At 40.5% G+C, this 143,305-nt stretch overlaps 7 protein-coding genes and 1 long non-coding RNA gene across 14 annotated transcripts; 3 read left to right on the forward strand and 5 right to left on the reverse strand.

The window, feature by feature from the left end:
- Positions 1-14,241: 14,241 nt before the first annotated feature.
- Positions 14,242-18,677, forward strand: LOC116332309. Its single transcript, XR_004200379.2, has 3 exons — positions 14,242-14,604; positions 16,393-16,550; positions 17,561-18,677. It is a non-coding gene; the product is annotated as an uncharacterized LOC116332309 (long non-coding RNA).
- Positions 18,678-34,479: 15,802 nt separating this feature from the next.
- On the forward strand, positions 34,480-40,892 carry gzf1 (GDNF-inducible zinc finger protein 1). Its single transcript, XM_031755199.2, has 8 exons — positions 34,480-34,653; positions 35,194-36,209; positions 36,343-36,526; positions 36,660-36,826; positions 37,286-37,380; positions 38,788-38,955; positions 39,076-39,233; positions 39,419-40,892. The coding sequence occupies exons 2-8, from the start codon at positions 35,206-35,208 to the stop codon at positions 40,136-40,138; spliced, it is 2,496 nt and encodes an 831-aa protein (XP_031611059.1). The 5' UTR covers positions 34,480-34,653; positions 35,194-35,205; the 3' UTR covers positions 40,139-40,892.
- Positions 40,893-41,039: 147 nt separating this feature from the next.
- Positions 41,040-50,775, reverse strand: napbb (N-ethylmaleimide-sensitive factor attachment protein, beta b). Of its 6 annotated transcripts, none has more exons than XM_039598770.1 (12): positions 50,545-50,768; positions 49,402-49,466; positions 49,013-49,092; positions 48,665-48,781; positions 47,365-47,411; positions 46,910-46,987; positions 46,728-46,783; positions 44,996-45,080; positions 44,794-44,898; positions 44,645-44,713; positions 44,516-44,566; positions 41,040-42,174 (listed from the first exon to the last, which is right to left on the reverse strand). In XM_039598770.1, the coding sequence occupies exons 2-12, from the start codon at positions 49,464-49,466 to the stop codon at positions 42,073-42,075; spliced, it is 855 nt and encodes a 284-aa protein (XP_039454704.1). In that variant the 5' UTR covers positions 50,545-50,768; the 3' UTR covers positions 41,040-42,072. The 6 variants fall into 6 exon arrangements, with proteins under 6 accessions (XP_039454704.1, XP_039454703.1, XP_031611009.1 ...); XM_039598769.1 differs by lacking the exon at positions 50,545-50,768 and adding an exon at positions 50,147-50,522; XM_031755149.2 differs by lacking the exon at positions 49,402-49,466 and having other exon boundaries at positions 50,545-50,775.
- Positions 50,776-53,623: 2,848 nt separating this feature from the next.
- Positions 53,624-67,656, reverse strand: gpcpd1 (glycerophosphocholine phosphodiesterase 1). Its single transcript, XM_031755070.2, has 21 exons — positions 67,372-67,656; positions 66,018-66,160; positions 65,627-65,716; positions 65,382-65,472; positions 65,164-65,248; positions 63,685-63,760; positions 62,751-62,792; positions 62,423-62,546; positions 61,950-62,193; positions 61,649-61,811; positions 61,366-61,495; positions 61,125-61,179; positions 60,945-61,037; positions 60,749-60,823; positions 60,001-60,040; positions 59,630-59,688; positions 59,464-59,529; positions 59,242-59,378; positions 58,730-58,865; positions 58,253-58,413; positions 53,624-55,004 (listed from the first exon to the last, which is right to left on the reverse strand). Exons 3-21 carry the CDS (start codon positions 65,673-65,675, stop codon positions 54,806-54,808), a joined length of 2,025 nt encoding a protein of 674 aa, XP_031610930.1. The 5' UTR covers positions 65,676-65,716; positions 66,018-66,160; positions 67,372-67,656; the 3' UTR covers positions 53,624-54,805.
- A 3,064-nt stretch (positions 67,657-70,720) lies between these two features.
- Positions 70,721-80,838, reverse strand: LOC116332199 (solute carrier family 23 member 1-like). The gene is made up of 12 exons (XM_031755056.2): positions 80,675-80,838; positions 79,661-79,795; positions 78,385-78,542; positions 77,622-77,781; positions 77,221-77,402; positions 76,609-76,729; positions 76,371-76,527; positions 76,026-76,279; positions 75,699-75,863; positions 75,508-75,616; positions 75,317-75,412; positions 70,721-73,075 (listed from the first exon to the last, which is right to left on the reverse strand). Exons 1-12 carry the CDS (start codon positions 80,720-80,722, stop codon positions 72,843-72,845), a joined length of 1,818 nt encoding a protein of 605 aa, XP_031610916.2. The 5' UTR covers positions 80,723-80,838; the 3' UTR covers positions 70,721-72,842.
- A 13,720-nt stretch (positions 80,839-94,558) lies between these two features.
- On the forward strand, positions 94,559-98,728 carry chgb (chromogranin B). The gene is made up of 7 exons (XM_031755090.2): positions 94,559-94,956; positions 95,154-95,200; positions 95,287-95,377; positions 95,675-97,109; positions 97,308-97,407; positions 97,502-97,612; positions 98,528-98,728. Exons 1-7 carry the CDS (start codon positions 94,911-94,913, stop codon positions 98,606-98,608), a joined length of 1,911 nt encoding a protein of 636 aa, XP_031610950.2. The 5' UTR covers positions 94,559-94,910; the 3' UTR covers positions 98,609-98,728.
- A 248-nt stretch (positions 98,729-98,976) lies between these two features.
- trmt6 (tRNA methyltransferase 6) lies at positions 98,977-109,677 on the reverse strand. Its single transcript, XM_031755091.2, has 12 exons — positions 109,357-109,677; positions 108,995-109,125; positions 108,693-108,802; positions 105,233-105,324; positions 105,045-105,128; positions 104,831-104,955; positions 104,541-104,711; positions 104,121-104,287; positions 102,862-102,947; positions 102,085-102,187; positions 101,781-101,867; positions 98,977-99,560 (listed from the first exon to the last, which is right to left on the reverse strand). The coding sequence occupies exons 1-12, from the start codon at positions 109,461-109,463 to the stop codon at positions 99,399-99,401; spliced, it is 1,425 nt and encodes a 474-aa protein (XP_031610951.1). The 5' UTR covers positions 109,464-109,677; the 3' UTR covers positions 98,977-99,398.
- A 2,757-nt stretch (positions 109,678-112,434) lies between these two features.
- On the reverse strand, positions 112,435-122,868 carry fermt1 (fermitin family member 1). Of its 2 annotated transcripts, none has more exons than XM_031755176.2 (16): positions 122,761-122,868; positions 121,183-121,342; positions 120,453-120,550; positions 119,823-119,958; positions 119,544-119,681; positions 118,788-118,971; positions 118,586-118,688; positions 118,370-118,477; positions 116,450-116,581; positions 116,277-116,326; positions 115,762-115,886; positions 113,998-114,104; positions 113,561-113,785; positions 113,342-113,466; positions 113,107-113,248; positions 112,435-113,006 (listed from the first exon to the last, which is right to left on the reverse strand). In XM_031755176.2, exons 2-16 carry the CDS (start codon positions 121,331-121,333, stop codon positions 112,833-112,835), a joined length of 1,998 nt encoding a protein of 665 aa, XP_031611036.1. In that variant the 5' UTR covers positions 121,334-121,342; positions 122,761-122,868; the 3' UTR covers positions 112,435-112,832. The 2 variants fall into 2 exon arrangements, with proteins under 2 accessions (XP_031611036.1, XP_031611038.1); XM_031755178.2 differs by lacking the exon at positions 122,761-122,868 and adding an exon at positions 120,791-120,825 and having other exon boundaries at positions 121,183-121,321.
- Positions 122,869-143,305: the final 20,437 nt, after the last annotated feature.

Genomic DNA, 143,305 nt, shown 5'->3' on the forward strand with positions numbered 1-143,305 from the left:
GCAGAAAAGTCCCACCAGTATAGTAAATGTCAGATTTTGGTCCCCACCAGGATAGTTACAGAACCACACACACACACACACACACACACACACACACACACACACACACACACACACACACACACACACACACACACACACATATAAGGGTGCTTTGAAATCCCACTTCTGTGCGATCGCTCATTATATTGCGCTTGTCAAATAATCCCTTGTTGAAGACAGCAGGGATAACTGCTGCATGTCAATCAATTCAAACAAACATGCCCGCTCCTTGTTTACTCGAGACGTTGTCTTTAAAAAACTAAAAGAAAAGGGGGAAAAAAGAAAAATCAAAATAGACAGAAACATTGTATTGTACTGTGAAATCTCAAAGAGGAAGTTGCTGCTGTAAAATGAGAATCTAGGCCACGCTAGGCTGAGGGCAGCAGATATCAGATAAGAGCATGCATCATTTAGCTCAAAAAAAATCACACACGGTTAAATGATGAGAGTCGAAAAGGGAATGCCTGCTTTCTGTAGCGGTTTCAAAACAAATTCTTGTGTGGGTTGTGCCGCTTTTGAATGCGCAGTGCATTCACATATTGGGGAAAATGCGGCTATTAAGATAATCGGCTGTCGTCTCAAAAGGCCTTCCCCTTCAGGCAAAATAGCCTCGAGACTGACAGTGACAAACAGGAAGGGCAGACAGAGGGAGAATAAAAGGAGAGGAGTGAGGGGCCTTTGATTACTGTTGTAGGAAGCAAAATTAGCAGCATTAGCTTTGACAGTAATGATTTCTTTTTTCTTTTTTTTCTCTGCTGTATCTGGCTAACTGAGGCTGGCATGCCTGCGGGAATCAGCACTGGGCATGGTTCAATGATTTAGCATAGAGCTCAAATACAGTTACTTCAGACTATGACCGCAACATTTGGGAAAGCCAGTACAGAGCAACGCTTATTCTCCCCCCACCCCCCTTTCTTCCTACTCTCTATATTTTTATTATGATAGCTTACAAAGAAATGAAAAGTGGTCACGACTGAGCGTGTTAAAGGCAGTGGAAATCCCTCTGATGAAGGCTCAGATAACCATTAGCATAACCTTTCATAATGTCAGCCAGATAGTGACTGAAACTCATTTTCAGTCTGGTTTTAGATAATGTTGTACAACACACAAAAAAGCCAGGGTTCCACGGATGGAGCATTATGTGTATCCGTCTTTTGAGATACCGTCTTTGTGATCTTGTGTCTTTGATGGGTTTTTCCTTCTCAGAGCAGGGCAGCCCCTTCAGTAGCACACCTCTGCAAGTGGAGCAGATGAGGAGATAAGGCTGAGGATGAGAACAGCTCATCAGCTAGTTTCTCAGTGTCGCACCTTAGGTGTCTCTTTCTGCTGACTGGGACGAGCTATACTTCAATGCTAACCTCACAGGTGTTTGTGTGTGTGTGTAGGCAAATACCAGATTCCTTTTAGTTTCTGAAGGTCATCACCTGATGCCCTCGTCAAGGGTCATTGCTTCATTTCTTTTAACAATAAACCCAGTGTTTAATCTACAAACACCTTCAGGAAGGATGGATGCAAAGGCCTTTTGTATCTGCAGATGTGCACAGATGCATTTCCACTTTCATTTGGTTACATTTGCCTTCGCATCTAATTATTCCTTCTGTCTTTTCCTTTCTCACACACACACATACACAGACACAGATGCAAATAACACAAGCATGATGTAATTATTGCAGCCTTCTATCCATTTCCTGCTGAGAAATGACCCGCAAATGAGGATTTTTGTAACTTAATTAAAAGCAAATGACTTCAAAATGTAGGATGCATTTCTTCTTATTTTTGTAGAAAAATAATCACGAGGAAAAAACACTGGAAATTGAGTATTGAGCCAACTTATGTTAGGTGGAGATAATCATACGACCGCTTTTAGAACGTTCCTGTGTGAATACTCCAGTGTGCTGTGCATCAGACTGAACAGATGTTGTAGTGACACCCTAACCTCCCCACCAACATTACCATTTGCTTTACCGTTAGCATTTCCTCTGGATTAATTTGTCTGCGACAAGTCTTGCTTGTAGTTTAAAACCTTTTTGTTTCAGTATAATTTCAAAAGTGTCTGGGAACAATACGGAATACAGTGACAAAGACTGTGAAGGATCATAATAATAGCAGAGATTTCAACAACTACACTTCTGCTGCACTGATGACAGTTAAAATAATCATTTAGTTTGGAAAGGTGATTCAAGCGATGGCAGGTTTAAAAAAGAAATAACTACAAAAGCTTACAGAAGTGACAAAGCACAGTAAGTACCAAAAGTCATTATGTGAAATGTGTCCTTATCTGTGTGCAGTGCTGTATCAGATATGGCACGGCTACAGCGCATATTGTCAGCCTGTCAGAGATGTTGGTCTTTAAATTACTTCGGGGATGCAGTTTGGATGTGGTGTATTATTGCTCTAAAATGTGCCATGAGCACCACTGGGCCACTGCATTACATGAAACCTAACAGATGGCTTTCAGCAACCTGTGCAATATGCCGAGGTGACCTCTCTGACTTCAGATGTAATAACTGCCAAAGAAATGACAGACCGAACCAAAAAGCAATCTCCTCAAATTGTGATAACATCACACTTTGGAGGCCCAGAAAACAAAGGCACTGGAAAATATCAAATATTATAGGACAGCAGATTGCATACGTCGGTGAAATAAGTCTTTCTAAAAAGTCTTACCAAGATACCGAAACTGTATCCATTGCCATTTACTCGTGAATATTGGTCAAGGCTACTGTATTGTGAAAATCTGACTTGTTTTTGAGATAATGAATTATAATTAATAAAATGTAGGAGATGTGAATATGTGCACTTGACCTTAAATCAGAGAAATTCACTCCAGAATATCAGGCTATCATATGTCCGATTATCAGCTGGTCTGTTTTGTGCATGCACAAAATGCAGCACGTTGAACAGTCGAGCACACACTCACAGCCATATGCTAACATGCTAACATGCTCACGTGTTCTTAGCGTTGAGAGCTCCTCGCTGTGAGTAAAAATGCAAAATTTGCCAAAGTTAACTGCTGGAAGACACTGTAACAAACATGTTTCCAACAACAAACCCAATCATATTATTATTCCCAGTGTGGGCATTTTAAAGAAACTAACAAAGTAAAAGTGGCTAAAGCTAGCCAGAGCACAGATAATAGAGGTCAGCAGCCTCGGTATGAGCAAAGGATCGATGCTACAATGAAAAATATGGAGACAACTGAAATCAAGAAAAGGTTCGATGGCCTGTCATTTGTTTTGTTATAAAAATTTGTCACACCTGCTTTTCTTTATTTGTATCTCTTTCCAATACCAGAGCAGTTTACTTTATGATGTTTATGCGCGAGAAGATCCCGTAACTTAATGATTTCTTTTATCGTGAGAATAATATTTTGCATTGAAAAGCAGCTGAACAATTTGTTTATGCTGTCAAATATGGTTCTCAGGCGGAAAATCTGTATCAGTGAAATTGGGATCGGCAGGTCACGCTTTGATAATCAGAATTGGCCAAGAAATTTTTGGCTCTTCACACATGGTTGAAAGCAGGGAGCAAATGTGGTGAGTTAATGTTTGACATGTAACAAGATCCCCAGCCAGATTTTAATCAGGAACAATGAAGTTTGCATGTGTCTTACGTCCTTAATTGCTGTAAAAATGTGCTTTTTCTTTCTCTACGTACAGCAAACAGTAGATGCATATACATATGTATTTGTGTCTCCCCTTTTATCTCTCCAAAATTTCAAAATCTTCTAAGTTTGTTCAAACAAAGTGAGTCATTATGGAAGTGTAAGCATTAAAATCAGTAGAAAAGGCAACAGACTTCACGGGACAAACCACCAGTTAATGTGTAATTTGTGCTGAGTTGCACTTTGACAGCAGTTTTTTCTCAAACTGTAATGAAACCTCTTTGCAGATGAAAAGTAATTCCGCTCCATTGTGGAAAATCTAACAGGCCCATTCTAAGTCGGCCCCCAGCCCTGTCTCAGTGTTACAATGAATCTGACTAAAGCTTCCAGAGGAATGAATGGTTGCTGCCTGCTCACAGCTCCACTCTTACATGGCCCACTGCCAGAGCTCTAATTTAAGCTCCAGGCCTTCTGTTGGGAGAGAGTGGGAGAGTAGAGGAAGCCCACCCCAGGCAGAAGTGCAGCGGGTGGGGGAGAGTGCTGGGCCCTGCTCCCTAGAGTGGAATTGATGGCTGTTAAGCTCATCAATGGGGATGAGTCATCCGAGGCAGCCAGCCGCTTCATTCCTCCTGGTCTGCCTTACTGAAGTGGAGGAAAGTTAAAATGTTCAGTTACTACCTGCTCTCTGTGGTGAATCATGTCTGTTAGAAAACACACGATAAGCTACATTTCCACCTCGCTGCTACACTGGAGACTTGGTGTTGCAATACACTCTACCATGTTGTTTTACCGATAATTTCTTGAGTGTTTGCCTAGTCACTGGAGTCAAGAACCTGTGTGTGTAGTCATCTGTTTGCTCGTGCAGGCAATAGTGTGTGTTTAGAACCTGTTAAGCAACAATTTCCATATCCTTCTAATTGTCAAAGGTCAGAAGCTTTTAGGCAGCCAGCAGTAGGCCGACGGCGGTTGGCTGAACATGCATCTGATTCCATTTGGGCTGGTTTCAGTTTCAAAGCCTCCCACCTTCCTGTCTCATAATCACTCCTACAGATTTTTCGAATCAATTCAGGCCCCGGCTTAGACTGACTTCTGATCAACAACTGGCAATTGTGGTGCCAAAAAAAAATTCCCAGTGGCCACAGACGGATGTTTGGTGTCCATATAATTCCTATGATTGCTGCAAATGACTGAGAATGGCCACAACGTGAACTCCAGGACACAGTTTGGTCCAGATTTTCCGTTCCTTCAGCAGAATCCGGCAGCTCTCTTCGCATCTCCATAAACTGCAATATTTCTGGGTGGTGACTTGTCTATAAATGCTATCTTTAAATTCTGTGGCAAGCATGTTACCATGACTGCTAGCTGGCTGCCAAGTGCTGGATGATAGCATCAGACAGAAGCAGATCACGACTTGCGCTCAGCACAATGTGCAGCGCATTCATATTCATACAGGCATTTTGCTTATCGAGCCACTGCAACCACACGCGCATCTCACTGTTCCTACAGGTCATACGCTTCCTGCATACTCCCTTAACTCATAATATGTGCACATATGTGCATCTGAGTGCTTGCATGCATTCGCACAATCTTGTTGGTGCAACAGGAATGTTAAAAGCTGTCATTATCTCAATGGAAAATGTGTGATTGACCAGAGCCGTGTTGACATGTCAACCCTATTATGTACTCTCACAACACATCGGAGCCCTGGGAATGAGTTGTGTTGCTAAGAAAATCTAAGAGTTAGTGTGGGATGCTGGCACGCATGGTTTTAGACGTGTAAGGCGAGAGCAAGAAGGATGTGTAAGACGGGTAATAAGAGAAAAATAAAAATCCCCCTCTATGTTGCTATTTGCAGCATCTTTGCCTGCCTACACCCTTGATCTGTAAGACAAGCTGCCCACCAGACACGTGTTTGGGCTGAAGTCTACACTTAAAGTACAGGTTCTCTTCTCTTCTCTTCTCTTCTCTTCTCTTCTCTTCTCAGCAGCACAGGATACAGTAGGTTCACGTTCACTGCTCATGAAAGGGGTTTCCTCCTGAATGCATCATATTGTATGCCACATTTTATACAAAGCAAAAAAGAAAACAAAACTGTAGCTACAATGAGAGCGAACAGGTGTGGAAAACAAAAGCGAGCACGTCTTTTAGATGCACAGACCTCAACTAGAGGCTGAGCTCGTGCTTGTCCACGCTCAAACTTTCAGACATACAAATGAATACACAGGAAACCCTGCAATGACTCAATGCCACAATGATTTAAGTTCAGAATGGCAAAGGACGCTCATGACTCAGAGTTTCCATTGTGGCTCCCACTCTCCTGTTGCAGTTTTGCGTGTGTGTGCAGGTGTGTGTTTATATGTGTTTGCGGTGTGAATAGCATGACTGCTGCTGTTCATATAACCAGCGTGCATGCTCTAGTTCTTTACCAGCTAAAGTGTCAGTCTGCCTTTCTTCACTGTTAGATGCAAACTCTGTTTGGCCATCGGAACGTTTGGGAATTTGACTCATCGGTCGGCGGGAGAGTGCTTTTTATTGCTACTAACTCTGCGTTATGTAGCCTATACACTATATAGCTGCACTGACACATATGGTGCAACCGCTAAAAGCAGGTTTCAAATTGAAGTGAAAGCATCTATTGGTAATCTAGCAATGAAACTCCATCAGCTAACCTCTGGAGGCACTCTGCAGGTGATGAGGACACGAGATGATGAGGATAGCGGAAAAGAGGCAAGGACATCAAAGGAAGAGGTGTTGTGTCACACTTACTCGATGCTAGGTGCTGTGAACTGTTTTAATTAACCGACTGACAAGAAAAATATGTTTTTGTTAGCCTTCTGGCCCAAATGATGAAGCCAGGCTGCAGAGTTTTTGCCGAGGGTTAAGCAGTCAGACTGAAACAAATATTCATGCAAAAATATCTGTTCAAAATAAGGTCATCATTTTGAATGTAAATTTAGCGTAATGAGCCCTCTGTGTAAAAATATTTGCTTTTTCCTTCACTTCGTGCTTCTTGTTCTCCTGTTTTCAGAATTTTCTTTTTCACTTTTGTAGTTTGTGTTTCTTGTTTTCTATCGACGAGTAACAGCTGGTTCTCATTAATTCTGTCTGCCTCTTAGTCCTGCATTTGGCTCCTTTTGCCACTATTATGACATGTAAGTCTCATACTATGATTTACTGCCATTTTGTTTTTCATTCAAAATTATTAAGAGAGTGATGAATCAATAGTCATATTTATATAAAGAAGCTAGGCACATGATCAAGTTTTTTTATGAGTGACTCGCAACAAACAGAAAAAGCATGCTGCATTAAAACTCATGTCGTGTCAGGCTTGCAGTCAAATTTGGTGTGAGATAGAGCAGTGTGTCATGATTTATGGGTTGAATCATAATTAATTTAATTAATTCTGAACACTAAGTCGCTGGGATTTTTATTGTCCACAAAAATTAGCTAATAGAAAAACACACTTTTCAACTTTTGTATTTTTTAAATAAAATAGACGTGACAGTCAAGAGAAAAAGGTTCCAGACTTTTAAGCATCAATCCTTTTGGTATTGATACTACCGATATTTGAATCGACCTCTATTAGTTATCGTCTCAAAATAAGGTTGTTGGTGAAAACAGTAACAAAACTCGTGGGTCAACAAAGTGAACGCTGACACACAAACATGGGAGGGCAACCCAAACAAATGTGTTTCACTGATTTACAGTCCGACACAGTTAAGTATTAGTTTTTTAAATCAATGATTCATGATCCTTTTTTAAACATGTTGCACAATCAGGGCTGCTTGACAACAAATTTTCAGGCTGTTTTTTGTTGCAGGTTGCCCCCGTTGGGCCGAACGCATGCAAGAGACTGCAGCTGGCATGAGCACGGGGCAGCACAAAGCATCGAAACTATATACGGTTGATTCAAAGTGCAAACCCGGGGCTTTAAATCTTTATTCCCACCCTGACGGATCAGATTCAGCTTTCATGCTTACTCCCATCATGTGACACGCTGCAGCTATCAGAACATTAAATGAATTCTCAGCTGTGGCTGCACAACAAGCAACTTCAAAGTGCAGCAGTGCTTTAGTTGAGAGTTCTTGGATCAGACATCAAACGTGTTATCACTGTAACTTTGCAGCAGATGAAAAGGACAGGATTTTCCTTTCTGCTTGATACCTGGAGAAAGTATTCCCGAATCAAGGCTTTGATACGGTTCTAGGAGCCAAATAAGGCTCGCCACCGTGTGCGCAACTCAAAAACGCAGAAGAGATGCATGACACCCAAGCATGTGACATCTTTGCAAGTCAGAAACACAATGAAAATTTCATGCAGGCTGCTTCTTTTGTTTGCATACTGATGGATATTTTAAGCATGTAATAACATATAAGACTTCCGATGAGCGATTGCTTTTCATACCTCAGTCAAAACAAGAAAGATGGACCAATTTCAAAATACGTGTTTGAGGCTTTAACTGTAGAGTGGAGCTTCTCCTTTGATGTCTGCAGTAATTCTTTGGTCTGGTGGTCTGGACTGCTGCGTCACGTGGTTTCCTGCTGGCCAGCCCACGTGATATTGGCTGCTCCTTACTGGAAGACAGGAAACACCGTTCTGCGGTGTCTCACGTGCTTCACATGTCTCTCGGAAGATGCGAGTGGGCTCATTTATAATGCATTAATGGACAGGGCCACAGGAAAGCCTGTCTCCTGATGGAGGAGCACCAGAGCATTTCCATTCATCTTAGCTGGATACCAACTCACAGCAGACAGGGCCATGATACAGCTGTTTGACTCCTGCCAGCAAAACAGTGGCAATCAATCATTGTGTAGGCCACTGGGAAAGACGACATAATAGCTACAGTGGAAATCAAAACTTTGGCACATCACCCGCACCTACATCTTAATTTAAATTTTCTTTCTGGAACCGTTTGACAATTTTGGACACACCCCGTCTTGTGAAAAAGTCCTGATGCAAAGTTTTGCAGGTTTTGCCTCAGCCCCCGAGCCCTGCAGCCCCCGCTGTCTTTCCAATGTTACGTCTCTTGTCTCGTGTTGTGGCTATCTTCAGAACATGATGCAAGGCAAGGCGGTGAGCGAGAAACATGTGGCTGGTGGCTCAGCGTTGCCCGGGGAGAGGGACCTCACCTTGATTGTTGCTGATGAGGGCTGACTTCACTCCCGGCACTCAGACACCAGATTTCCTTCAACTGATAAGACAGCAACAATACTCGGTGATTGCAGAGAAAAACGCACAAGCGCGTGCTGCATGTGCAACCTTCAGCAACAAATTACTGCCACAGTGACACAAAGCGTGGACACGGATGTTTTGAAGATCAAAGCGAGGCCTCGCGCTCGTCTGCAGAGTGTGAGCGTTTTAGCCTGACAGCAGTGAGATGAAGTTAAACTCATGCTGAGTCTTTAAGTTAACAGCTACACTAACACACAATAGATAGACACGGTAATTATCGAATATTTCTTCCATCTGTCACAGGATATCACGGGGGTTCAGCAGCTTTAAATTAAGGGTGGCTTTAAAGGCTGAATGGCAATTGATTATTTTCTTGGAAGCCATACCAGATTTATTCCTGTAACTCTAGACGGGCAGAGGCGGAAAATGAGGCGCTGCTACTTCAGAGGAGAGGTTCGACTGATTCTTCTTCGCTTATTCAGTCCCGTGAAGGCCGGGGCCGTATGCATGAGCTCAAGTGGGCGTGCATATCTATAAAAGATGTGGGCTCGCGAGTGGGTGTGGAGTGTGGTTACTGGGTGCAAAATTAACAAATCCGCCTCCTTTTTATTTCCGCCCCCAACTAAGCTTTTTCACAGTGGTAATTATCATCATAACCACAGCGTTTCCTGCCATCAGCCCATAATGCTATTTTGCAGGGGTCATCCTCCGGGGCGTGCTGAGATAAATATGGCAAAGAAACGCCCACGACAGTATTAATACTCGCTTTCTCTCGGTGAAAGTGGCCTGCTCCTTTTTTTTTTCAACGCTCATTCATGCCTGCTTACGAAAACCGGGCACTCTCAAGAGGAATTTTATCATCACCCCAGACTTGTTAGTAATGTAGTTCAGGAGTTAAAGTGAATGGATGAGCCCTAAGGGTCCACGCTCGACAACAGCAAATTATCCCAGGGGTCCATGATTTGTGCTTTCACGGTGACATATTGAGTGCTCACAAAGAGATTCAGCCATACATGAAGCACACGTGCATACAGCAAGCCCATAGACACCTACACATTTATGTTAATGTGTGTGTGTGTGTGGGTGGGTGTGACTAAGCTAGTTTAATAAACAGATGCGGTCATCAGAAACTGACACCATGACAGAATAAATTCTGAGCTGCAGGTGTTACAGGTCACTTACACATCACCAGCAGCATGATCCAACCAGCCTGCCCTTCCCAGGTTTTGTATGTTTTTCGCAGGAATGATGTGACTTCAACTAGAATCCTGACTTGTGCAGAAATTGTTGTAAAAACATTTTTTTCAAGGTCAGCTTTGATGATCAGTAATTAAATATGAGAAAACCCACAAATTGTTGCTCTGGGTGGAAGAGGCACCTCAATGAAAACCTAATTTGTTGTGAATATGAAGCTTAATAAATTCCAACTTTTGATCTACTTTGCATATTTTCTGCTAATTACAGCACGGGAGGAAATGCCGTCTTTGCATATTTGAAGGAGCAAGAATAAGAGAGCAAGAAAGTGAAACAGGGAGACAAAGAGGAGGGTGAAAATAAAAAAAGATTACATGCTGCTGGCCTCTATAATGAGATTGTCGTCATATATTCCAGCCAACCTTAATACCTCTGCAGTGTTTGAAGATTGTGTTTTTTTCCATTTGGGCCAGGCTGGATGGACTGATTAATCACTTTTTAATCAGGATGCCTCTGTGAATAATTCACCCTTTGAATGTCTTCTGAAGCACTGGGGTGACACAGTTTTAAATTTATTTAGTCTGATTACCTCTGCTTCCAATGTTTATCACACAGACAGACAACTAAATGTTTGATTCCCTTACACTGTTGCAGTGGTGATATACTGCATTGCAGTAAAAGATGGCCAATAGCCAACAAGTGACAGTAGTGTACAACCTGCTCATCCTTTCAAAGAAAATATAACCTCCCAGCTCATTGGGCCACTGCCTCTTTGCTTCTGTCTCACTGATTGCTTGCAAATGCAAACCAGAGAAAGCGAAAAGCTCAAAGTTTACACACGACTGACTACCTCTGATTTTAATCATTAGCTCACACGATACATGGTGAGAAAAGACAGGTAGCTCATGTGCAACACTCCAGGGCGATTTGCGTACACTTTACATACCGTAGATTTACATAATTTGACAATGAGAAATTATCCACTGGTGCAGAAAGCGTGATTGTAAAATTTAAAAAAAGGAAAGAAACTAAAGTAGTTGCTGCAATCTGTGTATTCAGAAAGAGAAAAAAAATACAGTGAGCTACACCGACTGTTTTTACTGTCCTTTTGTTTAATGCAGTAGCCAATCTAGATAAGATCAGATGTTAGATGAGATAAGCACGAATAGGAAGTGTTTTATCAAGTCATACTGACTGACAATTTAGAAGATTTAAAACTGAAATGATTGTAAATAGCATTTGATTCAACACAAGTTAAAAATATTTACCTCCACTGACGTTAATGACGTCTTTTAGCTAAATGTGCTGGTTTAGCAGTAAAAGCTTTGTTTTGGTTGACTGCCTACTCAGTTTTCAGCTACAGATGCAAACTGCTTCACAAAAAAGTGCCACTGTCCCAGAACCGAACAGATGATGGCCAACTTTAGCAGCTAGCTTATTAGCATTTAGCTAAAGGAGCGTGATATTTCCATGAGGAGAAACAGGTAAACAAAAGCAGAGGTAAAAGCTAAATGGATATTAAGTGGTAGCCAGATACACATTTGCACAAAAAAGGCAATAAAATTTCAACTGTGGGCTCAAAGTGCATTACAGTGCTCTAATAGTGCCTATATGTGATGATTTGAGATTGAGATTAATTTCAGTTTTTCTGTGCCAAAGGACACCTGGTGCTCATCTCTGAGACGGAAGCTTTGACAAAACATCAGTATTCGACTCCCTGGGAATGAGGACGGGCTTTCACTTGCTGCATCGCAGAACTCCTAAAGAGACGGGGCTTTTATCTCCTGCGTTCCCTCAGTCTGGCTGCCTTTCTCTTATTTCACATTATTCAGTGAAAAGCTAAAAGTCAAAGTTTATCTCACTGTGTCTCTATGGCTGTGTCAGCCCCACTCATTACTCTACTCTGTTATCATCTCCCTGCTTTCCCAACCTGATACTTTTTGATGTTTTATGTAAAATCAAAGGACAGAGTGGCACAGAAAAGGCGTGTGAGAGGGGCTCGCGCGGCTACCTCGCTTACACAATGAAACAAAGCCTAATTGAAGAGGGAGAAAAAAATGAAACAATGCCAAGATTCACATTTTTACAGCAGGTAGTTTAGAAGAACTGACAATGGTCTGCAAAGGCAGGCTCACAAATAATTGTAGAATCTCTGTGCATTTATAAAAGAGCCACAAAATTGAAATTAGAAGCTTCAGTTTTAAACGCTACACATCAACCTGATCTCCTCAATCACCGCCATCTCATCAGTTTTGTGTCCCTCTAAGCTCAGTGAGTGTTTTGCATATGGTCTGCTGGTTTTACATGTGAGCCACATCATTGTCACCTTGCTGAATTGCAAAATAAAAAATGAATTAAGGAGACAAAAAAAGACTATCTTGCATTCTGTACCCACTAAGGGGGAGTAGCTCTGCCCTCCTGTGAATTAGCCTTCAGACTTCAGTAAGCTTGTTTCTTAAAGAACAAATTAGTGTCTGCAGTATGTTGTGCCCTTTTACTTCAGGTTTACCACGGCACAGATTAATCATCGCTCAATCGGATTCTCTGCTAATAAAGCCTTGGGGCAGAATTGCACTATTACTTGAATTAATTAACAGAACTTGCTGCTCTAGTCATATTTTAAAAGACTGTAGTGCACTTTGAATTTTTGCTATAACCCCCCCAAACTACAGTGTGTGTCTTTTCTTTCTCCAGGCCTCTGAAGTCATGTGGGTTGCTGGCCTAGTTTAGGCAGAATCGAGTCAACATACAGTCAGGCCCATATGTTTTTGGACAATTACACTTTCAGAATTTTGTCTTTGCATGTTTTATACATAGAGCTCTTTTTCAGAAGCTCAAAAGTAATTGGATAATCAACAGACAAGCAACATCATGGCCAGAAGAGGTTCTCTTGTTATTTCATGGTAAGTTAAGCAGATAACTGGAGTTATTTGCTGTTCACTGGAACCTTTAATGTGAAGTCCAAAGAGTTGGCAGGCATTATTAGGCTGAAAACTGAAATAATACTGTAAAATAAATTTATCTGAGAAGTATTACAAACTTTAGGGGCATTGACAATTAACAAGCTGAATGCACTTGTCATCCCCACAGAACCAAAAGCCCTGAAAGACCACAAAAGAACATTAAAGTGGAGAAACATTGAAATTCTTCCTTGGTTCAGAAAAACAATTACAAAGTCTAGACAAGTCAAGAACATGCTTAAGGAGGTAGGTGTATCATTGTAGAGTGTTTTACAACAAGGTGCAAACCACTGGTTACACTAAAGAACATGAAGGGCAGATTAGACTGTCAGAAAAAATTTAAAAGAGCATGCACAGTCCTGGAAAAGAAAACTTTGGACAGATGAAAACCAGGTGAACTTGTACCAGAATGAGAAAATGAACAGCTTACCACATACCTAAAGCATACTGCATCATCTGTCAAACATGGTGGAGGCAATGTTATAGCACGAACCTGTATGACTGCCACTGGAACCAGGTCTCTAGAGTTTATTAATGACCAGGGTGGATTGTGAAGAGTGTAGAGGGCTATACTCTCTGCTCTCATCCAAATGCTGCACAACTGATCAGACAGTGCTTCACAGGGCAAATGGATAATGCCCAAAGCACCCTGCAAAAGCAACCCAAGAGTCTCTCAAGGCAAAGAAATGGGATATTCTTCAATGGCCAAATCAGTAAACCCAACAGAGCAGCTTTTCAATGACTAAAGACAAAACTGAAAACAGCAAGACCAACAAATAAGCAGCAACTGAAGGTGGCTTCAGTAAAGGCCTAACAGATCACCTCAAGGGAGGAAATGCAGCTTAAGCTTCTGAAAATTCTGGACTATTTATGAAAATGCCTGTAATTCCAAATTAAAGAAAAACTGCACTTCAATAACATATTGACTGGTTTAAAAATCCACTGTGGTGGTGTAGCCATGCCTCCGCAGTGGAAAAGTTAGCCAGAAGTATTAAAAACTTGTCTGTAAGATATCATTACGGTGGATAATGATGCAGGAAGCAAAAATGAGTCAAAAACACAGTTGCAGCAGTAATCAGGAGCCATAGAATGAGATAAAGTAGCAATCATCAGAGCCACAACATGGCATCCTCATAAAATGACACCACACACTGTGCAGCACTTGCACAATCTAGTTATGCAAAAACAGAATGGCAAGTGCTTCAAACTTGGCACAGGTGTTATCAAGGGAAATCAAAGTTTTTGTAACAGCTCGGACAGCGATAAGCACATTGCATAACAGCAACCTCTGTAGAAGGCATCTATGAAAAACATTTGTGTTGCATAAGTGCAAAACATGTTGATTTTACAAGATTTATAGATGACACAATGAAATAAAATAGTGTCAGACAAGAGCTCCTGTTCTCCAGAAGCTTCGCAGGGCTATTCCAGCGTGACAATGATCCAAAGTGTGGTCTGCAGATAAAATCAGACGTTGGTTTCTAGAGAAGAAAAAGTGAAACTCTGACCTGGACTAGTGTGTCACCTGCCTCGACTGCAACAGAACACCTCTCCAAAGAAATTTATGCAACGCTGGTCTCTCGTGTCAAGTAGGATTGACTCTGTTGTGTAAAAGAAAGCTGGGCATCTGAAGTAAGCAAAAGTAATCAGAGTCTTTCAGCAATGAAAGATGAAATGGTTTCTACTGTGAGGCCTGCATTTTTAATATAACCTAGTAAATCTTAACTGCTTAGTTCTGGATATCATCAAATAACATATTGTTGATCTAAGCAGGTGTGCCGTTGCTACAAATATAAATAGGATCTTTTGCAATGTAAGTGATTTTTGCTAAGGGGTGGATTCACTTCTGAATACTGGATGGTGCTATCTAGCTAGCAAGTTAAAGACAATGTTCTTAATACAAGGACAGTTAACAGTGACTTAGGAATTGAGCACTGGGGCTAACGATTTTTGGCTTTTGAGTTTAGGCAGTGGTTGGTTTGCCGAACTTATGATTGTTGTTTTTTTTAACTGGTTTGATCAGGAGCAGACAGGGGAGGGGGGATTTTAAAGGATGACTGAGGGGGTGTTTATGCATAATCGTAGTGCATTCAATTTCTTGTCTTTAAAGAAAAAAAAGTGTCCAACGTGTCATATGTCTACATAGATTAAGCCTCTGCTTGAAAGGTGTCTCCAACGGTCAATGGGCAGCTGGAGAAAAATTTAAAAAGATGCCCATATCCAGGATCTTATTCCCAATAAGAGCCTCTAAAGCAGGGGTGCTCAATCCCAGTCCTCGAGAGCTACTGCCCTGCAGCTTTTAGATGCGTCCTTGTTCCAGCACACCTGAATCAAATGAATGGCTCGTTATCAGGCTTTTGCCAGACTTGATGGCATGCCGAATTGGTAATCCAACTATTTGATTCAGCTGTGTTGGAGTAGGGATGCATCTAAAACCTGCAGGACAGTAGCTCTCGAGGACTGGGATTGGGCACCCCTGCTCTAAAGTATGTAAAGAAGGGCAGGGAGGACATTGGTGGATCTGCAACATATTGGTCCTAAATAGAATGTTATATCTTTAAAGTGAAACTATTATGCTTTTCCATCCAGTTATCATTCTTTCTGTTAAAATTTGATATTTATGCTGTGAAGTTGGTGAATCCATTGCTTTTCAGACAGCTGAGTGGTTGCACTGAGGCCAGGTAGCTGGGGTGGCTAGAGCTCATTATCTATGTTGTGTTAAAAGTATTCTCAATAAAAGTGATCTCTCAAACACAGGAAGATAGACGCTTTAAAACCTAGAGAAATGAAACCACCAAAAACAATAAGGTATAAATATAGTGCTGGGGTTAAGAAAAACATATTTTTGTAATGTCACGCACAACTGATTGCACTACATTTTCACTAGCAACATCCTGTTGTTATCAGGGGGCAAAACATTTACATTACTGAAAGTGAGAGAGCTTTGAAGCCCAGCAGTGCATGTCTCTTATGGTAGGTTATGTGAATGGTGCTGGGATGGCACTCTTCTTACATGCTTCAGCACTCCGGCGCACATAAACAATGGGGCCGGCTGAAATTGCTGCGATCAGAGCCTGAAAGCTGTGAGTGGCAGGAAGCAGCGAGCAGCAGCAGACGCCTCTGACAGCCCTCCAGCTCCAGAGATGCTGAGAGAGAAATGGCAGCATCAGCATCAGTAGCAGCAGCAGCAGCATACAGAAACACTGTATCCATTCATCCACAGGGCTGAAAAGCAGCTTCAAACAGACTGTGAAATTCATCTCAAGTCCACTGCCTGGAAAGAGAAAGAAAAGAAGGATGAGGGAGAGCAACTGGCCTCAGCTGGAGTTATTGATGTTCAATTGACTCTGGAACATCTGCAGGCCCATTTTGTCTTGTTAATTATACAGCACTAATTTAACTCACACGTTGTTGCTACAGATAAGAGAGGAGATGCTTGGTGAACCATGTGCAACACTGTGCCCTGACTTCTGCTTTACCACATGCTCAACCTGCCTGATGATGACGCTCCCAGCTTTAAACCCTCCATATTATCTACCTACTGAGGGAGAAACGCAGGATAAATATGCTGTCTGCAAGTAAGGCCTCTGTTTTTGCTGTTAAAGGCTTTACTTGTGAAATCCAGTTCAAGGACCTCGAATGACCTCTTCAGCTTTGATCATTTTTTCAGGCTCCAAAATGCAAAAACTCTGTGTTGCACTCTGTGAATTTATATTAAATATGGAGTTATTACAGAATAAATATCACCGAAATGTGTTTTGAAAGCGATATCGTGTTTCAGTTAAATAACTAAGTGTATTCTACCTCAGTAAGAGGGAATATGTGAACAAGATGCATATGAAAGTGCTCGGAGACAAACACATCACCCAAATCTCAGCTATACAAACAACCCTGAAACTGTGTGTCGAATTAAATGATGAAATCTGAACCCAAACGTAATCGCATCCATCAAGAGAAACATGTCGGGCATTCTGATTGGTTATATAAGACGAGCATACAGGGATAGCGACTGCACACACACACACACACACAGAGTGATACACACACTCACAGACCCCAGAGGCCTGTGTTTGCCTTTCCTGTAATCTGAGCTTCCGTTCTCTGAAGAATGATGTAACTGAATGCCAGTCCTGAACCACGTAGGAGAGCAAGCCCAGTCAGACATACTGAAATATATGTGTGTGTGTGTGTGTGTGTATATATATATATTTATATATATACATTCTTTGCACTGCATCTCTTTGCGTCACTATTTGCTACAAATTGCAAAAATAATGCCAGATGTAGAAGTTATTTCTGTTGCAAACTTCTTTTTTTGGCCTCTGCAGATTTTGCTGCAGTAAACATGATCTTTTATTGCATCACGTTGCCCTGCAGATACTTTTACAAGGTCACCAAGTTGTGGCGGTGGACCAAGACACACATAAAGCCAGTAGCACTAAATCTCCGACTGGTTTGTGAGCCATAAACGAAGCCAAGTACACACTGTCGTGGGCTGTGAATCGGTCAGAAGGACATCTAGAAATATGAATGAATTTCAAATAATGATCCCCCTTCACCTCTACTCTTCTCTTTTTTTTCTCTGTAGTGAGTATCACCGTGAAGGGATCTCCTCACTCAGGACAAAGCTGCAGAAAGGCCACTGCAATCTAAAACCTCTTCCTGCTTCACCCGGCATCACCGGCAGGTAGTTGGTGCTGTCTCAGAGAGTCATTTTACAAGCGCCGCTCAATACACCTCTCTTTGCATTCGTCTTGAAGAGGCCTTTCCATTTTTCAAACTGGCATCCACATAAAGGCAACTTTCACCCAGCCCTCTGCAAAAGGCCAAAAACCATACGGGTCACGGTTTATACTTTAACTGTATTGCATGTTGCAACATAAGCATGTTGTGCAAAAGAAAGAGGAGCGTTGTGGCGAAATAGGTCAGGGGTTTCTTTACTTTGTAACACTACACTTGATGTAAAGGGGGTTGCCGCACATCTATGAGTCTCTGTGTGTACGTGTGTGGGGTTGTGCTTGTTTTCCTCTCCATGTGACCCATTTGCTGATCGACCACAGTGTTCCCCACTCTGGTGGTGTTTCCATGCCAACGCCGCCAGTGGCAAGACAAAAGATGAGGACTCACTTGGTCTTGATCAAAGGGAGCACTGTTTCAGTCTGTTGCTCGTGCTGTCTAGTATGTTCTGAAACTGACTGCATACCTAGAGATGTAAAAAAGGATATATCACAGAACAGTGATTTCCATTCTTTTTCATCAGCTTCCCACCTAGAGCGCTGTCAGCTGATCTACAGCACCACTACTTCAGCACCTCCACTAATGCTCCACATTTATTATAATTGAATGTTATTTTTACCCCATTATTTTGAATTTTTTTCAATACTTTTTTTTTAAATGACATGCACCACTTGGCAATTCAGTTCAGCCACACATTAAATGCTAAAAGCTAGATGTTTCGGCTATCTACTGTGCAGTATTTTAGTGTTTGTCCATTGTGCAAACACTGAAAAGTTCAAAATATTCAACAAAACACATTCAGCTATTTATTCTTACTTTTAGCTTGCATAAAATGCTTGTATGTATCAGTGTAGTTCAACAATGTTTCGTGTTTTTCAACTATTTCTTAATTATCACTCCGTTTAGAAACCCATCACAGTTATGAGCTGTCAAGTTCACATTTATTCAAAATAAATGGAAAAAACACATTTCAAAGTCACTTATTTCTTTTCTGGGTTTTAAACACTAACATTTATAATGTATATTTTTAACAAATGCATGTGTATAGGTGTCTCACTAGCTATTCAGCTGATATGTGTGTATATATATGTTACGTGCCACCTCAGGGTGTTGGTTCAGTTGTTGTGTTGTGTTTTTTTTATTGTCACCCTCATTAACCTGCTCTCTCCCTCCTCTGATTTATTCTTAGTGTCGATTGGTGTCTTAAGGCTTGGTGCACAGATATAAACCTGGAAAAGGCGGACCATGGTGGTTCTCTTGGTCCTTCACTCCTCCTACCTTGTTTCTATCAGCACCGCCTTAAACCCCCTGTTGCTTTCACCAGCACTACTGTTTAGGTTTTGGTTTCTATTAGTCTAGTTTTCCAGGACTAATTTAGGGGAGAAGCTTGAATCTGACGGCCCTTTGTGTTGCTAGTTCATGGTCTTCTTCCTCCTTGGTATGTTTTATCTGGAGCTTTTTGGGGGATTAAATTTGGGATTTAAAAAAAAAGAATAACTATAAACAAACTGAACAAAACTAAACATTAAAATCTGTAAATATAGAGAATAGAGGATGAGCTCTTCTACAATCAGTAGAATTCACCAGAAGTCGAGAAGTCACGCAGAGTACAAACTGCAGCACTGGGAAGCACATCAGCTCCGAATCAAAATGCCAAAGTCAACATCCACGCTGTGTTTACATGCTAATTTTTCAGCATGTAATTAAAACTCATTGTCATTCATGGAGGAACATTTTATTGATTCGCTTTTTCTTTCCATGTCTGATAGGTTTTTGTTTTTTTTTTTTTCTGATGGATGCATGCTTGTGTCAGTTGCAAAATGAGTACTTGTTTCCACTGACAGTGTAGCTTGCAGGAAATGAATAGTCTCAGCTACTTTGGTGACACTGCAGTATCATTCTTCCCAGATAAAAGCACTCTCCCGAGTTCCCGCACGTCAGCCAGGCAAACAAGCTCAGCCGCCGCAATGATAAGTAAAAGCGGAGGGACACATTCACATAATAAAAAGCAGGGCAAGTTTGAAAGCAGAGCTGCATTTCCCAACACCCTGAATGAACAAGTCAAGAAATACCACAGCAGCCGCTTTTGGGGATGCTACTGGGGCAGTTCCCACTCCATTCATCAGCAGTGGAAGTGGAGTGAGTGAATGAAAGGAAAAATGGAGACAAAGGGAATGAAAAAGTGACGCTGATGCGATGAATGGGAAGTGCGTGAACATGAGAACTGGCCAGAAAAAGAGGGAATAACAAAGAAAGACTGTTGCAAAAACAGGCCAAAGGAGGTAAGGTTGAAGAAAGAGGGAAACACGGGGGAAAGTATCACAGTCTAGTTCAGACTTTCAAAGAGATGCAGCAGCTAACTAATTTGCCTGTGTTGAGACCTCAACCAACCGAAGCCAATTTGTGCAGCTCAAGGTGACCCTTGGGAGAGAAAATCAGCGTGTGTCTGTTTGTGTGTGTCTGAGCATGTGCGAGGGTACATGAGAAAGCTAGAGGGATTGAGAAAGGGGGGGAATCATCATCATCAATACTGCTGTGAACAAACAGTACTGGATACACCACATGGCTGTCCTGGCACACACATACACACATCGTCATCATCATCGCGGTGGAAGATTAATGATCTTGCTGTTGCCTCTCTCAGATAACTGCCTCATCATCAGCTTAGCATCCCGCCTAGCTGATCAATCATCCTAATGTAAAGAGATAGACTCTGACCGCAGCTGCATTCACGACGATGATCGCTCATTATAGCTTCTGTGAACTCCTCCTGTGAATGCTGTGATGTACACAATACATGCATGACAAAGCCGAAGGCTTGCCCCTAAATTACAGTGAATAACTTCAATTAAAGCATGAAGTCGTCAGTGTTTGGCAAGAAACTTCATAATGCAGAACAGGAAAAAAATATCTCTAATTATACTGGGAACTGTCTTTTTTATTAGAAGCAGCTTCACAAAAAACAAAAAATGATCAAAATGAATCTCTTAACAATGTAGTTCTGTCAGAAAATCTAGGATTCTTCTTGCCAGGAGACGTTTAAATAATAAAAATGATGCAGATTTGGAGCCACCAGAATATCAATTCACTTGATATCTTTGATGAAGTTCTCCCTGCGTTCACGCCGGCGCTCTCTCGATTCAAAGCAATCTGACATGAAAATAATGAGATCATTTAAATCGCATCTGCATATGACCGCAGATGCTTGCATCCATGTTGAATTGTGCCATTCATATTGCCTCCGCGAGCTGATAAGATTGTGAGTTTGAGGGCGCGTGGTGTGGAATGAGGAATTCTCTCCTGCGCATTGGATTAATGGAGTCAACGACTCCCTGTGGCATCTCTCTGATAAATGCATATACCGGCTCTCCCGACTCTGCAAGAAGATAAACAAAAACAGCCCGAAGCAAGCTGTCGACCCACAGGACACACGCACGTACAGTATGCAAGAAAATACACACACAAGTGCAACGAAATATATCTTTGTGTACGCCCGCGTTTATACTTACATATACAAATATATATGAATGCAGATGCATGTGTATTGATTGAATGTGTATATGCTCAGAATATGCTACTAAGAACACACACACACATCTTTTGTTTTGCGAGCATTTTTTTTTCTGGATGAATCATCAACCTGCCAGTCTTCCTCGGGGTCTCCATCCGGATGACTCATCCCTCATCAAACGCTGGCCTGTTGGAAAATCAACACAGTCCCATTCACACATCCACGCATCCTGTCATTAACACAAATATGTTCAAACACAGACATGGACGCACATGCACGTACACACACACATACACACTGCCTGAAAAACATAAACACAAAGAGCTTCCCTTTTCTGTATTCTGTCAGGGATGTCTTTCTGCATGTACTGCACTGCTGGTGAGGGAAACTCCTGGCAGATAAATGTGACTGTATATGTGTGTGTATGTGTGCACTGAAAGAATGATCACATGCTCCATGTGATGAGTCATACACAGGATGGCTTGCCAGGGAGCGGCTGGCTGACTGGTTGGAAGCAGTTAGGCAGGAAACTCATCAGCTATGCACCGTTGAGCTCAGGACTCCGGTGAGATTCCAACAAGACTCCCTGACTTTCTTGTTAACTGATATTTGATTTGCAGCTGGCTGCAAAATAGCTGCCTTTACATGTTACATGCTGTTCTGGTGCGGAATCAAGCACCCCACTTTGAAATGCCATGTGACTTTAACAGCCAGTTTCACACCTCATTAGCTCATTTAATGCAATGGAAGATGAATACAGATGGTTTTGGACAGAGGCAACTGCAGAACAGAAAAATCCCAACATGCATGCCAGTAATCCAACTCTTCCCTACAAGGTCAGTTTTTTCCAGCATCTTATTATATGTTAAATGACTCAGAATTATTAACAGTTACAAAGACACACTGACTAAAAGCCTTATTCAATTTAATTTCAATTTATATAATGTCAAATCACAACAACAACAGTCAGACACCCTCCGATGAGCAAGCACTTGGCGCAAGTGGGAAGGAAAAACTCCCTTTTAACAGGAAGAAAGGACAAAAGACACTGTGGAAGAGAACTAGAGATTAGCGATAATGGTTAAATGCAAAGTGGTGTATAAACAGAGAGTGACTGAAACTGTGAATTATATATTTACAGGCCAAAAACAAACAAACAAACAAACCAACAAACATCAGCAACACTGCTTTTTCTAAATTAAAATGACAGGTGCATGTTGGAAACACACAACGAGGTGACAGGTGTGAAGCATGATATTTAAGCTATTCAACAGACAAACACCAAAAAATCACACACACACACACACACACACACACACACACACACACACACACACACACACACACACACACACACACACACACAGAGTACAACTAGCATGCTTATTGTTACACCAAAATACATAAATAGATAAAGTATTGCTGATGTGAGTCTGAGGCTACCAACAAGGGTCAATTATAGACATTTTTATATGTCATGTGAGGCGGTGAAGAAACGTAACAGTTTTAGGCAACACAACCTCTCACTTAACATTTGCAAAACAGATGATCACAGAGGACAGGAGACACCTTCCCACACACATCTTTGACACTAATGTTGAAAGGATCAGCAGCTCCCGGTCACGTCACACACACACTGTGGTCAGGACACCTCAGCAGGCACGCGAGTGAAGGTGCACCATCAAAGTACCTGCTGAACCACTCTGATCCGCTCTGCACAAAGTGCTATAGAGTGGGTACACTGCTATAGACTGCATGCACAGCACATCACTGTAATGGATTTTTAAAGAGTTGACCTCTGTATTTGGTGAGGCTTCACTCTTGCGGGGAAGGCTGAGAACAGTCAAGCCTGATGGAGCCTTTTGGATCACAGTGACCTGTCTTCTTTTTGGAGCTGTTTGTTTTGGCTTTACGACAGGTCTCAAGGGCTGCCCAGCTGCTTAGTGCTGGTAGAAACTCTGTGAAATACTAAAATACTGCGCTGCCTTATCTGGACATTAGATCTTCTCTTGAATATCGAGCTGATGTTTCATATTGAATCCATATCTTAAACTAGTCATCCGAATTTTTGGAACAGCTATTTCTGAATGAGGGCAACTGTCTCGTCACAATTTCCATGTTTAAGATCGGCACCAGACTCCCAGCACGTACACGGCTGTCCTTGCTACTGTCTGATGCACGTGGCTCACTCGTGTCACTAGACTTAAGGACAATTTTTAGCACCAGGCTGTCAGGCTTCTCAATTCGCATATCTATTGCAGATACTGACTCTTACTGCATTGTTTATTGCACTCCTCACGCAACTGCTACATAAGCTTTCATACATAAAATCCCATTTCATACATGTGCACATTTATATTGCATCCTACCTACATTTAATATTTGGCTGTTTTTTTATTCAATGAGTGCTTTTATTACTGAGCTGTGCTATCTTTCTGGTCCAGCACTTTTCATTGTACTGTTAACTCTGTTTGGAGCTAATATATCAGAATCTGAAGAGATTTGACTCTGTGCCGCTCGCATGTGAAGTCTCTGAGAACCGTTACTACTGAAAACACACACTCTGTAACCGAGGAGGCGGAGTAATGAGCGGAGGAAGCTGCAGTAGAGGGATTGTAATGATTAAAGACTTTCACCATGACACAGAATCCACATCAAATGTCTTAGACATGTTTTTATCCTCCGTCCACAGATCCATATGTGAAATGTATAATGTGTTAAGCCATATGTAGCTAATGCCAGTGTAAAGTAGGGAAGAGAGAGGAAAAAAGGGTGGCGGGAGGGTGGGGGAATAGAGATGGAGAGGGGGTGGATGGTGTGTGAGTGTGTGTATATGTGTGTCCATCCAAGTTAGGAAAAGATTGAAGAGATAAGCAGCCAGATCAAGCTGGCAGGAGAGATAAATGGCTACAAGACAAGTGTATGTGTGTCTATGCGTGTGCAAGTAAGCGTGTCAGGCAGGCACATGAGGGGCTGCCAGAAGTGAGACTTTGATGAAACAGCTGTAGGCAATGGCAGGAGAGCGATGAGACAGTGGGTCACTCATCACTTTGTTCTACCTTGCACCCCAGGGTGTGCATGTGTGCTTGTGTGTGTGTGTCTTGCACTGGCCTTGCTTGCTATCTTCAACTCAAATGAAAATCACCTGGTGCACCTGAAAAATCTCTGGCAAACACATGTATCTCGCCTCTCTCAAAACTCCCTCTGCAGATTTGGTTCCCGTTACAAAGTTTGGCATTCTCTTCCACATCAGTCATCTCCTCTCTCCGCCTGGTACTCGGGATGCTCCTCTGGCTTTCCATAAGGCCCCCGATTTTGACATCTGGTGGCCTAGATAAGCAGGAAACACACTGAGCACATCAGCTGATCGGACAGACTAAAGGCCGATTAAAGCCCATAATCTACCTGATATATAATGAGGTGAACCAGTCAGATCACAAAGGCAGGCGCCAACATAACCACTCAGAAAGGAGGACTACTCAGTGCGGTGCACATCTGTCATGGTCTGAAAAAGGCACCTTAAAAGTGTTATGCACGTTCTCTAGTTGGTGAAAACACTGAAGATTATTCTGTGCAAGTATGCATATAATATATGCATATAATTAACACAGATTTGCAGTAGATGTAGGAGTGTAAGTACATATATGTTGCCTGGCCTATCTAGTGTGTGTGTGTGTGTGTGTGTGTGTGTGCGCATTGTTTTCCCCCACCCCTTTTTGTTCCAGATGCAAAGATGATGTGCATGAGTCATAGCCTTGTGGTGTAGAATATCAGTGATCTGAGTGTCCCTGATGAAGAGCAAATGTGGAGAGACAGACAGACAAGAACCCCACGGAAACAGTCTGTGACAAAGCTGCTTGGTTTCCATGACAACCTTGGTGCGCTAGTGTACCCGGGAACATAATGTTTTTTCTCTAATGAGGCAAACTGGATCATTTTGTCCATTTACCTGTGTACCTAGCAGTCTCTGTTCCCTCCCCGTGCGTTTTGTCACTCGTGCACGCCAAGCGGGGCGAAGGCGGGAGAAGGAGGAGGCGAGGTTATGACTGCAGCTCGTGTATTTACTTTGTGCAGTGCTGAGAAGGTAAATTGCTTCTTTGTGCTTCGATGTGAGACTCGCTAGACAAATGTGAAAAAGATTGCCTTCTCTAACTTACTGATTTGCTCTGCAGTGGCAAAGTCAAGGTGACCTCCACACACTCCTCCTGCCACTGCTCTACAAACACACACACACACACACACACACACACACACACACACACACACGTACTTGTACGCACAATGGCATGATAGCACCGTATCAACTGATGAAGTGTAACTGTTGGCTGCGTCAACAGTCTCCAACTTTATCATCTCGGCAAAAGACATTTTTTTGCAAAATGAGGCAAAGGACAGAGATGAAGGCAAATCTCACATGATCCACAAAATATCAACAAGCAGTAAAAGCAGTTATTATCTAAGTGTGGGCAGCTAATCTATGAATCTCAGAAAGTACCAGTGCTGTGCTGTTAACATTCAGGACAGCCTGTACTGAGCTGTGCTGTGAGCACACTATACAGATGGCTTCTTAAGGGAGGTCAAGCACCCTCTCTTACTTTCTATCTCTCACAAAGGACCTTGCCAACACCTCTCTGCACTCGCTTTGCTAAAAATGGTTTGCCTGCATCCCTCACTGTCACGCGGGATAGCTTTATACCTGTTTCATATTTGATCAAAATGTAACCAAAATAACCCCACGGTCAAATTTCTAAACAAAAACTGTGTTTTTGCTTAGAATGTGTGCTATTACTTGTCAAAAAGACAAAAAAGGAATAATTATGCATATGTTACATTGTAATTAAACTATGTTGAAGTCTTCTGTTGCTGTTGTTCGCATAAGTAACGTGCAGATGAGATTAGCGACACAATTGCTTCATTTGTATGGGTGAACTTCGCTAATTTAGTGATGAATTTGTCAATAAATGGAATAAAAAGCATGTCCTTTTTCCTTGAAGCATAGAAAATTAAAGTTTTCCCCACTTTAACTATTCTGAAAATAAGAATAAAATATCTCATCCTAATCATATTGGAAAAATAGCTCCATATTTTCTTCAGTCCTGTCCACTCTAACAAAAGAGAGACTGGTGAGATCGCAAAGACTGTTGTGGTTTAACACTTCCTAACCCTAACCCCTAATCCTAATCCTAAGGGTTAGGCGTTAGGGTTAGAAAGGATTCCTAACCCTTCCTTATTAAATTATTACAATTAATGTGTAGTCTTAATGTGAGCTAATACTACAAATTAATAAGATTGAACCTGCATTGGAAACAAGGGTCTGTTTGGTTGGAAATACAGCGTCTTTGCAGCTGGATTCATACTTTCTCTCATAAAATTCCCCAAACTTTGCAAGTACCTCTTTAGATATGTAATGTGTATGATTTCAAATCTCTTTCAAAGGGTTTCATTTTTTGACAGCTGATGTGCACAGTCAAGCCAAGATGTCAGACGAATGTTTCCAAAAAGGCTAATCCTAAATGTCTGCATGTCCCTGAATGCAACATGGATTCAAGATGGGAAACATTTCACTGGTATGCTTAAATTGCTTCTTAATGGCTTTTGCACTGTAGTGAAATAAATGAAGGCCTAATGCAACAAAGAAGAGCATTAACAGTTTGCAGTTTGGAGGCTAAGACAGGCAGAACCAGCAGAACAGTCCTTTCTGTTCTCAAAGCTGCTGTCCTGCAGTTCTGCACCAAATCCTGCACGTCTAATAGTGAGGGATGATCTCACCATCATGCCCACGATGAATGCTGGATCACTCAATTATAGAGCAACACAATGAATCATTCTCCTCTCCTCTGACAAGCTCCTCCACACTCAACTCATCTGACACCCCCAAACCACAGAAGATGGCCCTGTTATCTTCATAATGTGGATAAACAGTGACAGTTGTCTCAGACGGAAGGCCATTTTGATGGCAGGAGATCAAATGAGATCTTATTTTGGAAAAAAAGTGACAAATCTGTGTCTGTAGTGAGGGTTTAAAGAAAACAGAAAAAAGGTCCTGCTGAGATGTCTCTGCAGAATTCCTACCCAGCCAGGAGGGAATGAAATTAGTGAAGTGGAGCTTTGGTCCTGTGACCACACTCAGCTGACAAAAAGAGATACTATCTGCTAACATTTCAGTTTCTGTGCATGTGTGTCTTTCTCTGTCTCGCTCACACATTCATATACTTGTCCTGTTCCACAGTAAATGTGTCAGTCACGGGTCTCGTTGCTGGAACAGCCTGTCAGATCCCTTCCCTCCCCCCCTTGTGCCTCTTTTTCCTCTCTCCTCTCCATTTTTGGACATTTTCAAAAGGATGTGGAGGGATAAAAGGGTTCATACTGAAAGAAAATGGTGGCTCTTAAAGCAAAGCTGTGTTCCTTGGGATTATCGGGATTTCGTGGTGATCCGCAAAGAGTCAAAAGGGAATAGGTCAGCATTCGAAATCTCACTTCAACAGCCTGGGTGTTCGGGAACTTTTCAGTAAATATTCAGTATAAGATACTGTTTCACTTTAATGAAACCATCCTCTCACTAAAGCCTGATTCATGTAGAAAACAACCAAGAGCATGTGGTAACAGTATACTTATAACAAGAGGTTATGAGGAATTAACAAGCTACAAAGGAAATGATTTTTAAATCAGCCTTGCCATAGTAGTGTATGTCTGCATGCACACTATAGATTGGGCCGTATAGTTGGGCGTCATTTCACATAAGTTTTCATGTCTGTGGTCTCGCCTGCTTCTGGGAAGCCACCCAAAGAAAATGGACAAATTTAATATAGTGAACAGAGATCTTTCGGAGCTTACCCTGAAATTAATTTGACACTGTATATTTGACGACCGGTTGCATATTTGAAAAACAATCTGCCCCGAGCAGTTGTGTCAACAAGCTGAAACTGAGCAGCAGGGTGCAGCGTTTCTCGAAAAGTATTTGTGGTTTATTTTACTGGGAGAGTCTCCCCTCTTCACTGTTAAAGCATCAGTCTGAAACAACAATGCCTTTCAAAGCTCCTGTCCCGGCAAGTACTGTAGTAGACTCAGCTCAGGGACAGACACATCAGCAGGTCGTCCGGCACGCAAGGAGGCACTTGTATGCGCAAAGTGGTCACGAGGAGTCAGAATGTAGAAGACATGAAAGGAGGCTGAAGGAGTGCAAAACAATATCCGTTTCCCAAGGCCTCACAAACTGTCCCTTTAGCTGGAGAACACAGCTTGAGAGAATTTTCAGTGTGCAGGATTCAAGTTTTGAAATCTTTATCTACAACATAACCAAGCAGGTTTAGCTGCCCTATCCTAACCTGCAGTAGCTAAATACAAAAGCAGAAACAGAGAGAAAACAAAGAAAAGCCAAGTAAAAAATAACAAAGTTCCCAAATGGACAATCATAGTCTGTGGACTGAAAAACTATCACCCTCACCGCTTTTTAACCCTATTTAACAGTGATTTAGGAAGTCTGACGTGAATCGTCTTCAGATGACTTCAACAAACTGACAGAGAGCCAAAGATCTGCAAAGGCTGAAATCGTTTTGCACAAAGTACACAATTGTTTTAATAATTTTAAATTTTTCATTATCTTTTAACTATATGTCATGTTGACTTTGAAAGTCATTGGATGAATACAAGTAGGTTCCATAAAAATGTAGGTGATCTACGTCACTGTTAACTGAAAACTGTTGGTGGGTGGGTTTAGCATTTAATTTCAAATCAAGCTGGAGGACTGTTTGTGAATTTAAAAAACAACTTTAACAAAGAAGAAGAAGGATTTATGGACATGATCTCATCCTTTTCTGGTAGAAAATCGTTAGCTGAACATTTGTGGAACTACGACTGAGGCATACACACGAGAGACTTTGGATCAGGTTAATTGGGCAAGACTGTTTTCCTCCATTAACTGGCGGATACGATGACTGTTTGAACTGCCGTTCTTTCAGTCAGCCAAGGCCCTTGTTATTTCACAAGTGCTGGACTTTTGCCATGTTGCACAACTCAGAGAATAGGTGAACCCAGAAGAGCAGGGTTAACCTGGCTGGGGCTGGAGCAGTACACTGACCGTGGCTTCGTGTGAGGAAGTTGAGGATTGCTCATTATTTCACTGTCAATGAATCAACAGATTTAATATGGATAAGGTCTTCGGTGGCAAATACTTCAGCCCAGAGCACTAGGAGACTACGACATTGTTTCCTTCCTTAATGTTACATGCCGGATAGCCTGCTGACCCCTGATGAGATGGACTGTGTGTGTTGCAAGGCACACAGAACTGCCAGTGCTTATCCCAACATGTGTTTCCTGTATGGGAATGCTTAGAGTAATGCAGTATGCTTACAGTAAGTGTGCGTGTGTGCATGTGTGAGAGTGCGCACAAGCAAGACAAAAGGAAGAAGCAAGAGGCAGAGAGCAAAAGCATATCCAAGGGGATCAAACCGAAACCACAGGATATTTCTGACCTTGAGGGCGAGTGGGTAAAGCTGGGAGGGTGGGGAGAGGAAAGAGGGGAGGAAAAGAAAAAGAGAGGAAAGCTGAAGGAAAGGAACAAAGAGATGGAGGGAGCGAAAGCGGGGAGAGGAGACTTTGCAGGGCAGCTGGAAAACCTCCAGAATCCTCTGCTCAAACCAACCATAAAATTCCAACTGAAGCCTCAAAACCAGTATGAGGACTGACGAGGGTTCCTTCTGCCCACAGTTCGTGTGTTCACATTTGTGTGTGTGTGTCTGTGCCACGCACACATTTACTTGTGTGCGTGCCATATGTGATTAAAGGGTCTGAGCAGAGGAGGCCAGGAGGCAGACGAGTGATGCAATCCACGGAAGCAAAGTAGAAGACACCAGGGCGGCAGGAAGGAAGGGAGGGAAGAGAGGAAGGAGGAATTGTTGCTTCTGGGGATCCAGCTCTCCAGGAATGTGCTGACGGTTGTGGCCCACACAGTCGGGGAGTGTTGCATTCTGGAAAAAATTCTGCGGAGGTGATACCACCTGTTTTGAGGCGCCGCAGATCGCAAACGGATAATAAAATCGCACATTATAAAAGGGATAGACTGTGTGAGTCATTATTGTTAATTTTCAATGACACAACAATGCTTTTTTTCTGTGCAAACTGGTCTCTCACACTGCAAGCTGAAGGCCTGATTCCACCCTCACACAGCAGCGGAGGTCTATTTCGGTACAAGCTACACAATGTCCACAAGCACCCACACAGGCTCTGTGGGTAACGTGATTGGTAAGCCTGGGCAAATAGTCTATTTATGAACATCGTAAGAGTGGGCAGTTGTCCTTGAGCTGGTTTGTCTGCCGTCTGAAGTGCTAAGTGCTGTATACAGTTACAATAGATAGAACATTCGCAAGGACAAGTAAGGTGGAGAGTGGGTGAGGAGGGGGGAGCTGAGAGAGTACTGGGAATAGAGATGGTGAGTCAGAGGCCATTTGGAAAGTAATTTCATCTCTGAATGCTGTATATCTTTTCATCAATGAAAGGAAAGTATTTTCCAAACCAGGCAGGCGCAAGAAGAAAAACATCTCTGTTTGGTGAAATGGAGCCTATTTGAATGGGAGAGGACAGGCACAATTCCTTTTCCACTGTATTACAGAAACTTAACGTTGTTTGTTACAGTACACTGCACTGAGGATCTTGCAACAGCCCACAGCTACGGTTGTTGCTTATTGAGAGATTGGATTTGGCTAAACGCTGGCATGGTAATGTGCCCCTAATGATGAGCAGGGTTTAATTTTTTTTCTTGTAGTACACTATGTACAAGAGCATACTTACTTGATTAGTTTGTAAATTTGGACAGGTAACTTTTGTCACAAACTGAAGAAGTACTGCGCTTATCAGACGTTTGCAACAGGACTACTGTTGTTTTGCTGGCTGTTAACTTGTCAAGCATCTGGGAACAAATGCTAAACAGACTTAAATACCTTAACACACATAAACCCCAGAACACGTGCAATACTTAATTTAAACTTCTCTATTGAATCTATATGGAGCATACAATGTAGCAAATGACTTACGCCACTGTGTGGTGTGCAGCGATAGGGTTTCAAAAGGGTTATGACATAGCTATGATGCAGATATAACACAGAAGTATAAATCCCCTGTAATGTGTATAGGTAGCTAGCACTAACACTCTGGCAATATATTCTTCTCCTATTGGCTAAAAATCTACTATTAAACCTACCTAACTAAGTTTGGATGGTATTAAGAGTGGATTCATCAGCTGGGCACAATGGATATCTGTGCCATTTTTACTGAAAGCCATCAAACACATTTGAGATACTCATACTCAACAATGCCATGCCTGGAGCCACAGTACTAGTATGACTAAGGAATGAGCTTTTTTTTTTTTTGCTATCGTATGAGCCTCTCTGGCCTTCTACATAAACCTTAAGTCTCAGCACTCTTGACCAAAAAAACAAAAACAAAAAGTATCACATTTCCTCATTATGGCATGGACAGTCTTCTGCAATTTTTGTGAATCATTGGTCTCATATGTCCTGATGATACATTGTGGTTTTAGAGGTTCCAGTGATATTCTGGACTAGCTAAATGTGGTCTGGCACCCAGCCAGTCAAAAAAGGAAAAGAAAAGGGAAAAAGGAGAAGGGTGTTGGGTTGAAGTGTTAGACGAGAGTACCATAGACAGGCCTGGACTGCTGTGTGTATCCTGGCAAAGCAACCTTGGCCTTGACACGACTGCACAAACATGTACAGTATTTGAATCCTGACCAAATTCTTCCTTACACAAATACTGGTGGAAGAGTTGCGCTCATTTACTAAAACAAGTGAAACAGCTCTGCAAATTTTTATAAAATCAAGAAAGTGCACAAAGTAGGAACAAGCCATTGACAAAAATGCATTGGTATCTTAATTAAAGAAATATGTTTTTAGTTTGCAGAGTTCACTGACTGGAGGGGAAGGGAAAGACACCACAGAATACTGAGTTGGACTGGTTTGTGTTGGTCTGGCATCAGCTTTGTGGTAAATATGGGCAAGCACAAAGAGAATTCTGCGGTTATTCTTGGACCACCACTGTCCGCACTTCCATGTAATGTTCGGCTGTTTACCATCACTGGTTCAATTCATGTGCTGGGATTCTGAGTCAACCAACCCTACTAAAGATCTGCAGAGAGGTCCTGCAAGGACACAAACTGGCTTACCCTTCACAGCATCCAAATTAAAGTGTTTGTACAGTCCAGCACACAAGCCTAGCCCAAACATAACCATCACAATCCAACTCCCTGAATTCTACTGTTGTATTTTTTGTTTTTTTCTTTTTTTTTACAGTGTGTGCGCACTCTGTAGCCTCAAATTAAATCTGCCTTGGCTCTCACTTTTGCTTTTTCACTCACACAGTGCACATTTTGTCGTGTTGTTTGCGCGCTGTGGAATGTCAGCACTGGTATTTTCAGTCGTGTGGAGGAGTCTGCCCATAGCAGAACAAACACAGCCCAAAAGTCGGCGCAGTGTTTTGTTTGCTGAGCCCATCACCTTTCAGCAGGCTTTTGCACGTCACCTTCTTCTCTGACAACCTAATGTGGGAATTCAATTTGTTACTGGAAGGTCCGGCAAGAACCCCTGGCTACTAGGCATGCCATAGTCTAGCAACATCTGACACCTTGACTGAATAACACAAACTGCACTGGAGTAAAAAGTCAACCAGTATCAGCTGAAAGTAGATCAGATAGTCTTGTTTCTGCAATGACTGTTTGACCTTTTGTTATTTCAGCAATGCGGCATGTGTTCATCCTCTTGATTACAGATGTCAACCATGTAGAAACAGTTCATCTATTTTTCTACCCAATCTTCATTCTGACAAAGCCTCCTGTCACATCATAAACCACAAATGCTGAAGTGCCCTTAGTATTTACCCTTCACTATACCACAAACCAGAATCTGCTTAACTCTTTACTGTGCTACACAGGAACAATGATAGTGTGACTTAGACATAACCACCACGATTGCTTAAGCTATTCTTTTATCATTTTTGTAAAGCGGTCTCTATAAACAGAAAACATTTATATAGGTCTTCTAGGCTGACTGAAACCTTCATTAAGATAAGCCTTAAACAACAAATGTGCTTGCAAGCTCAAAGTGTAAAATGCGGTCTGCATATATGTCTTCTAATTATTTTAAGTAATCAGTTTCTCATTAAACTCTAGTTTCCCCCCCTATGCTAATACTTTACACAATATTAATATCTATGCAAATACCTTTAATTCCCATCAGTCTGCAGTTGCAGATTATCACAAATGGAGATGTTTTGTGTAGTGTACGGACCTGTTGTATGAAAATGGCGATCTATAGAATATAGTATATATGGTAGGAAAGCAACCAGAACCAGGTGAACACAGTGCTCCAGGTCAGAGTTAAAGCCTCCACAGCGCTGCACACAGAGAGCAGCATGAGTCACCGGAATAGAGAGATTGCTAGCTTGCAGAATTCATTAAGACAAATGTAATGGATTTCCTCTGGAAGGAAAAAAAAAAACCTTGGCAGCTGCAGAACAGCACCCCAGTGAATCCTCAAGTAGGTTTCCATACACCTTTGGAATGGCAGCATTTTGCAACCCTGCAGATGATATATGTTTGGTCTGAATGTAAATGAATTAGCTTAAGTCCTTCAGCATGCTGGCCTGTTTTACCTTGGTACTGGTATTCCTTCTGCAGCACTAAACTATTACACTATATACTGTCCATGATATTATACAGGGAAATTATTTGGCATCATAGAAGGCTGCCACGTGATACTAGCGACCAGAAAGCGAGCTACAGTGTAAATTACAGGCGCTCCTGAAAACTCTGTCCAGCCCTAAAAGACTGCATAGACTGTACATAATGCATAAACACAAAGTGCTTTTTAACCCAACACAAGCGGCGTATAGCGCGTCCTACTGTGCCATGCCGCCACCATGTGGGTGCTAGGAGTAATGTTTTCATAACCATCTATCGCGATTAAGAGTTACGGTAACACGGGGACTTGGCCGTCATTGTTCTGTAAGCAGTTTATTTCACACAAAATAAAGGCAGTTGCAGTAACATGAAGACTGCAGTATCCTATTGATTAAGCAAATGGACAGTATTTTGGTGCAAAGGTAAACCGATATAAAGTGCTATCTAGCTAAATTAGCACAACAGTAGTCATGTGTGAACAAACGTTAGAACACCGTCTAGTTTTAGATAACGTCCTGCGCTTATAGTCAATAATCCGACACAAAACGACCCAGAAACAGCAGCTGTGCTGAGCAAATCACGATTTTACACGCGACTGCAAAATAAAGACTGATCCCAAATCAGTCTAAACGGCACCGGATGTCGGCAAAGTAAAGAGACAAGTGCCGTTTTCGTGAGCGACTTGTCCAGGAAGTGCTCTCCGCCGTGTAGAGCATTTCTGAAGGGCTGCCATTTTACCGAGTTTACGGTAAGAAAACTTGCTTCGTTTCGCTGTGTATATTGCTGGCTGCTACACTGCGTGCAGCGTGTCGTACGACGATGTTGTGTTACCAAAGAAACACACATTAGTTACATACGAAGTGCTAATTTTTTTGTAGCTAACCTAGCTTGTTTACCACAGTGCATGTGACGCTGACGCTGCTGTCAGCATTTGCTGTCAGTGAGTGGTATCGAGACAAAACCACAAACGTGTTACATTTAAACCACTTTAAGTAATTATATCTAAGTTTTTCTGACATCGATGTCATTTTAAGGAACTCGCTGAGCATTTACTGCCCTCTAGTTAATTATTAACTGCCATTTCCCTATTATTGTGTTCACCTCGTTTCCTAATAGACTAACTAGTCGAAATGTCACTTCAACTGCTGTAAAGTTAGCCTCTTCTAACGATGGCTCAAGCTAATGTAGATTTAAGCCGGTATAGTCTTTTCATAGCACATACACGAATGTCAGTGATGAGACCAACTAATTACAGCTCAAAGTTACAATTCATTTTTGTTTTTCTCAGGTGCCCGAGTGAATGATGGGGACCAAAGTGGTCCAGCTTACCTCAGGCTCGCATCATGAGCACATTCTGGCTTCTCTGCATGACCTGAGGCTGCAAGGTCAGCTGAGTGACGTCACCGTGCAGGTGGACTATGAGGGAGATGTGCAGGAGTTTCATGCCCACCAGGTGATGCTTGCTGCATCCAGTGGCTATTTCAAGAAAATTCTGCTGTCTCCGGATACATCTCGAGATAAACTGTCTCTCTCAAATATGCACTCGGAGGATTTCTCTGCGTTTCTGGAATTTGTGTATACCGGTAAAGCTGATGTTGCCGGAGACAGGATAGGTAATGTTCAAGCAGTGGCAGAGTTTTTGGACTGTGATGATCTGCTGAAGGTTTGCGGCGAGGCCTTAAGTGCAGAAATGATACAAAAGCCCACAAAGAAAAGCTCAAAAGTTGTGACTCCAGATGATGTGCATGGTGCTCAAAAAGAAGAAAAGGCAAACGGGAAGAGGCAGTGTAGAAGCTTGCTGGTTAAGCGGCAGCTGTCTCCACATAGGCTGGTGACAGAAGTCACTTCAAAAAGATTCAAGGCAAAGAAAACAGTGAAGGATGAAAAAAGGCGGGGAAGAAAGCTACAGGTGAAACTGTCTGGCAGTAAGGTGCTACAGAGAAGCGTTTGTACTAAAATAGTGCCTTTAAACATCAAAAATCAAACTATTGATAAAGATGGAGAGGAGGATGAGAGCAGGACTGAAGATAAGGCTGAGCCAGAGAAAGAAAAAGCCAAAGAAGACAAGTGTTTACTGGGAGACCCTGCCTCTGATGGGGATGACTGGGAATGTGAGGACGATGCGCAGAGTAAGGATTCTCGGGACCCGTTGTTTTTACCACCTGGAGAGGAGCAGGAGGAGGAGGAGGAGGATGAGGAGGAACAATCCAAGCAGACTTTAAAACAATCATCCAAGGCCCAGTTCCAGTGCAACAAGTGCCAGCGGACTTTCCACTATGAGAAAAGCTACTTAAAGCATATCAGGTAACATGATAATACTGCTTTAGCTCCAATATAGCTGGAATTATGTACTGCGATGTACAGTATGTGCATTATATCATAATGTACATGATATATATTTTTAAATAATGCTGCAACATGTTGGTGTCTTGGTGAGTACGTACCATGGCGTGAAAGCAGATGTGGTTTATCGCTGTGAGACCTGCTCGCAGACCTTCGCAAACCGCAGCAATCTGAAAATCCACGAAAAGCACGTTCACAGTAATGAGAGGCTCTTCGTCTGCGAATCCTGCAACAAGACCTTTAAGCGAAAGAAGGATGTCGTCCGCCATCAAAGACAGGTGAGCACTGGTAGAATTTCTAACAGCCATATTAATGTTATTTTAATAATAAAAAGTATTAAATGTGTAATACTCCAATTTCTGTGAGATTCACATTTTTTTATGTGGAGTTTCTGTCTCGGCTGCTTCTCAGGTGCATGAACGCAATCTGCGACACATCTGTCCTGACTGCGGGAAAGCACTCAGCTCCAAAACTGCCCTGTTGTTGCACGAGAGGACACACACAGGCACAAAACCCTTTGAGTGTACTGACTGCGGGGCCAGATTTACCCAGAACTCTGCCCTCAAGATGCACCGCAGGTACAGAGATGGTTAAATAAAGCCTGGGGGTGGGGGTGGGCCTGCAAAAGCAAGAAATTGACCAAAAGCTTTTAATCTTGGGGGAGTATTAAGGATGTCATTTGAGTTATGCTCTTTATAGTGAATCCTTTGATATTACCATCCCGCTACTTAGTCATGAAATGCATCACCTTCAGCGTACCTGGAGAACAGTATGCTAAATTAATGGCTCAGACCAGGTACCTTTATATATAGACTACTTTCACTAGAAACAGCTGGAATATCAGGGTGAATGTGCTGCCATCAATTGGAGATCAGGCAGGAGAGCCTCCCATGTTTGCTTCACTGTCAAAGAACAACTGGACTGTTTTTATAATGGGAGTTCTGTGTGTTTGGTGCATCCTAAATGTTCATGTAGTGTATGTGTATGTGAACGAAGTAGATGATGAGGTTTAAACTTGTGTGTTTACACATGTGTAGGACTCACACAGGAGAGAAGCCATTTGCATGTGATGAGTGTGATGCACGGTTCACTCAGAAGCACATGCTGGCCTACCATAAGAGATCGCACACAGGTAAAACCATAATTGAACATTAATAACTAATCAGATTTCAGCATCGTCATCAAGAGCATGTTTCATTTTGTCATTTCTTTACATTTTTGTGCTTTGGTAATTTTTGGCATTACAGACCCGTGGGAAGAAAAGAAAAAGAAAGTTTTCACATGAGTCTATGCAGTATGTTAAAAACTAAATACACCCCATGATTCAGTAGCTTGTAAACCATCTTTAGCGGCAATAACTTGAAGGAATTGAGGTCTGCGTTACTTTATCTGTCTTTCTTTGTGTTGTGGAGGAATTTTGGCCCTCTCTTCTTTGCAATGTTGTTTCAGTTCATTGAAATTTGCTGGCATTTATTTACGCATAGCTCTCTTACACTTCTACCACAGCATTTGTGTCAGGTTGAGATCTGGACTTTGGGCCATTGCAGCAATGTGATTCTTATAATTTCAAGTCATTCTGTTGGAGATTTGCTGCTGTGCCTGGGATCGTTATCCTGTCCTGCGTGACCCACTTTCAGCCAGCTGTTATCTGTCAGACAGATGGCCTCACATTTGACTCTAGAATACTTTGACATACAGAGAAGGTCAACTCAATGACTGCAAAGTGTCAAGGTCCTGTAGCTGCAAAACAAGCTAGAAATCATCACTCTTCCACCATCGTGCTGGAAAGTCAGTATTGTTTGTTTGTTTTTTGCCAAATGTGCCACTGTGCATTATGGCCAAATATCACAATTTTTCACCTGGTCTGTCCAAAGGGCATTATCCCAAAAGTCTCGTGGTTTGGTAAGATCCAACTTTCCAAACCTAAGTTGTGCTGTTATGTTCTTTTTTTGTTGAGAGAATAGACTTTTTCCTCGTAACACTTCATAAACTTTAAAATTTAACATGCTAACCGAGCCCTGTTGAGTCCTGGGTTTTTTGCATTGCATCTGAGCATTACACGTTTTGAGTTTGAGTTCAATTTGTTTGCACATCCACTCCCTGGAACATTGTAGCATTGTGTTAAAGCACAAATGAAAGGAAACCAGCAAACTACCAAAACATCTGCTTTTATAGAGGTGCTCACGCTTGCCGATGATCAGCAAATTAAGTACATTTGATTAGCAGCACCTGGTGGCTACTTACCCTTTTAATTACTGTGGAAGCATTAATGGCTGTTTTCTGATTCATGAAGTGTTAGGAGGTTTTTAAAAAATACCCTTATTAAAAAATCTCAAAACAGCCAATCACCTGAGGATGCTTCGTGGGGATATGTGTTACAGTTTTTATCCTCTGCACCTATAGTTTCTCCCTCTCTTTTTTTTTGTCTATCTCCGCAAACAGTATTTCTTAAAGAAAAAGTCCTGAAGTGTGAGCACACTAAAAACAAAACTATTTACACATACAAGACCAAAACTTTGTTTTTGTTCTCTCGTGTTAGGAGAGAAGCCATTCATGTGCGAAGCCTGTGGGAAAAACTTTGCATCTAAAGAATACCTGAGACACCACTCAAACATCCACACAGGCTCCAGACCATATAAGTGTGAAATTTGCGGTAGAGGCTTCGCTCAGAGGAACTCTCTCCACCAGCATTTAAAAATACATACAGGTAAAATGTAGATGTCATTTTTCATTTAATAGTTATATTACATTGAATTTATAGGTGATTTTTCATCAATCTCTTCTTCACTATCTTTTGATATTTTCTTGTTTCTTTGGTGGTTGTCAGGCGAGCGTCCGTACAGCTGTAAAGACTGTGACAAACAGTTCACTCAGCTCAACGCACTGCAGAGGCACCAGCGTATTCACACAGGAGAGAAGCCCTACATGTGCGGCCTCTGCAAACGCACATTTACGGACAAGTCCACCCTACGCAGGCACACTACGGTGAGCAATACTTCTCTTAGATAAAGTAGTTTCACCTACACGGGTACAGAGTTTGTTTAACTTGTATAGTGGCTGAGCTGAAGTTCCTGTATTTAGAAAAAAAGACACATAAGCAGATGATTTTTTTGGATTTTTTGTACTGCACTGACTGCTGCAGAAATAACATCGGATTCTTTGACCTTTAGATTCATGACTCAGATGCTCCGTGGAAGACCTACCTGGTGGTGCTGGAGGGAAACGTGGAGGAAAAGAAGCCCAGATCTCCCACTAAGATAAAGACAGAAAAAGCAGGACCAGGAGAGAATAAGAGCGCGCCCAGAAAAAGTGCTGCTACTGCTGCTGGCGATGCTCCTGATGCTGCTGGTAAAACCCACATCGACTCCATTGTGATTCCATCTGAGCCAGTCGCTGTTCCTGCTGAGTGGACCAGTCACGGAGCCATCACTCTGGTCAGCCACAGCACTATCGGCGGGATCACTGTTATCCACACTGATGTCACACCAGGGACTCAGCTCCAGCCCATCGTAGCCACTGACAATACAGGGACCAGTGTCATTTCTTTAGATGGGTCAGCCATCCCTGTTCCCTTCCCTTTACCAGTGTCCATGGCTCACTCTGTCCCCTTGTCCTGTGAAGCGCCCTCTACCTCTCTGTCTGTACCCACTCTCTCAGTTCCTGTTTCTGAGGGGTTTTTAGCATCAGTCTCACAGATCCCAGGAGTTTCTACATCATCTGTGCTGGAAGCTGCAGCTTCGCAAACTATTTTGGCTCCAGTTTCAGACTCTAAAGCCGCTTCAGATACTGAACCTCTGGACCCCAACATTCAGACTATGGTTATTGGTAAGAATGATTGTGGAAAAAATCAGCCAGTATCAAAAGTGAAGAACAAGAAAGGACTAAACTGAGACTTCAAATTAAGATGTGTGTAGGGGGTGAATGTAAATAGCTTATTTTACTGGCTTTGGGGAGTTCCAGCTGTCTCAAATCAAATCATGCTACCTTATGTGTATTCTTCGGGTTTTTCACGATTATAATTACCTGAGTTCTGGTGTTTCAGGAATAGTGTTAGCACTTTTTGTCTGGCATTTCAATATCACACAGAGGTGAAGCTAAAGTTTAATCTGACACAAATCTCAGTGAATACAAATGAACTGAAGATTGTAATCAATTACACATGTTAAAAACATGGTTTAGTATTAATAACAGAGACATGCTCTGCATGCAAAATACTACTGAGCTGTTCTGGACATTTTCAAAAATCCTTTGCAGTTGTGAAACAGTAGCAACAAACTTTTAAACATTTAATTTAATCTAACTGTGAACAAAATTACTTAAATCCTTAAAAGTCCTGGCACTTGTCTCTGTTTGAAATTGTCCCTCAGCCTCCTAGTAATCACAGCTAAGGCATCAATTTAAAAAATATGTCGCCTTCTTGTTATCACATTCACAAAATTTTCAGAAAACTTAACCTCTGACCTTGAGGTCAAGGTCACTGAGAATAAGACCAGTCTGAGATTTTTATTAGCTATACCTTCATTCACAAACTTGGTGGCCACTTGCCTGCTTGGCTGGCTGACGATATCAGCCATTTACAGCAGAGGGGTAAAAAACTATTTAACAGAACAAAACTATTTAACCTTGGATAAGAAAAACTACAGTTTAAGCTTTTTTAAATAAACAAAATGCTATCATGTACATGTGAAACTTGGTTATGATGACACACACACGACAGATGAGACCCGAGTTTGACAAATAATATTCAAGATAAGCTAACCTGCTTGAGGTAACACCAAAGGCAACACAGTATGGGATATAATGCCTTTATTAATTTCCATTTGCACAAGCATACTGATCAAATCCACAGCCCACTGTTATCCCACCTGGGAGAAGCTGGGTACACGGGGCAACTGACCCTTTAGTAAAAACTTTGGTCTGGCTAACACTAGTGAAAGTACACAACACTGAACTATACACAATGACATGCTTAGCGACTGGCCATTTGCAAGGTTTACAGTGCAGTAGTAAACCTTCAATGATACGTTTACAGCACGTTATGACTAATGATGCTCATCAGCACAGGATTACAGCCCTGGGTATAAGAAGTAAAGAGAGCTGTGTCAGTGCTTTTCATTCAACAGTACAAACTCTAAATCGCAGCTTCAAACATTCAAAGTATCATTAAGTTGACAAATCCTAACATAATCATAAACAGCAGTAATAAAATTACCTATAAATGTATAACAGTCTACACTTAGTGCATATCATTACCCTCCCTGTGGTGATAAAATGGAAGCTAAATAAGTGTTTGTAGACGTAATAAATGAATTTTGTTTTAAGATCTTTCTGTTTCCATCTCAACAACACAAGCTAAGATAATGGTACATTCTTGAAATTCATACAAAGCATGAGACACATTACATAATCTGTTTAAATATACAATAAACTAGATTTTAAAAAAAGAAAGAAGCTGTATCTGACTAGTAAACAATAACTGTACAAAACATGCAGTATTTCTTATCAATACTAACTTCAAAACAGTATACACTGCTCTGAAATCCCCCGGGACAGATTTCAAGAGAAAAAGGTATGCAGCAATCCTCTAGACAGAGGTGAGGGCGAGAGGATTTACATTCTGACCAGATTCAGACAGGCTGGAACAAAGACAGTGCTCTGAGAGAACAGCGAGTGAGCAGTGGAATATTGAAAAATCATCAGTGGACACTCCTCTCCGGACGCTATACACAGTGAGGGGAGTGTAAGGGTGTGTGTTGGTTTGTGTGTTTGAAAGCATGCGTGATGAACTTTCCCTCCGTGCTGCATTTCTACCCCGAGGTGTCTTTCATTTCAGATCCCCTTCATCGCCCTGGATGGTCTTTTTGATGCGCAGCAGGAGGGTTGTGTGCCACTGGTCCAGACGTGAGATTGAGTCAAACTCCTTTACCTGCATCAGGCAGACGGGCACACACAATAAGCATTTCCTGCTTCAAATTAGGATTCCAACTAGAACGACCTGCTTTGCATCACCAGAACTCTATCAAAAGTGGTGCATTTTCACAAACAACATCCTTTTTAGATGGTCCTATATGTAAAAGGCTCTACTCCAAAAATAACCATGGTGCCCACCTATTGGTTTGTGGATGCCTGTTTTGAAGCCTTGACTGACCATATTTGTACAAAAACGAGCGCCAGGTTATCATTTAACTTTAACAAGCTTAGAGTTAAGAGTGTCGCCTCAAGGCGCTTTATATTCTAAGGTAAAGACGGATGGACCGATCCGATATTATGTATCGGTCCGATACTGACCTAAATTACTGGATCGGATATCGGAGAGAAATAAAAAATGTGATCCGATCCATTAACTTTCACAAAATCACCTCACAAAACTTGCGACATGGCGTAACTCAGCTCTTGGCACGTCGGAGCAGTATGCGTCACGTGATTGAGCGGCTGTGGCGTGCGAGACCTGTCGGCGGTCTGGTTGAGCATTTGGAGCCTCGCTACCAAACCGGCATTTAATCTCAGAGAAAACTATCCCAGAGAAGTAAAGCAAGTGTTCATCTCTGAATGTTCTTAAAGCATTCCCACGTTAAGCTTAACAACCGATCTATGGAGCGACTGCCTCTTCTCTCTCCCTCCCTCTGCTGCTGCTACTTCAATCATGAGACTGATCAATGATCAGCTGATAGGCGTTTCTGTCACGAGTCTGTCTCTCTTGTTTGTTTATCGCCCACTTTGCGCCAGAAAAAGGAAACCAGCGGCTGAACAACAGCAGCACGTTTAAGCTTGATAAGCTGTTGTTAGAATTTATTTAATATTACTTTCTACACCAGGATCCTTTTATACGTAGCTGACGACTGGTAACTGTGCAGGGGCGGGTCTAGCAAAGTTTAGCCACAGGGGCAGGTAGGACATTAACAGGGAATATTCTGAAGAAAAATGTTGAATCTTTTTAATTATTGTAGAAAAATAATTGATTTCTGTGCATTTGTTTTACACATGCATTAAATTCGATTACATCGATTAAGCATCATGAGGCAGAGGGTGGGGGGTGGTCCTTATTTATTTTGTTGGCAACCCTATTAGGTTGTTTAATATTTTCGCTAAGTACTCTTTAAAATACCAGAATAGGAAGGATGGTGTAGGTTTAAGTTTATCAGACTGATCAGTATTGCTGAACTATGAAATATTTTGGGTGCAGTGTATATTTTGTGTAAAGGTATAACAGAATAGCTTTAGTGTTTTGTTTTTTAAAGTATGAACTTATGCAAAATGCAGCAAAATATTTAAAAAAAAACAGTTTTATTGATTATAAAATACACTATATCGGATTCATATCGGTATCGGCAGATATCCAAATTTATGATATCAGTATCGGACATTAAAAAGTGGTATCGTGCCATCTCTAGTAAAGACCCTACAATAAAACAGAAAACCCCAACAACCAAATGACCCCACTTGAGCAAGCACTTGGCGACAGTGGGAAGGAAAAACTCCCTTTTAACAGGAAGAAGTTAGCAAACTAAAACCACAGAATGTATGGATGTGCTACACAAACACAGCTACATGCTAAGTGGTGCTTGGTAACTAACTACTAGAATATCACTTACACAAACTGCACAACAAGCTGTACATTGGTCAGACAGTTGCATGGTTGAAATGTCAGCTCAGTGAGTTGAAGCCTGATGGCTTATGGCCTAGTTGGAACCCAGGTCATATAAAGCGAAGCAGCCCTTATAATGTAATATACAAGCCTTAATATTAATTTACAGGGAAGGTTATAAAAGAAGATGCCTCTATACAGTTGTCAGAAGCGTTAAAATTAGCCCAGGGACCAAAACAATTTTATACCAGGCTGTAATTATGGTTATTCCTCCAGTACAGTCATGCGTTTTAATATGGGAGTCCGTGGGGACCGACTCATTTTTGGAACCAACCTCAAGTATCTATTTCAGGATTGGCTTAATTTTTCAGCCCCAAAGGTTTACACTTGGTTTATTCAAACTTCTGGCACGAGGACGCTTTTCGCTCTGTGACTCTGAGTTAATTTTAAACTGTCTTTTATGAGTTTAGCTGTTATGGTTACAGGGCTGCACTATACACTTTGCAACACATTCACATACAAAGTCCATGGAGAATTGCCGAGTTCCAGCGTTCAGCTTCCTCGAATAAAAATTTAACCAACTAAACTACAAGTTGAAACAGTCACAAGCTGACGCCTACACTCTCCAAACGCCTTATTAAAAAAGAAGAAGAAGAGAGTTTTCAGTGTGTACAAGACTTACTGCCTCTGTGAAAGCATCGCTGTTCTGCTCCTCGTAAGCCTCAAGGAGTTTCTGTTAAAACAAAGAGATGTAGGTCACTCACAGAAACTGAATAGATTAAGGGAAGAAAGTAAGCCGCCATCCAGCTACCTTCAACAACTTGCATTCTCTGGAGTCTGAAAAAGCCGGGAACATCTCCTCATACTTCTCAACAGCGATCTACGGAGAGGCAAAGTTAAAATTCTTCCAGAATTCATCATCCCAGATCCTGAGAGTCAATCACGAAGGTGTAAACTCACCTTAGCGTTGAGCTCGTCAACGATGAAATGACAAAGAGCGGCTTTGAAGAAATACTCCTTGGCGCTGTATTTCAGCAGCGGGTTGTCCATCGTGTTGGCTCCAACCTAGATATAAATCCAAATCATTCAACATTTATCGGAAATGTCAAAACTGAGTTACGAGCCTCATGCACAAATACAAAGCAGAGCACTGTAGACACACCTGCTCGTAGATCTCAATAGCCTTCTGGTACTGCTCCAACTGAGCGCAGTAAGCTCCCACTTTCAGCAGACACTTGTTGGCAGAACTAAGGACAGTGCGTAAACAGTACACAGTGAATCCAATGCAACCTGTATAACCATGAGGGCTGTTTGAAACCAGTGTTGCACAGTTTTCAAAAAGTGCTATGCGAAATTAGTCTCGAAAACTGATTTATTGATAACGAGTGCATCCATGAAGTGAAGCCAATCCCACAGTTTTGTGCAGTTCAGCCCACCTGGATAAGATTTGTTACAGGATAGAGATTATATAACAAGCTGCTGATATTTTTTAAACTAATACTGTTCCTGCTTTAACGACTATCCTCTTTCTACTTGTGTAATGGATTGGACTATTGAGCAAAGACTTCAGTAAACAGCTATGCGAGTGTTCAATGCTTAATGCCAGTCAGCCACAACATTACAATCACAGACCGATGGAGGTGAATAACACTTGATCATGTTTTGCTTGAATGTTCATGCAAAAAACAAGTACCTTAACAATCTTGCAGCACCAGCTAGCAAGTCAGGGGGGTGAAAAATGTAGCTAAAGGGGAAGAAAAAACTGCAGTTCCGCTAGTTCTCTATTTTATTAGTATGTTGCTTTGCACTAATCAGAAGATATCTGTCTGTGTAGCACCTGCACAATGTTTAAATGGAGCTTGCTAACAAAGCTTGCTGGGACTAGCTGGTAACTTAACACACCACCCTTTTTGTCCATAAAACTAATAATGGCAGCGGCAAAAATGTAACAAACCCATAACCGATGGTCAAAGTCTCACAGCTATGTCCATTTTCTTATATAGAGTCGATGCTGCAATACCTTCTGCAGCAACCAACATCCCTTTAGTGGCTCACGATAAAACAACCGACCCATCTTCTAAACCAGGGGTGTGACACATAAAGCCCACGAGCCAGAATTGGTCTTGCAAAGACTCAAAAACTGGACATCTTTGGAAAATGTGAAGGAGGGCATAGATTTTAGACTTTTATCTGTACTTTCATAAATTTTACAGTGTTTCCAAATAATAAAGACCTCCCCCATACCCATTCATACTACAGTAATAAAGTAACAGATAAGCAATTAAAAGACAAAAAGTTTCGTTTTTTTTAGTTGAAAGATAAAAGAAAGAAACAAATAAAATATAGGCTTTTCTATTATTGTATACATTCATTTCTCACAATTGAAGCTCAAAGAGTCATGCTGACTGATTTCTTTCAAATACTACAGACACACTTCCTTATTCTGTAGAAAAACTGGGACATATTAAAAAGATTGCACTTCTTTTTCTTGCATTAAGATATTTCAGGGATTAAATGTGCAGTTAATGTACATACGATGTTTGAAATCCCTGTTCTAAACTCAGCTAGTTCTCAATCCAGCTGGACATCAATCCAAGAAGGCTTTAACCCTCAACCTGTCAGCATCCCAGCACCAGACACTAGAGAACATCTCCAGAAGCCTGTGTCCATGCCCTGATGGGTTAGAGCTGTGCTGAAGTTGTGAGGTTACTTATTTAATATTGGGCTGGTGGTTTAATGTTGTGTAGACCTTTACAGCTTCAATGAGGGTGCACACATATCTCTGAAACCTGAAATTACACTTTTTGCTTTAATGTCTGAACTCACAGCTGAAAAAAAAAAAAAAAACACAACTGACAATATCCAATATTTTATACTAGTAAAGGGAACAGTACCTGTTCGACTCTTCTCCTTTGTAGTAGTCTGCTGCTTGTTCATAATGTGCAATCGCCTTAACAGAAGACAAAGCAACAAAAAGCCCTAATATTTATATTTTCAATGTCCCTTGAAGAAAATTTGCACCATAACTAGTTTTAACAGTAGTTGGTAGTATAATCTGATTACACGACACCATTACCTTTTCAATATCAACTAGTTCAGACTCGTAGATCTCTGCAATACTGATGTGGTGTTTGGCTGCGATGGTAAATCTTCCCTGAAGGACAAAGAAAGGGGGAAAAAAATCATTACACACTGGATCTATCCAGACAGATGCCTCTCAAGTCAATGAAAGGTTCCACTGTGGGTGCTGAGAGGGGAGGTTAAGTAGCAGCCTGTGGGGCTCCATCTACAAGACATTTAGAAATCACCCTCTTTAAAGGAACATGAAGAAAAACAACAACAAAAAGGCAAATTGGAGAACAACATTCAATAAACACAACATGGGCAATGGATATGTTGACACTGGCAGAGGCAGCCTGCTGCAGCACTGATGTGTATGAAGGCCTTCGGTTATCCAGGTGATGGGACTTCTAGTACAGTCTTGGAAAAAATAAAATTACAAGTCACAATCAGACACTATAAAAATCTTACCATGTCTGTGTATATATCGATGGCAGCATTTAAACACTTGATTGCCTCTTTTAGCAGCATTAAGGGAAGAGGAGGGAACAGTTAGACATCATGTAAGCTTTCTCACACTTTCTCTTGCACAGCATCGTGTTTCACATCGGTATACACAGGATGTTCTTTCAGCAGGGTGAAATGGAGTGAGTCATACAATTATCTAACACGCTTTCATAAAAGAGGTTTCTTACCTCTTACTTATAAAGGTAAAATATAAAAATACTGGTAAACACAACTGAGATATCAATTTTAAAATCCTATGTCACCTTGTTCTCAGGTTATCACATTCACAAGATTTTCAGAAAACTTGATCTCTGAACTTGACCTCGAGCTCAAGGTCACCGGGATTCAAACTTGTCCAGGGTTTTTAGGAGATGCAGCTACGGTATGAATTTGAAGCTCAAGGTGACGACAGTACCCCACATCAACAAAGAGAGTGACATCAGCCACAGGTAAATACCATGCAGCTCAAAGAAACACTCTTACACAACACGATGAACAAGCTGTTTGACATGCCAACATCAAAGTCACAGTAGACTGAGAGTGAAACCTATGGAAGCTTGTTTCCACTACTGACAGAAGAAACTGCAGGCTATTTTCTCAAACTTTTGAGTTAGTAAGATTAAATTTCAAGTTAGCTCTGCCAATCAAGAAGCTCCGTGAATGACACCTTTTCCTTGTTACTTGGAAACAGATGGCAGATGGTACAGACACACGCACACGCAAAATTGGACAGTGGTAGCATCAGTGCGCTACCAGTGTACATTAAACATGAACATATTGCAGTTGTGCTGAAAACAATGCCAGACGATTCAGCTAGCAACACAAAAACTTCATTTGTAATTCATTCGGCTTTCATGAAGCACCTTCACAGAGCTTCCTGATTGACAGCGCCAACTTAAATATTTAAGTTATTTTCTCAAAAATTTGACTTATAACTCAAACAATTGTGATACGTAACCTGAAATTATTTATTTATTTTTTTGTGGAACAAAGCTTCCATAGAAACCTCGTAGCCTAAAGCTCAGTCTAATGCATGATCAACAATCCAGGCGAAAAAAAGATGATTTTGCTCATGTGAATGTAGCATTCTCAGTGAGAGGAATATTTCATCACCCACTGAAAAAGCCATTTGGATGAGTGATTACTGAAAATGCTGCATCCAGATTAGCAGAATCTGCTTTCTGAGCTGCACAATCAACACTTCATTCATTTATACAGTTGGAATATAAAGAGTTATTACATGTGATTAGCAGCCTGGTCTTACCATTAGGGTCAGACTTCTTGTAAGCATTTCCAGCATCAATGAAACTGGTGGCACAGTCGTGTTTGTTCTGCAGCTGCAAATGGAGACGTGCGGCCTTGCAAAATGCATTTCCAGCACCTGGAGACGAGTGAGATGCCAAACTGTTACACACACACACTGCACACTTTGGATTTAGCTGACACTCTTAATTATGCGCATAACTTGAACCCAATTTAAGTGTGGCACTTTCACAAACTTTGCAGTTACAGTGCCAAAAAAACCCCAAAAAACCTTGCACCAAGAGAACAGCTACAGCGAGTGGAAATTTTTAAGGTGTGGATGTCATAAGTAATAATCAGTTCATCGCACCGCTCCAGTTCTTGGCCATCTTGAACATGTTGGCTGCTCTGCAGTACATCTCACATGCCTCTTCCACTTTGTGATGTCCCCTAAAACATACATTTATATGAGGGGAAAAAACAAGAACACAGTTTTGAATTCAGTGCAAATGTTCATTGCATTTAGTTTATGAAAAGGACGATCATGCTGAGCTATATGTAAAGACACATTATCGTTAGATTTTCCACTAAGATGCAATGGTTGGCTTGTCCTAAATAAATCTTCTACACAGGCACTATAGAGTTCAATTCCTCTTGACAGCCAGCAGACCCCTGGGAGCTCCCTGTAGTCGTAATCATACTCTGGCCATTCAATCATGGCAGAGGATTACATCATTGCCTGGCCGGCAACAGAATTACCAATATGAAGCCTGGCAATGGTTATCCTGGATAAGAACTGCAGAGTAGTAACATCTGGGGCTCATCTGTGCAGAGGTTTAGAGAAAAAAAACCCACTGAGTCACACAGAGCTATCGCTAAAGGCTTTTTGCATTAAGAGTCTAAACAAACAATATTTTTATTCATTATCAGATAAAATATACACACACAAAAAAAGATGGTATGCGTTTGCAAGATTTAAATAAGGTAATGCTGATCTCTTCTGGGGTCACTGACAGTTGCAAAAGATTTGGATAGAGCTTCTGTAATGACAACCATTGGGAAAGCAAGACGCATGAATACAGGTACAGATATAAAAGAGAAACGTTTATTTGGTTAGAACTGGTCAGATAAACCAGAGGGTGTGAGTTAGGAGCTTCCTAATCAAAATACACTTCACCCTTCCTCCAAGCGTCCTCCATATTTTATGTATAGCATGAATCTAATGACAGCATCTGCCATTGCTATAGTTATGGGGATTAACGAGGGTGTTGGTCACAGCTGAAGGCAACCATTAACTGTAGTTAATGCAATAAATTCACTCCTCTGCGGATTACATCAGGATTAGATGATGTGCTGCTGCTGCTGGTTTAACGCTGATTACGTTGTTTTCCATTTTTTAAGTCCTTTTTATTTTGGGGGGTATTTAATTAAGAAACATGATCCAGGACTTGCCATTAAACTGATTTAATAGAAATAAACAGTTCAATGACATTAATGAACTTACCAGTACGCTGTATGTGTAAGCTGACATGACAGGCAGTATTAAACAAAGGAAAGACTTACAGTTATAGTAAATAAAGTAGATATTTTAAGCTTGCTAAAACAGTCTGCTGCGTAGCCTGAAGGCCAGCGCTAAGTCTGGCAGGAGGTCGTGATCTGCTGGCTTGTTTACAAACCTAAACAGCTAAGTTAGCTAACTGCCTCGCAGGGACGAGTGCACTGCATGTCATCTTCCTCTACGTCGACATTCAGCTAAACTCGTACAACATTTAGCCTGTTCACATACGGACACCACAGCTAGCTAACTGAATGCAAGTGTGAATGGAAACAGGCTCCGTGCCAACTTTGCCGCTGACACTAAACGCTTGCTAGCTGTTGTTCTTTGGTGCAGTGCTGTCTTACCCTCCAAACATCCCTCCCAAAAAAGAACCAGACGACTTGACTTTTTTGTCAGCGTCGGCCATAAGCTGAATAGCTTCCTTCTCTTTCCCAGAGTTGTCCATTTCTTGTCTGTAGTTGGGGGAGGAAAAAAAGCTAACAGTTAGGCAGAAAACACCCGCAGAGGATTCAAGTGTGTACAGTAAGGATTACAGTCGATGGGGTTTATTTAGCGTAGGCGTGCACAGCTAGTGGCTTAGGTGAGTGCCGTGGCATCACGGGAGTTGGAGTGCTTACGCCCCAAACTCAGCAAGAGCCGAGGCAAAAAAGAACTACAACTCCCAGCCAGATAGGAGCAATTCTCTTATGTCCGTGTTACGTAATATCGTGTGCCAAATTACAAAATAAATGTTGAACATTCGGCTTATTTTCCTTAATTATTTTTTTCTGCAGCAATTATTTTTAAAACATATAGTTTAATAATAAATAAAATATTTTTGTCTGAATTTAGAAACACAACAATTAGTGTCCTTTGCGTTTCTGTACAGCAGAGGGCGCTAAAGCAGTGCAACTGCCTCTCGGTTAATTATACTATAAACATTTTGACTTTCCTATTCATTTTGCTAAATGAAGCTCAAACAACTTTTTGTTGCTGATGTTATTTTGACAAAACTTCAAATTGCTTACATTATACTGTGCGTGTGCAGTTCTGTCCTTTTTTAACTAAATTAAAGTGTAGAGGGAAACGTGCATTTTGAAAATCTAATTCATTTTATGGGTTCAGCAAAACAATGCCATTGGGTACAATTAGACCTTGACTCAATTTTCCTGGTGAATTGGAAATTCTCAATAAGGGCTTAATATCAAACTGACGTAACATGTGACCGTACATAGCGCCCTAGCTCAGCTGCTCTAACATTTATAAACTTTTAAGATTTCTAAAAGGTATTTGAGAAAGACACTATTGTGATCATCTGAAGTGTGGTGTTTGGAGGCAGGACTTTCAGCTGTTGGAACTCTGCAAACTCCTTTGCTTTATGTACTCTATTTTCAAGGATATTTGCATGTTTCCATAAATTGCTGCCCCTATTTCCTGTTTCCTTAGCAAAATATAAAGCAATGAGGCTCTATCAAGGTATAAGCAGAGTGCTGTAGGCTATATATGTGGACCAAAGTCTGCATACAGCAGCAACTTGTATGTCAAGCAAGAGTGGGAAAACAGCTGGTGCTCTCATATTTCAAATACTTAGAAGAGCAGAAGTCAGTGTGGTAAACACTGTGTGCTGTCCCTATATTATCTGGATATGTCTGACTCTCATTAAGTATAAAAGTTGTATATTAGATATTGTTTTCTTTCAGAAAATCAAAAATATTATTAGTTAAATTGCTAATATGTTGTCTTTATATTTTATGGTAAAATGGTAAATGGCCTGTATTTATATAGCGCTTTACTAGTCCCTAAGGACCCCAAAGCGCTTATATTACAGAATAACACTTTAAGCTGTAATCTGATGTAAGGGAATTTCTATTTCTAGAGCCTGAAAAATGCTGACATACCACAGACATACGGCATATCATCTGCAAAGTGTTTTGTCCCGGGTATGATGAAAAAACGGTCTTTTTTTTTCTGAAAGATTATAGTGTCATTGCACAGTTTGTCCAGCAGAGTGCGCTCCAGCTCTTTTGTTTACAATTCTCTGCACCATTTGCAACATAATGATGATAAGGAAGGACTTTAAGGACATGGGTGGTGTCCTTAAAGCACAAGAGAATAGAAACAACTTTATTGTTTGTCACAAAGCAGCGGATAGAAAAGTCATCTGTGACAACGCTCTAAATAGAAAAAAGTAACACCAACACTGATAAAGGGCATCAGAGTCAAACATCAGTCTGTGATGATACAAAGATATAACATAATTTAAAAAACTTTTATTTAAAATATTTAAAGCTGAGGGATAAATGATCCTCTGTTGACCTTTGTCTTAGCCAAGGGGACTCGATTATGCCAGCCTGATAGTAACAGCACTGATGGAGATGGTGCAAGGGGGTTCTGTGTGGTCACAATGGCCTTCCTAGTAAGTGAGCCAATACCACTCACTCAGACAGTGGTGTTTGAACAGAACCTGTTATCTCACCAGCCTGTTTGGTAATCCGAGAGAGTGTTGTGTATAACAGTGAGGCTGTACCAGGATGAAATCAGAGTCAGTGACAGGCTTCTAAACCAGCCTTGCTGACATAAAATCTGCTGAGTATCCGCAGTATTTATGGTCCTCGTTGAGTCTTCTTGTGCAGAGAGGTCTGGAGAGTCCAGGCTACATTGGTGGAAAGTTGGCAAACAGTGAACGTATCAGTATGTCTTGAACTTATCTCCATATAAAGAGTATCTCCCTGGAAATGGCATTTGTCATGACCTCGTATGAGTCTGTTTACTTTGACCTTTTAATGTAAGTTACTAAGAACAGCTCTCTTATCTGCATTTAATGTTTGTTTTACTAGTCTGGCTGCATCTGTAACAAGCAACCTGATAAATGAAACTAATCTAAAAAGCAGAAGCAATAAAGACATTACTACATGATTAAATTTAGTTTTTGCGTCAAGAAAAAATTCATGCATTTTGCAATGGTTTATGGGTTTTCCAATATTGTAAAAGGTACTCGTTGTACTACGTTCATAATTTTAAACCAGTTTCTAATAATGCAAAATGGCTTAAATGAGAAAATACATTAAAAGCCATGTTTACAGTCAAGATATAGATAGACAAGATACGGTAACAGTAAAGCTGCTACAGAACAGTTACTGATTAATTTTGATATTGAACAGTTCAGGTCACTGGTTTGTTGACGTTTGCTGACTCATCTTCTACAGTAGAAACTTTCAAGGGAAAACCAGTGAAGGGTAATTACACACTGGCTACACCTGGCTGAGCAGTTCAACTACAGATTACAGCTTTGTAACAGTGACTCAGTCATATTGCCGTGCAGCTTTGGTACAACGAAAATGCAGATCCATTAAAATCAAAAGATCAAATGGAAATTCTTAGTTAGGCTGTGACTATTATGAAAATGTGAAACGTTAAGTTTCTTGGAAAAACAAAAGTCAAAGATAATATTCATCTGTTGTTTTTTTTATTTATACTGAACTGGTAGTTATATTACACCTTAGACACTTTCAGTCTTCCAGTTGTTCAGTTGTACAGATACAGGCAACAATCATCAGTCTTTGTGGTTAAAAATTGTGCGATAACACAGATTTCCAGACTTCTAAAAAGGATAATATCCACCAGAAATGAGTCTGCCACCCAAAAACCATCATTGGTGTTGTGAATTCCAATAATATATACACAGTATGGAAGTGTATGCATCTCAACTCAAGTCTATTCTAATTGATGGTGAGTGAGGTATTGGTAATGTTCAAATAAAAAGGCAAACATAAGCATTATTCCCCTTTAAGGCTGTGGTATAAATGTGCACTGCAAATAAAAACAGTTTCCCGTTTTCCCTCAAATCAAGTACAAAGGAGAAAAAAAAAAGTAATCAGTACATCCAGTGTGCTGTGTCTAAGTTAAAATAATGGCTACTTATTACCAAGTCAATAAACAGGAGTTTGATCCTCTTTATGATGCCTTCAGAGTAGTTTGGAAACCTCTAAACATCATCAAATTGGAACATTTTTTGTGCGCAGTGAACTTGTAGTATGCAAAACCAACCCAGCAACTGACTATTTGTGGAAAAAAAACTTCCAAATTATTACTTATTGATATTTAGGATCAATAAATCATGGCTACACGCACATAAAAATAACATACCCCTGCACCACATCGCATGCATTTGTGTTACACCTTCACACCTGTAATATATAGAAATGTTTTCATTTTGAGCACGTAGACCGACAGAACAGATGTAACATTGGCTTAATAAATATCCACTCATGAACAATTTGTCAGCTTAACCTCTTTTCCAGCATGATGAAAACCTCTGTGCAGACTGCTCTTACACAAACAGGCCGGTGTGTGTCAGGGAAAAACGAAAAGCATTTGAGGCTGCTTTCGCCTTTTGGCTAAACATACACGTGTTCGACAGAAAGTAAATAATAAAACTTCACTGAAGCTAAACGACAGTTTGCAAAAACCTGCTAACGACTGGAGTGGAGTGAAGATGGTCTGAGTGGTTTTAGTGATATAACCGTACGAAGGAGGGAACCTTCTAGAGTCACCTATTTCTACCTTGGTCCTCTTGAGTGCATCTGTGTAGCAACAGTACAGAGAAAGGTAGAGCTTTATGGATATTTATGAGGAGCTGAGACCAGAGTCTGACTCGCCATTTCCACCACGGTTCTTTGAGGCAATGCATGGTGCCAGGGAGCAGGGGATGGAGTAGCAGGAACAAGATGAGCTCTTTAGGGTCTCCTCTGTAATAACCTCCTGCAGGGAGTGTTGTTCCTCTATCTGGAAGATGTTTGGCTGTTCTATTGAGTCCTCACCAATACTAGTTGTGGGGGGAAAAAAGAAAAAGAAAAGACATGCTAGCAGTTAGATCAGTGACAGTATCGAGTACACAAGTATGCTGGTACAATGGCACCAACTCAATCAATGGCACAGAACAAATCACAGACAAAAGTACTAACAAAACTTTAGTTTATCTATTCCTCACATAAGTTCAATAACAATCTCCACCAAGCAACGGAATATACTTCTGTTCTGCTCTAAACCATCAAGAAGAGTCATAATTTTACAGATATTCACATTCATTTTTTCCATGCACCCACATTAATACAATCAGCAGGATTTGTTGCATTCATTTGGGTCAGGGAAATGATTGCACTGGTGACCATTCTGCAAGCGAGGAGCTGCCTTTTTCTGCAGACGTTTTAGATCCCATCCATTCTTTGAAGACCCCAGTTTTTGTTTTTGAACCTGCTGGGTATGTTACATATCCAGTGGCTTATAAGGCATTCCTTCCAATATGAAGTAGATGTTTTTGTGAATGGGCAATACATAAATTAAAAACTGGATGGCTCACTTTCTGAACCAAAGCAGATTAGGTTGAGTACAAACAAAAGCATCTATGATCCCTTTTGTAGGACACAATCATTATCGGCATGTCTGTGTAAGTATGTGCACTCAAAGGAAGTCAGATATGAGACTCCTATAACAATGAAAACATCAAATATTGAGCGATGTAAGTCTAACATCCTTTCATGAAACAGGCTGTTAAATAGGTTCACAAAATAAAGACAGAGGGTCCAGTGCAATCAGCCCTTTTGTACATACAGAGTTGTAGTAAAAGCAGATAATCCACAAGCCCCATAAGTGCAAAAAACAAAAAAAACAAAAAAAAAGAACACATTTGTGAAGAATAATGCTGTTATACCCAACAAAATACCTTTGTGAGCCATCTAAAACTACACAGTGAGTATGCATGCTTTAATAGGTGGCTTGGTGTTATGCAACATTCATATTTTAGTACTACGCGAATAAGATTAAAACTAGCTGTTAAAGTAGTTCATACACAAGCCAACGTCTCCAGAGGCGCCGTCTCATGCACCAAACAAGCCATTTGCTCTTTCTGCCTTCTTTGTTTAAAAGTTCAACATCACTGTGTACAGTTTAAAATGAAGCATGTAATAAGGAGGCCTTTCAAAGCATACCCAAACAATACAGGCATTATTAAAAAGGAAGTGAAGCCGCTTTCAGCGAACGAAACTAGGAAATGATGAACATGGCAGTTGACCAATCAAAACAACTGATTATTACAATTACGTTTAGAAAAATGCAAAGTGTTAACAAGACCACTGCTACTCAAACATCAAGTGGATTATGGAAGGAAAAGATGATAAGTCAACCGTCTTGCATCATTGTCAAGAACATCCTTTTGTTCTTTCAGCTTTTAATGAGTGAGATTCATTCAAGCTGTATTTTTAAAGGGGCAGGGAACCAAAAAACAAGCCAAGGAGTGTTCAGAGGAAAAATAAGTAAAAACACAGCCAGAAACCAGAGAGACATTACGGGAATCTGGAGAACTTGAGTCAAAATATGGAACCAAGCTTTCAGAAATTCTGTAAGAAAGAGGGACAGTTATAACAACAAGAACTACCTGGAGAGGTCAACTGGTTTGTGATGGGTTAAAACAGTTGTTAAAACACAAACTAGAGTGTGAGCGGCTGTTGTCTTTTCTGCAGGGGTCTGCAGAAATCTGGGGGAAAGTGCTAACGGGAATGTAGAGTCACTGTCATTGTACAGTCAGACATGGAACTGAAACTGATAACAGACAGGCTCTGCTGACCACGCAGCTTTGCGAAAGACCAGAGAAAACCCTGTCACCCTGCCTACAGCTCCAGCCAAGCTTTATGTAACAGCACTGGCACATCGTGTGCATTCATTTTACACTCACAAATTAGTCAATAAATACTCGAAGCTTTCGTGTCAAAAGCTACGCCAGTACCAAATAATTAAAATGTGTCCCAGCACTGAATTATATAACTCTGTAAACCTGAAAAAGAAGCTGGAAAACAGCTCAGTATTGTACTCCGTGATAAGAAAAGGATCTTGGAATGCAATAATCCCTGATAAACCTGAAAGGCCTGTGAATACCCTGCAGTCTCAGCCAGAGCAGAAACACAACAGAGTGTGGAGTACAAAGTGTTATTTAACAAACAGGTGTTTCAGATACTTTGTGTATACTTTACGATATTATCAGTGTTGGTTTCTTTACTGTAGAAGTTAGTAGCTCATTTAGTGAGTTACAACCCTCTATACCAAAGCACAGATAGCATATTTGTAGAGTGGATAAAATAATGATTTTGTTCCTTTCTAGATGATGATTAAAAGGAGCTTCCACTTTCAAGTGATCTGCACATTAACCAACTAGTATGAAATAAACATTGTACTAGATGTAAATTGTGCTGCCACTGCCATCTTGAATCTATACTGCCTAGACTGTGACAATGTTAATGATATTAGTAGGTGGCAGGTGTAGATAACATACACAGCATGTACCAAAACAGCTCTATATGCAAACTCAGACTCTGCAATACAAGCCACGTGTATTTCTGTGCGAACATACAGATATATAACATATCTGTTAATCATTTATGTGCAGAGCACTGCCAAATGAGTCAGCCCCGAAACAACACAACAGTAACATAATGTCCCTGAAACTTAATAAAACGGAAAGCAAAATGAAAGGAATTCACTGTTCTCCTATTAGAGGACAATTGGACCGAGGAAAAACTGTGACTGGGCTGAAATGTAAAGCAAGCCTAACAATGTGAATCCTATAAGTCTGACAAGTAACATAATCACAAGCTCCAAGAGAACATAATGGCAACAAAGTGAGCAGCCCACAGGCCTGGAAATTCACACAACACCAAGTGTGATTACCAACAGTTAAAATAACTAATTTGGTTTTATCGGGTTTCAGAAACTCTGCTTGGAAAACTCACAAAAAACAGAAAGAAAAACAAAAACACACCCAAACACAAGATTTTGTTTATGTCACTTGTACTTTTGCCCAGTAAGATTACAGTTGTGTAGGTTCTCATCTCAAATTACATAACCGAGTAGTGCAAATATAGCAGTGTGCAATAATTAACAGGAGAATATACTGACCTCAGTACAGGCCAACTAAATAGGAGACAAGTCCTTCCTTATTGCTCCTTACCTTGAACCTTGAACTAGTCTATGCAACAATAAATTAACGTGGCAACCACAGATAAGCAAGGTTACTGAACCTACCTGTCATAGATGAGCCCGTCGATTCCCTGCTGTCTCAGCTTCCTTCTGGTTTCGTGATCATTGTTGTCATCCCCCCAGCTGAACACTACTAGGCCTTTGGACTGGGCATCCCCGATGTAGGTAAGGTGCTTTAACAGCTCTTCTGTGTGGGCGCTGATTCCCTGGAAAATGACAGTCATATATAGATTAGATTAAATGCGGTCCATCCTAAAAATAAATTAATAAATACCTTCTTACATAAAGCGGAGAGGATGCATTACTAAAGTATTCTCAGCCTTTCGGACTGAAACATTCAAGATGACTGACTATACACAACATATTCAGTAGCAGTAGTACAAAGAAAACATTACACATGTAGTATTTTTCAAATGCTACAGTGCCAATATAATCTTTATTGGAAAGAAAATATGGCTAAATTCCAAAAACTGAAAAACCTGAAGACTAATCATTGTAGTAAAGCACGCGGTTCTATCTCACCAGAATATTTTCACTCTGGGCGAAGCTCATGGCAATTTTAGTGGACTGGCACCGGATGTCCATCAGCTCAGGATACTTGTCTGAAATTCCCTGAGTGAGGAAGAGGATGGGGTACTTGTTCTGCTTATGACGCACCCTGAAGGACAAACACAAACAGATATCACAAACTGCTGGACAGCACCTATTAATGACTAAATCCTGGAAGGGCAACATCTGTTCATGGGTTAAATCTAATAAGAGAATAGGACTCTATCAAGTAGCTAAACATCCAGAGCCATGCTTTACTATGAGACTGAACTACCTAAAGATGCCCTAACAAAGAGATTTTTCAGCAACAACTTATTTAAAGCAACTCTTGTAAAAATACAGTCTGAAGAATTTAAAAAAAAATAATTTCTTCCAACTGAATATACACTTTATCCATCCACATATAAGCGTTTAGCGTTTGTGTATACCACGCAGTTTATCTCAAGAGTGTTAACATGTGGCCCCGTTAATCCTTTTGCACTCACATTGTGCAGATGTCCGGGTCAAAACAGGAGAACACGATGCGTCTTTTTCCACCTTTCTGCAGAACATCTGTCAGGACGATGTCCAAAAAGGTGTTCATGTTGAAGTAAGATGATAAGTTTCCGTCCCATGACCCATCCTGTCAATACAAAGCATCACCAACAACATCAGGTTATTTTGATAATGACGGTTTTAAACGTTTGACTTTACTTCTGAATATTAACCTTCATCTGGCAGATCCACTTGAGCTCGATATTGAAGCCGACGTTTTCAGGAACAGCTTGGAAGATCTGTAGAGACGTACAGAGCAAAATCCTTTATTTCACTGTCACATAAAGATCAGACCAAGAGGAAGAGAAGCAGATGGTTCAATCAAATTATGTCATTTACCTGTGAGAGCGAAGGGAATGGCTGATGCTCATCAATTTCATCTTCATCATCCAGCAGATCTGAGGAAACGAAAACAGATTACTCTACATTGTACGAGTTATCCTCAACATTCAACATATCTTTGCAAGATGTGATGTGTACAAAACAAGCTTGGATAAACAAACTGCATGCTGGTCTCCTCATCCACAGTGTACAAGACAAATTATTGCTTAAATAACAAAGCTTATGTAAACACCTCATGCAACAAAACAAGATCTCTATAAACATGACAATATCATTTGATAATCAAGCCATTTTACTCTTTGAACCAAGGTCTTAGCATGATCATGTGAGTATTGAAAGAGTAACTAAATAAATAAATAAATGCACACCTTTGTGATCGTTTACTTTCATTGCAGTGACATGAGCCAGCTGTGAAAAAACAAAACAAATAAACAAACCAAAAATAAATAAACTAATTAAAAACACCCCCGCCCCCCCAAAAAAAACCAAACAAAAACAAAACAAAAACTTTTTTCATTAACAAGTTTCACAGTTTTAAAGAAACTGATCAGAGTATAAAATGTAATCAATTCCACCAAAATTCGAGCTGGTAGATTTTTTTCTTGCAGTCTTGCTAAATGATTGTTAGGTAACAATTTGACCTCTGCATCAGTGCAGGGGACCATGATGTTTCTTGTATGATCAATAAAGCAATCAATAGGACATTTTTTTTTAAAACTCGCTCTTTCCCCCCATTACTGCTTTAGGCAAACAGGTGGGTAACATGTAGTTTTGGTTCCAATGTGATACTATGAATATCTATTCACATCACCAAAGGAGCTTTTCACTATGATCCACTCTACTGAGCATTTGATTTTATTCTGGTGTTGACAACAGAAGCAGAGGAAAGGCATCCATCATTCAATATCTGTAAGAAGTTTTGCAATGCTATCAGACTTTTTTTTTTTTTTTTTGTTTTACAGCTGTTGCAACTGTTAGGAAAGGTATGGTTTGGAGACCTTTTACCTTTTTGTGCAGAGGTATAGCTCAGGAATTATAGGTCAAGCTGGCTGATTGATGACAATCCTAAACTGACACAACCATGACAGACAGATTTAACTTGAACAGCATTATTACCTTCAAAAGCTGCAGCTGGTCATATGTCAGGTCTTTGACTGGCACCTCAATGAGTTCCAGGTTCTTGTCATTTTTCTGTTGAGTGTGAGACAAAATATTAGCACGACATAGGACTCCTTATAGAAAAACTGATCATGTGGTGCTACTATGAATTTCTCTCATTGGCTCTGAGGAGCCAATTACAATCATAGTTTACCTTCTTAGTGGCTATGCAGCAAGTCAGGTCATGGTATACAATAGGAACAGCATCTTTGGAGAGGTGAACATCGAACTCTACAAAGGCTACGCCCTATGAATACAGAAAGAAAACAAATTTAGTAGATGCAATAGCAGGGCAGTAGTACTGACTCATGCAATAATCTTCTTGGTGACTTACATGCTTAGCAGCACTTTTAAATGAGGCTATTGTGTTTTCTCGGACTCTGTGGTGCCTGTTAAACACAAAATAACCACAAGATCACATAAAATGTTGCATGATGGATGTCAATGGTTATATTATCATATCAAAATGTGTGATGAACCATATCTTGAAAACAATCTGAATCTTATCTGAAGACAAACACAGAGCAGCAAATGTTTAATTTTAAGTTGGGTTGTAGGCAAAGATCATCACTCACTTGGCTGCATGGGTGCTGCCTGCTCCCCTGTGACCCACATCCAAAGTACCTCTCTTTTTCCAGTACTTGGTGTATGAAGAGCTCATGTCACACTGCAGTCCCCGAATGGGTCGGATTACCAGGTAATCCACTAAAATGAATTAATAAGTTAACATGTTTGTACATTCACAGTATGCATAAATACTGGCAAACATGTAAAAGGAAACTCAAGCTGGTCATGAATGTATGGAGATTGTATCTCATTTTCTCATAAATAAATATTTGAGAAAAAAAGAAACCTTACCTCTTACTTTTCCAATGGTCTGCCTGGAATTTCGTCCCATTATGGGAAGAGTAACTACTCCAATATCATTGCCACTCTCCAAAAATGAAGAAGAGAGGAGGCAGGCAGTGCCCACATATCCTGGATGGATGTCCCCCTGGACTACATGCTCACTCAGATCCTCCTGTTAACAGAGACACTGGATTACTACAACACAACTCAATTTACCTAAATAAATACCAGCTGTGCTGATTTACTTTCCTTTCACCATCAATTGCCAGATGTACAGAATTATTAGAGACAGTGATCCCAGGAGGATTACCTCAAAGAACTCAAATGTGAGCTCAAGGTTATCTGGGTCCATGGTGTGAATACTGTACTCAGTCCACTGGGAAGGCTCCAGAGCATAGCCACACTCAGGCTGAGAGTGGCGTGACTTATAGCCATTGGCACTAATCATACTGATTTCCAGAGTGCTGGTCATCTTGTGCCAAGATGAAGGACTGAGCTCGTTTTCTTCCTCATCGTCTTCCTCTTCCTCAACGCCCTCTAATGTCAACTTGATCCTGCATAAACAGGTACAACAGTTCAGCTAAAACCACATTCAAACACATACTGTAAAGACATTTTGCATCAAATGATTAAGCTTATAATTTCACCTGTCGTTTATAGATACTTATGCAGGACTTCTTTAACTCAGGTGAAAGATCGATCAGGTAACGACTGCACATTAACGATCTGTGCTGTGATGCTTTCTGTAGCTGGTTTACAATTTAGCCTCTGTGTAATCAATACCTGAAGCGAGACTTCTTGAATTTCTTCTTAGTGATGGACACTGGAGCCTTCTTAGAATGGTGCAGACGTAAGCGAATTTCTGTCTGACATGTCAGCCACCCAGAGTCAACACAGTTTATCCCATCTGCAGAAAGAGAAGACACAGACAGGAAGCATGTGATCAGACTTCACATCCACTCTGTGTCTCATGAATGCTGACCACAGAACTGGTGATGGCTATATGTTAAGAAAGGAACTATAATGTCATTAAAAATCTATGCCACACAACAAAGTGCAGTTATTGTACTTTGTTTTTGTGTGCTTTTTTGCATTTTTAATTCCAACTTACTGTGAAATCCAAACTGTCCATCATCAATATTCTGGTGTGTTGCTGCAGTAAAAGATAAGAGAATTAGAAATGGGACAAAAGGATCTTGTGGAGACAAAAGTTGAAGTCAGATCAAATCAGAGCATTTGAGAATTTTCCAAACTGATCTGGAATAAATATAGTATTTTAAATCTTAGTTTAACTGTTGCTTAGAATAAACCAGATTCCAAGTTTTGGCCTACATTGGTTTGCTCTGAATTTGACTTGTCTCAACATCAGAAGAATCGACTTAGCAATCAAATCCATTTTTCCCAGAACAATATTTAACTACAACACTTAGTATAAGCAAAGCATTGATATTACTTTAGTGCGAAGTTTATAAAGCAGAAATCAAAGAAAGCAGTACTTCTAACAAATTCCTACTGCAGTAGGAAATGCTTTTTTAAAGGACTAAAATAGCACACAAAAATAAGAATAGGGTGATAAGGTGTGGTCAAAAAAGGAAATCAGTAGGGTGTGTAAGCAGCATTTCAAGCTCATTTTGAATGAGGTTTGTTTTTTAAACAACACAAAAGCTTGTTAACAAAGAGAGCTTTACAATAGCAGATCATAATATCAGCTGCTCTGCAGTGTCTCCTCCTTGGCTCAGGATTATCGTACATCTTTTTCGCCAAATAGCTCCCCAAAGCATACGCACAGCATCAAAAAGGCAAAAAGCTCCAGGCAGACAAGGTTTAAAGAGGAAACACTGCAGCCAGGTGGAAATGCCAATTCAGGCATGAGTGTTATCCAAAACAACAAAACCCTCAGTAGGATAAGCCTGAACAGACTCTACACTGGTGTTTACAGGTAACTGTTAGAATAGGGAATGGGGGGTTTAAAGGGGGGTTGAGTATGACACACTTAATCAATCCCAACCCAACCAAACCTTGCACCGTTTTCTGTTGGTCTATACCTGTGGGGCTCATCGTGCGGGGGCGATGATGGGTCTCCCACATATTGACTATCACTTGACAGGGACCACCTGCACTCTGCAATTCCAATGTTTGGTACAATGTTAGGGTTTTCAAATCAGACACATTAACCTACTTTTCAGTCTGGTCTCAAAGCTGTCTTTGGACCAGACCGTGAGAAAGGAATTAGAGCCAGCATAGTCACCGATCCCCAGAAAGGGCAGTCAGCCACCATGGATTGAAATCTGAAAAGTGGATTTGTTAGTGACGTTTAAAAAAAAAAAAAAAAAAAAAAAAAAACATTTCTTTGTTTATGTTATCTTCTTTTAACTAAGTAATAGTCACAACAGCAACAACATGTATATACCAATACATTTTTAGAATTTAGACTAATGTATTATACTACCCAATTTAAAAAATCATAGATAACAATGTAAAGCCAAGACTGTTGAGTATTCTTAAAAGAAACCAGCTATTTTTTTTTTTTTTTTTTTTTTTTCAAACAAGAAACACTTGGCAAAAGAGGAAGAGGAAAAACCTCCCTAGAAGACTCAGTGGCTGTCAGTTCACCACCTAGTTAAAGACATCTTGTCATTTATTTAAAATCTTCTTTTTTTTTTGCCTGTTAGGACTTTTTAAACACAATAATATTAGGAACTTGAGTTGAAGTGAGATAAAAAAAACAAAAACAAAGAAACAAAAAAAACATACTTCATAAAATGGGGAGCTGTTCTTAAATTAAACCAGTAAGGCATCAAGTGTGAGCTTGCAGAGATTTTTCTGTAATCTACATAGCATCTTGTCGAAACACAGTACAATCACATTATGAAATCAGGTTAAGTCATCCTCACACAAAGAGCGCTCCACCTGCTTTAGAAAAAGCATAAAAACAGACCCTAAGTTTAGACTAAACAAAGTCAACAGGAACTGTAGCAAAGCATACACAGTGGGGGGTTTTTCCTTCCAAGAAATTTTGATCTCTGCTCTCTCAGTTTGTTTTCTATGCCTATTTTCACACATGAGGCTTAGAGGCGCAATGAAGGCCCACTGCTATATTAGAGGAGGCCACCTGGGCAGTTTGTCTGTGGCTGGCCAACACTGACAGATGTTTCTGAGAAGGTAAACACAGAGGTACAGGCAGTAACACACAGCGTTCGTGTAGATACCATCTTAAACCAGGGCAACTGATATGCTTTCTAATATTTATTCTCACAAATTGGTATAAACTGTTGAGGTTTACAATGACTTTTGCTATATGGAAGAATTTCAGGGATTTTTTTCTCTTTTTTCCTGCTGATGAGCTGAAAATGACATCAATAGAAAAAATACTAAGGCTCAAAGAATCACACACACCACAATAACCCACAAACCTTGCTTCAAAACAAACAATAGCTAGTCTAGTCTATTCAGTGGATCTTTTATGACTACAGGGGAATTAATCTTTCATGTGGGGGACAATAAAATAATGAAAAGCGGCTCACCTTGGACTCTAGAAAGAAGCCTTTGAAATAGCGGTACTGGGTAACAACACCCTTAGGCACAGTGACTGTTGTAGTCCACATGCATCTACGGAGAAAAACCCACACAGCTTACTTTTTTATTCTGACAAGGTAATTATAAATGACACTTGGCCACAAACTGTAAGGGGGGGCAACCTGTATATAAGTATTTACAATATACACAAAAAAGTTTAACTTACTCATCACCACCAACAGGATGAAGAGTCACAGCTTTTTGGTGGCTCCAGCTTCCCAAGGCTTCACAGCTACCAACAACAGCAAATACCTCACCTATGAAAAATCCAAACAAGCCATGAACTGGACGACCCTTATGAGAAATAAATGAATGGGACATGGCTACAAACTGAAACAAAGTCATCAGCCTTCTGATACAAGTATCATGGAGAAAACAGGTTAAAGGTCACACCAAGTTTATCAGATATACCTGGGGATGTCTCTCCCCTGATTGCCAAAGTCACCTCACAGATCTCCATTGTTTACAGGGGAACAAACAGAAATAGGTGGCGCAAACAAGCTGTAAGATAATAAACATAAATTAGTTTGTGCAATTCTAAACTACAGATACAACTAATACAATTTAAGCTAGAAAACATGCGAAGCACAGGACTGTTCAAAGTGAGGCCACAGTATGCTAAAAACTTGCGACATTATCAAAATTACATTATCTAGGAAGTAATAGTAATGTCATTTATCTTATTAGCAATAGTTAGCGCGTAAAATGCACATTAATCTAGCTTATGTGTTAACAGAAATTGTGTCACAAAAACATCGTTAAAAGTCCGAAAAGTAGAAAAATACAAAGAGAAGCGACTAACCTTCTAAGTCTTGGCAGCTCTGTATCGGCTCCTGACACCCACGCGTAAGGAGAGCCCGCGGAAAACACACTTCGCCTATCCCGCTGACAGGTGTCGGTCTAAGCGAAAGCTAATCTGAACAGCCGATCCAACAACACCCATCTCTGTTCAGAGAAACAAGCACCAGATAGACAGGAAGCTTTACCTCAAGAGAAACCAAAACACTCACTGAAAATATAACCCTGTTCTGACAGAAACCTTGCAAAACCCCTAAAGACACAACTAAGTGTTGATTTACTAAGAATTAACGGACTGACTTGAAAGCTTCACTATTGTTTAGCTGCTTTAGCAAACATCCGGCAGCGCGTGCGTTAAATGACCAGAAGTCACATACGGCTTCCGGGATATATTTTTCAAAGTAAAACTACAGACCCCACGTCAACGAAATTATATCCAGAAGATTGGTAAAGTTCTCCTGGATATATACATATCCATTTCTTTAGATTACACAAAATTAAGGTACAAGTTTTTTTTTATATATGCTGCTACAACTTGTTGTGTACTTTTTCCATCTCATTGTCCAATATGATGGCTTTACCTGTGTTGAGGTTGTGAGATAGCTAAAAGAACCAGAACGAAATTTATGATCCATGTTTCCAGAAATTTTTACACATATTGTGTTTTAATTTTTTTTATATGTTTGGTGTACCGCTGGAATAATATTACCTATTTTTTTTATTATAATGAAAAAATGCATTTTTTTAAGACACCCTATTGTAAAACAGTGACAAATGTAAAGAAACTTTAAGACTATTGTATTGGGATACAGAATGTAGAGAAATTAACATTCAAAACTAATCAGCAATGTTTTCAGTATTAGCATTTGCATCGGCAACATTTGGACATTGTATTAAAAATGCACTTTTATTTTGTTATCATTTTCTCTTCTTGTATCTGGCTTCCGGTGACAACTTGGGGAAGCCGGTTCATACCGCCCTGCACCGGATCTGAGGCGCGTCTATGCGGCATTCGCGTACTTTTCAGAAACACCGCAATTATATGAGGTATACCGGCAGAAAAAGCTCGACCCCCGCCCACGTCGACTGCAGTAAAATACATTTCTGATAAATGTCTTACATGAAATCGCTTTTCTCACGAGGCCTTTTTTAAAATACTATTTACAATCAAATGAACTTAGAAATAATATAAGCTTATAAAAATACACTGAAGAAAATCTTAAGCGTAGGAGCTTCTGAGAAGTCCACAATGCCACATCAACTGACTTTCTTAAGTTTGCTGCAATGCACCGGCAAACTAAAATATGCACAACAATGACAACGCATAGAAAAAAAAGTGTTGAGAAGTATCAACATACCATCAGCTGAAATCGATAAACCTGAGCATTTTCTTTGAAAATATGAGTTGTTTTTTAGACGAGGACGAAGTGCTCCGATATTAAATAGGGCGAGACGTTTGGGACAATTGCGTCATGAATCCGCCTTCTTGACTGTTGAGAAAATACAGATGTCCCACAAGTTTGCAGTGATTTCCAAAACACACACAGAGAGAAACCAATAGTCGTGTCTTTGGCAAGTCCTTTTCTACGAAAGCGTGAATTGCATAACTGAAATGCAAATATGTGATAGCATAAGTGAGTCACTCGACGTCCTTGGGTCAAGAGCAGATGATCATTTTTCACTGTTTGGGCAGTCTGGGACAGGGAGGGATCAGATGATGTGGCCTTTTAAACTCACTTACCCTCTCAGACTTATGCACTGGAGAGTGTAACCTTACTTTAAACACTGCATGGGCATTATAATAAAAACGCAAACATTTTTTAAAAAAATTATAGAAAGCAATTAATTATATTTCTGAAACGCCCATCCACTACTTTACTAAATGGACATATTGGTGTGATGCATTTTAAAGCAGGGTTGTCTTCACTGAGACTGGATAAACATTAGAAGTCTCACTACATGGTCAGACACTAATAGCCTATTACTGAAATAACTATAAATACGATCCGATGCAGATGAGCCAAAAACATTTTTTGTTATTTTACTGTAGAGTATATGCAAAAGGGTGTAACTACTGCAGTGTGTAAAGTGTTAAATGATAAATGCGAAGTAGGTTTGTACAACTATGAAAATGTTTGACTATTGTTATTTTCAGCACCCAGATAAACTCCGAACAAAGTTTTTACAATATAAGGAAGGAAGTTCTGGTTTCGAAATTAGGATGTATGAGACGTATTTGTAAATAGTGTCATCGAACAATTAACTACGAGACTTAATAATCAATGCCAAAGTTTAGCCTGAAGCACCCTCTCGTGTTCAAATTAAGGTAACACACCATGCAACAGTAAGAAAACGCTGCAGTCTCAATCAGTTCAGAAAATATACTGTCAGAACGAAAAGCGTCCTTATAAGTGCGATGCTGACATTCAGTCAGAGATAAAGGTGTATGTAAAGCGCTTATGTACCACAAAAAAAAGCAGTTTATATACTTCAGCCATTTGTGTTTAAAAGCAGACACTAAATAAACATGAACCTTTTAGAGGGGCTAACTGGGATTGTATGGATCCACTATCTATATCAAAAAGAGGTTTGAGAGGGAGAGTGAAATGAGCAGCTCACGAAGACCCGATGAAAGAGTAAAGGAAACAGAAATCATAATGAGTATAAAGTTTCTGCAGCATAATGAATATTTCAGGGTATTTCTCACCATTCAACAGTCTGCTTGTTACAAATCACCATACACTTCCTGGTGCTGTATGCTTATTCATTTACATGTATTTTGTTTTGTAAGCAGGCACTAATAGAAGTCTTCTGGCCAAAGACTGGAACTCAGTCTCTAGGAATTATTAAGGACGCCAAATCAACAGAAAAATCAGTGTGGATTTTAATTGTATAATCTTGCAATATTTCCGCTTCATTTCTGTTTCAAAATAACGTAAAACCCAAATTTAAAAAACAAACAAACATAGGAAATATGTCACATGTTTAAACTAAGACATTTTACTATGTTAGCTCTTTTTTTTTTTAAAGGTTTGGATGCGTAAGTAAGTGGTACTAAAAAGAATCTTCTTCGGGAACATTTTGTAACTCGGTTAACTCGTAACAGGTCAGTAACATGATTGGGAATAAAAAGTTTCTCAGAAGTAAAAATGGGCAGAGGTTCACCAGTCTGCAGAAAACTGTCTACAAAGTCTGGAAATAATTTCACAATAATGTTACTAATTATAAAGTTGTGAAAATTTGAATCAAAAACAGAAACGATTCTGTCATTGAAATCAAAGCACGGGCTCAGAAACACTTCCAGAAATCACTGTCTTGAAACGCAGTTCACCATGGCATGCACAATCGCAGGTTAAAGCTGCATCGTGTGAAGAAGAAGCCATACTATATGTGAACATGATCCAGAAATGCTGCTCTCTTCACCGGCTCAAAGATGATTTAAAATGGACTGAGACAAAGTGGAGGAATGTTCTGTGGTCGAAAAAAATCAAAGTTTTTAATTTATTTTGTAAAATATGGACTAAAGAGGAGAGGGACCATTCAACTTATTATCAGCACTCAGTTTAAAAGCCTGCATCTCTGATGGTATCTGGGTAGATTAGTGCCCATGGAACTGGGAGCCTGCACATCTGGAATGGTATAAACAAGCTTTAGGACAACACATGCTTCCATCTAGATCAGGGATGGAGAAGTGCAGGCCTCAAGGGCCAGTGTCCTGCAGGCTTTAGATATCACCTTTGGTCAACACACATGAATCAAATGATGAGTTCATTACCAGGCCTCTGGAGAACTTCATGACATGTTGAAGAGAGAATTTAGCCTTTTAAATAATCTGTGTTGGATCAAGGACACGTCTAAAACCTGCAGGACACCTGCACCTGCAGTTCCCCACCTCTGATCTAGATGAAGTCCTTTTCAGGGAAGGCTCTGCATATTTCAGCAAGACAATGCTAAACTGTGTACTGTAAACCCACACTGTAAACAAATAACACTATTTATTTGTATTTTTTATTTTTTCCAATATTTGTATATTTGATATTTTTTAATTGAGACTGTTTATATGTATATAATGCCTCAGAACTATGCACCTCATCCCCCCTTTTCTTTTTCCGCATGTCTGCACTGAGTAGGAGCTGCTCTGAATCTCATTATACATGTATATAGTGACAATAAAAGGTATTCTATTCTATTCTATTCTATTCTATTCTATTCTACCTGTCACCAGCTGAATGCACATCGACAAACAAAAAATATGACAAATAAGACCCAGGACTGTCGAGCAGCTAGAATCCTCTATCAGATATAAATAGGACAACAGTCCTCTCCAGCAGCTCGTCTCCTCCGTTCCCACATGTTTATAGACTGTTGTTAAAAGAGGAGAGGGTGCTACACAGGTAAACATGGCCGTGACTCAACTTTTGAGCGATGTGTTGCTGCCATCAAAATTACATTTACACAATTAAAACATATTACGTTTTCTATGTTCTACTATGACTAAAATGTGTTTGTGTGTGATCTGAAAACAATCACATTCTGCTTTTGTTTTGTTTTTTTTATTTACATTTTACACTATTTGTTTTGTGGCATTGGGGTTGCAATTCTGAGACTTGTTTATAAAGATTAATATGATCAATGTGTCTGTGAAAGGAAGAACATAAAACTTTGTTGTTTAAAAATATATTATTTAAAAGCTGTCAGAGTTTATTTGAAGGTAAACCAGTATCATAATTTCTTCCACCAGTGAGCACGAGGAAACCCATCAAATTTATAGTCCCATTATTCCAGGCAAAATCCTGGCAGTACACAGCAGTATAACTGGCTGTCTTACAAGTAACCCTGTTAGCTTTTGCTACAACAACACATAGAAAATGTAGTTTCTGTATGAAATAAAAGACTACATGCCACAAACAGATTTGCTTCACTCGACCTTAGACGAGGTTCCTTCGTCACCGTTCTTCAGTGTGAACACAATCAGTATTTCTGAGAGCTGATGCACAAGATATGCTCGACACCCAGCTCAGGAAATGAGCAAGCTGTTTCCCAAAGCGTACAACAAGTCGAAGGCTTAACCTGATCTTTATTATAGGAATAAATCACACTTTGTCAGGTGAGAGTGTTTCCTCTTAGTGAGTAAAAGTGTTCCCAATGTGCGCATAAACATGTAAAAATGTTAAAATAGTTTAAATGAAACAAATAAATACAAAACAGTTATGGAAACAAAACATTTTATGAATGTCCTTGCTCTTATTTTCTTGACATTTCAGAGCACTTAATACTCTCTGATGATGACCTTCAGGGGATAATTATGTTTCATTTACACACATAATTATGTATAATTATGTTGGGCTTGAATCTTATAAACAGAAAAATAGCAGTTACCATGGAATTACAGCCCATAAATGAGGTCAGCTTACATATACTTCACATACCTTCACTGGATGCTTATTATTTACCACGTTTGAATGAATGAATCAGCATCGTGTCAAGCATTTGCCCGCAGTGTGGTTCTATCTACCGGCGATGAATGCACAGTCATTTTCTATTTCTCATGGATTCTCTTTGTGCCTCACGCTGCTCCACTAAAACTCCATTTGCAGTGATAGTTGTGTCAGAAAATATAAACTTGTCATTTGAGATCTGATCTTTCATGAGCTCACAATAGATCTCATAAAGCAGTTCACGGCTATGAGGGCATGTCACAGGACGCTGATGATTGAAAAAGAAAATAAAGGCGATTCCTCAGGGTTGAAGTCCCGTCAGTGAGTGGGAATTGCTAAGTTATCATTATTTTATGCCACTGTTATGCAGATCCCTGCCATGCTTTGGCACAAAACTGTGACTTACTGAGGAGGAACTCCACTTTCCAGAACACTGTGCAAAATTTAATATTCTGCAATATGTTCCCACCGAGGAACATCCAATCAAAGAAAATGTGAGATTTCTAAAGTGCAAATTACGCTCAGTGCCTCGTTCTAGCACACCATCCTGAAATAACATTAGGGTGTGCAACCAACCAATGACTTGTGGTCAAAATAGGCCCCGGGGAACACTGATGGCTCCACAGATCGGAGCATTGCACCATATCCCACCTGTCTGTCAAAGTTGCTTAGACAAAGGAAATGAATACAGAGGGAGAAAGATATGACAGCATGGAAGGCAGGGAGATTGAGAAGATGTGTTATCTGTGTTTGTTTTCGCTAAAGGAAACACAATAACAGCTCAGGGGGCTGCTGCTGTGGGTTTTTAAGCAGCTGCCTGAATCAATGGGGAGATGGTGCTGTGTGATAATAAATTTATCCAAGGGCTAAATTTAATTTCCTTTGAAAGAGAAGAAAGAAAAGCACATAATTCCAGTTTTCTGTTTGTGTTTGTGTGACCAGCAGCAAGTTATTGGAAGATCTGGGAGTAATGGTGGCACACAGTAACACTCTGATCGCTCTGAAGTCCTCCTTTAATTGGTGTTGACAGAATCCGAGTCTTAGATATTTTTATTCCTTTTCGGTGCAGACAGGCTCAAACTGTCAAAATCTACTTTGCACTTCAAAAATAAAGCGACTGCAGGTTTGACAGAGATAATCCCACTGTCTTGTTCTTGTTTTTGTTTTTTTTAAGATGGACAGATCTCTATTTGCAATCAAGATCAAGCAAAGAGAGAGAGTTGCCTTAAATGCATATATAGCTGATATTCACAGCTAACCAGTACATGGTTCAATTTAAAAGATATCCATCAGTCAATGATGAACGGTCTAAACACCAGAGTGCTTTCTGTGACACTTCTTGGTAAGAAACAAGCAGTTTGACTCAAACTAAGACTCAAACTTCAGCTCGTTCAGATCCTTGTGCTGTACTCACTCCCCGGACTCTGTGACACATGGTTGTCCTCCGACTGAGATCTGTGACCCTTGTGTGGGCAGAAAGGGATGTAACGAGCCCAGGATTTAGATTGGAGGTGAGAAGTTATGCCAAATGGAAGATCATACACCTCATCAGTTTCCAAACTGCTGCTAGAGTCTTGAAGATACACGTTTTCCCAGGCTAAGAGGCCACGTTCACGTTTAGTCCCTGAATGGTATAAAGAAGGCTGTTAGTTGAATATGCCACACCTTTCTCTATATGTACACACATACAGTGTAAAACAAGCTGAGTCACTTTAACTTAAATCAAACTGCAATTTCTCCATGTGAGATTTCTGTGTGTTATGATTAGCCATACAGTAGGTAGATGTCGCACACTGTTTTGTATACGAGCGCTTTTAAGCCTCAACTATGACATGACTGGCATTGCCATGTTGTTGTTGTTTTTAAAGCTGGACAACGAAGAGCTGTTGATATGTCAGCTAACTGTCTCTGAAACGTGGCTATGTGCCTAGATGTGTATGACTTTAAGCCGGGGTGACATACTGCATATAGTGTGTTTGAAAAAGATACGTTTGACTTCTCCATTATTTCCCAAAGCCACAACACATTGATCTGCATGTTTGAGTTGGCACAGATTTTATGTTGGATGCCCTTCTTGATACAACCTCCCCGTTTATCCAGGCTTGAGACCAGCACTGGATTATTTGTGACCTCCTCAGGCTGGGAGAACACCAGGGAGCCACACTCCAATGTAGGAGGTTGGCCATTTAACATGAGTGACTATGAGGATTGACTCCCTTTTAAAGGGACTGCAGTCTTTTGCATTTCTTGGTTAGCTATATTTATTAGTAATAATAATTAATAATTAATAATTCCACCATTTTGAATTTACACCCCACAAGAAGTCTGTCATTTTTAATTGGTTTTGGTGATTTTGGTGCCATTTTTTGCATTATTTAGTCGTACTTTTTCAAACTCCTCCTAATTAGATCAGTTTCATATTTGGTTTGTCTAAACTGCAGAGCTGGGAAATGCTATATTAGAAGGTTTTTGAGTCTTTGTTGAAGGCGGTATCTGTGGCACTGTGGTGAATTTCGAACACTTGCCATGGAATTTTAATTTGCTGTCATTCACTTACAGATTATTCAATCTGACCCAGACTTCTTTCTGATATTTCCATAAAAGTGAAGAAATCTTTATGGGAATATTTAATGGTAGTCATAGTGCCCCCTTGTGGCAACAAAGAAATGCCACGTATTACACTTTGAGGTGCCTGTTCTATTAACGATTAACCAAAGCCATTAAAAATTTGATCAAAAAAGCCTTAACCCTGTAAGACCCAACCCATCAGAAAATAGCCAGAAAATTCAGATTTTTTTGGAACTGAGATGTTTAATAACCCTTATAATAAAATCCACAATTTTTTTTTCTCTATCATGTTGTTTATGATATATTTTTATGATATATTTATAATATATTTTTTGTATCGCATTTGATACATTGGGTGTTTTTGGCAACTTTTTGTTAACAACAATGTTAATTTTAGGCAAAAAACAGTTTTGTCCATAACATTTTGAAATTATGGCAAGTATGACATAGAGGTCTCAGAAACTCATGTAACAAATATGATACAAATGGCATTATAGGGTTAAGCAGTTAGTGGTACATAATTTAAAAACTGAGTTTTCATCATGGCCATGAAACAGGAAATTGCTGTATATCTCAAGTATACATTGTCCAGTCAACCCCAGACTTCACATGCTTGATAAGAGTCAGAGTCTGGAGACTCTGGAGGTCACACTTATGGCAACAGGAACAGTAGGTGATAATCATCATCCCACATACATGAAACTTTTATTGTGGTTCCATGCATGATATACAGCAGTGTGTCTTATAATTAGTGGTTATTCTCCATCACCACCTAGTGGGCGCGGTGGGTGGGCGTGTGGGTTCAGTAGCCAATTTAAGCAACGACCAATTAGCATCCCAGGCTTAAAACGTCCACATAACCACATGAAACTCCTCATCTAAAGCACTCCTGAGCTGTAGCATGACTCAACAGCAGCACCCCTGAGCATGCACTGAGACGCACTGATTGCAGCTTAAATTGTATTTATTACCTGCATTTACCAAGAAGTCACATTGAGATAACTCTCTTTTACAAATGAGACCTGCCCAAGGTAGCTGCGATAAAATCTACTATTTTTTCATTCCCCTGGTGCCATCTCTTCACAGGTCACAGTAGAAAAAGTAGAGGTATTACTAATATCATTACCTATACAGTCAAGCATATACGCATGCTGAGGAGTCAACATGCGCAAAACCAGGGCCATACAACTAGTATACTTCAATGATATGCTGGTATAAATATGTATCTTAAATACATCTGTGCCATATGTTGTGAAAAGTCTGTATGATTCAAGAGAAGCCGTCCATTACAGCTTACCAGGAATTGTGTTATCTAGGAAGAAGCCAAGGAACCCTCCTACAAACATATGAGTGGTCAACAATATTTGCAACACTTGATCCACCTCCTTGACACCTGAGAGAAAAAAGTATCACAAAAGATTTTGGATGATTTGCTTTTTACTTAACATTCAAAACTATTTATAGTGATATTTTCAATGGTGATTTTACCTGTGTCAAGAAAAGTTGGATTCTTCATGATCCAATTTGGAATAACGAGTGCAGAAAACATGGAGAAACCAAATATAAAGATATTCCGAGAAGAATTCATATCTGTGGACTGCCATGTAAGATGTGTCAGCAAAACACAGACAGTAGCAAAAATGTAAATGATTTAAAAAGGATTTAGCACGGTTGTTTACCTGCAGATTAGAAATTCCTGCAGCTCCTATGACTCCAAACATGATCATGAACATCCCTCCAATCACAGGTGTAGGGATGGTTGTGAAGATTGCTCCAATTTTTCCCAGGATCCCCATCAAAATCATGACAAATCCACTCAGAAGAATCACTGTTCGACTGCCCACCTGTTGCCAAATGAAACATCATGCAGTTCATATGTTTTGCCCAGGTAATCAGGACCCACAGCCTCACTCATAAATTAGGTTTGCAGTCTTGATCATTGTGTTGAATGATAATAAAGCTCCAGAGTGGAACATTTTATGCAATTAGTATTCACAGTATCTTACTCTGGTGATGCCGAGGGCTGCCACATTCTCGCTAAACGAAGTAGTGCCATTGCCCGTGCCAAACGCCCCTGCCAACAGAGACCCGACTCCCTCGACACCGATGCCCCGATTGATGGCGTGCTTTGGGGGAGGCGGTGCTCCTGACAGCCTGGCACATGCATGGTAGTCACCCACAGACTCTGCCATGGAGCATATTATTCCAGCAATAATGCCAACCACACCTGCCAGGCTAACAGTTGGCAAACCCCATTTACCTGAATAGGTAGGTCAACAGGTAGGTCAACAGTTAGGCTTGTCAATGCTGAATACATCTTTCTGCATTGTTTTAATTCCCTGTGAACTCACCAGGATAAGTAAATGTGAACCAAGAAGCCTCACTCACGACATTTCCCTTCACATCTGTGCGGGCCAGGTAGCCGTATTCATCTGGATCAGATGGCAGGACATCATAGATGGTGAGGAGGTAGCAGACTAACCATGAGACTGCAATGCCCAGGAGAATCTAATCAACATCTAACGTTAGTATTAAAGCCAGTATGTTTTTGCCACATCAAATATGAAGTTGAATTTTAAGAGAACATACTGGCATTATCTGAAAGAGAAAGAACTTTGAGACGCGCAGTTTCTTGATCTTGTCGTATGCAGGAACAGGGATTGGTATGCGGCGGAGGTATTGAGAGAAGAGGATGATCAGCACTGTGGTCCTGTACATAGAAAAGAATAAGCAAAAGGTGATGATGTGCAAACAAAAAACAACTCAAAAACTCAACAACTCAAAAAACATCACCACAAACTGCTGACTTTAACTAATTTAATTGCATGTAAAATTCCCATGTCATTTTGTTACCTAAGTACAAGTTGTTACATTTTATGGAATATAGTCGAATGAAATTACTTGATTGTTTGATACCAAACACATTTTCCTTAAAGATTTTTGTATTTGATTAATAAATCTTTGATTTTTTTAAAACTATTTCAGTGCATTTTACTCAAAATTATTGCTTCATATTTATTGAGTGTCATTGGAGACATACTGGTGATACCGCTGTAGACACCAGTATGCTTAAATCACTAGCTCTTGGCTGTATACTAAACCACGACAAGGCAGAATTTACATCCTGATGTAAGTCTAGACTGTGACCTCCTGGGATGAAAATCTTCAACCCCATATTGATGCTTCAGAATGGTTACATACATAGCAGAAATGCCCCAGTGGCTGCCTGCCTTCACTCCAGCTGAGTCGTAGAGCGACAGGCCTATGAGTGACACGGTTGGAGCAATGGTTAAGGGGCCAATGAAGCGCATGAGGAAGCCGATGAGGCCAGAGAAACCAACCAAGACCTGGAGGATAGAGGCCACCATAATAGAGCCCTGCAGCTGTGGATAGGAACATAGTGTCCAAGAACATCAGCATGAATGTCACCGTGCTTTCTTTGGGTGAGTGATAGACAATAAACAATGAGTACAACTTGTTACTTCCTGGAGTGCAAACCACATGTGTTCACTGAATAAATCATGAGCTCTGCAGAAGTGCTGTTATGTTTTTGTTAGTGTGCTAAGTGAAGCTTTGGATGCGCAGAATTTGCTTTGGCTCACTGTTCTCATGCGGGTCTGCCATACTTCTATGAAGACAGGTGAGGAGGTATTGACCAGGCTGGCATTCTTGGTCCAAGCTGGGCATTCCCAGTCAGGCATGGACAACAAGGCCATGGCGGGGGTCACCAAGGCAAATGTACCTCCCTGTAGGATGGGAAGCCTAGAAGTGTGACATAAACAGTAATAACTTTCAGATAAACAGACAATTAGTTAGACCCATAATTAGCACATGGTACACTAACAAAAGAAGACAGTAGGCCGTTAAGCACAAGCTAGCAGACTCAATTTTCTATTTAGTAAGCTTGTTTGTTTTTTTAGCCTAAATTATGCAATGCAGTGCACAAAAAGTCATTGTAAGTCTTGCTAACAGCCCATATCTTTGTGCCCTATAGTACTGACATGGTTGCATGTTCAGAAAGACAATATTAATAATATTTAGCATAATAGCAAGCTAACATTAATGCCATTTGCTACAAGTACCAGTTGATGCCTGTTTTTTTTCTTTTTGTTGTTTTTTAATAATCTTTCTATTTCAGCTACCTTTCAAACTTAACTTCCTGTCATAAAAATGTGATTGGGCTTTAGTAAAAGAAACAAAGTATCTATGTAAGTATTAGAATTTTACTGAATTTTTGAACATGGTCTTGCTCATCCACGCCAGCAACATCTTGTGCAGACAGAGTTTGTATTAACTATTAAGTCAATATCAGGCCATCCCTAAAGGATACAAAGCAGTGCAATAACCCAGCAGCAGCACTATTACCTGACACCGAAGATGACCTGCAGAATCGTGCACAGGCCAGAGACGAAGAAAATGTTGTTAATGAGCTGACTCTGGGTCAGGCTGTCATGCTGCAGACATAGGCCCTCTGAGAGGATGAGAGGGATGGAGATTATCCCACCAAATGCTGTCAGGTAATGCTGTAGAAGAGACAAACAGTGATGATGACGACAAAATGATGGCACTGATTACTCTGTTACCAACATTAGTGAAACAGAGAGAGCAGAAGGCCTATAAGGCATCCATGTCTATATCGCTTACAGTATGGGGTCATTTTCTGCATTTGTACACAAATAAAAAGGGGTTGCTTTTAGACTCCTTAGCTACTGTTGTGATGTTTACAGTTGGATCTCTGTCCACCACTACACTTTCAAAAGTAAATGGACAACCTAATGTAATAAGAAATACAAGGATTGTGTTTAATACTTGAAAATCATTTGCAGTTACTGACTGCCTGAAGTCTAGAACCCATGGACATCATCAAAAGCAAAAATGTCCCCCCCCGAGACACTTTGCCAGTTTGGTAGCATTTGGTTGAATCTGAACAGAGAGTACAGCCCTGTACACTTTACAGTGCATCCTCCTGTTTCTATGAGCAGTCACATCATCAATAAACCCTAGTGACCACTAGCAGCCACACATGGCGGCCTTAACAGCAGTTCCACCATACTTCACAGATGACGTGATATGAGCTGTTCCTCTCGTTCTTCATACGTTTTCCAGAACTGTTCAGTCTCTGTTAGATGTTTAAGTCTAATCTGTCTGCACCTTGTTGCATTTACATTCATGAAGAATTCTCACAGAGGTAAACCTACCTCCTTGAGAGTGTTTTTTACTTGGTTAGATGTTTTGAAGTTCTTTTTCTTAACCATGGAAAAAAGTCTGGTATCATGCACTTTAGTTGTCACCTGTGATCTTTCAGGAATTTTGATGTTGCTGAGTTGACCTGTGCATTGATTCCTTTTAAGATCGTTGTGACCACTCCTAACGTCTTTGCTTTCTCTGGTTTATTTTGAATTTTCAGCCCAATGATAGAATTTTTTATTTGCAGAAATATGTCTTTGGATCTCATTTGAGATAGAAATTCTACCAAATCTAAATTCAACACTGCTTGCTAAGTGGCTGTCCAATTACTTTTGACCCTCTGAAAATAGGGGGCTTTGTCATTGTTCCAAAACTTTTGGACCTGATTATACATGACAGATAAATGGATTAAAAAGAGAACAATACACTAATCACATCAAAGATTAAAACACACCTGAATGGCCAAGAAAATGCACAGGTACCAAGGTGGAACATCAGTCACACAATAGGTGGGTTTATTTCTGTCTCCATCTGTTTCAGACGTTTTACACGCCTTTCCTTTGAGGTGATCATCAACTTGCTCATCCATCTGTAATATCATAGAAAAAAAATCTATTAAAAAATCAATACAAAAAAATCAGTATGCCGGAATAAAAGGAAATGAAAAATCATTATCTCAGGACGAGTTCACTTCCAGTTTATATAAAAACAGGGAAGAAAAATTTTACTGTCCTCAGTAAAATTTACAGTACTTTAAGAAATTTATTATTATTATTGTTGTTTCTGTAACGGTTAATCCACCAGCACGTGCAAGCTCAATAACTGAAATAATAGTTTTGATTGTAAAATATAATTATAGTTATCCATGAATTTTGAAATTTACACTTTTATTAAAAAAAAAATCAATAAAACAGTAAATCACGTGATCATTTTTTGATTAGGATGCTAAACAGACGAAAAAATTAAATTATTTTTAGTTTTCAAACAAAGTTTTTTGACAGATGCTAAAATGTGTGAATTCTCGTTTTTATGCACTGTACTAGCCTTCAGCTGCTTTTTATGACCTGTAAATATTCATTATTTAACACTGAATCATTGAATAATTTGAGGTTTTATGTGCACGCTCAGGCAGAGAGTAGATGCCATGGAATGCAGACACAGACATTATAAAACATTTTATTTCTTTATTGGAGTCATATGTTTGAAAGAAAATACCATTTTGTGTATTGTGTGTGCTCTAAACTGCAGCAAGCTCTAGTAGGTTGCAAAACTTTCAAAACTTTCTCACCCTTTACTCCCACTGGATCACTTAGAACAGAGTTAAGTGCAGCTCTTATTGTTTAACACAATGTGCAGTTAAAGGCAATCTGAACGTTTCCAGGTGCCTATTGATGTTGACCTTATTTAGAAAGAATGCTCAAAGATGCAAGCAATGGTATCTTTTACAAAAATATGTTATTGTACTCACATCAAACGCAAGATTGTCGAATCCACTGCTGTCCATCCCAGAAGCCATTGAAATTTCAAAATGAAGTAGATTTTCTAACAAGAGATGAACCGAACTATATGTACAACAATGTACTAACAAGCAGTTGTTACATGTTGAGGAGCCAAAGGTGGACAGGAAGTTGTAAAGGTGTCTTACTGGCAGTGTCTGCCTTTCAGAGTATCACATTTATAGCTAGCACTGTTATGGTCATCCCAGGACTAAGTTCAGCTCCAACCAATTGTGTTAATTACTTTTTAACCATGTGGACTTCCTAGCACTAAAAGTAAGTTAGGATAACAAGGTTAATAAATGACACTGACTATTGCATTTGGTCATATATTATCCAGTTTCTGTGAGTTAAAAATTATGCAGACGTTTGCTTTCAAGGTCTGGTGTGACCCACCCGTTTTTGCTCCTGGACATCAGCTAATGGGAATTTTTGCCCAATCGTCTAATTTTATTTGACTTTTCCAAAAGAATAAAACACTGATTCATTGAGCCTCATTCTTCTTATTCTATCTGTGGTAGAAGTTGAGGTGCTTAAGATCACTGTTTTTCTTTATGCACCACATTCATCTTCAAGGAATTCAGAATTTCTTGCTCTATCAATGATTACAACCTATCCCAGCTCGATGTAGGAAAACAGACACACTATTATACTCCCTCCACCATGCTTTACCGTGGGATAGAATATGCTGCAGTGCAAGTGTTTTCGTTTTCCATCTCCTCACTGCTAAAAGGTCCTCGGGTCAAATCCACTGGGCGATTGTGGAATTTGCATGGTCTCCCATTGTCTGCATGGTTTTACACCTGGCCCTCTGGCTTACATACCAAGCATGTCATGTTAATTGGTTAATTGTCTGTCTCTCTGAGTTAGTCCTGCGACTTGTCCAGGATGTCCCTTAACTCTTGCCCTATGACAAGGTGAGGATGTTGTGACACTGAATTGGATAAATGGAAGAAAATAAGTGGATGGATTTTATTTAAATGGTAAATGGCCTGTATTTATATAGCGCTTTAATAGTCCCTAAGGACCCCAAAGCGCTTTACATATCCAGTCATCCACCCATTCACACACTGGTGATGGCAAGCTACATTGTAGCCACAGCCACCCTGGGGCGCACTGACAGAGGCGAGGCTGCCGGACACTGGCGCCACCGGGCCCTCTGACCACCACCAGTAGGCAACGGGTGAAGTGTCTTGCCCAAGGACACAATGACCGAGACTGTCCAAGCCGGGGCTCGAACCGGCAACCTTCCGATTACAAGGCGAACTCCCAACTCTTGAGCCACAATTAAAGACATAGATTGTCTTTAATTGCATTCATGGCTCGTGTTCAAATATGATGATTTAATGCAAAAAGCATAAAAATTTAAAAGGTTGACTTCCAGGCACCTAACTTACTCTAAATAACAGTAAAGTCCAGTAAAAGCTTTGATAAGTTGACAGATAGCAATTTATAGTTTATAGTTTATATATCAAGCAATACTTAGTGATAAAATGTTGTATGATTATAGATGGTGCATGATTGGGCATATACTTCCCAGCAAGGAGAAAGAGATATGAGAGAAATGTGGCCATGCAGAGCTGTATGTCCTGCTGTATTCTTGCTGTATGTCAGCAAGAATGCCTGAAAACTAATAAACTAAAAATCCTGGAACTTGGTGGAGAGATGGTGTGATGGTTCACAGATGATACATGACACCAGAGGCAGATAAAAAGATTGAAAACACTGAGTCTAGGCTTGGGGTCTCATGCCTTAAGCAAAATATACAAGGGAAAAGGTAAGAGGCAGGGTCCAAAAATCCCAAAGCACATGACGCATGAAACTTTTAAGAGGCAAAGTATGAATTAAAGTAAAGGATATTCTGAAGTCATACACAAGGAAATCTACAAGAGAACATGAGGAAATAAATATAAATTTAAATGGGAGGTTCAGCAGTGAGTACGAGTATAAAATAAATCTGGCAAATGTGAATATGAGTGGGTGCATGAACTCACCAATCACAACAATAAAACCACTTGTGGGTGGCAGCAATCGTTTGCAGGTTTTAGGGTGGGGCCTTATCATTGCTGTAAGTGGGTGTGTTTGTTTGACAGTAATGTTCAGTTATGCGATATCAAAGTAGCATCGACCCAAATACCAGCACTCGATGTAATGTTTCCCAGTTAACATTAACTGGGAAACATTACATTAAACCTTCACCTCTCTGAAGGTTTAATGCTGGGATCAGAGTACACCAAGGTGAATGATTGTCCGAATAAACTCATGATGAAGAAAACTCACGGGAAACTTAAAAAAATGAATATGTCATAGACAGGATATTTGGGGGAGGACTGTGCGGCTTTAGTGTCTCAGTGGGTCTGGTGTTGAAAAAATAGTTTTCTTTCTTCTTTGATTTGCTGATTTCATGTTGAACTCATAGATAAAACTGACAGATTCTATTTGATAGCTTATAGTTTCCATGTGAGACTTCTATTACAGACTATTACAGGTTACCGATGGGACAAAATTGTTAGATAAAACGATTCACGCCAGCAAGCACTCTTTCTTTTTCCACAAAGCACTGAGGAGAATGTGAGGGTTGATTAATGTGCTGAGCCAGGTATGGCAATATATTTCGGCAATATATGTCACTGTCATCAGATGAAAACACACTCCAGTGTCTAGTTAGGTAACAGAAATGATCTTATCAAGCACAGAAAGAGGGTCAATTGCAGTGCTGTGCTTTGTCTTTTGTCTACAGCAGCAACATTCAGGTGTTTGATATGAGATCATAGCAACCCAGACTCACCTACTTTCCAAAGCTAAAGTCAGTGTAATCCATGGCGAGTGCACACAGTTGTCTCACCTATTCTGACTGAGCTGAAGCAATTACACTCGCAGAAACAGAACTACAGCATAATAAAACCAGGTCCACCTCAAAGTCAAGAGAAATCATTTTACTGGGTGTAGATATTTAGTTAGCAGCGCCACAAGCAAGCTCTTTGCACTTTGAGATAATTCTAATATCTGTGTCTGTGCTCGCAATGTGAGCTCCGCGAGCACAACGGCACTTAGAAAGTCATTTATATTCTAAATTACTCTTTGCAGAACACCATGCTTTAACGTCACTGGCTGCGATACAGCAAATTATTAACACCCTGCAACATTTTCATATGCAGTGCCTCTTTATCATTTTGTATCATTACCAGGCAGATTAATTTTTTATATTCTGAGATTAGAAAGGCATTTCAGTCAATTTGTGTGGATAGAGCAAGTAAAATATGAGCACTTTTATCATTAAAACACTGAAGTATTTTCTGTAATGTGTTTTGTTGCAAGTATTTACAGTGGGGGAAATTTAATCCCCCGCTGAATTTTTAAGTTTGTTCGCTTGTGAAGAAATGAACAGTCTCTAATTTTTATGGTGCTTTCATTTTAATGGATGCAGACAGAATATAAACCAAAAATCCAGAGAAAAAAAACACCTTACAGAAAAAGTTATACATTGATTTGCAGAATTTGCTGGAACTCTGGCTGCCACACATTGGTTGTGTACCCATTAAAATCAGTCATCCAATCAATTACAGATACTCCTAATCTCCGTACACAGAATCAGTTTCTTCCATTCCAACCTCTCCAGTTGGTCACTTGCCTTGGTCTGAAGATCTTGCTTCATGGGGTTGAGGATGATCATGAGAAAGATGGAAGATCAGCCCAAAACCTGTTAATGAGCTGAAGGCAGTTTGGATCAGAGTCACCAAGTAAACCATTGTTAACTAACTACATTGTAATGAACTGACATATTGCCGGTCTTCGTGCTCAAGAAGACACAAATGTACACCTGTTTTATGAATGATTCAGAGAAGGCTTGGGAGCCAATGGTGCGTTCAGATGAAACCAAAATCGAGCTCTTTAGTATCGACTTGACCCGCTGAGCTTGGAAGAAGAGAAATACTGAGAATGACCTAAAGAACATCTCTCCACAGTAAAGCACGGAGGTGGAAACATTATTCCTTTGGCTGTGTCGCAGCTGCGTGGGTGGCGAGAACAGAACTGAGAAATAACCTAAACTGGGAAAAACTAAAAATTAAACAACAAACCTGAACACAAGGAGACGGAGAGCAGAGGTACATGAAGCACAGAGGAACACAGAGAGACTCAGGGAGAAAACACAGACGGACCAGCAACAAGCAAGAGGAAACACAGGGCTTAAATACACAGTGGAGTAATCAGGGAATAGGAGACAGGAGGGAAACACAGCTGAGAGAAATCAGGGCTAACGAGACTAGGGAAGCAAAACTAGACACATTCACATAAGACATGGACCTTCAAAGTAAAACAGGAAATACACGACAGACACAGAGATCCAGACTAGACACTGAACCTAACAGACTCCCGAGCAGACACTATGACATCATGGACAGACAGAGGGAACACAGAGAAGTGGGACCAGGGCAGGCACAGAACAGAAACCTAACAAATGGCAAATCTTAATGAAAGACATAACCAGAATAAACAAGAACACAGAATATTATAAGGAAACACAAAACACTGAGTCGTCAGACTCAGGACCATGACAGGCTGTTTTTTTCCTGTGGGTACAGGACGCCTTCACCGCACTGAGAAGCCATGTGACATAAAATCTTGCATGAGAACCTCCTTCGCTCAGCCAGAACACTGAAGACAGGTTGTGGACTAGTCTTCCAGCATCACAGTGACCCAAAGCATGTAACAAAGGCAACAAAGAAGTGACTAAAGAAGAAGCACATTAGAGTCTTGGAGTGGCTTAGCCTATCTCCAGACCTCCATCCTAGGAAATCTGTGGAGTGAGTTGAAGCTTCAAATACCAAGGATTTAGGGTGTTTCGGTAAAGAGTAAATTATTTCTCCTACTGTAGTTGCAACAAAACACTTGCAACAACATGATGACCAGATACACATCATCCTGTGCTGAATGACGTTTCCCTGTTTAAAAAATGACAGCTGCAGTGATGCATCTACATTACATTCAGTCATCGGTTAGCAGTGACATGTGAGACTCGTGTTCACATTCATGCATGCAAATCTGCTCTCAGACTCATGTTGGCATGTTCTGGAAGGAAAAGGCTGGATGCAGAAATGTAAACACATGGCTTAGAAACAACAAAGGAAATGCAGCTAGCGGACTTCAGGGCACACACAACAAATGCTTCATGTCATATTTATTGATGCAGCAACTACAGACTCTCAATGAGCCCGAGGGAACACATAAAGAATGTGCATTCTCTTTGAAACCCTCTGCAGCAATGTATGTCACCACGGCTGCTTTGTATATAATCAGGCTCATCTTCATTGTATCTTTATTTTTTTTTTATTTCATAACTTGCCAAAAATACTTTTGGACAACATCTAAACAACTAGTAAAAGTAAACATGTGAAACAGATGAAAATGATTTTTCAATATCCACGTTTATAGTGAGTAGGGAAGACGGCCACAGCAGATGACAGCTATCATAAAGTTCACTTTATTGTTTTAATCCCCTGCTATCATTTCATGCATCTTTGCAGCTGTGATAGTGAGCAGTGAGTCATTCATGTCTTCCTCAGACGGGCCGGTAGACACTGACCGAGGACGTGCGAGTTATACGTCAAACATGCTGCGTTTCTACCTGAATAAAATCAGATAATCAGATTAATGGCTGCCTTTCTCTTCTCGTACATCTTGAAATCTCAGACCTTTTCAAAGTAAACAAGTGACAGGATCACTCTGTTCAAAAGTGAGTTTAGGGAAAGAAAAGGAAAAATACAACAAATTACCAAACTACCAGCGTGAGTGCCCTTGCTATGAGGCGGACTTAATGATTTTAAAAAAACAGTTTAAACATAGACCTTGTAGTGAAAAATACAACCGTATATATTAATGTTTACCTTAAAAAAATTTTTATTATGTGTGTCTCATTTTCTTTTCCTTTTTTGTGCAGTTTTATCCATGTATGTTGTTTTTCCTGCATCAGTTTTGATAATTGGGGTTTTATATACACAAGCATATTTACAGTTTTTGTTTATTAAATAGCATAAATAACAATAAAACGCATGCATAACACAGAATTATTGGTGTAAATGTACAGTCACAAGCCAGCTTATTTTCATATTACCTTCTGAAAGGCTCTTTCTCAGCAACTGATGCACTTTCATGAGAAGTTTTCCTTATTCAAGGACTGAAAAGATGAAAAAGAGAGAAACCCTCTTTACCTATCCTCCTTGTCTATGGTTAACCTATCCAATAAACTCAATGCATTTGGACATGTAGACGTGGTCAAAGGGACACACTGAAGTTTAAACTGAGCATTGTAATGGGGACCAAAGGCGATTTATGTGACTTTGTACGTGGCATGGTTGACTTTGATGGGCTGGTTGGAGGATTTTAGAAACTACTGAGAATCTACAGGGATTTCCAGCACAGAGAATGATCCGTAAAATATAGAAAATACCCAGTAAGTGGCAGTTCTCTGCGTGAAAATGCCTCTTCGACGCCAGAAGTTACAGGAAAATAACCAGATTGCTTTGAGCTGATAAGAAGGCAACAGTAACTCAAATAATCACTCATTACAACACATCAGCAGAAGACCATGCCGGGTACTACTCCTGTCAGCTAAGAAAGGGACTGAGGCTACAGTTGGCACAGGCTCACCAAAACGGGACACCAGAAGGTTGGAAAAATGTTGCCTGTTCTGATGAGGCTCAGTTTCTGCTGTGACATTTGGATGGCAGGGTCAGAATTTGGTGTAAACACCTTGAAAGCATGGATCCATCCTGCCTTGTATCAGTGTATCAGTGGTTCAGATTCCTGCTGGTGAAATGGTGTGGGGAAATATTTTCTTGGCACACTTTGGGCTCCTTAGTACCAACTGAGCATCGTTTAAAATCCACAGCCTACTTGAGTATTATTGCTGACCATGCCCATCCCTTTATGATCACAGCGTGCCAATCTTTTGATGGTTGGTTCTAGCAGGATAACACACCATTTTATGAGGCTCAGATAATCTCAAACTGCTTTCTTGAACATGACAATCAGTTCGCTGTATATTCAAATGACCCAAAGTCACCAGATCTCGATCCAATAGAGCATCACTGGGATGCAGTGGAACGGGATGTTTTCATCATCCGACAACAGCCGACAAATCTACATAAACTGTGCGATGCTGTCATGTCAACATGGACCAAAATCTCTGAGGAATGTTTCCAGCACCTTGTTGAATCTGTGCCACGAATAATTAAAGCAAAGACGATCTCTGATGACTCTGTTTTCCACAGTTGGGTGTTTTTGTAAGAGCAACTAAACAGGATAACAAACTGGCAGTATCACATGTGTGCTTTGAATATTTAGTGATCAGCTTACACAACAAACATTATGTGCTGTTTGCTCCCACATCAAATAAGCAGAACAAGTGCAGCAGATCTCCAGATAAAATGTGTTCAGTGTTAATAGGTCAGAGTTGGCAAATAATGATCGCAAGATGATTTTGTTTTGATTTGCACACATAGATAAAATAAACAGATAGTACGTATTATTTATTGTTTTATTGTCCCGCACACTGGTGTGATGCAATTGGTGTAATGCAATCTCCTATTTGAATCTAGCACAAAGGTTACCTTTCAAACCAAAAGGCCTCACCGTGAATGCAATCAAGAAGTTACCCCTAGGCTCTGTCTGAGGCCAGTATAACACACTGAAGCTTTACACTTATTGACAAGCTTTAAACCTTTGAACCTGAGGCAGAATTTAGATAAAATAATCCAATTTCTCGCTCACCGCTGTCTCTGTCCTGACTCAGACCACTCAATGTTGTCACTCCTGTGAAGAATGCAAAACATTAGTGTCAATTCAAGTAAAGGGTTGAAGGTCACGGCAGTAAAGATGCTTTAGGGGAGGATCAGCCAATTTTAATATCACTTCAGTCGAGATTTTAAAGCAGTGAACTGCTCTTTCCTAACATGTTTTTATACTCAAAAGTTACAGCTTTGCTGCACAGAAAAGGATTACATAACTTAGTTATTGACATGTTTTACAACCTCTGCAGTGAGCTTAAGGAGATAAAGCCTTCCCTGTAGGTATTTTGTAAGCAGTTCTCAGGTGCTTAATCCGCGTTACAGTCATAACCATGCAAAATGCAATATAATACTCCCCAGTCTGGACACTGTGTCCCAAACAAAACAAAACCACTGTGTAACCATTGTGTAAATTGTAGTTCTCCAGTATGCTGTGTCTTATCTGCCTTTCCTCAGCTGCAGTTAGTAGGGACAAAAATCAATGACATGGAAAAGCTAGTTTCTATTTTATGTTTTTATTTTAAAAAGCCTCTCAAAGTCAAAAAGACACAAGCATTCCTGTGCAGGGATTGTAGTGATGCTATAAAATGTGATTTTTTCATGTATTGCCAAGCTAACACCATTCCCAATAAATTGCTTTTATTTTTTTTTTTAAATGAAGAACAATTGGACTTAGACTGTGAAGAAGCTGTCGTCCCTCTTGTGAGCTCTTTCATGTGGCATATTGACGTGGTATTATGAGACAACAAAGGCAGAAACTACAGCAGGCTCGCAACAAAAAGCAGCGACGAGAGAAAACGAGGGGGAAATAATGGAAAAGCTTGAGTGCGCTTTTAAATGTCTCTTAGGAAGAAAATGTGGTCTGATAAAATGTCTGTAGGAGCAAATACAAACACGTGCATCTATGCTACACTGCCTCAGCGTCGGCTTGGACTTACGCTTTAATCACTGTTTTGATGGAACATTTGTCTGTGTCTCTTCATCACAGCTATTGATTTGATTAAACCCAGGAGAGGAGAACATATGCAGCAGGACCACATTAAATGTTAATTCACTGCAGAGGTCCAGTCCAAAAGGTTGGTAAATCTGTTGAGATGTGTAGCAGTCATCTTTTGTTATGTTTTGGGGGTAAAAAATATATATGGTGAGTAATAGTGGACATAATCTGTCTGAGCAGAGTGATGCTAAAGTGTTTTTGACAAATTTCACAGAAGCAGTTTCTGGGGAAGTTGCAGAGGGGTTGTTACTACTGTTGTTTGTTATTTAAAAGTTTAATCGATCAGCTGAAAGACCTCAGGAAATATAGCAGTCATCTGAATGCTTAATCAGCATTGACATGATGAAAACTTTAGCGAACAAAGACATATACTGGGATTGTTTACTTTTCAACACTCTCGCCAAATACATGTCTCTATTAGAGACAACACTAGATGATTTAAAATAAAAATTACGCAAGAATCAAGGAAAAATATTCAACATTGTTGCACAGTAATTAAAACTAGAGAGAGATCAAACTCTTTTATGCCATCCTTTTCTTTCAGCATAAACTGACTAGATTGAATATTATACTCATCAGTTGAACTGGACTTTGCATGAAAAACTATATATAATTGTTTTGTTCTATTCAAGGTACCTTTTTTGAAGGTCATCACTCTTGTCTTTTATGTTTTTACTTCCCCCCTTTGTTCTCTCCCCCATCCTTGCCTGTCTTGTTTGAGTTCATAGTATATACAGTATAAGGTATGCAGCCTTAGTCCCTGTCAAGTTGTCACTAATCTTCCTCCTGGTCTTGGATCTTGGCTTGATTTGGTTAGTTTATTGGCCTTTTTCCTGCTACAATTGCAGCACCATAAGTTCTCAATAGAGTTCTTTTTATTTTACTGCCAGCCTTGAGTGCCATGCTGTCAGCAGCAGGGTCCACATAAAACCTTTCATTAGCTCTTGCAACCAACTTGACAGTCTGCTCAAGCCTTCCTTGGACAGTTTGAGATATTTTGCTCTCTTAGCTGAGTGTAGTGATGATGCTGTCTCCTCAATAACTAACTTCATTAGCACATTTTGGCAAACAGCTATGTAACCACATTAAAATGAGCAGGTCCTGTACTACCATGATAAGTACTTTTAATGTTATTCAGCAGGAAAAGCACAAGCATTTTGGATGAATGAGTTTTCACTGGATTATGCAGTCAAAATGATAAAATGGATGTACAACAGTGCTATAATGCAAACACACAGTGACCTCACCATGTAGTGTAAAGGCTCAGTGACCTTTATTCTTGAAAACCCTGAAAATCCCACATTCACTTTATTCATATTTATTCTCTTTTAAGTGGCACCTGGTATTCTTTTCTCCTTCAAGACTTCATTAGAATCTTCGCCTTTACTAAAATAAAATAAAAAAATCCTAAAACCATCTGCATTATTAAAAAATGTCTCATGGGTGGTGTCAGAAGAGCTCAGTTACAGTACCCAGTTCTACAAGTCTGCATCTCACAGTCAGACAAACACTGAAAGAGTGCCTTTGGGTTCAGTGGTGCATTCAGCCCCATTTATTCTCTGTCGTTCACCTCAGGTTATCTCTGTGATATTCAATTAAGGAGCTGAATTCTGTTATGAAAATGTTGCTGAAGCTGAACAATATGTGATGTACATCCAGTAAAGTATTATTATATCATATTATAAAATTAAGCCTTCACCTGCATGGCAGCTAATTAGCATAATTCAGATCCTGTATTAAACAATTATTCAGAGCTAAATCCTCTTTATAGGCCATTTTATCCTTGCAAAAGCCTTTTGGACCCCATTGAGCGCTTTATTGAGAAAGCACCCACAATGAACAGCCACAATGAAGGTGCTAATAGCATTACAGATTTGGATAAAGGGAGATATGGCACAGCCTGATGAGTGCATAAACAACCAAGCTGTTCTGTAATGACACCTCCATGGGTCATTTGGAGCTTCACTTCCATTCTTTACAGCTTATTCTTTTCTATTGTCTTTACCCAATGGTCTGCTTGGTCTTGTTTGCTGAGTATCTAGCAACAGAAACACCAGGAGCCACAAGTGGTTCAGACTTAAATAAACCTTTTTTTTCTCATCAGAGTGTGGATCCTGTTCTGAAAGCTAAACTGTGATGAGGATAATTAGCAAAAACAATATTATAGCTGAAGAAATGGCATTTGAGCTATGCCACATATAAAGTCAAAGGAGGTGGAGGGGCTCTCCGTCTTTCACCAACCCCCATAAAATATAGAAGAATACAGTTTTCTTTCATGATTAATTGATTAAGCTTAGAGTTACAAACACCCTGTTTTTAGTTTTTGTTTCACCAGTTTGGTTGATTTTCATTCTTGGTTTTAGTAGTTTGTTTTGAGAGTGTCTTTGGATAAGCAAGAATTTAGGAGAGAGGTTTAGTATTGTGAGACTGTGAAAAAACTTAACTGGCATTTAAAATGCTAACAGTTCTTTTAAAAAATTGATTTAGGTGCTCTAACATAATTTGGGGGCTTACCTGGGATTTGGAATCAGAACCTACCACAAATCCAGTTCTTGCTGATGGATATGGCATATTTTTTGCATCAGGCATTACCAAAGGTTTTACAGTTCACCCTGAGAGAGGCATGAAAGGTGACATTAAACGCTACATGTATAAAGGCTAATTTACACCACTGAGCCCTGCTCTCAGAAACTGACATAGATGCAAAACTGTCTGTGAAGCTGGATTTAAGAAATAAGTGCTTAAAGTTTTAAAAACATTTTTAGCGCCATCTTCTGTCAGTACAACAGTCAATCTTAATAATCCCCACCCACACACACATACAATGCTGTAATTGGTGAATAAACAAAACAAAACACACAATTTCCAGAGTCCTCTAAAATGCTTCGGGGCCTCATACAGCAGCAGACTAGATATATTCCTTTCGGAACAAAGAGAAACTATTTATTGTCAGTTGTGCTGTGATAAATGTTAAAAATGGATGGGTGCTAATTAGTGAGAACTTTTGGTCTTTAGTACATCAGACTGTGCCTATATACTAATAAGAAGATAGTCCTTCACAACAAAATATCAGACAACAATGGTGCATTGACCATAGAATATTAACAAAAGCACGTGTATTTGACCAAAAGTGACTGTACACAGACTCCCCTATTGTTCTTGGACTATCATCAAAGTCACACAGTAGGTTTGAGCCAAACACAAAGCTTGTCCCCACCAAAGATCAAAGCGCGGTCGAGGCTTTCATGCGGCCCACTGCATTGTGTTCATCATGAGCCACTTTGCCTTTTGTTCATTCATGTAAATGGAGATGATGAAAGAGGTGGTGTTGCTGCAGACGAGACGATCTGACTCGTGCTCTGAGAGACCAGCAGAGCACTCTGGCTTCTCCTCTGAAATCCCCTGTATGCTCCTACAGTATATCTTCGTGGCTTACTGAAATATTAATCGGGCCTGGAGCAAAAGCGGCAAAGCCACAAAAATCACATATACAGAACCACATGTGAATGAGCACACATTTACGGGCACACACACACACACATTGTTCAGGGCACAGGACTTGTATAATTCAGTGGCTCAGTGCTTTTGATATCTACTGACTACATGGTTCATTGTGGAATATCGAGCCTCAGACATAACTTCCTCCCCAGAGACAATAGAGGAAACTGCAGAGCTCTTCTACCCTACTGCTGTTCACTGAACACAAAGCATACACACTTGAAAATGGTCCTCCTATATTTCACGCCACAGAATCAGCTTGTATTGCTTGTGTGTGCAATACACCATCTGGCATTACAGTTTTATGTTCTGAACAGTAATTAATTCAGTCACCCCAAAGGAGGCTCTGTGCAGTAACAAATAGAGATGTCAATAACCAGTCATGTAGGGATGACAAGCACAGACAAGAGATCAGATTTGTGGTAAGCAATATTCCCATTTTGCTTGCAGCGGTTGCAGTTTCTGGACTTATGCTTTCCAAGACATGATTGAATTTGAATGTATTTTGTGGCATTTAAAGGTCAGTGCTTCTCATCATATGTAAGAAATACTTATCTAAAAACATCCGAGATGGAACCCCTTTAAGTTTTAAGCATTCTATATTATCAAAATTCTCAGTTCACTTTTTGATTTGATTTGTTGTTGTTTTTTCCTGCATCTGATTGCACTGTAGACAAAGAGAGAACAAACTGCTGTACAGGGAAGTGAAAATGATGCAAAGTGCCAAAAAGAAGATGCCAGCACTTGTCAGTTTTAATGTCCTTAGCCATGCTGAGGCCAACTTACTACGTCTGAGCTCTGTCGCTGCATGTGTCAGTTCATCCCAATCCAGTGTTTGTCATAAAGACAGCAGCACTGACAGATCCTCGCACTGTTTATGCACAGCCTAGTTTCCCACAAAGTTGGGAATGGAAAGAAAATCTCTACACTTACACACACCCACAATTGCACTTTGCACATTGTAGTGGGTAAATGTTCGTGTTTCTCTATGACAGTGGGATTACACACCTGATCAGACCCACACTGCACCAGAAAGATCCCTGAACAATGAAAAAGGGCGGGCAAATCAATAATAACAATATCAGTAACAATAAAAACACCTCTACACACTCTTTTCTTCTTATATGCACACCAGGCACGATTAACCACAACAACTAATGATGCAGATCTCCATTAGTTTTCCTCTGCTAGTGTTGAAGCCCACTGGCTCCCAAGGGAAAGTGGATGGTGCTTGCTCAAAGGTGGATGAATCACTGGGGAAATTTGGGTACAGTTCTGACTTTCTTTAGCGCACACACGCAAGCCATTTGGGCAAATATAAGGGAGGAATTATATAACTACAACCGGAAACCACAGAGACAACTGATATTTTAAGGGAATTAGCCACCAGGCATAACCTGCAATAAACATAACTATTTTTCTAAGGAGGACACAAGCACCAGCAGCAAACAGAAACTTCTCCGGGAACATCGAAAACGACACTTTCAAAGTAGTCTTGTAAGGTATCACGTTGTATAACATCTTCGTGGTCGTGTCGTGTCCACCCGCCGTACCAGCAGGCAACGCAGCACAAACAAGCCGCATGAACTCTTAATGCCAGCGCCTTGTTAACCTGACGTGGCACCTGAACGCACCGCGACAATAACCGGATTACAATTTGGCTTCCCACAAAATGTCGAAATTGCGCGCGTGAAATTCCCATCAAGTCGCTGTCTTTGCAGGTTTAATGAGTCATGACATTAACTGAGCCTAAGGTTGTTCCTCCCACGCCCCTCCAGCCCACTCCTCTCTTTATTTAAGGCGCTCCTCTGCTGCAGCCCTCAGAGCAGCAGGCGCACAGTCAGCGCAGCTCTCTCCTGCCGCCGCGGAGGGACGAGAGCTCCAGCTTTGTCACGTTTTCCCGGATTTACCCGTCAGCTCGTCACGATGAGACTTGTTCCAGTCGTGCTGGCGGTTACGGCTCTGTTGACAGGTAGGTGAAAGAGTTATGCCTTTCTTTTCATTCTGTTTTTTCTCCCTTTTTTGTTGAGTTTAGTTGAGTTTCTTCAGGACCATGGACAGAGACGCCATCGATTCCTCAGATTCACTACAAGCAAACTATTCGCTTATCAACCTACATGTTTAACACATGCTTTTTTTCCCTTTTTTTTTTTTTAAATTCCAATGCAGGAAATCTTGCGCTTCCAGTTGGCAAAGAAGAGCAGAGAGAGGATGTGGTATGTTTTTCGATCCGTTGCTTTTTAATCAAAGCATTTTCTGTGCAAAGATCTACATAGTTGTTTAACTCATTTGAATTTTGCAGGTAACACGATGTTTGGTTGAAGTCCTGTCCAAAGCTCTCTCCAAACCGGACTCTCAGGTCGATCAGCAATGCAAAGACATCATCCAAGCAGGTCTGTAGCACAAATGATCGGTTGGATAATTCCAGTTACTATTATTATTGTTTTTACGTTCTGGCAGGTAAAACAGCATTCAGAGCGCAAGTAAGAAGCTCAAAGGTATAAAATGAGCCAGGAGTTTACATTAAAAATGATCATAGTTTTCACGACTTCTCTCAAAAAGTAGTGCTGATTTCCTCAGATCATTATTCTTTTGATCTAAAGGTTAAAATTCCACTACAAATCCATCATAACTTGCATCTATGTAGCTCTTTGTGGATTGTTTTTAATATTTCTTTTGCTCTGTGACAGGAATTATACATGCCCCGTTGGACAAGAAGAGTGGGGATGCCTCAGTAACTCATGAAGAGATAGTAAAAGTTCACGCAGAGCCAGTGGCAAAGGCAGCAGATGTGAAAGACATCGAGGAACTCCTGAAGTCTGTGGAAGAAAAACGAGAAAACCCAGAAGATGAGCGCAGCCAAGAATCCTGGAGTCTGGGTGATGAGAAGGACAAGAGACATGAGAACGATGTGGAAGAAGAACGGGAGAAGAGGAGCAGCTGGAGGCCTGGAAGATTCCACCAAAGAAAGCACAAACGAGGAGAGGAAGAAGAGGATGGCGAGCGCAGCCAAGAGAGTTGGGGAGTAGATGAAAAGAGGTCAGACGATGAGGAAGAGGAAGATGAAGACAGAGAGAAGAGGAACTGGAGGCCTGGAAGATACCACCAAAGAAAACACAAACGAGATGAGGAACCTCTAGGAGACGATGAGGTAGATGAGGAGCGTAGCCAAGAGCGCTGGGAAGCAGACAAAAGGCACCGGGATGAGAATGAGGAGGAGAGATACAGGCGCATTTGGAAACCCACACATCGCTATCATCACAAGAAAACACTCCACAAACGGAATGATGAGCCATCAGAGGGCGAGGAAGATGGAGAACGTAGCCAGGAGTACTGGGATTTTGATACCGGAAGAGATAAGAGGAACTGGAGACCTGGCAGGTACCACCAGAGGAGACACAAACGAGATGAAGAGCTGTCAGAAGAAGCCAAAGAGGAGCCAGAAGAAGAACGCAGTCAGGAATACTGGGATTTTGACACTGGAAGGGAGAAGAGAGAATGGCGGCCTGGCAGGTACCACCAGAGGAGACACAAACGGGATGAAGAGCTGTCAGATGAAGCTAGGGATGAACCGGATGAAGAACGCAGCCAAGAAGACTGGGATTTTGACACTGGAAGAGAGAAGAGAAACTGGAGGCCCGGCAGGTACCACCAGAGGAGACACAAACGGGATGAAGAGCCGTCAGATGAAGCTAGGGATGAACCGGATGAAGAACGCAGCCAAGAAGACTGGGATTTTGACACTGGAAGAGAGAAGAGAAACTGGAGGCCCGGCAGGTACCACCAGAGGAGACACAAACGGGATGAAGAGCCGTCAGATGAAGCTAGGGATGAACCGGATGAAGAACGCAGCCAAGAAGACTGGGATTTTGATACTGGAAGAGATAAGAGGGACTGGAGACCTGGCCGATACCACCAGAGGAGACACAAACGAGATGAAGAGCTGTCAGAGGAAGCCAGAGAGGAGCCAGATGAAGAACGCAGCCAGGAATACTTTGATTTTGACACTGGAAGAGAGAGGAGAAACTGGAGACCCAGCAGGTACCACCAAAAGAAACACAAACGAGATGAGGAGCTCACAGAAGAAGACGCGGAGGCGGCAAAGGACAGAGACGCAGCTTTGAGGTACTTCAAATCTTTTTTTCACATCAAACGACTTCTACTGTTAAGTGTTGCAGGTTCATTACCTGCAATCTGGAGCACAAAATACTGCAGATTACTGTAAGAACAGACAATAAAAGCCACATCTCACAAATGAAGCATGTGCTGCCATAAAAAATAAATAAGTAAGAAGAAGTTGGTAAAAATCTAACCATTTTGCAGATACCTTGCTGAGAAGCGGAATCCCTGGATTTACAGAGGCTACTACCACCCAGCCTGGTTTAAAAGGGATTCAGATGAACACACTGCAACCTCAAACAAGGTAAGCACGAGGTTGTGACAATACTATGTTTGACTGAAGATAATAAAGTGCGTATAACTCCCTAATGTGTTTTTTTTCCTTTTTGTCTTTTCAGATGGATGAACTGACCAAGTTGCTGAGCTATAAGATAAACCAGCTGGCTAACCACTCTACTCAAGAGGAGGCAAAGAGGAGCTCGCAGCAGAGAGCACTTACACCACAGGAGGTAAAAAAACAACTAAAAAAGGCTGCATTCACAAGTGCAAAAAAAAGTGCTTTATGCCAGTGATGAAGACTGAAAATTAGTCGTGAAATCACGTCTGCTACTTATACTGATGACCAGAAGGGTTCGGACAACAAACAGGCAATTTAACATCACACAAAAGTCAGTTCAAACGAAAGAACGCCACCTGATAAAAACCACACTCACTGCAGTCTGCAGCTGTTTCTGTAACTATTTGCACCACATTTAGCTGACCTAGTAAAACCACGGAGCGCATCACACACCTCCACCGCACTGCTTCCCGAGGAGAAAAAGCAGCCCGTCTCATTAGGGACATCTCTAGCCTGCACCGTGATCCTGGGATTTAGCCTTCAGAAAGCGCAAAGCATCTGTGCAAATGCACATCAAGAACCGCCCCTTGTGAGCATGTCCTCAAAACATAAAGGAGAATCTAACCAGTGCGTTCATGAGCAGCGACTCGTCTGGCTTGCTTTGAATCTGTGCGCTGACTTCCTCGCAGCGCTTCTTTTTTTTGCTCTCCCTGCACCAGCGTTTTATGAGTGCTGCAGTAATCACAGTAAGAACCACATGACTGCAGCTTCTCAGAACAAACAAAGTTATAATATACCCATTAAAAAAGAAGAACTAGAGCCTCCAGAGACCTCGCTATCTTTGAAGGAGAAAAACAAATTAGGGAGGCGATGGCATAATGATTTATTAGTTTTTCAGCACTGCAACTACAAGCATGACGAGGGAATATTTAACCTAAATGACCAATTACAATATTTTATTTGAAGAATGCACAGGGTGGCGGGGGAAACAGAAGGAAATGTATGATCATTCAGTCCTGATTTCTATTCCAAATGTGATGCTGTTCCAGCAGGAAATGTTGGTAATGTGTTAATCCATGTTTTTCAGGAGAAAGAGCTACAGAACCTGGCAGCGATGGACATGGAGTTGCAGAAAATTGCAGCCAAGTTGCATGAAAACACTGCATAACTGAAAAACATTATGAAAAAAAGTTGCAATTTTACTGTATGTCTGCCAGTTTAGTGTGCTTGCAGTGTTAAAATGAAGAAAAAAAAAATAAAACCACCAAACCCTGGAGCCTTGCCAAAGCATTTTAGCTGACTTTTCGTTTTTGTGATATTTTGATGTTATCAAATCAAACAGCATGGGAATGGCTTGGATGTTTATAGTCAGAGAAATGTAAAAACAATATATACATATATGAGATCATAATTACTTAAATGTGTTCTGCAGAGTTTGTTCTGACTGCACTCAATAAACAGTTATTCTGGGACCAAACCAACATCTCTCCTTGATTTACTGAAGAAAAAAAAAAAAAAAACTAGTCACACATTCGGTTCTTTTAGTACTGCTTTTTAATAATGTGCAGGTACAAATGTAGCCCACAGTGAAGCTGCATCAGCAACTGTGTTTCATAAAACAAATGGCACTTTCTGCAAGAATAATAAAATAAAATAAAAGGAAGTTATAACCTAAAATCTGGAAAACATAAAAAAACTTTTACTGGTCTCAGGACAAAAACAACCAAAGCTGTTACTCTCGACACACAAACTATAAACTGGCTAATAGTTTACTTCTCATCTCCACTGATGTGAGCACACCCGGCAGGAAAAAGTGTTCTGATGAATACAAACCAGACACTCGGTCTCCCTTACTACTGATGGTGTCAAATCAGTTCAACAGCACAGGAGGAAAAAAAAAAATCCCTACAGGCCTCTGGGAATGTGCCCTTAAAAAGATTTGATGCTTCTCTATTTGTTTATCCCTCCGTGTCTTCCAGTTTCTGTCTCTTTGGTGCTGGTTCTTCAGCTTGCTTAGAGCCTGCAGGTTTCGAGTGGTCCGTGGCAACGGTCGTCCCTGAGAGGAGGTAGCCCCCGCCCCCGCTCATTAGTAGCAGAGGATGTGTCCTGTCAGGCAACACCTAGGGACCAAACACAATCGCAGTCAGGAGACATTAACTCTGCAAGAATGGTTAGAGGGTGAATAACACTTTGGTCCTGAGAGTCTGCAAACATGCATTTATCTAGTTGCTGCTGCTTAGTATCCAATTCTGTAAGAAGCAATAGGAAAGAATAGGAAGGCAAAATAAAGAAAAACAAAAGCAGGGAGTCTCTAATAATTAATCAAGAGCTGTAGCAATTAATGTAATATACAGATGCTTCCAAATGTGGAAGGTTTTTAAAGTTAGTCCAAAATAAAGTATTTAGAAATGAATTTCATCCTCTTAAACAAAAGGAGCTTCAACACTCAGCAACATCGCCGTGTTCTAATTAATTGCAGTTTCTAAGCAGAGAATTAGATTCTTTTCTGCATTGTGTCATTAAACATAGTGAATATTTATGGTTAAGCAATAGATCCTGGTGGGACAACAACCAATGAATCGAAAGATTATAATCCACAACACTGTGATGCAGAAGAGTGAGACTGAAGCAGTTTACATACATGAACTCGTGACCTGAGCCTTTCTTAACATTACCCACAGAAGCTGTGTGACAACTCTAATGTCCAACTTACGTCCCCAGCAGGTTCTATGCTACGCACATCTTAGATCACAGACCATCATGTAATTATTTTGGGCAAATATATTGGGCCTCACCTCTTCATCTTTGAATAAAGGTGTCCCATGTCCACATGTGTATAAAAATCAAGCACCTAGCCATGCAGTCTGCATTTACAGACATTTGTGAAAGAACGGGTCTATCTACGGAGCTCAATGAATTTGAGCATGATACTGTAACAGGATGCTATTGCTGCAAAAAGTTTGTGAAATTTATTTCTTTTTCAGCTGTAAGTGGTATTTATTGCAAAGTGAAAGTATTTACAAACCAAAGCAATTCAGCCACAAAGTGGAAGATGATGTAACATTACAGACTGATTAGGCAGACTGTTAAAAAAGCCTCCTATGACATAAACATCAGCACAAAAACTGTGCTGGGAGCTTCAGGGCATGGATTTCCATAACCGAGCAGCTGCACATGAGCTTCACATCACCAAGCACAATACCAGCGGAGAGGTATAAAGGTGCCAGCACTGGACTCTGGGGCAGTGTTCTGTGCAGTGACAAATCACACTTTGCTATCTGGTGGTCTGATGGATGGGTTTGGGCTCCCTGCCTGTCTGCTTTGTTAAAATTGTAAAGTGTGGTAGAATAATGATAGTGCCATGGGTCTGTTTTCCCTGGTTTTGGCCTGCCCCTCATTGTTCCAGTAAAGGGAAATCTGGAACGACCCTTTTCTGTTCCAGCATGATTGTGCCCCAGTGCGGAAAGCAAAGTCCATAAAGCTGGATGAGATTAGTGTGGAAGAACTTCAATGGCCTGCATAGAAACCTGAACTCAACCTCACTAAGCACCTTTAACGTGATCTAGTATGAAAACTATGAGTCAGGCCCTCATGTTGAACATCAATATCCGAGCTCACAAATCTTCTGGATGAGAGGGCAGCAGTTCTCCACAGACACACTCCTAAATCTTCTTTAAAGGTTTTTCCATAACAGCAGAAGTTGTTCTAGCTGCTACGCACTGTTGGTGTTTTGGGGGACTGCATGTATGCATGTCTGTATAGATTGCATATCCACAGTAGCCAAATTGTACTCAAATTGAAACAAGCGCTGTCAGACTGGACATTCAGCAGGCTTTACTCTGGCAGCTATCCAGTACAAAGTGATGCATTTTGATGAAAAGTCCAAATCCTTTAGCCTTTTCCCACTAGTGCCTACTCGACTGGGTTCAACTCAGTTTTTATTGTTACCATGTACTTTTTTAGTACCTGCTCGGTTGGGGGTCCAAGCGGTATGAGTCAATGGGAAAGTGTAATGTCAACTCTGTATGCCACAGATTATCCAGTCAGCGGCATCACTTAATTAGTCATGAGAGCAATTGCTTCACAAAAATCTAAATAATAATAAAAAAAGTAGCAGTTGAGTCCAGTTGAGCAGATCTGATGCTAGTGGAAAAGTGCTAATTGTCTAGTTAACCTAAACAGTGATAAAGCAGTTAGCTGTGCTGAGGAGAAGTGCTGATTTGAGTAATTATTGCCTGTTGCTTGAGGACTATGAGCCACCTTCATTATACTTTGATTACAGAATAGCTTCAAATGCAGAAAATCAGAAAGAGCGCACAGTGCAGAGTCCAAATATTTACCTGGTAATGTCTCATCCAGGTGTCTGTGAGTCTGAGGTTGACTGTGCCGCCACATTCCCTGAGTTTCTTGAAGCACTCTACGAGAGGCTGCGGAAATAAACATAGAAAATATTTCTAGCAACATGGGCATAAAGGAAGTTAATAAGTGCAAGCAACCTCTTGGCGGTCATAATGTCCATTGCATTCATGTGGTATGGCAGGTGCCCCCATTGGATGTCTAACCAATACAAGCCTGACTACAGTGGCAACTAATGAGAGATCTCACTTATTAGCTTTGTTCAGTATGGGACATGGAAGATCTTACCTCTATGTACTGGGAATAAACTACAAAAGGCCTGGAGGGTGAGAGGAATTTGAGCAGACCCAAAAGGACGGGACAGGGGTGAAACCGGCTCGCTATAACCAGCCTGCAGGTGAAGAAGAGCGAGATGATCAGGCAAACAAGCCTAGTATGAAATACACTGTCAGCTGTACAGGAAATGTGTACGTAGGCAATACTGCAATTCAGTAACTAATGCTGCATGCAAGACATTAACGGAAGACTCAAGGATTTACTACCTTCCTGTAGTAGACATTCATACTATATTTCAGAAAGCTGAACGAGAGAGCGAGTCAAACAGGGTGATTTAGGACAATGTGATTATCATAAAGCTGCAGTGATTTAGAGGGGAATCAATAGGGTAACAAGCTCAACACTTGTATTCCAGTCTCAGATGTCACCTTGATAACAATTTATCCATCAGTCACAAAACACCTATAAGGCGTTCTTCACTTTATATGAGAGGAAACTGCTGAGCAATCACTTTACTTACCCTGTAAAGGGCAATGTACAATAGTCATTATGTGTGTGCTCAGAAGAAACAAATAATTTCTAATGACTTTTATAGAGATAGTTAATGACAGTATAATCATTCATAAATTTCTCATCCCTGTGATCTACTGTAATTGTTTTTTTTTAACGACCTGGTTGAATATGGAAGTAATTTTAAAAAAGGCAGAGCCAGAGCGGAGAGAGGTGGATGTTAGAAAGAGCAGGATGAGAGACAAAGAGACAGATGTAGGAATAAAATTGGACACCAACCCATCGGCATTCCTTCCTTTCAGCAGGGCGGCGGTAGCTGCCAGCCTCCTCTGCTTCTCCTCTAGTCTCAGTTTCTTCACCTGAGCCTGTAGAAAACAAACAAACCCTCAGGTCAGGAAACCATATGATAGTATGTGTACTGTTGAGAGTCATCAATGATATGTCAGCAAATCCAGTTGTTTAGTGATGATGTATTACCCATCTAATAATACCATTTATGCTGTAGGCCTTTTAACTTTGGTCCTTTCAACAAATGCTACTCTCACCCTTGTTTGTTTGTTTGTTTTTTAAATAGGTTTAAGACTTAATGTTTTTACATCTCTAATTTTTTGTGTATGGTCTGAATTAGTAGTTGAGTTTTTAGACATGTAGTTTTTTTGTGTGTTTTAGTTTCTCTTCATTCAGCTAATACTCCAAGTGAACCAAAGGTGCCACCACAAACCACATGAGAACGAGACAATAACACGGAAAATTCATCCCTCATATTTTTTATGTATTAATACATATGTATTTTATGTATTAATAGTACAGCCGAGAATGCAATCCATACATGGCTACAGAGACTACTCAATCTTGCAGTGTGCACTTGCGAGTTGGGTCGGATCACGTCGTCACCATAAAGAAACTGCTCTGGAATTAGTTTGGAACTGAACTGAGACCACGTCCTCCTAAGGGTCTCCGTATGGTTGCTTTAGTCTGCACATGAGCACGATTACAGTGTCCACGTCTGTACTGATTAACTGCACCAAAGAGGAATACTGTCCAGCCAACAGAGTTTTTATTACGCAACTTATGCAACCAAGCATGCAGTGTCATAATATTGTGCTGTGGATGGAAACGCTAACTGTCATCTAGCTTAACTTCACTAACCTTCAAAAACCTTACCGGCACTTATTTACTCATGTTTGAGTCCAAAGTGACAGGAGGCTGGTAGATTTTTGTTTTTTGGACATAAATCATCTTTAGATGTCGAGTACCTCACTGGCTTAATGATAACTACTGCTAAATCTGCACATCCACATATATCCTCTCTGTCATGAAAACATGGAAGCCACATTTGACTGTCTGTGTAACTTCTATGAAGTTAGAGCAGCAACTTCATAGCAACATAAAGAATTGGGAGTATTTACTCTAAATGGTGCCTCTGTGTTTGCTTCCTTTTGTGAAGTGAGACTAGCAGGCAAGCTCCTGTTTCTGCTGACTACAAAACTAAGAGGACTGAGGAAAAAATAAGGAAAGTGCATGAACGCTGGACATACCTTGGCTTCTTTGAGTTTATCCTTCTCCGTTTTCTCCACGTCCTGACCAGCATCATCACCAGTGTTGGTCTCCATGCTCTCCTCCTCTGGAGTGCCTTGCTCTTCTGCCTCAGGCTGGTTTTGCTCCTTCTCTGCAGCCAAGTTCAACTGCTTTTCATCAGTATTCTCTGAAATGATAAATCTTTGTCACTGCAACATTGAATACCATAAAGTATGATTCAGTCTCTTGAATCATACTTTATGGATCAAGTATGATTTAGGTTATTGTTTTACATTCTGAACTACTGAATTAAACTTTCTGTATGCTTACATGAACAAATGAAAATCAAACGGAAGAGAGAAGCTAGCTATACTTCTACATCTGAAACTAAAGGGCTGTAACTATCTTGAAAAGACTGTTAAAAAAAAGGCGAGCCCTACCAGCAGTGGGGTCTTTGGCACTGGTGTCCAGAGTTCCTGCCAAGAGAGCATTGACGTGGCAGATGGGAAACTCATGCAGCGTGTCGTGAAAATGCGCAGGAAAGCCAAAACTCTCCACTCCCGCCCGCACTGGCCCACCCCCTGGGTACATTTGGATCACTGATCCATAGCCTGGATGAGGAGCAAGCAGAGAGTATTTATTCAAAAGATCAAGGAAAAGATTTGTGCAAGAAGCACAAAACACTGAAGAAATAAAACCTTAATAACTGCACGTAGAAGAAGAAACTTGCCTCCCATTCTTTCCATGATGGATCCCAGTACAAGCCCAGCACAAGTCTCAAACACCAACACCTTACTGCCAGCATGGATGTTCGCCAGAGTTAGCATCTGGGCAAGTGTGTCATACCGCAGGTGGCTGCGGCAGATGGAAACATTTGTTTCATGTAGACATCTTACTGCTATTTAAAGAAAACACACTTACTGATAATTCACGTGCTGACTCACCAGATCTTCCCTGGTTCGCGGCCGTGGTACATCATAGCCAGGATGCGACAGGACGGTTTTAGAATCATCACCGTATTTTCATACCTGCAAAAGCAAAAGAAGGGAACAACTGATAGCACTAATTAAAACACAGCTCGTTAAATGACAGTCCAGAACAGGCTGTGTCTGTATCATCATAAGTGACTCACTTTTTCTTCTTCTTCTTGATGTATTTAACCTGGGAGTACTCAGTCTTATCTCCGAAAGTGGCGTGGTTATCTACGAGCTTCTTAATGATGTCCTGTGATGACCAAACACACATACAGTTGTTCGTCTCAGTTTATGTTGGATTACAGCAATTTAATCAAATCCTAAAAACACAATGTTCCCACAAAAAGACAAAAACATAATGTGTTCGCCTGTCTCTTTATTTCCTACAACTTTGCTATCATGTATGCAGGACTCATGACATAAATATGTCATAGATTCACTGGCCACTTGATTAGATATCTGTTTAACTGCTTGTTTACACAAGTCTCTAAGGCAGTAACTCATTTAGATGTGTACTGTGCTAAAGTCTTATGCCACCCCCTATTTCTTTACATTGTGCTAGGAAAATGGGGGAAAAGGTGCAGCACTTTATTGAAAAATCTTCAAGCATACATGAAAATACTATACATAAATCAGAAATAGACAATTCTAATGACCAGCCTCAACTCTCTCAGGCAGCTTTCTTGTCATGTCTTTAAGTAGTCTTCAGGAACAGTTCTCCAGGCTTCTTGAAGGACATTCAAAGCTTTTCTTTGGATCTTGACTGCCCTTTGTCCCTTTGTTCCTTATGATGATCCCACACCAACAAAGTTGAGGTGCAGCCCATGACTGATAGTCTTCCATTCTTTGTATTTCTATCCAGGTTACTTCACTGGCACTATGTTTGGGATCCTTATCAAAATGAAGCTGCTGCAAATCAGATGTTTTCCAGGTGGTAATAGATGGTGGATCAATATCTGATTGTAATTTTCTGTGTTCCTAATTCCATCAGATTTGCCAAGATGCTCAACACTACTGGCTGAAATGCAGTCCCAAACCATGACAGAGTCTTCACTGTGTTTTACAGATGGCCATAAACACTCCGTGCTGTACCACTCACCTGATCTATTCTGTTCTTATTTAGGAATATCAGGATTCATCGTTTCATGAGATTTATGGTAAATGGCCTGTATTTGTATAGCGCTTTTACTAGTCCCTAAGGACCCCAAAGCGCTTTACACAACCAGTCATCCACACATTCACACACACATTCACACACTGGTGATGGCAAGCTACATTGTAACCACAGCCACCCTGGGGCGCACTGAGGCGAGGCTGCCGGACACTGGCGCCACCAGGCCCTCTGACCACCACCAGTAGGCAACGGGTGAAGTGTCTTGCCCAAGGACACAACGACCGAGACTGTCCGAGCCGGGGCTCGAACCGGCAACCTTCCGATTACAAGGCGAACACCCAACTCCTGAGCCACGATCGCCCCATTTAACGCCATAGTCCAGTTCTTCTCTAATTTGACAAATTAGAACTGGACTTGTGAGATTTTGTTAAGGAACTATTTCCTTCTATAAAAATGGCTGCTGTTCCACTGAGATCATTTCTGATGAGGCTTCAGTAAACAGTGAAAGGATCAGCTGAATGGCTCAGATGAATCTCTCAGGTGACTTTACAGGATTTCAGGGCTCGCAAAATCGCTAGCCCGACGTCCCGGGGCTAGCGATTTTTCCAGTCGGGCTACCAAAATCTATCTCTGCCCTGCCCGTCGGGCTATCATAGGAAGCACAGATATATGTCAATGCTTTTGCATTCTTTCGGACATGTAGCTGGGTAATTATGTCATTGGCATCGATGAGCCACTGTCACTATGTGACATATTGAAATCGCGTTTGAATTTGCGCTCGTTTTTTGCTTTCACTTTGCGATCGCGCGAACTGTGTATAGAGAGCGGCAGCACTGATTGGTGAGTGACGATAATTTGCGCACCAATTCCTCTGACATCGTCTTATCAATCGTTAGCTTACTATGCGAACATGACAAGTGAACTCTCCCGCAGCAAGCTTAAACATGTGAGAGGTTGATTGCGCAGAGAATCGCTCAGCGTTATGTGAGTGCGTGTGTAAAAGCAGCAGGATATATATTTTAGTTCTGCAAAGCCAAATAAGACAGGTCAGGGTGAAGAAGGGACAGCCAAAGAAACGCCGACCACAAAACGGAAAAGTTATGACAAATCAGACTATAAGGCAAAAAGAAAGTGCAGCTTTATGGTTTCAGGGACAAAAGAATTTCTGTGGCTGCAATATGACAAGCTAAATAACCAGGGGTGCACATAAGTGGTCTGCAGGTGCGCATTCGCTGTCAAAATAAAAGACGCGCACCAGATAAGAAGTTGCAACGTGCATTTGCGTACATAAGATTTTCTGGAGGAGGACAGACATTTGTTTATAACTCTTAAAGATGTCGAAGAAGCTCCTTTAAGCAATTACTTTGGTGTTCCTCCACCTCCCAAAAAAATGTCAGAAGGAGTCCGAACCACAAAAGAAGCGCGTATTCTCGGAAAAGTGGTTGCAGGAGGTGAGCTGGCTTCAAACAAATGATGAACGCACAGAGATTTGGTGCAGAATGTGCGCGTCTTTTATTTTGACAGCGAATGCGCACCTGTGGACCACTTATGTGCACCCGTGTAAATAACATAATGTTCTGCCGGGTGTGTTGTTGGTTTCCCTCGATTTCTGAGTCGACAAGCGCCTTTGTTACTGGGACCAGTAATTTTAAGAAAGGCCCCCATTAGAACCCATGAGAAATGCAAGAAATGCAGTATTGCTCAGTCTGCAAATAACATATTAAAAATAAACCTGAAAAATCTGTTTAGAACAGCTACTGTGTTGCAAAGAGTGAACTACCATTGGCAAAATTTAGCAGTCTTTGCAAACTTCAAAAAGCAAATGTCCTCGATCTTGGTTCCACTTGCCTCTTATTCAGGATCTGACACAGACTGATTCATGTTGTACACAGTTCTTGCAAATTCATAGAAATTTCTGTTCAATTAGATCCAAGTATTTGAGTTGATGATTGTAATTTTTATACAATGTTGTAATTTGTGTTTCAACAATTTTATAATTAATGTTTTGTTTCCGTTACGATATTATACATTAAATTTAATATTGTAACAGAAACAAAACAGGAAACAAAACATAAAAAAATTGCTCCCTTTTTTATTCGGGCTACTTAAATTTATTTTGGGCTACCAAAAACTGAAGAGTCTCTGCCCGAAGGGCTACCAGGGATTTTGAAATTTTGCGAGCCCTGGATTTGTTCCCATTTCTTTATGACATGACTTTCAGATAATGTTCATCGGCTGTAGATAGTTTTTCAGGCCTGCCTAGCTCTTTAGGAATCCCCTTGTTGGTGCAAAAGTACTATTATCAGTATTAAATGAGTTACCTTCGGTATTTTTCATAGATTCAATTAAAGTCATCAATTAAAGAGATAATGGTCAACATTGGTTTTCCATCCAATTTGCAATGAAAAGAAAGTATTTTTACCATCACTCTGTAAGATAACAACTATAGGCAGTACTCTGACACCTTCTCATTTAAATATGAAATTGTAAAGTTTCACATGTACCTGACCCTTCAGACCTTTCTCTTTAAGAGCCTCAATGTCATCCCTGGTCAGCTTCTGTGATTTGCCATCGTCAACAATGTTTCTGTTGTCTGTACCTGCCTCCACTGCATCTGGGAGGCACAAACAAGCACACAAAGACACTACTTTAAGTAAAAGGTTATGGGCAGTAGAAAGTCTATGACATATTTATTTGGGTATAGCAGGTGGTCGTCACAAGTCCAAATGCAACTGGTAGCATAAAAGAGTAAGGTGTATATCTGAAAATATGAAAAAGACTTAAGATTTAACAGCAGGTTACACACCAAGGGGGCTTGCTGAGTCCTTGAGCTCATGTGGCTTTAGATTTCCTCCAGACAAAATCTCAAATGTGGTGCTGTACAGCTGTCCCACTGCATTATCGAGGAAGATCCACTGCTTCTCAAAAATCACCTTTCTAAGAGAGACAGAAAGAGCAGTTTGTTAGTATAATCTGCATAACACATCTCACTGCACACATGCTTTGATCTGAAAATAACAAATGAACACAATTTTTTAAAAGCACCTTATCATGTGAGCTAATCCTCAGTCTGTGCTTCTCGTAAAAATATTATAAACAGCACAAATTCAGTGAAGTATTTAAGGTGGTTAAAATGCTTATATTTTTCCTTTAAAGTTGTTAACTTACTTCCTCGGCTGAATCTGCACAGCTTTGAAGATTTCCCCTCGTTTCAACACAACGTAGTCACCCTCTTTAATTCTGTACTGATTATCATCGTCTCCGTTGTCCGCCATAACGAAGCTGATAAACGAGCTAACTAGCTCACCTGAACGATAAATGTTTTTCTCAGCTAATGATTCGGGGTCTTCGCTATCAAGGCACAGTTCAAAAAGGCACTACACTACCCTGAATTAATAGCAAAATATCCCAAATTAATATTTCCACGTGTTAGCTTTCACTTCTCTAGCTTCTCAGGACGGCTAAACGAAAGCAGAGTGTTGCTGGTGCCATGCTTCGACTTACTTGCCTGTGATTGGCTGGTTAGACATCGATGAGCCCGCTAGCCAATAGGAGTGTATAGAGTGAATAGAAGTGCGATGAGTTTAACTTTAGAGCTCAGAATAATCGATATCATGGGTACGGGGAGGGGAAAAGATGATCTTTCCCGAGAAAACGGCTTCATAGCTGGACTTAAAGAAGCATTGGAACTAAAATGCAAAATTATATTCTGTATATATAACGTGTTAATCTTTAGAGAACATTATGTACAACATAGACGAATATTATAATACTTATAGCAAGTAAGCTCTTCTTCTAGTCATATCTATGCTTTTTATTATCTGTGACAATCACGGTGGTGCTGTTCTTTGGAATAAGCTGCCTGCTGACCGGAGATCAGTTACATCTGTGACTAAAAACAGACTCAACATCTTTTTAAAATGTTTTATTTTGCTGTCACTGCCTTAATGCGTTGTAAAACTACATAGCTATTTTTGTCTTTTGTGTTAAGCACATTGGGTTTACACAGAATGACATATGCTACATAAAAAAGCTGTTGCCAATTCCAGTTAAATCTGGCAATATATCTGTATGTTTTTGTGTACTATCAGTTTAGAGCATTACAGTATAAAGTCAGGAGAAATCAAATATCATTGAAATACACTGAAAACTAGAATAGAATAGAATAGCTTTTTATTGTCACTGTTACAAGAACAATGAAAGGCAGTTTGGCATTTCTCCATGTGTGTGAAGTACACAATAGCGTAAGTATTTACACAATAACAGACAAATTTACATTTACACAAGAAAGATATGTACAGGTTATACATACACCTGCAAACATACGGATACACCCATACAAACATACACGCACATACATACATATATGTATATATACATATATGCATCCGTACATACATACACACACATATTTCCACATACACGCTTACATCTATATACATACGGATACATGCCATCTGAGGAGCAGGTGCATTGAGAGGTGCAGTGTGATCAGTGATATTGCACATTGAGTGGGGGGGTGCTGTTGGAACTATACTAAATAATGTTATAATAAATACAGTTTAAAGAGGTAGGGATTTGGTTGGATTGAAGTATAAATAGAAATAAGGTTTATAAAGAAGGTGTAATGTCCATGAGTGTTGGCAGTGCAGTTATCCTCCAATCAGGGTGGAGGTAGGGCATGTTTGACAGCCTGTGGGTAAAAACTTCTGTTGAGTCTGTTTGTCTTCAACCTGATGGACCTGTAGCGTTTACCAGAGGGAAGGGGGGGGGAAAGTGAGTGTCCAGAGTGCGAGGGGTCTTTGATGATGATGCTGGCTTTCTGCTGAAGTCTGCCAGTGTAGATGTCTCTGAGGGGGGTTAGTGAAGTGCTGATTGCCCGCTGTGCTGCCCTCACCACCCGCTGCAGTTTCCTCTTGTCCTCCACAGTGCAGCAGTTGAACCAGAGTGTGCAGCAGTAGGTCAGAAGGCTCTCGATGGTGGAGTGGTAGAAGTTTACTAGCAGTCTCTGGGGTAATTGGGCCTGACGTAGTTTCCTGAGGAAGTACAGCCTTTGTTGTGCTTTCCCTACCTGGTGGGAGATGTTTGTGGACCAGGTAAGGTCGGCCGAGATGTGGACTCCGAGGAACTTAAAGCTTTCTACCCTTTCTACCTCCTCCCCATCAATGTAGAGGGTAGAGTGCTCAGATCGCTTTGTTCTTCTGAAGTCGATTACCATCTCCTTGGTCTTGGCTGTGTTCAGATGCAGGTTGTTGTCGTCACACCATTGCTTCAGATGCTGAACCTCCTATTTGTAGGCTGAATCATTGTTGTTGTCGATCAGTCCTATGATGGTGGTGTCATAATATACTGACATTTGACATTTATTGAAGTCCAACAAACTTAAAGGCCTATTTCAGTTTCCAGTCCAGTCTTTCCCAGGTATGTCGAGCTATCATGTGATGGTTGTTCACATTAGTGGAGGACTGGATTGTTGTTCTAATAATAGCATGTAGAAACAAAGCATTAAAACATGTCTGTTGATTTTTCCAGATCTGTGCAAATTCATTCCTCTGCAAGTCTTAAGATGCTTCCTTCAGGTGTTTATTTAAAACGAATAGACTCTACCTTAACCGTAAAGCAAAGTGGTGGCAGCATCATGTCAGTGATATGCTTTGGCTACAAAAATAAAAAAGTCAAAAATGGGTTTTCCCAATAAACAGAACCCCAAACATACTTCTAAAACTGTGGCAAAATGTTTTGAGGTTAACATATTGGAGTAGCTACTGTAAAGCCGTGGCTTGAAGGCAAGAGAAGATTTGGGGCGATTGTTGACCAGCATTGTGCTGGTGCTACTGTTGGCTGCAGACGGAGGAGGAGGAGAAGAAGGGGAAGGCATGTTCGGAGGTGGCGAGAAAGAAGGATTGTGGGGCTGAGAGTAGGGACTTTAAATGTAGGGACTAAGACTTGCTGATATGATATTGCAGAGAGTTGGTTTTAGAGGAAGGATGTAAGAAACAGAGAGGAATGGAGGCGGATGATTCACTGGGGTGACCCCTACTGGGAGCGACTGAAACATGCAAATAAAAATGTGCAAGTGATTTTGATTAATGAGACTTGTAGTGCTTTGAAGGATCAGATTGATCAGCAAGGTACTATGATACTATATAAGTATCAGTCTAACAGAGCTCATTAAACTCTCTGAAAAAAAGGACCAATTATAAGAACTGTAAGCTAATAAAAAGAAATGTGAAACAAGTTGCAAAATAAAAAAACATCCTTTAATTACTTTTTACTTTTTGAAATGAGTACATTTCTGCAGCTGGAAAAAAAACGTGTACTTCTTAAAAACATCAGTTCATCCAGACTTTTGACATAGTCTTGACATATTTACATCAACAGCGTTATTTTCCTAGTGCGGGGAACATTGGCGTAACTGATTAAAACAAGATATATGATGAAAAACAATTATAACATTCTTTTCTGGGTAAAAATATGTCACTTTATCTCACTGTGATCTGGTATCACATTTCTTCTGTCACTGATGTGGTCAGTGTTTATGGACCACTGCAGCTACTGATGAGTGCTCTATTTTCACACCGTAACATTAATGTAAATAAGCGATCAATGCTCTTTAAAAAAAGCATAAACTAATACATCTTTGCTCATTCTTGGCCTCCGGTAAGTTTATGGAACAGTTCTTCATCTAGTGTTTCATTCTGGTCTTTAGATCGCGTGGAGAGGAAGATGTAACCACCGATGAACTCGTGGACTACCTTGCAGTCACAGCTCACGCAGGAGAAGGCTATTGTCACACTTTGATCAAATTCTATGGTCACCTGTAATTACATACAAGAGATTCAGGATTTAAAGTAATGCTGTCTGTAGATAATCCACCAGAAATGTCCTGAATGAAGGGAGAAAAAAACAATCCCTCACCTGTCTTATCTCCCAGTTGACATTCCACTGCTTCATGTTGGCAAATCTCCATGTGGTGACAGGCAGCCCAGTGGACATGTCAATACGAATCATGCGGTTATATGAAATCCCAAGAATTTCATCCTTCTTACTCCCTTTGAATCTGAATGATTGAAAAATAAGCAAAAGGAAAACCTCTTGGATTATCATTCATAAATGACATTGAACGTCTATTATATAGGTCCTTTCACCGTACCTGACAATGTAGTATTTGATACCAAACTCTGGGAGTGATTGCCATGCTTGGATGAAGCGCATCTTGGCCTCCACCAGAGACAGCTGTGCTATGTTTTGGTGTGCCTCGAGGATACGCGCGGTCAGCTTGATGCAGAAATCAAAGGCAAATTAAGTAATAATACTTTAAAAAAAAAAGATAGCTGTCGGCAAAGTAAAGTATGACAAACCTAAGACAAACCTGTTTGGTCTTGTGTTTCTTGGCGTATCGTGGAGAAACAAAACACTCCGCATTCATTTCCATCGTTTCAACGTCGGGAGCTGCTTGACCAGGAGGGGGCGCCAGGTTCTTCATTTGCAGAAAAGATTGAATGTGCTTCACTTCTGTTTTGTAAGAGCTGTACGCCATTGTCTTGCCTTTGGAAGCGAGGACACATGCAGCTTTCCACTTAGCGTACTGGGTTTCCTGGTCCAAAGGGAAGGAATAGAATAACAAGGTGTAAAGTTCGCCTCAAATTTCTCATGTTTATATACACAAATATACACAAGGAATTTTTTTTTTTTTACTAAAGAAGACTTACTGGTATTGACAGAAAAAAAAGCACAAAATCTCAAAAAGTAAAGATTTTGCTTTGAAAACATTCTCTTTACTTATATGAATGATAAGGTGGGCCTTACATTGTCACATCGGATGTACACCTCATTCATTCCATCAGCCACTGGCAGCAGAAGCTTGATGCCGAACTTCTTTTCAGTGACATTGACATCAGGGACCACCTCACAGCCTGGGAATCAAGAAGAGGAGATGGTAATATAAGAATGGATAGATACAACAGATCTCCAACAGAATATTGTCACAGAATATAACTGCTGTGTTTGTGGCAGCTTAAAAATGTATATTAAAGAATTACATTTTATATCTCAATTTCACATCATATATGAAATGATCAGAATACTTTGTTTCTCTGTTTTTCTAGCCTTTGAGGGGAAATGATCATTCTCATTTGGTTCTCAGTGGGAGACTAACCTTTTTTTCCAGCTATGTATTTTTAGTGTTTGTCTCTATTAATGTAGCTTTGCATATTCATAGTTTAACATAATTCTTTCTCATCTTTTACTGGGTCTTTGCAGCTCTTCAGTTCATCCACAACTGGTTTTAGCTCCTCTCATTCCCTCCTTTTCTTCTACTGACTGACTGGCTGCTCCTTTTAAACAGAGGATTTGACCAGCCATGTGCTAGCTATGTGCCTATGTGACTATAATAAACTAACATCTGCTCTTACTGACATCATTACCAACAGCAATTAAAATTAAATTTCATCTCAAATTTATTTATATATCACTAAATTACAAAAACAGTCCCCCCAAGGTGCTTTATATTGTAAGATAAAGCCCTTACAGTAAAGAAGGTTTCAGGGAATCCTGTTAACTGTTAATTTTGTATGCCATATGTAAGAATAAGGTCCAGAGTGTTATAAAAATGCTGGGTGGGTTTATTTACATTTTGACAGAATCCACTTGATTCTAATAACAGATTAAATGCAGTGTTTATGATGTCATGTAGATCGTGTTGTTCTCAGCAGCTACATAAATGTTAAAATCCTCCACTATGTTATTTTATGAAAGTGGAGCACAAAATCAGATAAAAAGTCAAAATATTTAGAGAAACTCTGTATAGGGGCCATGAGGACTGTAGTTATGACAAATAAAACTGTTTTTTTGTGTGTGTTATTTTTTGTTTTCTAATTATGATTTACAAGGCTAAGAGTCAGGCTTTCAAATGAATTAAAACTGACTGGTTGTTTTGTTGATTAACAAGCCGGATTGGCAGATTGCTGCCAGTTCTCCTCCTCGGCCTGTGCTTTAAGGATTCTGACAATTAGTATGACTTGGGGGTGTTGTCATTTAAACTACCATATTCATCCTGCTGTAACCAGGTTTCTGTAAGGCCGAAAAATCAACATGTTGATTATTATCATTACATTATCTACTAACAGGGACTTAGAAGAGAGATATCTAAAGGTAAATAATCCATATTTAACACTTTTACTTTTTGGTGGAGTTCTTTCTTTGTCTTTTTATGCTTTAATCATTTGTTGCTGATTCTTTTTGGTGGTTTGTGAGTAGACACAGTCTCCATTAGGATGAGGTTTTGGGGGGATGACATGAGGAGAGAAGCTACAGAGAGGTATGCTGTGTGAGTCCTGTTCTTTTGGTACATAGGATCCCTTATATATATCCTTAGCCCACATATTGTTACATTTGATAATCAAAGTGCCATAAATAACAGGAAATAACATGGTCACTTACTAGTCACCCAACAGAGACCCTTTCTGAGCAAGGAAACACCTTGATATACGTTATGAAATAAAGAAAAGCATAATAGGGCCCATTTAAATTCAAACTTATTAATCATTTTTTCACACAATTCTTTTTACTGACCTCGGAGGTGAAACTGCTCTATTGGTTCTCCACTGGAGGCCTCCTTGTTCTTGTAGTAAGAGATGGTGGTGTCCTTAAATACAAACCAGTACTCTTTGTATGCGCGCAGTGTCAGTCTTTTTGGCCTGATTTAGCATTGAAAAAGTAAATTTTTTTAAGCAAAACTGCATAAATGTTTTAAAATGTGCATAAAGTCTTATTTTTTAATAACGGAGGCTGCTCGTTCAGAGCAGCAATTCTGAGAGCCTTTCATTAATTATCAGATATCCTCAGGGGCATTATAAAACAGGAGCATGAATCAGAGACAAAAACACACAAAATGAATTTCAAAACAGAATATTTTATGTTTATCCAGTACGCTTTTGATCTCTAACAAATGTTGATCTTATAAATCTTAAATTTGGTTATTTAAGGGCAGCATGCACAGACATTACTATGATGATGAATGATTACACTTCAATAACTATTTAGCATCTTTGTGCAATATAATGTAATATATTTAAAGTTGGCTTTACCTAAACAGTCGGAGGGAATTTGCCAGCTCTGGGATGTCTGTAATGTCTTCCTGGGGGCAAGACAAACAACTGTCAATGATCATATGCATGCAATTAGTTAAGGCTTGTCTATCAACCTCAGCTTCAGAGCTGCAACAGAGGTGAAAACATTTGGTTTTTAAAAATATGTTTACCAGAATTTTGTCTGTGTGCCCGGCCTCGAGTGTCACCTCCAGGTTGGATAGGGCTGCCTCTATTTCGTCAATTTCTGGTTCATTAGAGTTGTTCAGAGGTTCAGTGGACATGGTCAGTTTACAGATGTGATACTGGTGGGACAAAGACTTCTGGTTAGGAATCTGCAAAAGCTAAGAATCTGCACTGAGCTTAACAACTACAAGTGGTAATGAAGTTCTCCGACATGACTTAGGAGGTTATGCAAGGCTGGCATGAGTCAGAGGGAGGTTTGAGCACAGCCCAGCGTGCCAGCCTTTGCACCAATGTGTAGGTGAGTGCAGCATTCCTTTTGAATCTGTGATTTCTGAATCACTGTCCCAATCGTTGCAAAATAATAGCTGAAGTCACCAGAGATGGGATGAAATTAGGACACTCATCATGTTGCAGCTGAAACACCAGGTAATAATCAGCTTCTTAGATCCTATTGTGTCTGTTGGGGCATTCTAATTATTACCGTACTAGCTTTTCTGCTACTCTGTCTTTAATTGTATGACTCTTTTCCCTGCCTCCCCCTCCTTTCCTCCTCTTCCACTGGGATTTTCCTCATGTCCTGACATGTCCTCAGATGGATTTAGGCACCCACCTCACTCTGCTGTACTATGAGCGTAAAGAAAAACATAAACTGTATTAAAGACTAAAAAAGCTGCATTACTGTGGCCCTGAAGAATTGCATGTCATGATCTTCATTTAAAAGCTTTACCAAAGGAAAGTTTACACTTATCATAAAACAAGGCATACTAGTGTAATGTATAATGACATACAATCTATAGCTTTATAGTCCTCAGGATCCAAATCTGAGCATTTATCCAAAAACAACCAGTCAAATGAAAAGGGAGTAATTAGTTATGCGAAGCATCTTGGCATTTTTATTTTAAAAGGTGCTATAGAAATACAGTTCATTATTACTTCTGCCAAGAAAGTTGTGTTTTTGGTACAGTTGGCATGGCATTCTGTCTGTAAACACAACAAAAGGTTTTGAATGAATCCTGGTAAAACTTTGTATGTGTGTAGGTTGAGGTCATGTTAACAAGCCATTAAAACTATTAATTGAAAATTGACAAAAAGCCTTATAACCTATGGTGCGTATTATCAGCATATAGAAAGTACCATATAAACATGATTAAAAATATCGCATCACATTTGACCTCTCCTTCAAAATCAATACATTGATCTGAAAGTCAAAGTGACAATAATGCCATACTGAGCTATTTAAAACTACGTTTTCTACTCCTCCTGTGTGTATGAATGACATATATTTTAAATATCTCATTATTTATTATAACTTAGTTATAGTAACAGGTTATAACCATTTAAATACATAAAAAGTTGAATACATGTAAACATTTTCAATATGTTTTTTGAAGGGGAAAACAAAATAAACTTCAGTTAACTTAATTACTTAATATTTAAACAGTGAAATTACACATCTATTAAATCCACATAAATGAAAATTATATGCGAAATCTGTCAAGTATACTAAAATGGATTTCAACAGAGCAAATAACAAAAACCTGCACGTGGCTCTTGGTTTTGCTGCAAAGCTCTGAAAGTACATTTAAAAAGAACAAAGAAAACAAAATGTAAATATACTAAATGAAAACTATTCCCCTAAAAAGAAATATCGGATAGATATTTGCGCTCTCCGAGTGCTTCTTGTTATTAACGTTATTTTATTGGGCCACACAACAGTTTTCTCATTAACCCTGACACTCATCAACCAAACTATCCTCTTGCGAAAGGTTACAAGGGTTACATTTAATAATCTTCCACACGTAGTATATGCAAGCAAACAATAATGATGCAACCATTGCACCACATTAAAACAGCTTCAACTGTAAAAAATAATTTGCTTGCTTTCTGCAATGGCAAGTTTTTCTCACCTGTAAAGATGCAAACATGAGCATTTCCTCTTCAGTGCAGTCTATCTCTTCCAGCAGGATAGACCAGCGGGCCTGCTCATATAGCTGGGTTATCCTGACGCCATCATACTAAAACACAAAAACATGCCCGCATAGACACATGCGGTTTTAGTTCAACAATTATAGGCTTCAACAGTTTATTTTTTCCATTTTTTGTGATCACCTTGGATCTCTTACCTTAGGATTGATGTCAAAGAAGACATTGTACTTGAAGCGCAGCAGTAGCTTGTCATAATCTTGAATGTCTTGCTCCATAAGTGAACGGGAGGAGTCCAACCACCTGTTTATTATAGCAACAACCAAATCAAATGTCTATCTAGGGAAAGAAATATGATTGTTTAATAATCAGCTTGAGATAGGAAATCCGGTCGGTTTCTACCCTGCATTGTTGACTGCTTTGTCCACCAGTGACAACGGCTGATACATCTTGGCCAGCTCGGCAGGTGGCAAGTTTGCCTGAGATTCTGCAAGAGGGTTTTCTCCAAACCAAACGCTGGTTGCAGACATTGGCATCCCATTCTCTGGGTCATAGGTTGCTTTCATGGTCTTACTATACATGGGGCCTAGTTTGAGGGAAATAAAGGGCTGATGATTAGCTAAGATTTAACATAACTTCATATTTATACTAAATATAAAGGTACTGTATTTAAAATCCAAATTCCAAGAAGCAAAAGTATGAATATAACTTGAAAAAAAAAGGTGAGAGAAAAACAAAACAAACTGAGCTACAGACTGAAGACGGAGCGATTTTTAGGATGGTGCAGAGTATGAACTTTGTACTCAGAGGAAGAGTGCGAGAGTGGGTGTTCCTGGAGGACACGGCAGCTTACTGAACAATTCTGTCAGATCTCACTGTTGAGAAATGTGCCCTGTCAGATCACAGATGCACTACATACTGTGCAAAACTTAAAAACTAAGGTGGGGATGCTCTATTCATATGCTATGAATATATGTATGTTTATATACCCTTTTTCTTTACGTTAAATGAACGTCATACAAAATGCAGCACACAGAAAGTAAAGAATCAAATGCACATTTCATTGTAAACAGCACCAATTCCCTTAGATAGGCTTACAGAGTCTTTCAAGGCACATGAAAGACTATTCCTATTGCACATCTTTTTCTTTCAGAGTACCTGTTCCACTTGGTCCTCCACTGAGTAAATCTATGTCCCAAATGTCCTCCTGTTCTGAGTCCTTATCTTTCTTCTTCTTCTTTTTGGAGGCATCATCCGGAGGCTTCAGCAGTGACAGTTCTTCTGGTCTTCTAATGTCTGAAATGGTGCAAAGCAGGAGCCAACAGGAAGAATATGGGAAGGAACTTGAACCTTGAACTTAGAACGGTGAATGAGGCATCCAAAATCAAAGCTGTAATAGTGCAGGAGAGAGCAATCAGAAGAAACAGAGACGCTTACTGAGTATTCTGCAGATGTCTATCACCGTCTTGAAGACCACATTGGAGAAGCTGACGGTCATTTGGATGGTTTTCATATTGGGAAGCTGCAGTAGCAGTGGTTTATGCTGGGGTGTGTAGCGCAGCTCAGCATCAGCCTGTGTAGCAAAATTAATTGTATTTATATTAATTTCAGGTGTCAACTCAGTATATATCCTGTATATTTACTTTGTCTTGGAAACCCAGTATCATCAGTATCATGTTGGTGTGCATGTAGTAAAAAATGAGACTTAAAATAATAATAATAATTTATACTTTGGTGCTTTTGTCCACATTTTTTACACCATTACTGGAATCAGAGTTTGTATTTGGGCTTAAACATTGCTTGACTGGATAAGATATGAAACATAGATTATATACCTATATGGTTTTGGCTACACTGAATAGGTCAATAAGAGTTTCTCTCAGTCTCTAAGTGAGAGGATATAATTTTATTTAATAGCTTCCAACGTGTTATATAAAACCTCTCTACACCTTTAAGAGCTGCAAGAACACACGTAATTTATTTAGCTAGATTTGACTGGAGAACACTTTCCCATTGGATATTTTAAGGGGAATTCCACATTCCTTTGGGTGTAAGAATTCATCTTACCTGAATCCCATACTTGTCCAAGGTCCAGTGGGTCCTGAGCAGCCAGCATTTCCTCTGTTCCCACCACAAAGCATGGTCCGACCAGTCCTGAGGAGCCTCTGCAAGGCAGACGTATTAAGTAAGACATTTTATCACCTGCATATTATTATCACATGTCAGGTTTAAGGGGTAGTTCACACATAAAGTTATTGCACTAATTTACATGTCGGGTTTAAAGAGCCTTCAGGGGGAGGTTCTGGCTCTGTAGGTAACATACTTCACCAACAACTACATCTGCTAGCGTCACAAATATTTCCTGCTCCCACGGTTGTGTAGGTGGTGTGGTTTAATGAGTCTACCTGACATCATCTTATGGTGCTGGGCTGAAATCCATCTGTTGATGACAAGCCGCTTAGTCATTTATTATGTCCCATGCTCTTTGAATCATCTCCATAAAGTTGCCTTCAAGTTAGCCACATTAGCTCCTCTGTGTTTTTGAGGAGTGTAAATTGATATCAGATCAGAGACTGGCTGAACTTTGGCCCCTGAGGCTACACAAGTTGGTGCACTGTGACAACACAATGGCACTGTAGTGTAGAAGAATGCAGCTCAAACAAGGGTGTGGCTTGGCTAACAGAGCTGTTGTAGCACCACATGTAGGTTGAGGTTGTTTGTTAGCCTTTGTAGTTACACACTTTTCAAATTCCTTCCAACCACTATGCAGAAACACATCCGTGCTAAGCACACTTACTGATTTTCTCCACCAGTTTAAGCATGAGGCCACCGATGTGCAAGTCTCCCATCACCCTCATCTTAAATTTCATGGACTCATCACCTTCCTTTTGATCCACCTGCACAGATAGCTGCCACGATGTTTCTCCATATTTTGCAGGTGTGACCATGGTCCTGTTCTAAAAAGACAATGAAGAGATTATTAAAAAAGGTGGGGGTGCTCACAGGTTTAGTGAACGCGACCACAGGGGCACAGCACAGGGGATCTTAGAAGGAAACTACTATCTCTAATTAAGCACTTAGTGAGGGGAATTCCACTAAAATATGTGGATTATTTTGATAATCCCTTTTGTTCGGATAATAAGGAAGTGTCTGGGATTGAGTCAGAGGATTGAGTGTTTCTCAACATCCTGATTTACTTGGCAAAGATTTCACCACCACACATCCCTTACTGTTTCTGTCTCTGAGTGGCCGCATATGGAGTAGATTCGAACTCTGCTTCTGCTGCAGTGTCTCTGCAATGATACTGCAGCCCCCGATCTACTCCCCTCACTCAATAGCATTTATAAATAAGACACCAGCGAACACACCGACGGGCAGAAGAAAAACAGATCAGACTGCAGAGCACGCAGCATGCACTAACTAAGGCGACACAACCTAGTATAACAGCACACATCTGGGGGGTTGATTGGTTGATGTTAATAAGGTAGAGTGATGGATGAAAGACATAAGGCAGATAAGAAAGGAAAGGGGGAGAAGGAGGAGCAGCACAGCTGCGGAATGTGTGACGAGCAGGGACACGAATCTGGTGCAGGAGAGATCATACAAAACAACAATCTCCACACACTGCATCAGCCTACACTTATATCAGATCTGAGCTCTGAAATGTGGGAAATAAAGACATGAAAACTCTGACACAAACTAATTTGAACTATTCACAGCAACACTGTATACTAGTGAAAGAGCAGACCTTTTGATACTGTGTTGTCAGGAGGATGCTTTTTTTTTATATACACACACTGCTGTAGGGTGCAGTAAAAAGTTGGAGCTTGCATGCCTGCTGAGGGAAAGCTTGTCGAGATGTGTCGGTGTATGATGAATTCACTGGCACAGTATTAGACTAACTGCAAAAAAAAAAACTGATGGATGGAGCAAATTTGTTTTAATGCAAAAGCTCTAATAAGAGAAAACCAAATATATTCATGCAAAATATACAATTCAGTGAGATCTCATATTGGAACTCCTCATACAGGACACCCACAGCACATTTAAAAAAGGCCTCAACGATTCTTTATTCACTGTAAATAGTCACTAAGCTCAGAAACACTCCTTAAATCATTAAAAAATTATTATAAGTTGAAAAAAAATGTTAGCAAACTTTCTCTAGAAACTTTCATAAACAGCAGGATTCCAAGAATTAAGGATTCCCTGAACAGTCCTGGGGTACATGAATCCCTGAGCCCTATATAGGCCTACGGATAAACCCCAACAGGGTCATCGCAATCATGTGTTATGATTTTTTTTCGTCAGAGATCAAATTCCGTAGTAAAATAACGGTAACAAATTTCCCAACCGCGAATAAGAAACCCATTCTTACCTTAAATTAAAGTTTCCTGCCAGTGAGCTATTCCTGGATATTTTCTTGGGAAGTGGACTGACCCCGAGAATGAGGTTCCTTTGGGAGTAAAACACGCCCAGTTCGCACAGGTAGAGAACGGAGGTGGGAACGTAGGAGGAAGTGGCCGAGGTGCACGTAGCATATTATCCTACAGAGGTGAGTTTGTTCTCAGCCTCAGTATACGGACGGCTGTTTAACTGTTTTCAGCAAAATATGAGAAATAAAATAGATAAACTACCATACTGTCCGTCTCAGTGGTTAAAAGCTACAGACAAGCTAAAACTAGCAAGTTTATCAGTGCTAACAAAAATATTTCAGTGAACATACTCAACCACTCAGCTAATACTGTCACTTTATTACCACTTTGTTATTGTGGAAATAAATAGCTCTTAGTTGGCTCAAATAAGAGATGTTAGCAGAACCAACACTGCAAAAAAGATCTTGCCATTGTTCTTGTAATAATTAGATATTATTTTATGATGTAAATACAAAGTACATTTTACTCAAATATTATGTAATATACGACCAAATGACTGAACAGAGCTTTGCAAAATAACACAAAAAAGTGAAGAGCATATTTATATATGTATTTAAAAATGCATACTCTGTATATTTGTTTGTTTGTTTCTGTTTATTTATCTGTTAGACTACCTCTCATGAAAACAAGAAAAATGTATTTCAGAAAACTAAAACTAGAAATCATGGAATTCACTGGACTGAATTCACGTTTTTATACCCAAATTTCATTCATGGATAACAACAATCGTTGTTTTAACAATAAAAAAAAAGAATTTTGAATTAACTTTTTAACTAATTAATTTTGAATGTGAATTAACCATTACAGAAAGATAAAAATAATTTTGGTAATTACCAACACTTTTAATTTAGGGCAGCTGTGGCTTAACTAATATGTAGGGTAATATTGTTTTAACACATATAAAAGACAGCATTTTATACAAAGAAGCATGTATTTTCATTTTAAAGTGAAATATGTGACAAAATATGTCATCATTCAGGCAAACAAGTTGCCTGTGATTGTAGCCATTACATTTGCACTCGGTATGGCACCCATATTACAGTCTTGTATTTTAGTTAGCAGCAACTACATTAGCATTACATTAGCTGTACATGGTCATTTTGTTCAGATAACCAGAGGATAAAACTGACATTAGTTTAAATTTGCACAAGTGAAGTAACTCTGCAGTTGTTCCACAGGTAGAAAGACAGTCTAAATGAGCATGTACAGGTAAGTGTATCCGTAAAGTGTAACCTGTTTCTTCTTTGAAGAAGTGAGCATTGCCCCTAGTCTTCCTTTACTGCATTTAAATTGCTAACCACTGGTTAATGGACAGATAGACTGTCCTTTTTTCTATTGTTTTTACTATAACTTTATTGTATTTACATTTAAAGTTGCATTTATAAATGAACCCTTGCATGAGGGTCCATTTGTAAGTTGTAATGTTTTCAACTATTAATCCTAACAGGATTATTATTTTTGTTTAAATGGCTTTTAAAGTTACAGACCTCAAACAACACGAACAGTTATATACCTCAAATTGATCAGCCCACCTTCAATAATTCCCACATCCTCCTCAATGAGTAAATCAAGATGAATCATTTGAGTTTGCCTTTTCCACATAGTCGTACTGCCAGCTTATGAAACACATCAGTAAGAAAGATGGTTAGCATTTTTTTTACCATTTGTACAGATGGTGTTCTACTGACAACCACCCAGCCACAGCCAGCTTTGTAGCTTTTAATATGTAGGTGTGTTTCGTGGTTTTTTTGTTAGTCATTTAGGCATGAAGTGAGCCCATGTGTGTAGCCTGCCACCCCCTGGTTTCTATCTATACTTTCGCCTCAGAGTGAAATGGATTCTAAAACTGGGCAGGGACATCAACCTCATGACGCCACCGTAGGAAAGATGAATGTGCTAACTTTCCTATAAGGCTGCTTTCGTTTAAGTCAGATTTAGTGTGAGATAAAATTCAAGATGTTGTATTTTAAGATAAATATCTTTAAATTGAATGAAAGAGCATCTCCTTCATGGAAAAGGACGTAATAACTCTGTCACATCATCAACACTGTGAACTTTGACCTATTAGCTCTTGTCTGCCTTCCACTGGCAAAATCACACCAAACAACAGCTTTTTCTATTACAAAATTTTATACTCCCAAATTATATCAATTATATCTCTTATTACGCATATGCATAGGTTGAAATACTGTTAATGACTGCACTTATCTGCAGAGAGACAAATCCCGTTTGAAATCATATTCAGTCTTGTTGAAGGAAATGATGGCCCTTCAAAACCTGATAACTCCTCTGGTACCACATGGTGGCGCCATTGGACCACACCAGTGTTGGAAGTGGGAAGACTAGGAGGCATTTCTTTATTTAAATGACTAAATGAAACAGTAAACTAAATAGCGTTTTTAAGGTTTGAATTCTGTGTTATATAATGGACAAATATAATTCCGAGTCAGCATTTAAAGTAGTTAAAATTATGTCACTTCATTACTTTTTTTTTCTTTTTACATTTTTTTTTTATTCATTTTTTTTATTTTTGCTCTGGAGACAGAAAGAAAGCGCTGACAGTGGCCACTAAAGTTACCACAACATTAGATGGAGTAAAATCAACTGTGATAATGCAAATAAAGTTGTTTGTGATGTCTCAAAAGGAGACTAATGTTGCTTTCTAATTGTGCAAGTCATCTCTTGGTTCACAAAAACTTGTTTTGTTTTGCTTTTTTAGAATAAAAATCATATTTTTAGATTAACTGAGAGACTCCTGTTACTTGTCCCATCCGAGTCTGGTGTCCGACTCTAGTGCAGAAGAACAGCCTTGGAATTGGAAAGTACTCATGGACCACTCAGCATAGCAGGATGAGTGCCAATGCGGACAAAAACCTTGGCACTCAGGTTGAAGGACACTCTCTCTGGCCTTGTGACCATTTTATTTAATTTTTTTTACCACACACACCAAAGACTAGGTGTAGCAAACATGCATGTGAGTTTGTCAGAGCTCTCTGTTTTTGCTATGAGTGTTTGGTGCTGGCACACGAGGTTGTGTTGAGGCCTTATGTAAGAGAGGAAATGTAAATTCCATGACAAAAACAAACAAATAAACCCTGAGCCTCATAAACCGTGTCATTGGTTTAAGGATGAATGGAAAATAACATAATTTGGACCTGTCAAGGCTGGACACCGTGCCCATGTCATCATGACACCTGTGGTTCTAAGAGCAACTTGGTACACACAGTCCGAGCTGGAGGAAAGGACAAACATCACCTATGCTACGGTGCCTGGGAGAATGATAAAATGTAGTCTTTAGACCGATTGAAGAGAAAGAGAAGGAAGGCTTTTGGACTGTGGTTTTAGACACAATAAATTACATCTACTGCCTGAAGCTGGTCTGAACCTACTTGGAAGCGGGTGGGAAACAACATCTGTAGAAGCCTTCGTCGGTGCTCTGTATTTATGGAAAGAGAAACCTCCCGGTGACCTGGGAACACGCTTACCCAATTAGCAGCCTCGCCGACGGATCAAATGGAAGTGAAAACATTCACTGCCGTGACGGAGACGCATCACAATGCTCCATTCATGCTGTCGAGCCCTATGCTTTGGGGGTGAGGTGGGCTCGGGGAGGGTGAAGGGGTGTTCTTTGAGGCATGTGATGGGGAGGTGGGATAGGTGAGAGGGAGTAACGAATGCAACAAGGAACTGACTTACCTCACCGTCTTCTTTGACGTGTCAGCGGAGGCCTCATTCATGGCTTAATACTGATTCAAACACTGTTCAAAGGTGTTGTTTTTATAAGGTTATATCCCCTGCACCTCTGCCTCTGCATCCTGCCGAACTCTCCAATTTCTCCAATCCAACAAAACCACATGTTTTGTCCCGTGGGACTAGGTGCTGAGGGGGTCAGAAACCCTGAGAAACAGCACAAGAGAGGCTCTTGACAGTGCAGGACTCTGGGGAACAAAGGCTAAACATCCTTGTGGCCTGCAGAGTGTTATAGTTTTTTTTAAGCTGTTAAAATCATGTCTGCTTCTTGTGAATTGATTTATTTTTAAGCCATGGATTCCCATAGCCCTCATGAAATTTCATACCGTTATTTATTTAAGTAAAAATAAACTGGGAAAAAAAGTCAACAAAGAAGAACATGCAGGGTATTTGTTCTGCAAATGTCAGCATCATTTTGAATTCAGTCAAGCGAGTTGAAGCAGGCGAGGCGTGATCATCAATAGAGAATATATCTACTGATGTACAGTGTAACACACAGTGACTAAACAGTCTATGAGTTGATGAAAAGTGCCTGTATTTGTCTGAATAGCTCCAACGCCACCTCTGATAGGTTATGTAATCCTTAAGCTGCACTGAGAGCCCTGCAGAAAGGCTCTTTTATTTCTAAAATAATTGTTTGTTTATACGGGTGGAGCTAAAGGTGCTTTAGTAAAAGGATCTTACGATCGTGCTTGAGAACCACTGGACCCTTGTAAAAATTGAAAAATGTTACCAAGCTAAGGCCAATCCCATAAAAATTCAAAATACTTCAAAAAGGGGGGAAATTTGAAAGTAAAGCTAAAACATACAAATTCATGGATTTTCAATTAAACTAGAATTTTCCATGTGCAACAGCCAACGCTGATATTCCCTTTTTTCCCTGTTCACTTCTTCTTGCATGGAAACATCTGATGGAAATAAAACTTCATGGTGTCAGGTCAGATAGCCATAAATACAGGTTGTCAGTGCAGTGTGACCCTCGCATTTAGAAGAGAGGCTGCTCTGAACTGTGGTTTGGAACAGGATATCATATGTTTAAATATTGAGCTTCTTTCTGAAAATGGGCTACTGTAAAACAACTTCCATCGCATAGCATATCGCTTTACCTGTCAGGGGCAGTATTTCATCGCTTTGCTGCCCAGAAGCATAAAAGATATGAATGAGCACAGACATGTGGATAGACAGTGATCGCTCACCTAGGACAGATACTCCCGCTTGTGCAAAATTAAAACGAGGACACATGGATGACATTTTCAGATATTAAACCTGATGAGTTCACAGTCCTTAGCTGTTGAAAACGGTACTTTGTCGGTTTCAGCAGGTGTGCATGAAAGTTTGAAGCGGCTGACGTCTCTGTTCCTGTAGGAATATCTGAAATACGTTGCATAAAGTCACAAGCAATGGTGCGATTTTTTATTAGGTCTGTCAGTTCAAACAGACACACGGTGGGAACATTGCCCATATGTCTTTGAAGATTAAATAACATATTTTCTTGCAGGTCACGCATGTTGAGGACTGCACAGAAGCATTCAGACGCCATCCAGCCACGTCCGGTGCTCCAGACCCAGAGAGAAGAAACAACCACTGACACTGACCTTGAAGTGACCATGACTGATCTCACAGGTACAGCGTAAGAGGAAGCTGGGCGTTGTGTTCCTTTCCTCACCACATTTGCCAACCGGTTGTGAATGGGTGCCATTTTAAAAGATTCAAATATGGGTCGCCTCTGCCTGTATCAGCTGATGCAGGTCAGTGTTTTCTTTGGCCAAGCCTTAAAGGCACGACAGGAGAAAGACGTACTGAGAGTTAGAAAAGGTCACATAAACTCTAGTGGGATTACTTTACCAACACTTTCCATGGCTGAGATCCCGTGAATGAATCCATTGTGGGGTGGGTCCTTGCTCGCGGAAAGCAAACCCTGTCAGGATCCAGTTCATTAGCACCTAGTTTACTGTTTGAAGTTAGTTATTTATCTGGTGTCTAAAGGGGAACCCCGTTCAGACATATGTAAGCACGCCCGTTGGTTGTGTGTGTGTATGTGTGTGCTTGTTCATGTGTGTGAATTCATGCGCAGGCATGTAGTATATACTTTCACCAGCGTTCAAGACTTGTAGGATCTACAGGGGATTTCCAGAGCAATTGGCTTGAGAGAAAATAAAAGTTTCCGTGGTGCAATAAAATGTATGGAGAATGAACAGGAGGTGCATTGGTCTGAAGGTGAAAAGCAGCGCTGAGAATTTGTTAGCAGTTTATATGTTTACATTCTGATGTTCATCAACAATGACTTGATTAATTCAAAGAAACAACAAAAAATTAAATCGAAGGAAGAAACAAGCTATTTTTTTTTATCCCATTGTTATATTTATCAGAAGCCACTCTTAAGAATTTAATGAGGTCATGTCACACAACTTCATCTATTCAGCATAAAAGGGAATTTGTTTTCGCAAACATTGCTTCGAATAGTTCAGCAGCAGTAGTCCATCTTCTTGAGTTCTTCTACTGTATTCCTAACTCTCATGTGAGAGTGCCTTTGTGTGTTTTCGCTTCTCTTTTCTTTTGTGATCTGTTTGTTCTTTGGAAGGCGTCCCATTGCCTCTGGTCAGACAAAAGTGCCGCGTTGAGCAAAACCTCCACTCCACTTTTATGGTCTGTGTGGGCCGTCCTATTTGTACATGCTTAGAGCAAATTAGACCAGCAGCTGTGCGTGGCCGTCCTATTCCGTGTTGGCTTTTCATGATAAAAATATGCTCTGGTAAACTCGCAGCTTGCGCCCAGAAATATGCATCCCATTTCTTCTGGCACTGACACCTCAGTGAGACTGGGAAACAGAACTGGGGATAAATTGAGGGGAGTGGTAAAAGAAACATAGGGGTCCTATAGAAAAGAGGGACCACCTATGCTGATCTGTAGAAGGAAGATAAGTATTAGAAGACCAAAGAGAAGCCTGCACCTGTTGTGAGATGACGATCAGGCCACGGGTGACATCAGTCCTTAACATGTCAAGGTCCTTTAGTCTTTAACAAACAGCAAACCAGCCTTCGTTTAGAAATTTCAGAATAATATTTGTATTGATTATATATAAATGAAAAGAATTATGAAAATATTACTAAGAGGATAAAACATACAGAGCAAAAACAAAAAACATGCAAAACTAAAAAATAACTGTTATTATTTATATAAAATATGCAGTTAGAGAACCCTTTGAATTATTGTGATTATGCATTAACCAAATTATTCAACTATAGTGGTCCCTCGTTTATCATGGGAGTTAGTTAATAACCCACGATAGGTGAAATCCACAAAGTAGCCAACTTTATTTTTTACAATTATTATAGATGTTTTAAGGCTGTAAAACCCGTCACTACACACTTTATACACTTTTCTCAGACAGTCATGAACATTTTCACACTTTTCTCTCTTGTTTAAACTCTCAAAGTTCAAACCTTCGTAGAAAAATAAGTTCAGTATTATAGAATGAAACCAAATGCACCCACGGTTGCCTTTGACGGTGATTGTCGAGTTTGTTGGGGAGAAAACGTACAAACATACAGTACAGCACTTCAGAGTCACACTGCTAGCGATCGAAGATTTATGTAAATTTGACGAGCTGAACGCATTCTTGCACACAAAAAAATCCGCGAAACAGCGAGGCCGCAAAAGGTGAAACGCCTTATAGCGAGGGACCACTGTACTGTGAAGGAAACTGTGGCAGTGATTTGGTCCATCATTATTGCCAGCTGTGATTTATTCAGTTCCACCAGGACCATCATAGTCAAAGGGGAACTGTTGTTTCCATCTGCAGTAATTTATATTTGGCAGTATGGCTTTGTTCGGGGATCTCCCTGTTATTCCATGTACATAAATGAAAAGCCAAACCTCATGCAAAACCACACATGCACACACACACACATACATGCATGCATGTGTGCACACACACATATACTGGCTATTAGTGACAGGAGATGATTGTGATCATTGATTAAGTCAGACACAGCATGAAAAGGGGAAACTGAGGTGCGGATGGGTTGCAGTGCGGCTTGCCAAGACAGTAGCGATTATAGGCAGGGTAAAATAGCTTAAACGTTGTGTCCCACAGGAGATTTGATTGTACAAAATGCAGATTGAAACCAAGGTTGTGCAGTGATTAGCACTCTCACCTCACAGCAAGAAGGTCTTGGGTCCAAATCTCCTGGCTGGGGCCTTTCTCTGTTTTTGCTTCTTCTTCCCGTGGTTGCGTGGGTTCTCCCCAAGTATTCCAGCTTCCAAAGACATGCATGGTTAATTACCATAGGTTTGAATTTCAGTGTCACTGGTTGTGTGTCTCTCTGTGTTAGCTCTGCAATAGACTGGCGACCTCTCCAGGGTGTACTTCGCCCTTTGCCCCATGACAGCTGGGATAGGCTCCAGCCCCTCATGAACTGAATTAGCAAATGAAGATTGATGAAGAATGGCATCACTTCAGCCACCAGCTGATGTGGTCTGGCAACAAGATGATGTACTGGGATTGCCAGGAGAACTTGACTTTGTAGCCCTAATATCATAACCCTAGCCTTTCCATCATGTATACACAACAGAGTCTAATAAGTTACTTACTACTTTTTCAGGGCTTTAAACTAATTTGTCATATTAATGTCATACAAAAGCTTTTTGGTGCGTTTTTCTTTTTTTTTCTTTGTTTTAGAAGGAAATTATGCCGCATTGAACAGTCTTTTTTTTTTCAATCGCAACAGATCCATTTCCATTTCCCACTGCATGATACTGCTGCTGATTGGATGGTATTGTTTTCCTCTCGAGACGTCTCTCTTGTGCTTAAAAGACACCAAAATAGGTTTCATTGGCTTTTGTTTGATTGTTGCGAGTTTATCCAACATTTAAAGCACATGTAGCATTAGGTTAGCACATAGCTGTGTTACATTTGGGTTCTTTTAAGTGATCCCTTATAAACAGTTAGTTTAATTTGTTTTTAAAAATTGTCATTTGAGGCTCTCTCTTTTTTGGCCTGAATGTGCCATGTGGAACACCACAGCATCCCTGCTAGCATGCAGTCATACGTGTGAACCTGTACATGCACTATGAAATGAAGTGAACCCTTTTAATATTTAAAATAAATATAACACCCCTGCCTGATTTCCACTGATCAGTGAAGTTGCCCTTTATGTCTTGAGACAGTTGGGAAAAGTGGTAGGTAAATATAATTTCTGACAGTGTGACAGGAATAAGAAATAGTTCCCGCTCGGAATTGAGTTCTTAGGCTAATCATCTATGATTATAGCTCTGAAAGCCAAAATACACTCCATGTGAAAGAGGTTGTTTTCATCTGTATGCTGCAGCCGAACAACCGGCTGACAGTGTTACCTATTCTCCCGAGGGCTCTCACTCTCCTTCTGAATCTATTTGTCTGGCCTGCAGCAGGTCTGGTAGCCCCCAGGGACTGTCCTGGGAGACCTGGACAACATTGGCAGCAGGTAGCTTAGCGGTGTCATTTCGCTGCGGTAAGCTGGACAAAAGCATCTCTTGTTGTTGCAAGCTGTTTGTGGTGCTGCTTTCCCAGCCCTGTGGAAAGGAAAGGACAGCCAATGACCAATGCCAAACAAACCTGCTCCAGCTCACCTGTGCAGTGAATGTGGAACCGAATGACCCAGATCTGGATGGAAACCATTGCAAATATTTCCCAGCAAAGTCTGTGGAAGAAACATTTAACAAGGCCTCTCAGCAGGGAATTTAACTAACTGTAAATGACTTTGACTCCCTCTAGTTTGTGTCATCTGTTCCAGTGGAGTAGTAAACAGCTGCAACAAGCCATCCAGCATGAGGTTCAGTGCCGAGCAAGGTGTGGATTGAAGGATTGAAGCATAATAAAACTTCAGTGCTCTGGACGACTGCGCGTTGATCTAATCGTGCAAATTTTATTGTAAAACAGAGGAAGGAATGACACTGACAATCAGTGATTAGAAGCAGATTTGTTGTTGATGAGCAGCGAATCTGTTTATTGCCTTGTCTGTGCAGTGCTGGTGGCGAGGCAAAACCACTTTTGCCCACTACAGCTCAGTTTAGAAGCATAAGCCATGCTGCAAATATTTGGCTTGGCCACAGAAATTGAATTATATTGGCACAGAAAGCCTAGAAATAAAAAACAGCAACCTTGGGAACAATTATGCAAAGTTAAATGCGGTTAAACCAAGTGCTACTGGTTTTCCATTCCATCCAAAAGGAGAGGAAAAAAGGAAAAAGCTGCTGTAGCAGAGTTTATCCACCTCAGTAAATATGGTGAAGCATTTATCATTGCCATGGCACTTGTAGTTATTGCTCATTTTTGTAGTGCTGTATAGCCTCTCTGTGTTACACACAGCTTTGAAAATGAAGAAATCTTGTAGGGAGTTCACTCATGTGAACCAAAAGCTGTGGTGACTTGATGGTCCATTTCAACCACAGATGAAACCCCATAACAGATAGCATTTAATAAATGTTTCTTCTGTTCCCTCAAAACATTTTATGCCGTGACAACACAATCAACATTATTTGAAATAAACAGCAATCAACTCTGCTTGGATGATTTATGCATGTATAAAATCATTTGTTTTACCCTTAAAGTCACTGTAATGTTGCAAAAATCTTATAGCTGATAACAAAATTCAAGGTTCTATAAGCCTTCGTGTAATGAAATGAGTCATTATTGCTCAACATTTTGGTGATGTTGTATTCAGTAACATGAAGTATGATGACATTATCTGGCAACTTGCAAACAACTCTTTCTGTGACCTCTGTGCAAGATGCACAGACGGAGTTTGGAAAAATAAATATATAAAAGAAAAGCATATGTGTGAGTCCAACATGCAAACATATTGAACTAATAAAGCACCATAAACTTATAATGGAATATACCATCATTGTAAAAACAAAGTACATACTCGTTCAAATGGAATAATTTACTTATCAGAACATAATGAAAATATAAAAATGAATACAACCTCAGATGAACTACAAAACATGACATTTCATATTGTGCCATTTAGCATTCATTTAACAAATAATAAATTGCCATTCAGGTGTGTGATAACACAATGTCAAAGAGGAACGACATCAACAATGACATTAAATAAGTAATAAGTAGGATTGTTGCTGCCCATCTGCCTGGGTTATAAGGTCATTCCCAATCAATTCGAAGTTGAAGTTGACGTCATTCTACAGTGAGAAACATTATTCGCAAGTGGAAAACGTTCAAGACAGTTGACTTCCCAAGAGTGGCCGTCAAATTCACCCCAGGGTCAGATTGTGCACTACTCAGAGAAACTGCAAAATACCCAAGAGATACATCTTAGACTCTACATATTAAATGTTAAAATTCATGACAGTACAATTAGAAAAAGAATGAACGGTGGTTTGTTTGGAAGCCTCTTCTCTCAAAACCAAAACAAAGCATAGTAGCGCAGCTTAGGTTTGCACAAATCACAAGATGTCTGGAAGAGTGTCTTTTGGTTGAAACTGGGTCATCCAATGGGACAATGATCGCAAGCACAGCAGCAAATAAGCAACAGAATGGCTAAAAAAGAAAAGAATCGAGGTGCTTCATTGGTTGAATTCACACTTTAACCTGACTGAAATGCTGTGGTGGGACAGAGATGTGCAAAAAAAACACACACAAGTACACACATAGGGTGTACTTAGTTTTACACATACTGCTTCTGTATTTTGTCTTAGTTTTTGTTAAATGTATAATGACTTGTTGTGATATGTCATGTGTTTTTGTTTATCTGAGGCTGTATTTCCCTAATTTTCAGATCTGGGAAAGACTAGAGCATTTTTATTATGTCATCATGTGTAAAATCTTAGATTTGAAAGCGTATATTTTTTACCATGAGAGTACATGCATGTTACTATGCGAGTAATTGTCATCTTCTCTAATTAGTCAATGAAAGCCCACCTGCTCACACGGGAAACACAAACTACATTGCTCTCACTGACACAAACACTAATGCTGCTAGCCAGCTACCTAGCTAACCATCACGCAGACCTTTAAGCCAGCTTTGTTTGCTCACAGCTGAAGCTCAAAAGAAAGGCAGGACCGGTGCAGAAAAGGGCCAGCTTTGACAATTTTCACACAAAGAGAGCACTGTTGGCTAACAGTGAGCGGCCTGTTTCTGGGAGGTTTGCACTGTTCCTGGGGCCCATTTCATGGAACAGTTAGCAAGGCCAAAGGCAACCCATGGACTGGAGTGGTAGTTAAGGCCTTCGGGGCACAAACCTGGGTCTGGCCCTCTAGCTCTCCCCTCTGTCCCCCACCCAGTTCCGAGGCTTTCACAAAGCTGACTGAGGACGCCGGGTGCTGCAGGTGTCCTCTCATAAAGGCCCACATCACATGGGCTGGTGGACTGACTGACTGAGTTGGCACGTTTGGGTTTTTTCACTTCACCACAGGTGTTTGAAAAGCCACAATAATAATGAGGTTTCTCACAGTCAGCATTTAACTACTTACTACTTATTAGAGATAATCTTGATGTTTTTGGATCTATATTGTGTCATTTTATGTGGAATACCATCTGTTTAAAGCAGTTAGTTATCTATCAATCCATCTAATGTTTTACAGGTTAAATCAAAACAGGCAAAGAGTGGCTGCCACTATACATCACTCCGAGCTGGGCTGAGGACAGAACGTTAATTTCTTTCTACCGTCCAAACACAGTAACGGTGTTGGAGAGGATGCTTCCTCCAGCTGCGACTGTAATTGCAGCAGCTACCAAAAGAAACACTCCCTGTCTTTATTTGATTAAGCTGTAATGTGATTGAGAGCGCAGATATATAGCTTTCATGGTGAGGAGGGGAAAGAGGAAGGAAACACGCGAGGAAAGACGTGAGTAAAAGAGATTAATATCCAGGCTTCTCTCCTCCTGACCACAGAGTGGGCATAAAGAGCCCGGCGCCTCATTGATGTCAACCCTAGCTGTTCCTGTCCTGTAGTTTTCAGTTTGGTTTGGACAGAACAGGCGGCCTGGCCTACAGGAGTTGGGAGGACAGGGCACAGGCTTTCCCACATCACTCAAGGGCCTCTGATAGGCGGTCACAGGGGCCGATAATGACAGGGGGAGAGATTTAGTATTAAAGTCTCCTCTGCTGCCTCCTCTGCTTCTTTCTGACGTCAGAATGTTAAATACGGGGATGAGAGCATGGCATGGCCTATGGGGAAGGGAGTTAGACCTGTCTTAAGTATAGAGCTTTGTGTGAGAGAAGCCTGGCTGGGTTGCCTTGGGCTGTTACTAAGGACTCATGATGTACACAGCTAGGGGGAATTTGGGATCACAGTCAATCATTAAAAGGATTTGCATTTGCCATAAATATGAAGTCAGTCAACGTAAATGGTGATAAGTTTCAAGGAAACTTCTTATTCGCATAGTGACTAATTCAAAGTGGTTTGAATATACTGGGCCTGCTCTGGGTTAGAAATACAATCACACAGGCCAAGACTACCAGTAAATTATTCTCCATAGTCTTTGGTTGTTCGGAAGTCCTGGCTTGCAGCCTTTTCAGTTTTTCAACCACTATACCACATACAATGCTGAGGGTTTTCCCTGTGCTATTTGTAGAGCATTATAATATTTGAGTTTATGACTAATGAACTTGGAAAGCCTGAGAAAGGAAAACTAGATGGCTGGAGGCTTGTTTTCAAAAATGTCATATACTCACAAGTAAAAGACCTCATTGTCTTTGCCAGGTTGCAACTGAACCGTACAACCGAGACCCAAAGCGGCTCAGCGACATAAAAGCAGCCGAATGCTGCACCTGCATCCACAGATCATCACACTATTGTGGCATTTAAAGAAAAGGCCTCAGTCGAACACGCCCCCCTGACCTTCTCCAGCTAACATAAACTAATTAGGGTGACTCTGAAAGGAATGGCCTACCATTGGATTAATCAGCGTCCACAGATCTAGACCAAGCAATCCTGCTCTGGCCTGTTCTCTCCTGAGACCCTCATTATCTCACGTTTTCAAAGGAGCACCGTGGCATATGGAAAGGGCTGATGGGGTGGAGAAATGGAGGAGGTGGTGGTGGTGCAGGAAGGGGCTTCCCCAGGTCCTCTCTTCTCACATTGGACTCAGAAAGGAAATGTCAAGCGTGAAGCTCCAAGAGTGGTCAGTACTGTTCAGTCCAGCAGGCAGCACAGAGGGGGCCTTTGTCCACCATCACTTAGCGCCAATTACAGCCCGTCAAAATAGTTTTTCTACTGTGGGGCGACGTGTTAATGGGCCCGGCGTTGGGTGTGAGGAGCGACCTTGTCCACACACACCAACCAGGGGTCAGGGGTTAATAGGGCCCCTCTGATGTGGCGGATGAGATTTTGGCAACCTTTTGCTAGCAAGGGAATGCCAGGACAAAGCATGTAGAATGTGATACAATTAGGCGGACAGCTAGCCATCCTGAATAGAGTTGCTTCGTCGAAGTGGGATGGCTGCGTAAGCTGGGAGCAGATGGGCAGTCGTACGCTAGCCAAACAGGTGTCTTGGAAGGTCAGAACCCCTCTGAAATGCGTAAGAGGAGCCAGGTGAGGACACAAACAGCAGCCAAACTCTGCACTTTTTTGAAGCGGGCGACAATTAAAAATCCTGTTGAACAAATGACTGCTCTTCTGGACACAAAGAAAGTCCCTTTGTACTTGTGAAAAGGTCAGAGACCATTCCGCCAAATTTCCCATCCCAGTCCTGAACTAGTAGCTTGGCCCAAACAGCAGCAAAGCTCTGAAAGTGTCTGCTCTACAATATGAGAAAGCGAACTTGGCACGATTGGCGTCTGACCTATACTGTGTTTCCTGAGTTTAAGTAATCAGCGACTATCTGATGCTAGATAAAAAAAAATGTCCTGGCAAAATTAAATGTTCATAACACTGAATTGGTCTACGTGTGTTTGGTCTGGGCCTGTGCGCACAAAGCCAGGCCTCCATTTACACCATAAGTGTGGGAACCACACAAATGCTGAACTACCCATGGGCCCTGAGAAGGCTCACATCACTCTGCCAGGGAGAGCTGGAGAATTTTTTGTTGTTGAAAAAACTACTCTACGCACACTGAGCAAATCCAACCACATGCAAGCCTGTGGGAACTAGCGGATGACATCCATCCGCATATAAGCACTCTCAAAATACTTTTTGGACTTATTTGTGTACAGTTCATTCCCCCTTACCCAATCCTCTTGGAAATGGCAGTGGTAATCTGGCCCCCAGCTTCATCTAGTTAATGTTGAAATAAAAGAGGTGATTGAACTTAGCCTCCAAATTGGATTTGTTTAATCTGCATCAAGTTTGAACATCCTGTGTAAACATAAGCGTGTGCAGATGCCGGAAGCGCCACGGCTGGAAACGTAAATGCCTATGGTTGACTTTGGCAGAGAATCAGAAGAGCAGAAGGGGGAAAGGGGCCCGAACAGAGGCTAGAGAACTTCCATTGTTACGAGAGGGTCATGAGTAGATTGAAATTGTATAGATTGATTATGCGGGACATGGTGGCAAGGATTAATAGAAGGTTGCAGAATAGCAATAGCCCGCAAAGTACAGACTTGCTTATTTATTACTGTCATTAAATAAGATATTTCCAGTAAGCCCTACACACTCAGAACCTCTGGGAATCTGCAACCTCTCGTCATAACCTTTACACCAAATTCTACTTGGCCAAATGATGTGGAAGCAAAATTGAATAAACACAAACATCATTAAGAGTTCATGTGTTCCAGTTAAACAGCCCTTTGGTTAGACTCTCATTTCCTTAATGGCTTTGCAGCTGTATTTCACTCTTGTGTTAAGTCACAAATCATTGGCAACCGACATGGTTTCTTTTGCCTTGTTTTCATCAGAGATAAGTAAGAATATGACTTAGCCTTGATAGGATTTATTTGCCTTACAGCAAAGGCTGCACCCCTTCAAGACCAACTCATTAAAGCGTGTGTTTTGGGGAAGGGAGGAGAAGTGAAGGTCACAAGAGGTTAATTCCAATCGCAGTGCCTCTGTGAAGCAGCATGACAGCATGTCTCCTCTGCTCAAAGATTGGATGAGTTCTTTGCTATCAGGCTGGCTCGTAGACAGATTGTGCAAGATTCAGCGTCTTTTGCACATAGACGCACTTTTTTCCTCTTCCTATAATAAACACTATATAAAGTGGAAATTGTGCTTATTATTTAACGAGTTTGTGGTTTTATGTCTCCTTTGACAAAGTCTATTTCAGCATCCCAAATTCTAAACCTAATGTTTTTTTGTTTTGAGAGGTTTTTATGTGATCTATCATATCTGATGTCTTGAAAGATTTGATATGTGATTGTGCTGCCCTTGTTCTTGCTCTTGTCTTTTGTTGTTTTCATTAGCATAAGCTGCCTCTTTATGACTTATCGGGGTATACACCTTGATCTCGAGGAAAGCAAAGACAACAAAAGGGACAAATGAAAGAAAGAGATGGAGACAAAAGAGTGTCTACAGAGCGGTGAAGACATAACAGCAAAGAAAGAAAGTATTTGAAAAAACGAAAAAGAATGCTGGACAGATGAAAAAATAAGAATGAAAGGAAGAAAAAAGAAAACAAAGACAAGTGAAAAAAAGAGCGAGATGTGGGCCATTCATAAGCAGACTTCTCCAAGGGAGCTCAGGCCAGCACACCTGCTACTATTCACTTCAGAGGAAATAGACACTCTGTGGAAGAGAGGCTCTTGGCCTCGGGACAAAACCGCTGCAGCGCCAAATTAGAAACAGGAAGGACTGCGGGTAAGGCTCAGATTAAAAACGCACTCCCCACATGGACTCAATATACTGCAGCCCTGATCCCGCTCTGGAAACCCAAAACCCAACAGCACTATTTTATGTCCCAGTCAACAGAACGCCCGCTGTTTGCACAGTGACAGTATGGAGATTTAGTCCAATGTCAACCCTTGAATGTTGGTAAACTCTGGCCTTCTAAATGCTGCCCATTCTAATGAGGAAAAGAAGTTTCTAAGTATGCCTACAGTATACTCAGTATGGTAATAGAGTATCAATTCCTCATGTCACGGCTGTGGATAGTGCATCACAACTGCATTTTCACCAAGAGTCCTTCCTTCAACACTTTTGATGGTACACTTTATATTTTTCACAACATGAGGAAATAACCAGACGCCAAAGAAAAAAGGAGGTGACCTCCTTTTCTCTTACACTCACTTCTTTCTGGTCAGTACCATCTGTCAGCATCAGAGCCAGGCGATGTGATGCATATGAACACACCAAAAGGGAGGACACGGCACTCAGTTTCCCACAGACGACCATTAGAATAGCTAATGTTGTCAACAGGCAGCTAGCAAGAACTAATGATCCAGAACACACTCTATAAAGGAGTGAAACTAGCAAGAGGTCTGGGAATGTACCCGAAAAGGAAATGAATATTGATATATGCCTGCTGCCTTCCTCTTGCAACCCTTGACCTCAAACGGGTTTCTCCACTGCTTACGGGAGCTGTAAGGCATTTCCTGCCCATTCACATACGTACGCATTCAATCTGAGGGAGAAAAGAGCAAAAAAAAAACTTCTTTCAGCCCAGGAAAAGGGAAAAAAGTATTCACTCATTCTCATACAATATTTCCATTTACTCATAGGCCTGTCCAAGTAGTGTGTTCCCCTCAATCTATCATTTTCACTGTGGTCACCGATGGTAGAAAAGCCTACTGTAATTATTCCTGCAGATATTGAGGACATCTAGAGGTTGTTTCTCCTCACTGGAAAACAGAACTACTCGAGCTCAGTAAGTATTCACAGAAGGCTGTACTGAATACACAAGGAGGATGCAAGGAGGCAACCAAATTACATATTTGTATCGTAGAAAAAAAGAGAGAGAGAGAAAGAAAGCAAATGGGAAAAAATATCACAATAATCCAGCTTTGGGACTGAATCCATGTTCCGACTGTTCTCTTCCTCCCCTGCCTGTTTGATGTGCCGTTCTCTTCCAAAAGCTTTTGCCTCATGGAGGAGGTCATCAGGAAAGCTATGAAGGGCCACATTCACCACAGGTCCTCTGACTGATGTCTGAGCCAGGCATGCTGATGGATGTACACACATAAACACACATGCGTACATACGCACATTGCACCAGATGGGGAGAGCGCCACTCCAAGAGGAAAACCTGCCATGACATCACCCAGAGGAGTGCAGGTGCAGGGCTGGGACAGGAAGTGAGTCACAGGAAGCTTGGTGAGGCAGAGTTTGCCATGCCAGTGACGGGCTGTGGGAGAGCAGGGCACTGTGAGTTACACCTCGCTCTTGAACTGGCCAGGGCCCACAGCTTGCGGACATGCTGTTTACATGAACGGGCATCTCTTCTCTCTCTCTACAATCACATTAATCAAGATACTTTCAAAATAAATGGTATAATTTTTTCCCCTATCTACAGCTGTCAGGTCTGTGTTAAGGATGTTCATCTAACCAGCAGGGTGTCATTTTGAATAAGAATGCTGTTTTTATGGTTGATTTAATTAATATACCATGCATGCACAGTGCTCACAACAATAAGAGCCTCTCTGAGCATTTTCTAACGTGCATCATTCCAGCAAAGATATGAGTGTCAGATGTACCGTATGGACAGACGGATGGGTGGATGGAGGAAATGGTGTGTGTGTGTCCCTGACAATAGCAGCACAGTGGTTTATACAAAGCTTATTACTCTAATGAGAAAAGTGTGGGGGAATTGGTTTGTCCCATACCACCCAGGGAAGGAGAGTCTGTTTCCCCCGGTGCACTGCATCTGGAAGCAGCCTCCTGGTAATCTGCTCTGAGTACAAAAAGTTCAGCACCAGCGTGTTTTCAAAGACCACCAAGAGAGGCCCTGAGCTCCCTAACAGGTCTCCTCTTATTGCAGCGGGTCAACTCGTTGCTCAGTGGACTGGGTTCCAGGCCCAGAAGTCCTCAAGGTTCTCCATCGAAACCCTAAAACCCTAAGGTTTGTGTCGTTAGGATTTTGTGGTCCTGAAATGTGAAGACATGTACTAAAGATGTCAACCTTATACAGCTCCAAAAGAGAAATGGTTGGTGTTTAAAGGCAGACGATGGCCAAACTGTCAGCTGGGGTTTTTCTTTTTACTGTGCTTTCTGTTATGTTCTGTTTAGTGCTGTAGATGTTTGCCATTATTCACTGTGTGTTATGGGCTTTCATCTACTTTTCTGCTTTCGGACAAGACAGTTACGTTCGGAGTTTTAAGTTCATTGCCAGCTCTAAACGTGAACCTCACTGGTTTGAAGTCGTGTGCGTGGTAATGGATGAGATTTACTGTATCCGAGATTGACATTTATTTTACGGACATGCTGGGGGATGTCATGTATCTCCCCTTTGATTGATCTCTTCACTTCCTGTTACAAAGATGGAGGCTGCTCTCGGTAGCCGCACAGCCGCTTTCAAGCTCGGTGTGTAGGCGACGCCCTTCGGCAAGGTTCCAGGATCAGCTGGGTTTACCCTTTAGCCCAAACCTAACTGTAACCATCAGAGGAATAAGCACAGCTCTGACCTTAGATCAGTGTCTGGAGGCAAATCCATCCTTGAGCCTGTTAGCTCATATGTCTCCCATATGGAACTCCTTCCTGTATCCTCTGTGGAGATGTGCCCACAAAGTGCAAGGTACACATCTTGAACTCCATTCCTGTTTGATTACAGTTTTAAAAAAGAACAGCCCTAAATGTCAGGAAAATTAACAATGTCATCAATAACTGCGACCGCTTCTCACTGTATTAAATATCCCTTAAAAGCGGCGATAGAGAGCACGATTTTCGCTGAAAGAAAGAAAAGCAATTCTGATGTTATGAGGTCATTTTTTTCTGATGCTGAACCCCATCATCACACGATAAAAAGTTTTTGTTATTTCAGTAAGTATGTTTTCCAGAGTATCATAATAGTATACAGTGCAGGCTTTTAACTCTACTTCAGCTTAGCATAAAATTATTCTGCTGTGAGAACTGGGCGATATAATGGTCTACTCCACTGAGTCCTTGCCAAAGATAATGATTTCAGCATGTCACTCAAGGCCAGCTCCATTGTAATTGCATGGATGATTAGCTCTTACAGTAATGGTAGTAGCAGAACATGGTTAGGAGCAAGCAAGCAAGTAGTTTTGAGTGAGGTTCATTCATATTGCATGACTTTAAAAACGTGAAGGAGCTGTTCTTAAAGCAAAAGTAGTGGCTCATCCTCACAGATAATCTCTAATTTACATGCAGATATAGAAAGTGCATGTATGTAAAAGCAGCAGCATCCATGCAGTCGCTCTGGAAAAGTCATTTCCATATTTGCTCTGCTCCTGAATCTGTGGACGGCCGTCCGTTTGATGTGTTCAGAGCTGCTGCACAGATGCCACAGTCTTCGCTATGCTGGACGTCATTTCACTGGCTGTTCTCGGAACACAGAAAAAAACACCATGTGCACCACCTCTAAAATTAGTGTGCGCAGCACATGAAGAAGAAAAGATCCAAACTTAGAAAAGACTCTGAAGTGGCCGCTGTCTCTCTTCACTTCTCTAAATTTTTGTGTCCCACCTTGGCGCGGAGCCAGTCGAGATCTCATGAGCCCTCTGTTTCATCAAAGATACACGGCACACCGCATACTTTCCAATTCTGGGCCAGACAGAAATCTGGAAAACTGATTTTATAGCCCTTACAATTTTGGTTGTTTGGAGTTGCAGATAGTTTTGGTTTGGTTTGCTGAGCACCAAACAAAATGAATGATCCCTGCCATGCTAGTAGGTTCCAGCTCCCAG

Source organism: Oreochromis aureus, linkage group 15 (genome assembly GCF_013358895.1).
Source record: "Oreochromis aureus strain Israel breed Guangdong linkage group 15, ZZ_aureus, whole genome shotgun sequence".
Lineage (NCBI taxonomy): Eukaryota > Metazoa > Chordata > Actinopteri > Cichliformes > Cichlidae > Oreochromis > Oreochromis aureus.

What these genes read in the sequence shown, in the direction of transcription:
- gzf1 (XM_031755199.2), top strand. Translation starts at nt 35,206, where the DNA reads ATGATGGGGACCAAAGTGGTCCAGCTTACCTCAGGCTCGCATCATGAG. An exon ending in CCATAAGAGATCGCACACAG is followed by an intron (nt 37,381 to 38,787) that starts GTAAAACCATAA and finishes CTCTCGTGTTAG; the next exon opens with GAGAGAAGCCATTCATGTGC. An exon ending in GCATTTAAAAATACATACAG is followed by an intron (nt 38,956 to 39,075) that starts GTAAAATGTAGA and finishes GGTGGTTGTCAG; the next exon opens with GCGAGCGTCCGTACAGCTGT.
- napbb (XM_031755149.2), bottom strand. Translation starts at nt 50,645, where the DNA reads ATGGACAACTCTGGGAAAGAGAAGGAAGCTATTCAGCTTATGGCCGAC. An exon ending in TCGATATATACACAGACATG is followed by an intron (nt 46,988 to 47,364) that starts GTAAGATTTTTA and finishes TTTGTCCTTCAG; the next exon opens with GGAAGATTTACCATCGCAGC. An exon ending in CTATTGAGATCTACGAGCAG is followed by an intron (nt 44,899 to 44,995) that starts GTGTGTCTACAG and finishes ATTTATATCTAG; the next exon opens with GTTGGAGCCAACACGATGGA.
- gpcpd1 (XM_031755070.2), bottom strand. Translation starts at nt 65,675, where the DNA reads ATGGAGATCTGTGAGGTGACTTTGGCAATCAGGGGAGAGACATCCCCA. An exon ending in GGCAGCACCCATGCAGCCAA is followed by an intron (nt 61,180 to 61,365) that starts GTGAGTGATGAT and finishes TGTGTTTAACAG; the next exon opens with GCACCACAGAGTCCGAGAAA. An exon ending in ACCAGCTGCAGCTTTTGAAG is followed by an intron (nt 60,041 to 60,748) that starts GTAATAATGCTG and finishes GTTTTTTCACAG; the next exon opens with CTGGCTCATGTCACTGCAAT.
- LOC116332199 (XM_031755056.2), bottom strand. Translation starts at nt 80,722, where the DNA reads ATGGCTTCTGGGATGGACAGCAGTGGATTCGACAATCTTGCGTTTGAT. An exon ending in TTCTCTTTCAGATAATGCCA is followed by an intron (nt 76,528 to 76,608) that starts GTATGTTCTCTT and finishes GATGTTGATTAG; the next exon opens with ATTCTCCTGGGCATTGCAGT. An exon ending in CAGCCCTCGGCATCACCAGA is followed by an intron (nt 75,864 to 76,025) that starts GTAAGATACTGT and finishes ATTTGGCAACAG; the next exon opens with GTGGGCAGTCGAACAGTGAT.
- chgb (XM_031755090.2), top strand. Translation starts at nt 94,911, where the DNA reads ATGAGACTTGTTCCAGTCGTGCTGGCGGTTACGGCTCTGTTGACAG. An exon ending in GGTTACGGCTCTGTTGACAG is followed by an intron (nt 94,957 to 95,153) that starts GTAGGTGAAAGA and finishes ATTCCAATGCAG; the next exon opens with GAAATCTTGCGCTTCCAGTT. An exon ending in GACAGAGACGCAGCTTTGAG is followed by an intron (nt 97,110 to 97,307) that starts GTACTTCAAATC and finishes ACCATTTTGCAG; the next exon opens with ATACCTTGCTGAGAAGCGGA.
- trmt6 (XM_031755091.2), bottom strand. Translation starts at nt 109,463, where the DNA reads ATGGCGGACAACGGAGACGATGATAATCAGTACAGAATTAAAGAGGGT. An exon ending in TGCCAAAGACCCCACTGCTG is followed by an intron (nt 104,288 to 104,540) that starts GTAGGGCTCGCC and finishes TTATCATTTCAG; the next exon opens with AGAATACTGATGAAAAGCAG. An exon ending in CCTGGATGAGACATTACCAG is followed by an intron (nt 99,561 to 101,780) that starts GTAAATATTTGG and finishes TTTGGTCCCTAG; the next exon opens with GTGTTGCCTGACAGGACACA.
- fermt1 (XM_031755176.2), bottom strand. Translation starts at nt 121,333, where the DNA reads ATGGTCACACCTGCAAAATATGGAGAAACATCGTGGCAGCTATCTGTG. An exon ending in TGGAGGACCAAGTGGAACAG is followed by an intron (nt 118,972 to 119,543) that starts GTACTCTGAAAG and finishes CCCTCAAACTAG; the next exon opens with GCCCCATGTATAGTAAGACC. An exon ending in AAAGCAGTCAACAATGCAGG is followed by an intron (nt 118,689 to 118,787) that starts GTAGAAACCGAC and finishes TATAATAAACAG; the next exon opens with GTGGTTGGACTCCTCCCGTT.